The following is a 144,179-nucleotide window of genomic DNA, read 5'->3' as shown; positions in this document are numbered from 1 at the left end:
CATCTCCCATGGCGGGATTCGAAGCTAGGTCCCCAGAACATTAGCTGAGTTTCTGGATTAATTATCTAGAGATAATGGGTCATTGCCTCCCCCATTGCTGAGAGACCAACTGAAGACAGAGTTAGACAGAAGGGAGAAACTTCACATCATCGAGAAAATTGAAGAACCGACAAAATTGGTTAATCCGGTTGCAATTGTAGATAAAATCAGATGGGAATCTGCATGTCTGTCTGGATCCCAGCGACCTAAACCAGGCAACACAAAAAGAGCGTTATCAGTTGCCTCGAGTAAAAGAGGTCACACGTAAGCTCGCTGATGCTAAATACTATTCAGTCTTGGATGTGAGTTCAGGCTTCTGGGAGGTCAAGCTGGATGAATGCAGCTCCTACACCTTTATCTTCAACACACCATATGGGTGCTACAGGCTTTTTACATTTATTTTTTGGTGGGGCGGCACAGTGATTAGCACTGCTGCCTCACAGCACCAGGGACCCAGGTTCAGTTCCTGTCATTGTCTGAGTGGAGTTTGCACATTCTCCCCATGTCTGCATGGGTTTCCTCCAGGTGGTCCTGTTTCCTCCCACAGTCTTAAGATGTGCAGATTAGGTTGATTGGCCATGATAAATTGCCCCTTAGTGTCAAGGGGACTAACAGGGTAAATACGTGGGGTTACGGGGATAGGGCCTGGGTGGGTTTGTGGTCGGTGCAGACTCAATAGAACAAATGGCCTCCTTCTGCACTGTAGGGATTCTATGATTCGATGAAGAGTGAAGCAGCTGTTAAGGGTGAGAGGGTGGGGAAACCCATATTGTGCTGGTCTGGGGAGCCACACCAGAAAAACACAACCACAGAACAAGGCAGGCGCTGGCCAGGAGCTAGAGAAAGGAGCCTCAAGCTGAAGAAGGTAAAGTGCAAAATAGGTCTTCATGAAATCAAGTTTTTGGGACTTGTGCAAACAAATGAGGGATTGAGCTAGACCAGAGTAAAATTGAAGCTGTCGAGAATATGCCAGAAGGTAAAAAGACTTGGAGAGGCTTTTGGAGATTGTAACATTGGTAAATTCATTCCACACATATCAGTCCTGACAGCACCTCTCAGAGAACTACAAAACAATGTGGAACAGCACTGGGAACAAAGTCACCAAGAGACTTTGACCAGTCTAAAGAGAACACTGAAGATGCTCTTTCGTAGAGTCGGTGCACACCTGATGGGTCGAATGACTTGGAAGCTATACTAAATAAAGATGCTGAACAGGGCACCACAAGTATCTAAAGATTCCTAATACATCTACAGAAGTACCAGGTCAGAGTTAAATACAAACCAAGCAAAGAAATGTACATTGCAGACACTCTGTCGCATGCATACCTACCTATCACAGAAGAAGAGGACAAAGAAATCCATTTTTGTTCACCATGGTATACATGGAATGCTCATCTCAGGCAATAGTCCACAATTCTCAGCCATTGAGTTGCGCAAATTAACACAGAACTGGGAGTTTCGCCACATTAGGTCAAGTCCCAAATATCCAACGGAATGGTGGAATGTGCCGTGCAAACTTTAAAATACCTGTTGAAGAAGGCGAAAGCAGGGACCCTTACGAAGCTCTGCTAGATTTCAAGAATACTCCAATAGAAGGCATTGGATAAAGAAACAAAAGGAAGCATGTGGTCGGTTTAGAGCAATAAAAACAGGGGAGCACGTTTCAGGAGTACAGAGGGTGTAGGTGGGTGCTTACAAAAGAAATTAGGAGGGGCCACAAAATATCTTTGGCAGATAAGATTAAAGAAAACCCCAAGGCATTTTGTAAGTAAATTAAGAGGAAGATGATGACCAGAGAGTGGGACCCCATGAGAGACAAAAGGGGCGATCTGTGCATGGAACCAAAGGACATGGGCGAGGTCTTAAATTAATATTTTTCACCTGTATTCACAAAGGAGAAAAACATTGTATCTGGAGATTTCAGTTGGGGATGGTGAAGTTCGAGAGCATGTTAAGATTAATAAGGAGGAGGTATTCAGTGTTTTAGCGGGCAATGGACCTTGGTGTCCAAGTCCATATATTCCTGAAGGTGGCAGCACAGGTTGATAGTGTAGTGAGGGCAGATGGGATGCTTGTATACATCAGCCGGGACATAGAATGTGGGAGCAGGGAGGTCTTGGTACAAATTTTAAAAGACATTTGTTAGGCCACAGGTGGAACATTGTGTGCAGTTCTAGTCACAACACTATCAGAAGGACACAATTGCACTTGGAGAGGGTGCAGAGAAGATTCACCAGGATGTTGCCTGGGATGGAAAGTTTCAGCTATGAGGAGAGACTGGATAGGCTGGGTTTGTTTTCCTCAGAGCAGGGGAGGCTGAGGAGGGGATCTGATAGAAGTATACCAAATTATGAGAGGCATAAATAGGATGGATCATAAGAATCCCCATGGCAGAGGTGTCTAAGACCAAAGGAGATAGGTTTAAGGTGAGGAGTAAGTGGTTTAGAGGGGATCTGAGGAAAGTTTTTTTCACTCATGGGGTGGTGGAAATCTGGAACATGCTGCCTGAGAGGGTGTGGAGGCAGGTACTCTCACAGCATTTAAGAAACATCTGGACAAGCACTTACACTGCCAAGGCATAATCGGCTATGGACCAAGTGCTGGTAAATGGGATTAGTATAGATTGGTATTTGATGGTCAGCATAGACATGGTGGGCCGAAGGGCCTGTTTCTTTGCTGACACTATGACATTCCCAGCTCCTGATTGGGGAAAAAACTAAGAACAAAGCTTCCAACTGCGCCCCAACTGCTATTTCCTCAGTCAGTGAGTTACAACGTGCAGGACCTGATCAAATTGAGACAGCAGAAGCAGAAAGGCGACTGACCTCTGTCTGAACTGAACATGGGAGACACAGTGAGAATTCAGCAAGAAGAGATCTGAAATCATGCCGTTGTCACAGGGATCACAGGGGAACCAAGGTCTTACATAATGCAGACTCCAAACGGACAACAGTACAGGAGAAGCTGGAAATTCTTCCAGAAAACAAATGAAACACCGCCCTGCTCTGAACCAGATCGAGTAGCTGAAAATCAAGAAGCAAAATCCACTAGTGAACCAATAGATACCCACAGTAAAAAGTCTCACGACACTAGGTTAAAGTCCAACAGGTCTATTTGGAACCACGAACTTTCAGAGCGCTGCTCTTTCATCAGGTGAGTAAATCTCACCTCTGACACCGTTCAGAATATCCAGTGGAACAATTGTGAAAAACACCACAGAAGTAAGTGAAAAATAAAACAGACTGATCAAAACAGAGAGCGAAAGAATAATTTTCTTTGTTCTTTTGACAAATATATGAATAGGATGGGAATAGAGGGATATGGTCCCCGGAAGGGTAGGGGGTTTTAGTTAAGTCGGGCAGCATGGTCGGAGCAGGCTTGAAGGGCCTGTTCCTGCGCTGTAATTGTCTTTGTTCTTTGTAAGAGACTTTGTGTACTTGAGTAAGGTATGCTCACAACCTAGTTTGTTCTAACCGAAACCAGTCTGAAACGTTTTGCTTAAACGAAAGGGAAATGTCATGATAGTAATTGATTGTTGTTGTGGACTCCAGTACGGTACGCTCTGTACTATGTATGGGGTCACCTGACCTGGGGGTTGAAGGTCAGATAGTACACATTAGAGACGGTTGGAACACGGCTTCAGATGTCTTTCATTTGTGTGCTTATGTTACGTAAATGCATTATTAATTAAATTAGTTCAGCAGCAATGGTGTTGGCTGTTGCTCACTATAAAAACAAGGCAAGCATATCTATAAATATTCATGAAAATATACAGTGTTTTAGTCCCTCACAACAGAGGTGCAACTATCAAGAGCACGAGTGGCGAGTGCTCCCACAGGATTCTCTGTCCACTGAAATGAATGGTTTGAGGCATGGCTGAGGCTGGCTACCAATTTAATTTAAACTTGGAGTCAGAGAATGTGTTGCACTTGCATGTCACACTACCATAGACCTGTGGCTAGGTATATACTCCAAGGATTAATCATTGAGATGGTCGCTAAATCAGAACCTGGAGAAATACGCAAGTGAATGATATTTTTAAGTAACTCCATAAATAAGGGTCCCAAAACCAGGATATTACAGGCCGGTTAATCCAACATTCGCATTGGAAATGTGATAAAGAGTATTTGAATGCATGCCATCAATATTCAGCCAAAGAGTGCCATATGTAGTCACTGTGGTTTCAGTAGCTATCTAGTCCATTGATTTTTACATGACTAAACAAATATCAACTCCATTACCTGACCATTTCAGTAATTAAAACAGGGAACTAACAAAAATGGCAATTAATTGATCTTAAGGCAATGATTTTTGGTGCCCCAGGAGACTTGACTGTTACGTATTTTCCAGAATGCTGGGCAGGTCATTTGTGATGTTATATATTTTCATCCCCTCTACTCTACCTGAGTCCAACTTTATTTTTTTTCTTTTGCTGGCCTGTTTATTTTAAAACAAAGTCGGGCCTGGGTAAGCCAAGCCCACATTTGTGTTCCTTCCCCTATCTGCAGTTGACTGCAACGATATATGATGTCAGGTTGAAGCTAGCACAAGCTGTTTACGAACTGTTACCAACCAGTCTATTTCTCAGAAAACCAACACCTGCCCACACCAACCAAAACCTTTGAATCGTTCCAAAACTCTGACCTGTCTCACATTTTCCACTATACCCCAATTGCTAAATCAAAATGCAAAAGATTGGGGTTTTTTTATCACTGTAATTTACATAGAACTGGAGAACGACCCGTGGAATCTTTCAGTCAGAAAATTAACCAAACTTTACATGCTGACTGAGCAATCTCGTGGCTTTTCACTCAGCTGTTCTGCCACAATATAAAGATAAGGGGCGGAACCACCTCCTCCTGCAGCTGGGAGTGGGAAGAAGGGCGGGTGGGGGAACTTAATTGTACAGGAGGCCAAAAGTCAGAATCCTGATCGAAGAATCCCCACAGTGCAGAAGAGGCACAGTGGTTAGCACTGCTGCCTCACAGCGCCAGGGACCTGGGTTCGATTCTGGCCTCGGGTCACTGTCTGTGTTGAGTTTGCATGTTCTCCCTATGTCTGCGTGGGTTGCCTCCAGGGGCTCCGGTTTCCTCCCACAGGCTAAAGAGGTTAGGTGGATTGGCCACACTAAATTGCCCCTTCGTGTCAGGGGGATTAGCAGGGTAAATATGTGGTGTTATGAGGGTGGGGTCGGGGTGAATTTGTTGTTGGTGCAGGCTCGATGGGCTGAATGGCCTCCTTCTACACTGTAGGGATTCTATGATTCTAGGCCATTCAGCCCATTGAATTTGCACCAACTGTCTGACAGAGCTTCCCACCCAGGCCCCTCTCCAGCCCCATCCCTGCAACCCCACACATTCACCATGGCTAATCCATCTAACCTACACATCTTGGGACACTGAAGGGCAATTTAGCCTGGCCAATCCACCTGATGGTGGGATAAACTTTTGCCATTGAGTTCTTGGAACTTTAAAGCCAGGTCCAGCCCCCTGATGGCAAGTGTTAGGAAGTCCTTTAACATGCATTTGCACATTATGCATGCACATTAAAAGGCCAGTTCATTGGAATTAAGTTCCACCTCCCAATTAAGTTACGCGCGAGCGAGGAAAAAGTATCTTCAGATCCATGACTGCTCATAAATGGGATGCCCTCGGTAGTCACTTTCCTTGATTTTGCAGTGAGCAGCCTCTATCTTTCCCTCTTCAGGTGTATTCACTTATGGCAGGTAACGATTGAGTTTGGGTGTGGGCTGTCAAAAGGGCACGGAGGGTGACCAAGGAGGATGGAGTCTACTGGGCAAAGGTCAAGGAGACTTGATGAGGGTGGCAGGGTCAACAAGGAAGAGTGAAGCTGGGGCCAGGCAGAGGTGCACAGCTCAGCGGGGCAGAGTGGGAAGATGTCCAGAGAAGGAAGTCAGTCTCTCCAAGGCAGGCTGGGAAGGCGTCTGGAGACAGAAGCCAGTATGTACAGGGCCAGGGTGGGAGGGTGTCTGGAGATGATGACTGACTGTCTGGGGCTGGGTAGGATAGTGTCCAGGAATGGAAGACAGACTGGGGCAGGGTGGCTGAGTGTCTATAAGCAGAATCCTGTCTGTCCAGCACAGGATGAGAGGGTGTCCAGTAATGGAAGGCAGACTGTCCAGGCCAATGTGGGAGGGTGTCTGGGGATGGAAGCCTGTCTGTCCAGGGCAGTGCTGGAGATTGTCTGGAGATGAAGACAGACTGTCAGGGGCAGGGTGGGGGGTGTCTGGAAATGAAGACAGATTGTCTGGGGTAAGGTGTCCAGGAATGGAAGACAGACTGTCCGGGGCAGGGTGGGAGGGTAAGCATGCCATGAGTGCCTTTGCCCTGCTGTTGGGTAGAGAAGGGCCTTTCTGGGAAGTGACTGTGGGAGAGCGATGTGTTTAAAGGATCTGGTTGTGGATGTCCAGATTTAGATTTTGTACTCAATTCCTCTTGCAATAAAAGCCAACTTTCCAGATGCCTCCACAATTGCTGGCTGCACTTGCATGTTAGCTTGCAGTTATTCGTGAACAGGATCAACCGGGTCTGTTTGGCCATTGGCACTTACCATTATCCCAAGAGCTAGGAAAGACTGCCTTTCTGTTGTTGTGAGCACAGTGGAGACCCTCACACCTTAGACCTCATCTGCCACGTTCCTGTCTAACTCAGACTGTCTAACTCCCCTTGAGGTCTCTTGGTACCTTCCTCAAATCTCACAGCAGGTCATTAGCAGGATATGCAATGAGTTGGCTGCAAACGCTGCGCAGACAGTATTCTTGGAGGGCTAAAAGCAGGTGAGTAGATTAGTTGTCTAATGCTTGCCTGAGCCCCACATTGAAGAATGATCGCCAAGGCCTAAACATCATTATGTCGGGAGGTCAGTGATTATGCTGCTGATGATGTGGGACAATGTATGGTATCCCGATGGAACCTCATCAACGGAATCTGATGGGAAATGAAGGGCAACTCCCTTAACTCCCAGCGACTATTTCACTTACTAACGGCATGTTGAGAATACATCAAACTTAACAACCATGCATGTGGACATAGATTTAGAACTGTGACTCACATATACAGTGATTGTACATCCATGCCACCTATGTGTCTTCAATATTTCTTTACTTTTCTTTTCCTATCGCTATGCCTGGGAGCAGCCCCGACAGCCAAAGAGGCAGACTGCTGACTTGTTGACTGCAATGACAATGGCAGCCATGCTCTTGTAGCCTGGGGCCTAGAAGGCTTCAGCCTGCTGAGGGTCTCCTGCACAGATACAAGCTCTTGGGTCTAATCTGCTGGAAGCAATGTGGTCACTTGTGAAGAGTTGTGGAAAGACAGGGCACACTTGGAGTGTCCTGAGATGAAGGCTCCAGGGTGCTTTGCTGGTACTCCTCCTCCCTGTGGATGCTTGATGGCATCTCCCTAACTCCTTGAGGCTACTGGTAGGTTCCTCATCACTTTCTCACCTAGCCACTTCTACAGTGCACCTCTGTGTAGATCAGGGGTCTCCAAACTACGGCCCGCGGGCCACATCCGGCCCGCAGTGGGCCGCTTCGGATCGGAGTTTGGAGACCGCTGGTCTAGATTGATGGAGTGCAGGTCTGAGCACATACTCAGCAACCATTGTGTGTCCTGCTGAACCTGGTACCAAGGCACACACGACCCTTTCCATGGAGATAGCCAAGCACTCTTATGCTGAAGGAAATGGTTGGGTTCTCTCTTGTTGGAGATGCTTATTGTCTGGTATTTGTGCAGCATGGTTATTATTTGCCATTTATCAAGTCAAATCTGAATGTTGTTCATATCTTGCTGCATATGGACATGAACTGCTTCAGTATCTGAGGATTCGCAAATGGTATCAAACATTCTGCAGTCATCAGCAGATAGCCCACTTCTTGGAGGGAAAGTCATTGTTAAAACAACTGTAGATGGATTAGCTCCCAGTTCCCTAAATCTTTGCCCACTCACTTAACCGAAGTACATCCCATTTGTCGAGTCTTTAAGCTGGATTTTTATGGTGCAAATCTGGACCAAATGGAGGCAGGACTGGATAGAAAATGGCCACTGAGCAGGCAGGCCTGAATCCTGGCATCCTTTTCTGCCAGCGGCCATTTTCTGGAGCAGGCCCCAGAACCTGCCTGCTCCTCTGAAGGGAATAACTGTGATGCGCTATCAATAAGGCGAAAGACTACCTGTGTGCCAATACAAGTGTAGGCTTTTATTCACAACAGAATCAGGAGCAGATCCCAACAAATAACCGACCTGGACTGAACAAGGGGGAGGAGACAGCCACCTTTATACTTGGTGCCGAGGGGAGGAACCAAACTGGAAGGGGGTGTGTCCAGGTATGACAAACACACACAACGGTGGTCCATATAGGACAAAGGCACAACTGAGGTCCACCACAAACTGATAGTGTTGTTAGGCTGATTGAGAGCCAGGTAGGATATTTAATTTTCATGGAGGTGAGCAACTGTTGGATTTTACACCAGCTGCATGGATTGTGGAAAGGAAGTGTGAAGAGCTTAAAAGGAAATTAAAATGTGTTTGCACATTTACAGTTCATCATTAAATATCATAACATGCATTGCATCTGTGTTCAGTAAGGTGAGTTAGGACAGTGTTGTGAATGGAAGATGGAACTACCCCCTTCAAACAATGGGCCAGGTTATCCTCCTGGGCTCATGATACGCTTTCCAAAATGTGGACCCAACTCATAGATGACTGGGATTTTTGCTTTCCGAGCAAGCAGCGGTATCCTGTGCCATTTGCCAGTCATGAGTGGATCAGCCTCACATTTTTCCAGCATATTTCTCAACTTTTAAATGATAGAATCTGCTTGCAGGCTAAGTGATTCTCAGCCAGGGAAAGGAGGAGTCACTGCAGGCCACACACAGCACAGCTACAGACCTGCCAATGACTGACCTCTATGCAGTGTCAGGCTCTTCTGCTTTCAGGTTCTGCCTTTACCATTTTGTCATGGGGGCAGCACCAGACCACCTTCAGTACACAGAGGCACAGATGCAGCAGCCTGAAATGCTTCATTCTCCACGCACATGGGTCCAAGGGCAGGAGGAACCAAGGCACATAAAGCCTGCAAGAAGGAGTCAAAGAATGAAAGGGTATTCAGGAAGAGGGTAATTTAACCGAACATGACTCAGAGACAATATCGGGGAGGCTACATTTGTCCCAACATCCTTTTGCAGCCAAGGAGACACCAGAGTCAAACCCTTGACCTTGGAGGTAGCTCGGAGCCTCAGTTTTTTCACAGAAGAGGGTCCTTCCTGGGCTCCGCAGACAAACTCTGTGGAATTTCACAGTCAGCAGCACATAGATTCAATCATCAAGTCACCATTGCCCTTTATGCCAGGGTGGGGCAGTTTATCTCATTTCAGACACACAGTGCTTCTACAGACACAGAGGGAATCCTTTCTCCAGGCGCCGGGTATTCCTGATTGTATGCACATGGTTGTTAGTGCACCAATGCAAAAAATCAGAGAGCTATGTTAACTGAAAGGGGCACCACTCTTCAAATGTTCAACTCCTCCATGACCCACCACAAAGTTTTTGCATGTGTGTACTTACTGCCCTGGCAGTTGCCACAGTTCATTCATCCTAAGGGAATCTGGGCTGGGATGAATGCTACCCCCCCAAGTGCATGGATGGATACTCAGAGATAAAATGTGGTGCCTCACACTCCTCTGCGAACCATTGAATCTCTACAGTGCAAATATTTGGCCCATTGAGTCTGAACCAACTCTCCGAAAGAGCATCTACCAAGACCTTCCCCTCCACCTTATCCCGTCATCCCATGCATTTACCATAGCTAATCCATCTAACTTACCCTTCTTTGGACACCAGGGGGGAATTTAGCATGGTTAATTCACCTAACCTGCACATCTTTGGACTGTAGGAGTAAACTGGAGGAAACACACGCAGACACAGGGAGAACATGCAAACTCCACATGGACAGTCACCCAAGGCCAGACTCGGACCCAGGTCCTTGGTGCTATGAGGCAGCAGTGCTAACTACTGTGTCACTGTACCATCCCAACCATGAACCCAATTGCAAGAAACTGCAATAGGAGCCAACTTTGCACAAGGACACTAATTGAACAGACCATTAGCCTACTACAGATGTTCAAGCCTCGGTCACCCCCATCTCAGAGGATCCAGAGTCATTCTAGTCTACTGCATGCTCCATAACTTGATGCTGAGAAGGGATTTGGTACTGCACTCAAGAGGAGGCCTCGGAAGGAAACATCTCACCAGACCTGCAGGGGGTGGTGGTGGAAGAATTCCACGCAGAGGAAGAGAGTGAGGGTGAAAGCCCAGAAGAGGAGCCCTGAGACAATGTTACCGTCGAGGCAATAAGGAGCCCAGGCAGGATGCCACTGTGGCCAGAGACCTTCTCTTACAACAGCACATCACAGGACAGGAAGCTCGCATGAGTGCAAAGTCTGACCTGGAAGGCAGAGAGAGAGAGTACTTGAGGCACAATGAGAAGGATATTGGTAGCGATCTGTGAGAAAACACACATGAAGATTGGTGAAGGCCAACTGGATGCACAGCTCAAGTAGTGGGTGAGACATTAAAAGATTTTTGACTGCATTACAAGTCTAATATTCTGTAAATATATTATAAATGCTTAACATTTTGCACAGCTAATAGTTTTTGTCTAACTTTACACAAGTCTGGTATCATACTGTACATAACTTATCAAATCCACAGTGACCAAATTAGAGAACTAACCATCTTGGTGTCCTCCTCTCTCAGACCCTGTTCCCTTGTTGTCTCAGAGGAGGTGGAGGCTGGCTGCTCTATGGCTGTGAAGATCATGGTGGTTGACCTCATTGTGCAGGGACCCACCCGGACCACCCTCCCTGCGACTACACCACTGCAGGGTCAGCTACCCTCTCTTGGACCTAACTGGCAGATGGTGCATCTGGCTGAGGGGCGAAAGGAATGAGAGGATGGTGAGATTCCTTTAAAATGCATCAATACCTCAGCCTGCTGTTCCCATTGCTCAGCCCTTGGTGTGGTGTCCAACTGGCTAAACAAGGTGGTACTGGGGCACAGCTGACATCCCCTCTAGCCACCAATTTGCTATGCATGAAATAGACCTGTCCGTGACAGTAGTTCCTCTCCCTGTGTTGCTACAGAGCTGGTGCCACTGCATGGGACATCCCGCACCTCGTGCATGCACTGCACATCCTGCCACACGGAGCTTTACTCCATCCAGCCCTGCCTTTATACCTTTGCTATTGTCTTTACTTATATTTAAGACAGTAGTTTCAGACCCAATTTTCTCACCCTCAAACTGAATGTGAAATTCCATCATGTTGTGAGTAGTCTTCCCTAAAGGGTCTTTTGCTATGAGATCATTAATTAATTCTACCTCATTGCACATTACCAGGTGTAAAATAGCCTGTTCCCTGGTTGGTTCCACAATGTATCAATCTGAGAAACTGCCCTAATACACTCTATGAACTCCTTCATCCCCAAGGTAATCTTTGGCACTTGATTCATCCTATCCATGTGAAGATCAAGATCACCCACAATTATTGCAGTAACTTTTTTTCTAAGGCCACATCATTTCTTGATTTCTAATCTGTCCTACAGTGTGGCTACAGATAGAGGGGGTGGGGGGGGGCAATCACCTACTCCCACCAATCGCTTCTTTCCTTTGATATTTCTTATCTTCACAGAAGCTGATTCTACATCTTGATCACAGAAACTGATTCTACATCTTGAAGTGAAGATCATTTCTCACTACTATAATTATTTTATCCTTTATTAACAGAGCTACCCCACCTCGTTTTTGTTTCAAAATGTCAAATACTCTTGAATATTCAGTACCAAGTCTTCGTCACCTAATAACAATGTCTCTGTAATGGTTACCATGTCATACCCATTTAATACTATTTGTGCTCTCAATTTTCCCTACTCTCACCTTATTTGCTTGTGTACTCATCTGTTTTTGTGCTCTGCCCCTTCCTATTATATTCCAGTTATCATCATCGATAATGTTATTCTGCATGATTGCCATGTCCTTTCTGTTTAACTTTGTAAATTTCCCCTCACTCGAACCCTCCCTGACCATGCCTTAATTTATCATGAGTTCCATGCCTCTGCCTCCATTCTGGTGAGACATGGCTCAGTATTTGAAAACAATTCTTCCAAATGTTAGATAGTGGGACACTGAGCTACAGCTCTAAGAAAGTATCCGAATCATTTGTGTTTGCAGTGTTCTGCACAGCTTTGCTATTCATAGACTGAGACCCATGCAGCCAGAAGGGCTGGACCACTTGGCTGCCGAGTAAGAGGAAAGGGGGGTGCAGGGGAAGAGGAAGGAGAACTGGTCTAGGTTAATAAACAATCAGGCAAACTGGTGCATGATGGAGTGACTTTCCATTAAAGCTGCCTGAAGCCCCCTACATGACAGCCCTACAAATGTATGTACATGCGAACGCATGGATTAGGAGCAGGAGTAGGCCACTTGGCCCTTCAAGCCTGCTCCACCATTTAATAACATCATTGTTGATCTGATTGTAACTTCAACCCTATATTCCTGCCTACTGATGACCTTTGGCCCACCTCCCCGCTCCCCCCACCCCTTGTTAATCAAGCATCTATTTGACTCTGCCTTAAAAATATTCAAAGACCCTGCTTCCATCACCTTTTGAGGAAGAGAGTCCAGAGACTCACGACCCTCGGCCTTAAATGTGTGACTCTTATTTTTAAATAGTGACCCCCAGTTCTAGATTCTCCCACAAGAGGGAGAAACATCTTCTCCACATCCACCTTGTCAAGACCCTTCAGAGTCTTAGAGTTTCAAGTTGCCTCTTACTCTGATAAACTCTAGTGGATACAAACTTAACCTGTCCAACTGTTCCTCACAAGACAACCTGCCCATTCCTAGCCTTAGTCTGGTAAACCATCTCAAAGCTGCTTCGAATTCACTTACATCTTGCCTTAAATAAGGAGACTAATGCTGTGCATGATACTCTAGATGTGGTCTCGCCAATGCCCTGTAGAACTGAAGCATCACCTCCCTAATTTTTGTAATCAATTTCCCTCACACTAAATGATAATGTTCTATTAGCTTTCCTCATTAGTGGTTAGCACTGCTGCCTCACAGCGCCAGGGATCCGGGTTCGATTCTCGGCTTGGGTCACTGTCTGTGCGGAGTCTGTATGTTCTCCCTGTGTCTGTGTGGGTTTCCTCCGGGTGCTCTGGTTTCCTCCTACAGTCCTGAAGACATGCTGGTTAGGTGCATTGGCTAAATTCTCCCTCAGTGTACCCGAACAGGCGCCGGAGTGTGGTGACTAAGGGTTTCAGAGTAACTTAATTGCAGTGTTAATGTAAACCTACTTGTGACACTAATAAATAAACTTTGAACATTACATCCTGTATTAGTATACTCGCCTTTTCTAATTGATGTACTAGGGCACCCTTTGCATCTCCGAATTCTGCAATCTCTCACCATTTAGATAATAAGGTTTTTTGTTTTATTCTTCCTGCCAAAATGAACAATTTCACAGTTGGCCACATTATACTCCATTTGCCAGATTTTGTCTACTCACTTAATCTCTCAATGTCCCTTTGTGGCCTCCTTATGACTTCTTCACAATTAATTTCCCTTCCTATCTTTGTGTCATCAGTAAATTTAACATACATACCTTCAGTCCCTTCATCCAAGTGATTTATATAAATTGTAAAAAGTTGAGGTCCCAGCATTGATCCCTGTGGCACACCACTCATCACACCCTGCCAATCAAAAAAAGACCCATTTATGCCAACTCTCCTGTTTCCTGTTCACTAGTCAATCTTCAATCCATGCCATCTTTTTCCCCCCTACATCATGAGCTTTTACTTTATGCAGTAACCATTGATGTGGCACCTTATCAAGTGCCTTCTGGAAATCTAAATACAATACATCCGCCAGTTCCCCTTTATCTACAGGGCATATTTCTCCTTTCACCCAAAGAACTTCAATAAATTGGATAAACATTCTTTCCCTTTCACAAAACTATGTTGAATCTGCCGGATTGCCTTGAATTTTTCAAGTGCCCGACTATCACATCCTCAGCATTTTCTCTGCGATGGATGTTAAGCTCACTGCCGTGCAGTTTCCTGCTGTCTGTCACCCTCCCTTTTTAAGTAACATTTGCTATCTTCCAATCTAATGGAGCCTTTCCCAAATCCACGGAAGTTTGGAAAATGAAATCTAATGCATCAACTATTTCATTAGGCACTTCTTTCAACACCTTAGAGTGAAGCCCATGTGGACCAGAGGATTTGTCAGTCTGCAGATCCAACATTTCCTGGGTGATTGTAATTTTCCTGAGTTCATCCCTCCTATCCATTTCCTGATTTACAGCTATTCTGGGATGTTATTTGTGTCTACTATAGTGACAACAGATGCAAAATACCTGTATAATTCATCCACCGTAGCCTGACGATCTTCACTGTCATATGGCTCTGTATCAACATGATGGAAAATGCGTCTTACCTTTTCTACAATTCCCCATAATGTGCCTAATAGTAGAGTTATGTTCCTGCTGTCCAAAAAGATCATCCTTAATCGTTCCAAAGAAGGTACGTTCAAGTTTATTGCTCTATTGCATTCATCAGTGTTTACTACCTAAGTGCTTGTCAGGAATTCCTTGTTTCTTCTGCATCACGAAATAAATCTGATAAAACTATCACCATCTTTAGTTATTTTTTTCATGGAATACAGATGTCACTGGCAATACCATTATTTGTTACTCATCCCTAATTCCCTTGAACTGAATAGTTTACTAGGCCATTTCAGGGGGCAGCTAAAAGTCATCCACATTGCTGGAGTTACATGTCGGCCAGACCAGGTAAGAATGTCCATCTCTAAAGGACATTAGTGAACCAGATGGATTTTAATGATAACCACTGATAGTTTCATGGTCATCATTACTGAGACTAGCTTTCAATTCTAGAATTATTAGTTGAACTCAAATTCCACCAGTTGCCATTTGCACCCATGTCTCCAGAGCATTAGCTTGGGCCTCTGGGTTATTAGTCCAGTGACATTTGCCAATATCTTGCTGGCATTTACATCAGCAGAATCTTATGGTCCATGGGTTTCCCAGCAGCGAGGGATGTGTTCAAATGGAAACCCAAAGATGTGCAGGTTAGGTGGATTGGCCATGCTAAATTTCCCCTAGTGTGTAAGTTAAGTGGATTTGCCATGGTGGATGCGCTGGTTTCTGGGATTGGGGTAAGGGTTTGGACCTGGGTGGGATGCTCATCAGAAGGTCGGTGTAGACTCAATGGGCCGAATGGCCTCCTTCTGCACTGTAGGGATTTAATGAACCCTGTTGGCAACAGTGAGACCATAAGACCTTGCCACCAGTGAGCGGCAGACTGCCTCCCACTGCCATGAAACGCACCATGGAGGTGGAGGAAAATCCCACCCGTCATCTTTTTATGCAACAATCTCCCTCAGTACCCATGCCATCTTCTCTTGCCCCTAATTATTGTTCAGCCCTCCAAAAGAACCAGCTGGGAGGAATGGACATGTCATCACCATGAGTGACCTAGTCCTCATTTCTCTTCCTTCTTTCATACATCAACCACTGGCTGCTCTTTAACCTTTATCAGGGATCTTTACTGGGACTGATCCTTGGTCACAGCTAATAGAGCATGAAGCCCACAGTCAAGGGCATAAATCTGCTGGTCCCGCCCATCATGGGAATCGTTGCAGGTGGAATGGATAATTTGACGGACCAGCGAAAGGTCCATTAACCTTGGGCAGAAATTTCCACTCCCGGGGCAGATGGGGACCATTAATCCCAGCCAAGGTCTTCTCTGGAGACCTGAAATAAAAGCATCCTGTAAGCTGGAGCTCATAATCACAATGGTGCCAGACACAGAGTTTGCAAGCAAAGTTACATCAATACTTTGACCTTGTTCCTGGGAGGGCTGTCGCACAGGCCACTCTCTTGTCCCATGGTGTTCTGCTGATTCTTGTATGCCTGCACAGTTTTTGGAGCAAAGCTGCTGTATGTTCTCTGTAATTCCATGTGCAGAGCTCTGAAGAATGCCAAAGTGTTGCAGGAAGAAGTTTAGTGCAGGGAACAATACAGCCCTGTAATGAATGTGTGAATTTCTCCTGACACACCAATTGAAATTCCCCAAAGTAGGGCTTTGAATTTCCTCAGAAGCCTGAAGCAGAATCCAGGCATAAAAATACAGGAGAGAACCAGCCAGTGCAATGAAACGTCAGGCCTTTAATCCAAAGATCAATGCATGTGAATTCCCTGGGAGTTGAGGATGGACAGAACTTTCATTCACTTCATTGGTGGTCTAGCATTAGCAAGAAGGTGAACCTGGTGGAAATAGCACCACCTACTGCAATTCCCACTGCACCCACAACTTGTTGCCCTGAGCAACCTGGAGGAAGAATGAAGCCATAGACGTTTCCAAGCCTGGGCCTTATTCATTTTCTTCCTCCGCAGGCAAATTTTGGTTCAACTAACAGGCAGCGATCTTAATGAAGTGACTTGGACAAAATACTTTAAATGTCCCCAGAAATGATAAAAACCAGTGGCGATAAAGCGCTCACATTGACCCAGGGCACTGATGACATTATTGTGCACAACTGCTGCTTTGCTATATACTGCACATAAGTATATGTCCTTTATTTCTTGTTCCTTATGGCAATGTTTCTTATCTGTTAACCAGCATTTTTATACTGAAAAAACTCGGTGAAGGGGTAAGCCGTAGAGTAGCACCTTACCTTGTGACCACTTGGCTGGAGGGGGGGTGCGGGGGAGCACAGCTTCACTGTGGTTAGCACTGTTGCCTAACAGCGCCAGGGACCCGGGTTCGAATCTCGGCTTGGGTCACTGTCTGTGCGGAGTTGGCACGTTCTCCCCACATCTGCGTGGGTTTCATTCCACAGTCATAATGATATGCTGGTTAAGTGCAACAACCATGCTAAATTCTCCCTCAGTGTACCCAAACAGGGTGCCAGAGTTTCACAGTGACTTCATTGCAGTGCTAATGTAAACCTACTCATGACACTAATAAATAAACTTCTCCGAAGACTTCAGACAAAATGAAACAAATATTTATAGATGTTCAATTTAAGACTGAAATTTTTTGCATAGCATAGTGCGTGATAAGGAATTACTTCTTTTATGTGAAGCAGCCTGGTGTAAATAGAAAAAAAATTATGTTCAAAGGTAGGTTAATGAAAATAAGTCTAACCGGTGATTCCACAATTCCTTTACCTCTGCACTGGGAGTTCTGTAGCGAAAGATCAAGGGCCTTTTTTTCATTAACTCACACCTTTCTCACGATTGTTTGTTCTCTAAATTATAGAATCATAGACCCCTACAGTGCAGAAGGAGGCCATTCAGCTAATTGAGCCTGCACCGACAACAATCTCACCCAGGCTCTATCCCTGTAACCCCACATTTACCCTGATTATCCCCCTGACACTGTGGGGTAACTTAGCATGGTCAATCAACCTAACCCACACATCTTTGGAGTGTGGGAGGGAACCGGAGCATCCAGAGAAAACCCACCCAGACACGGGGAGCATGTACAAACTCCATACAGACAGTGACCTAACACAGAATCGAACCCAGACCCCGGCACTGTGAGGCAGCAGCGCTAACCACTGTGCCAAATTAGAAGATAATCTACACAGACAGTGGCCCGATGGCAGAATCGAACCTGGGTTCCTGGCACTGTGAGGCAGCAGTACTAACCACTGTGCCATTTTAGAAGGTAATCTGCCATTACCAAATCCATAATTAATTCCGGTTTTTAATTTGATTGTTTCGTGCAGGTTTACTTTTACATTCAAGTTTCTCTCTTCCTTCCTGTAGGTGGTGACTCATGGTGGGCGACTTTCCCATGCTACCAAGTTTGTTTATATTCTTCTGATATCAATTGAGAAAAATATGACCAAGGTTAAGGATCATCATGAAGTGCATTGGCCATGTTAAATTCTCCTTCAGTGTACCCAAACAGGCGACTAGGGGATAAAGAATAAAGAAAATTACAGCACAGAAACAGGCCCTTCGGCCTTCCAAGCCTGCACCGACAATGCTGCCCGACCTAACCAAAACCCCCTACCCTTCCGGGGACCATATCCCTCTATTCCCATCTCATTCATGTACTTGTCAAAACGCCCCTTAAAAGTCACTACCGTATCCGCTTCCACTGCCTCCCCCAGCAACGAGTTCTCTGTGTAAAACATCTGCCTCGTACATCTCTTTTAAACCTTGCCCCTCGCACCTTAAACCTATGCCCCTTAGTAATTGACTCTTCCACCCTGGGAAAAAGTTTCTGACTATCCACTCTGTCCATGCCTCTCATAATCTTGTAGACTTCTATCAGATCTCCCCTCAACCTCCGTCGCTCCAGTGAGAACAAACCAAGTTTCTCCAACCTCTCCTCATAACTAATGCTCTCCATACCAGGCAACATCCTGGTAAATCTTTTCTGTACCCTCTCCAAAGCCTCCACATCCTTCTGGTAGTGTGGCGACCAGAATTGAACACTATATTCCAAGTGCAGCCTAACTAAGGTTCTATAAAGCTGCAACATGACTTGCCAATTTTTAAACTCAATATCCCAGCCGATGAAGGCAAGCATGCCGTATGCCTTCTTGACTACCTTCTCCACCTGCATTGCCACTTTCAGTGACCTGTGTACCTGTACACCCAGATCCCTTTGCCTATCAATACTCTTAAGGGTTCTGCCATTTACTGTATATTTCCTATCTGTATTGGACCTTCCAAAATGCATTACCTCACATTTGTCCAGATTAAACTCCATCTGCCATCTCTCCGCCCAAGTCTCTAACTGATCTATATCCTGCTGTATCCTCTGATGGTCCTCATCGCTATCCGCAAATCCACCAACCTTTGTGTCGTCCGCAAACTTACTAATCAATCCAGTTACATTTTCCTCCAATATTTTCACAATAACTTCATTGCAGTGTTAATGCAAGCCTACTTGTGACACTAATAAAAAATACAACAAAAACGCAGAAGATAGAATAAATCACAAAATAGTGATAAGATTACACCAATGGAATTTTAAAATTTTAAACATTTAAGATTGCAAGAGTCAGGTAAGAGCCTGTAGATGGTGCATTTACAACATAGAAAAGATTAGGAATGTTTGAAGTGTTCAGGGTGGTGTGGGTAAAATACAAAGAGCCAATTAAAGATTTGTCATGCAAAGGTAGATTGTAGGCTCGAGTTGGGAGCAGTGGTAGTAAAAGGTTATCTTTGTGAACCATTACTGATCCACCTAGACTCAGACAAATAATTCAGCACTTACCTTTTTTGAGCTTCTTTGCTAGCTGTGGAAATGATCAGAGCCTGTGAAATGGAACTTCCAACCAGTTTCAACCTAAAATGGCAATCAGGGTTATGTTTACACGTAAGGTCATAGTATAGAAATTAAGGGAGGCCCAATACAGGTGGATGCAATAGACACCTTTTCAAAATGGCTGCATTGCTGGTGTAAAGAGGTTGAAGAATATGAACCAGATTTTTTTTATTGGTACCTTTCGGTACTTTATTTCTAATCAGCAAAGCCAATTCAAATTACGTCCAATCATGGTCCCCACTAGGGTCAAACAAGATCCACGCTAACAAGACAAGACTTTGCATCCCATCTTGGGCTCGATCAAACAAGATCCAAGCTGACAGGATGAGGCATTGCACCCGCTCCCAGGCTTGCTCTAACGCTTCATCTTAGCCAAAAGGCTGAGATGCTTTCAAGAATTGCATCAGGTAAAACCTCGGTTTAACCTCATTGCCTACCCCAATCTTTTACTCTACCCTGGCTAAGGCCAACCATAATCGCAGGTGTCAGCACACTCCTCGTACAATGGGCTAGCCTCTTTCCCTGCCTGATCATGGTTTCACCCCAGCCAGGTAAGGTTGGTAACATCAAACAAAGGCAACAAAATCAAATCCATGTACCAAACCCCAGGAACTGGAGTATACATCGGCAGCAGCTGCCCTCAGCTCACTAGTTTGAGAGAACTGGAGACTAACTGTCATGTCTTAGCCATTGTCTCCCTGTTCGTAACATGAGCACCAACAATGGCTTAGAACATCCTGATGCTTGTAGCTCAGTGTTGCATTGAACAGTGCTCTTAGTCACATGGTCACATGTATGCCTTTCTAACTAATAATTGACTAAAAGATCAAATTTGCTTAATGTAAAGTCGATTGGCTGGAAATTAGATAGCCCTATTTTCCTCCACTGCCATGGCAAATTGAGGTGAAGAGCATGTAAGTGTGTGACTCCCCCACCTCATCTCCACAATTGTACCATAGGGTCAGTGGATCCCACACTGCTGTCTGCACCTTCAGAGTAGAATCAGTTTCTCATGGTGATGGTTACAATGGCCAGTCATGTGCAATCACGTGACAGCCAGCCAATCGGATATGAGAGCCCCAGCCAATCATGCTGTGGGAATGGGCAGGAAGTCGCTGGCTGACTGTAACTCTCTACCACAGAGGACTGTGCAGGCCGAATCACGGGTAGATTTGTAGACTCTAAAGGTGTCAATGGGTATGGGGAGTGCGCTGGAGTACGGTGTTGAGATAGAGGGACAGCCAGGATCATGTTGAATGGCAGAGCGGGCTCGAAGGGCCGAATGGCCTACTCCTGCTTCTATTTTTATGTTTCTACCTGCCATCCAGCAGCATCAGTCTGGCTGTTTGTGATGAGTACAGAATCCCTGAATACAATAAGAAGTCTCACAACACCAGGTTCAAGTCTAACAGGTTTATTTGGCAGCACAAGCTTTCGGAGCGCTGCCCCTTCATCAGGTGATCAGTCCATCTCCTGATGAAGGAACAGCGTTCTGAAAACTTGTGCTACCAAATAAACCTGTTGGACTTTAACCTGGTGTTGTGAGACCTCTTGCTGTGCCCACCCCAGTCCAACGCCGGCATCTCCACATCATGACTAACTCAGAATCTCTGGATGTTCTGGCACTCACACAGTGATATTTCATATGGAAATCAAGAGATCTTGCCTCATTCTGACTGGAATTTGGATGTCAGGAGGATGTCACTGGTCTTTCTGGTGTGTTGCTTCATTGCCTTTGCCCTGCCTTTGATGAACCTCAACCCACCATGCTTGACCAACTGTCATTCACCCAAGAGCTCCCCCCAATCCCCCACACCTGGTCACCATCAGTCAGCCATCAGGCACATTGCATTGCCCCTCCCCCACCCACCCACCCCCACCACCTCAAAAACTCCATTGCCCTCAACCTGCCATCCATCATCTTCAATTCTTCCTCAGTTAACCTCAACTCTCAGGACCTCACCATTATACTTTGCGTAGCTCAGCTTACTCCCTCTATTCCACATAAGCCTTTGTCAGGCTGTCACCTCCCTTCCTCAGTCAGCCATGCTCCTTTCCCCTTTCACATCCACCAGCTGTCCTCAATAGAACCCCTACAGTACAGAAGGAGGTCATTCAGCCCATCGAGACTGCACTGAGCATAACCCCACCCAGGCCCCATTCCCGCAACCCCACACATTTAGCCTGCCAATCCCCCTGACACTAAGGGCCCTAATTTACCATTTTGATTCTAAGTGCTGTGTGGACTTTAAAATGGGAGTGTTTCAGATCTGACTTTTAGACCCATTCTCAGGTGCCCCCATACGCACTCTGCCTGAAAAAGTATCAGCGATTCCGAATTGCGCTGCACAAGCCTGTGAGCAAGGCTTAACACGCCCGAAATCCTGTAACTCCCTCTGCCACTGGATCCTGAACTTCCGAACTCACAGATCACAATCAGTAAGGATAGGCAACAACATCTCCTCCACGATCATCCTCAACACCGGTGCCCCACAAGGCTGCGAGCTCAGCCCCCTACTATACTCCTTATACACCTATGACTGTGTGGCCAAATTCCCGTCCAATTCGATTTTCAAGTTTGCTGATGACACCATCATAGTGGGTCGGATCTCAAACAATAACGAGACAGGGTATAGGAATGAGATAGAGAATCTGGTGAACTGGTGCGGCAACAATAATCTCTCCCTCAATGTCAACAAGACTAAGGAGTTTGTCATCGACTTCAGGAAGCTTAAAGGAGAACATTCCCCCATCTACATCAACGGGAACAAAGTAGAAAGGGTCAAGAACTTCAAGTTTTTAGGTGTGCAAATCACCAACAACCTGTCCTGGTCCCCCCATGCTGACACTATAATTAAGAAAGCCCACCAATGCCTCTACGTTCTCAGAAGACTAAGGAAATTTGGCATGTCAGCTACAACTCTCACCAACTTTTACAGATGCACCATAGAAAGCATTCTTTCTGGTTGTATCACAGCTTGGTATGGCTCCTGCTCTGCCCAAGACTGCAAGGAACTACAAAAGGTCGTGAATGTAGCAAAATCCATCACGCAAACCAGCCTCCCATCCATTGACTCTGTCTACACTTCCCGCTGCCTCGGCAAAGCAGCCAGCATAATTAAGGACCCCACACACCCCGGGCATTCTCTCTTCCACCTTCTTCTATAAGGAAAAAGATACAAAAGTGTGAGGTCACATACCAACCGACTCAAGAACAGCTTCTTCCCTGCTGCTGTCAGACTTTTGAATGGACCTACCTCGCACTAAGTTGATCTTTCTCTACACCCTAGCTATGACTAACACTACATTCTGCACTCTCTCGTTTCCTTCTCTATGAACGGTATGCTTTTTCTATATAGCACCCAAGAAATAATTATTTTCACTGTATGCTAATAGATGCCCCAATAATAAATCAAATCAAAATTAAAGCTCGATCGGCGCCTCCAATGCGCACGCGCAAAAAAAATAGAATAACGCTTCTCTGCCACATCCCTCCCGGGCTGGATAATGCCTTCCTCTGGCCCCTACAGACATTGCCCCACACCCAAAACATTAATGACCCCCTTATTCCCCCACCCCCCGCCACCCAGACTGATCACAGCCCCTGCCCCTTCCCCCCCCCGATCTCAAGCAGAGTGACAGCGGACACCCCCCCCTCCCTCCTCATTGATCTCAGGCAGAGAGACCCACCCTCCCCTCTCCACCCTAGGTATCAGACAGAGTGATCTCCTTCACCCCCACCCCGGACCCTCCTGCACAAGGCCCCCATCTTCTCCGGACTCTGATGGCTGTGTGACACCTCCCTCTCTCTCCCCTGTCCCCAATCATTGAGGCACTCATCCATCACCCCCCTTCCCATCAATGCTAACAAGCAAACTGCATGGAACTTGCTGGAATGCTCTGCCAAACTGCCTGCAGCTGATCTGCCCTAACAAGGGACAGTTCCATTAAAAACACAAGAATGGACAGGCAGGCAGGCATTCCTGCACAAAACGTGCGCACGGCCAGCCCCCCGATTCTCTGAAGGCAGCCTGGGGAGGCTACTAGATGAAGCAGAGGCGAAGTGCGACACCCTCTTCCCCCCAGGAGGACACAGACCAAGAGGGGCTGATGGAAATGTGGCCTGGGAGGAACTCGCCACCTCAGTCAGTGCCAGGGCAGGGCCCCTCCGAACCGGGAAGCAGTGCCGGAAAAAAGTCAATGACCTCATCCGTGCAACAAGCGTGAGTGCTGAGCCCCATTTTGCATCTTCCCCCAGATCCTCCCATCCCCAGCACCCTGCATGTTTCCAGCTCCTGACCTCCAAGCACCTGCTTCCTATCCCCCCAAGAACCCCACTGCGCTTGCCCTCCAGGAGTCACGCCATCATTTCTTTCATGGCCCCTTCTGTCTCCACAGAAGACCGACCATAACACCCGTGAGAGGGTGAAGACAGGGGGTGGTGAGCCAGACCTCTGGGTCCTCACCTCCTTTGAGGAGCGGGTGCTGGAGCTGTCAAGGGAAGGGGCGATGCGGGCTGTCAGCGACAGCATGTCGGGCTGCTGTCAACGTGCGAGCACCTGTCATTCCTTTAATCACTTTGAGGCAACTTCTTGGGGGCACGGGTTTCAGGTGTGAGGGGCAAGGTTTAAAGGAGATGTACGAGGCACGTTTATTTGCACAGAGAGAGTAGTGGGTGCCTGAAAATCGCTGCCGGGGAGGTCGCGGATGCAGATATGACAGTGACCTTTAAGGGCGTCATTACAGCTATGTGAATGGGATGGGAATAGAGGCATATGGTCCCCAGAAGAATAGGGGGTTACAAATCAGATGGGCAGCCTGGTCTCTACCAGCTTGTTCCTGTAATGTAATTTTCTTGATGCTTTGTTCTATATTCAATGGAGAAATGTGAACCATGTGTTTGGCATCCTGGATTCTTCTCCCTCCCTTGCACTTAACCTTGTGTCCTGTGTTCCAGGGACAGTTCCGGACACCCCGGGGCCTTCTGGACCACAGGCCCTGGCTTCAGCTCCCGTCCATTCTGATCACGACAGCTTGAATGAGTCCTCGGAGGATATGGGTGAAGGGAACGCCAAGGGTGGCACCGTTTTGGCTCCAGCTTCCACCTCACAACTCACCATCCCAAACACTGATGCATCGGTGGGTCCAGTTGGTGGTGAGGTTTCTGGGTCACTCTCTGGTGAGCACGACCCATCTGCTGATGTACATCGGGTGGAGGAGGGAACGTCCAAGGCCTCTGACATGCAGGAGCCTGCTGGAGGTGAGGACTCAGCTGGCCCCAGGCTACATGCTGGGCCTCTGAGATCACTTCTCCCTCAGCTGCTGGAGATGCAGCAACAGAGCCAGGGAATGCAGGAGGGGCTGATGGCCACACTGGACCGACTGCGAGGCTGCTGGGAGGAGTCCCAAAGCTTTCAGGCAGACCAGCTATTGCCTGTCTTGCATGCTTCCCAGGCCAACACTGCAACACTGGCGTCTGCCTGGGGCATGGAATCCTCACCATGAGTGGCAGGCTCCAAGTGATGGCCGAGTCACAGCCGGCCACAGCTGAGGGACTGAACAGGATTCTCGAGGTTCTGCGACCCATGGCTGAGAGGCTTGAGAGCTTGCAGGAGACCCAGCGGAATATTGCTGAGACACAGCGGGCTATGGCAGCAGCCCTCGAAAACGTGGTCCAGTCGCAGAGGGTCATGACTGAGGGGTTGCAGAGCAGGACCCAGTCTCAGAGGGCACTTGCTGCGGCCATTGAGAGGTGGCCCCCGCCTCAAGTGGCCATCATAAGAACATAAGAACATAAGAAATAGGAGCAGGAGTAGGCCATCTAGCCCCTCGAGCCTGCCCCGCCATTCAATAAGATCATGGCTGATCTGAAGTGGATCAGTTTCACTTACCCGCCTGATCCTCCTCCTCTTCCTTCTCCTCCTGCAAGTCATCTTCCCCAGTGACGCCCGGCTGGTCAGCCTCCACGTCGTCCTCCTCCTCCAATAGGAGGCTCTGTAGAACCAGATTGTGCAGGGCACAGCATTTGACCACTGTGCGGGATGAGATCACTGGGCTGTATTGGAGGGCCCCCCCAGATCGGTCCAGGCACCGGAATCGCACTTTGAGGAGCCCAATGCACCTCTCCACTATCGCGCGGGTGGCTACATGGGCCTCATTATAGCGGGTCTCCGTCTCAGACACAGGCCTCCGCACAGGCGTCATCAGCCATGTCCAAAGTGGGTAACCCATATCACCCACGAGCCACTTCCGCAGGCTGGGCTCCTCCTCAAATGCCTCAGAGATGTCCGAGGTCCTGACAATGAAGCTGTCATGCACGCTGCCTGGGTGTCTGTCGCAGATATGCATAATGTTCATGTTGTGGTCGCACACTAATTGAACATTCAAGGAGTGAAACCCCTTTCTGTTGATGAATCACTGTGGATTCTGTAGGGGGGCGTTGAGGGCGACGTGTGTGCAGTCGATGGCCGCCTGAACGTTGGGCATCCCCGCAATGGCTGCGAACCCTGATGGGCTTCCTGATGGCCTGGTCCAGGTTAAAGTTGATGTACTGCCCAGCCCGGGCATACAGGGCTTCTGTGACCTGCTTGACATAGGTGTGCACAACTGACTGGGAAATGCCACATACATCTCCGCTAAGGGTCTGAAAGGAGCCAGTCACATAAAGGTTCGGAGCGGCCTCAATTTGACAGCCACCGAGAGTGGGTGCCCCCACCTGCCTCTAGGTGTCAGGTCCTGTAATAGGTTGCACAGGTGTTGCACTGTCTCCTTTCAGAGTCAGAGACGTCGGCAGCACACGGTATCCGACATCTGTTCAAATGACACTCATGGACGGGACTGTTGGGGTCTCTGCTCCCTCCTTCTCCTGTGCCTCTGGGTGAATGGTGGCCACCTCCTGCCTCTGATGGTCGTCTCCCTCTACTCCTGCAAGTGGTAAGGCCTGGGCCTCCTGTGCTCGCATTTCTTCCTCCAGCTCCTCCTCCTCAGCTCCAGCAGCAGCCAAAAGAACAGCAAGAACTATTGGTTGCATTGCAAAAGCCATCTCATCACTCTGAAGGAGGTAGGGGGAGATGGAGAGGAACACATGTAGAGGTTAAGGAACGCTGCTTGCCCCTAGCACATCAACAATCACTGTCCATACCCCCCAATTCCCCCAGCCACATGCTCCCCACAATCACAGCTCCTTGCAAAGTTGAGAGGCTGCCGCAGTGCTATTTGCAAGGGCTTTGTGCACATCCTTCAGCTGGAATGAGCTGAGTGCACTAGGACCCAGCAGCACCGCAAGACCCGAGATCAGTGCTGAGACCCGGGCCCGTGTTGCAAATCGGACATCGGAGACCCTGCTGAGCAATACCCCCCTCCCCACACCCCCACAAACTCGCAGAGCCGCCACCCACCCGACACAGACAATGACCTCAATGTGAAGACAGCCGTGAGCAGCAGAGAGCTGTCGGATGCTACGCACTTACCTCCTCACTAACCCTCACTGATGGAGCGCCCAAATCAGACTTTTATGGAGCATGTCTGTTTCGCGCCGATTCAAGATTGACGAACGCGGTGGTAAAGGGGGAAATGCTGGTAAAGTGGGGTGTGCAGCCCATTAATTCAATTTAAATGCATGCAAATGCATTCAAATTGCCGTCACACCCGTCTTGGGCGCAATCCCAATCGCGTCCAGTTTTGAGCCTTGGTAAAGGGGTAACAGGCTCGGAGGTGGGCGCAGATCACGATTCTCGCCTCATGCCCGACTTTACCAAGTTTTCACGCCTGAAAATGGGCGCAACTTGATGGTAAAATCGGGCCCTAAGGGGCAATTTTAGCCTGGCCAATCAAACTATCTTGCACATCTTTCGGACTGTGGGAGGAAACCGGAGCTGCCGGAAGAAACCCATGCAGACACGGGTAGAATGTGCAAACTCCATACAGACAGTGACCTGAGGCTGGAATTGAACCCGGGTCCCTGGTGCTGTGAGGCAGCAGTGCTAACCGCTGTGCCTCCATACCACCCATGCCTCTATGCCTCCTCTCACCTGGTTCAACAGAACTCCCCACACAAGAAAAACAGCTCCACGCCAGTCTAAATCCAGCAGGAAAGACAACTCATCTGCTCATGCCACCTTTGATCAGATATGAATCTCAAGGCACATGTTTCTCATTTGCTGCATACCTAATTCCAAAGATACAATTCAATCTGGACCCCCTTCTGTGTTTTAATGAGCACACAGGACATGCTAACATAGTATTAAAAAGGTTTCTGCCACCTGCATGGAGGAGTCCAGCTCCAACCGTACAGAGGGGGTGACACTGACCTTCTCCTCTTTGCTCCACCATCCTGTCGTTCTGTAGATGCAGTGGCACTGCCACTATAGCCCTGCTAACTGTTGTAGCCTTTGTGCGGACAGGTCACTGACCCCTCTGCCTTCCCTGTGAGGATGGCAGCAGCACGCTCGAGCAGATACAGGGACTCACCAGAACATTTCAAAGAACATTTCAGACGTTACAAACAAGTGTGTTGTGAGATCATTTTTAGTCTGGAAATTATAATTTTTAAGTGCAGGATAATGAAAGAACACGTGGTTTGAGGGGTTGGCAGGTCTGGGGTAATTGCAGATAAAGGGAGGCCCATGTTACAGTAGTGAAGCCATGGTGTGAGATATTAAAATGTTGAACAATAGGAGCCTCGTTAACCACCTTTTAAGGAAATGATCTGTCCGTGAGGACTGAAGAGGCTGTTTAAATTGTTCATGCAATTTCCCCAGATCAGAGAAGTGTTTGAAACCACAGTTTCACTGTGTTAAAGGCAGTATAAGGGCAAGTTGTTGTGCTTCACATAAGCTTGACTAAGGCCAGTCGTGACTGGTAGATGATGTAAAGGTATAATGTCATTTGTAGGACATCATCATAAATATTTTTTGTTTTGATAAAACTACTGTGTTTTTTCAAAAAACAGCAAGGGAACCAATCGGTCACAGAGATTGTTGGTCTTAAAAAGATTATTTACAGATTACGAATGTTATTATTTTCATGAAGCATTCTGCACTGTTTGTTTTGATATGTTTATCAGTAAATCGATTACCTCACATTGTTTACAGTATCAATGCATTCTTGAAGATGTTTGTCTTTACATGTCATGAAAAAATGTTATGAATCACTCTAAGGGCAAAGGGCAGAGTAATGCGTGAAACAATTTTAGTAGGGTTTATAAATACAAAACTCACTTCTAATCTGTTAATCTGTCTCCGTGCTGTGCTTTATTACCTATAGCCACCTAATGGAACTTTGTATTGAAAGATAATTACTTGTAAGATGCTTTTACCCATTGCCATGCACTAATGTCGATGAATCTAAATAAGGAACCGATCAGAACTGATTATTAGTTGTCCCTTTTCTTCCCTTGCATAAAGTTTATTTATTAGTCACAAGTAAGGCTTACATTAACACTGCAATGAAGTTACTGTGAAAATCCCCTTGTCGCCACAGTCCAGCAGCTGTTCGGGTCAATACACCAAACCAGCACATCTTTTAGAATGTGGGAGGAAACCGGAGCTCCCGGAGGAAACCCATGCAGACACGGGGAGAATGTTCAAACACCACACAGACAGTGACCCAAGTCGGGAATCGAACCCAGGTCCCCAGCGCTGTGAAGCAGCAGTGCTAACCACTGTGCTACCATGCCACCATAATTGCATAATTGCCCAATTTGAATATTTGAGGGCGGGTGGGGGGGCGCGGTTGATGGTCAACTGGTATTATCGCTACACCATTAATCCAAAAACTCAGCTAATGTTCTGGGGTCTCAGGTTCGAATCCCACAACTGCACAAAGTCAATAAAAAATCTGGAATTAAGAATCTACTGATGACCATTAAACTATTGTCGAGTGTTGGAAAATCCCATCTGGTTCCTTTCGGGGAGGAAATCTGCCGTCCTTACCTGGTCTGGCCGACATGTGACTCCAGAGCCACAGCAATGTGGTTGACTCTTAACTGCCTACTGAACAAGGGCAACTTGGAATGGGCAATAAATGCTGGCCAACCAGCGATGCCCATGTCCCATAAATGAATTTTTAAAAAATTAAATATGGCCCCTTTTATGTTCCCTTCATCTGTAAGGGAATTATCCGTTATTTTTGCTAATATGGCCAAATGCTTGTGCCAGAAAAATTGTGCCTGTCTCATTCCAAGGTTCACTTTCAGGGGGAATCGGTGAAGCAGGTCCATTTTCACAACTAAATATGCAAGTCAATAAGAAATGATTATTGCAAATTTCTGCTGGGTTTAATCGATAACGTAGCAACTACTCAAGCAAACTAAATCTAAGAAGGGACACGGTATACCTAAGTTCAGCATTTGAAAGACAAATATTTCAATTCATGTAAAAGAATGGTTTGCTCCACATGAAACAAATATCCTTCTCTCTTACCGGTCGGTGGGTGCCCAATGCCAGCCTCAAGCTCCTTTAGTTACACATATATATATTTTTAAAATTTTACAATTTTTTTTAAAATCAGGTTCCTAAATGAATATTTCTCATCAGTATTCACTGTTGAGAAAAGCATGGATGTTAGGGAACTTGGAGAAATAAATAATGATGTCTTGAGGAGTGTACATATAACAGAAAAGGAGGTGCTGGAAGTCTTAAAGCGCATCAAGGTAGATAAATCCCGGGGACCTGATGAAGTGTATCCCAGGACATTGTGGGAAGCTAGGGAGGAAATTGCGGGTCCCCGAGCGGAGATATTTGAATCATCAATAGTCACAGGTGAGGTGCCTGAAGATTGAAGGGTGGTAAATGTTGTGCCTTTGTTTAAGAAGGGCTGCAAGGAAAAGCCTGGGAACTGCAGGCCAGTGAGCCTCACATCTGTCGTGGGTAAGTTGTGAGAAGGTATTTTGAGAGACAGGATCTACAGGCATTTAGAGGTGCAAGGACTGATTAGGGACAGTCAGCATGGCTTTGTGAGTGGAAAATCATGTCTCACAAATTTGATTGAGTTTTTTGAAGGGGTAACCAAGAAGGTAGATGAGGGCAATGCAGTTGATATTGTCTACATGGACTTTAGCAAGGCCTTTGACAAGGTACCACATTGTAGGTTGTTGCATAAGGTTAAATCTCACGGGATACAGGGTGAGATTGGTTTATTGGTCAGAACATTGAATACAGGAGTTGGGACGTCTTGTTGAAGTTGTACAATACATTGGTAAGGCCACATTTGGAATACTGTGTACAGTTCTGGTCACCCAATCATAGAAAGGATATTATTAAACTAGAAAGAGTGCAGAAAAGATTTACTAGGATGCTACCAGGACTTGATGGTTTGAGTTATAAGGAGAGGCTGGATAGACTGGGATTTTTTTCCCTGGCGTGTAAGAGGCTGAGGGGTGATCTTATAGAGGTCTATAAAATAATGAGGGGCATAGATCAGCTAGATGGACAATATCTTTACCCAAAGGTAGGGGAGTCTCAAACTAGAGGGCATAGGTTTAAGGTGAGAGGGAAGAGATACAAAAGGGTCCAGAAGGACAATTTTTTCACACAGAGGGTGGTGAGTGTCTGGAACAAGCTGCCAGCAGTAGTAAGTAGAGGCGGGTACAATTTTGTCTTTTAAAAACTGTTTAGTCAGTTACATGGGTAAGATGGGTATAGAGGGATATGGGCCAAACGCAGGCAATTGGGACTAGCTTAGGAGTTTAAAAAAAAGGGGTGACATGGACAAGTTGGGCCAAAGGGCCTGTTTCCTTGCTGTAAACCTCTATGACTCTTTGACTCTAAATATGTTTAAATTCAATTCAAGCACTGAATATAGTATGTTAGTTGGTTCGTTGGCCTTGATAGACTGGGGAGAGTTACTTAAAGGGATGACAGTGGATTGGCAATGGCAAACATTCAAAGAACGCATGGGAGAACTACAGCTGTTTATTCCTGTCTGGCACAAAAGCAAAATGGGTAAGAGGGCCAATCCATGGCTTACAAAGGAACTTAGCGATCTTATCCGATCCAAGGAAGAAACCTACAGATTGGCCATGAAAAATAACAGGTTTGAGGATTGGGAGCAGTTTAGAATTCAACAAAGAAGGACCAAAGGATTGATAATGATGGGGAAAATATAGTACGAAAGTAAGCTTGCAGGGTACATGAAGACTAGCACTAAGAGTTTCTATAGATACGTGAAGAGAAAGAGGTTGGTGAAGACAAATGTGGGTCCCCTACAGACAGAGATGGGGGAATGTATAATAGGGGTCAAAGAAATGGCTGAGCAACTAAATACGTACTTTGGTTCTGTCTTCACAAAAGAGGACACAAATCAGGTACCAGAAATGTTGGAGAATGCAAGATTTAGTGAGAGGGAAGAACTGAAGGAGATCAATATTAGTAGAGAAATGGTGCTGGGAAAATTGATGGGGTTGAAGGCGGATGATGGGATTTAAGGTAGATAAATCCTCAGGGCCTGATTATCTACATCCCAGAGTACTTAAAGAAGTGGCTCTAGAAATAGTGGATGCATTGGTGGTCATCTTCCAGATTCTATAGACTCTGGAACAGTCCCTTCAGATTGGAGGGTAGCTAATGTCACTCCAATATTCAAAAAGGGAGGTTGAGAGAAAACAGGGAATTTTAGACCAGTAAGCCTAACATCAGTAGTGGGGAAAATTCTCGAATCCATTATCAAGAACTTTATAGCAGAGCATTTAGAAAGTAGTGGCAGGATCAGACAGAGTCAGCATAGATTTATGAAGGGGAAATCATGCTTGACAAATCTGTTGGAATACTTTGATGATGTAACAAGGGGGAATCAGTAGATGTGGTACATTTGGATTTTCAGTAAGTGTTTGACAAAGTCCCACATAAGAGATTATCGTGCAATATTAAAGCGCATGGGATTGGGGGAACTGTATTGAAATAGATAGAAAACTGGTTGGCAGGAAGGAAACAAAGAGTAGGAATTAATGGGTGCTTTTCAAATTGGCAGGCAGTAACTAGTGGGGTGCCACAGGGGTCGGTGCTGGGACCCCAGCTAGTCACAATATACATTAATGATTTGGATGAGGGAATAAAATGTAACATCTCAAAGTTTGCAGATGATGCCAAGTTGGGTGGGAGGGTGAACTGTGATGAGGATGCAGAGATCCTTCAGCATGATCTGGACAGGTTGGGTGAGTGGGCAAATCAATGGCAGATGCAGTATAATTTGGATAAATGTGACGTTATTCACTTTGGGAGCAAAAACAAGAAGGCAGGTTACTACCTTAATGGCTGTAAATTGGGAGAGGAGTGTGTGCAGCAGGATCTGGGTGTCCTTGTGCATCAGTCATTGAAGGTAAGCATGCAGGTACAGCAGGCGGTAAAGAAGGCAAATGGTATGTTGGCTTTCATTGCGAGAGGATTTGAGTACAGGAGCAAGGACGTGTTGTTGCAATTACACAGGGCCTTGGTGAGGCCACATCTAGAATATTGCGTGCAGTTTTGGTCTCCTTTTCTGAGGAAGGATGTTCTTGCTCATGAGGGAGTGCAGCGAAGGTTGATTCCGGGGATGGCTGGACTGATGTATGAAAAGAGATTGACGAGATTAGGATTGTTTTCGCTGGAGTTCAGACGAATGAAGGGGATCTCCTAGAGACTTATAAAATTCTAACAGGACTAGACAGGGTAGGTGCAGGGAGGATGTTCCCGATGGTGGGTGTACCCAGAACCATGAGTCACAGTCTGAAGATTCAGAATAGGCTTTCAGGGAATGAAAGTGGGCGGCACGGTAGCACAGTGGTTAGCACTGCTGCTTCACAGCTCCAGGGACCTGGGTTCGATTCCCGGCTTGGGTCACTGTCTGTGTGGAGTTTGCACATTCTCCTCGTGTCTGCGTGGGTTTCCTCCGGGTGCTCTGGTTTCCTCCCACAGTCCAAAGATGTGCGGATTAGGTTGATTGGCCATGCTAAAATTGCCCCTTAGTGTCCTGGGATGTGTAGATTAGCGGGTAAAATATGTAGGGATATGGGGGTAGGGCCTGGGTGGGATTGTGGTCGGTGCAGACTCGATGGGCCGAATGGCCTCTTTCTGTACTGTAGGGTTTCTATGATTTCTATGAATAGACCATTTAGGACGGAGACGAGGAGACATTTCACCACCTAAAGAGTGGTGAGCCTGTGGAATTCATTCCCACAGGAAGTAGTTGAAAACATTGAATGTATTCAAGAGGTGGCTGGATATAGCACTTGGGGCGAATAGGATCAAAGGTTATGGGGAGAAACCAGGATTAGGCTATTAAGTTGGATGATCAGCCCTGATCGTGCTGAATGACGGCGCAGGCGCGAAGGGCCAAATGGCCTCCTCCTGCTTCAATCTTCTATGTTTCTATGTTTCCCTGAACTAAACAGTTCACCTTGTGCGAGATTAAATTCTGATTTTAGAAAAAGTGAACTTTCTTCCATTGTCTCTCTCCATTGAAACAGTTAACAGATGCTCTGAGCCTTCCAGGGTGGCTGTCTGTGCTTGCAAAGTTTCTGGTTTAATAGACTGGATCGTAAAAGCTGTCACACAAAAGCATGTCAGATGTTGATGCAGCATAGCACAAAGCCCTGAAACTCTCTAACTTCTCCATGCAGATTTTATTGTCCCAAATTGTAACCCTCGATTGAGGGTTACAAGTTAGCAAGGAATGAGCTGAAAAAGGGGCTGAGGAGAGCTAGGAGGGGACATGAGAAGTCCTTGGCGGGTCGGATCAAGGAAAACCCCAAGGCTTTTTAATCTTATGTGAGGAAAAGAAGAATGACCAGGGTGAGGTTAGGGCCGGTCAAGGACAGTGGTGGGAACTTGTGTATGGAATCAGTAGAGATAGGCGAGGTGATGAATGAATACTTTACTTCAGTGTTCACCAAGGAGAGGGGCCATGTTTTTCAGGAAGAGAAGGTGTTACAGGCTAATAGGCTGGAGGAAATAGATGTTCGGAGGGAGGATGTATTGGCAGTTTTGAATAAACTGAAGGTCGATAAGTCCCCTGGGCCTGATGAAATGTATCCTAGGATTCTTTGGGAGGCGAGGGATGAGATTGCAGAGCCTTTGGCTTTGATCTTTGGGTCCTCGCTGTCCACGGGGATGGTGCCGGAGGACTGGAGAGTGGCAAATGTTGTTCCTCTGTTTAAGAAAGGGAATAGAAATGACCCTGGTAATTATAGACCGGTTAGTCTGACTTCGGTGGTTGGTAAATTGATGGAAAAGGTCCTTAGAGATGGGATTTACGACCATTTAGAAAGATACGGATTAATCCGGGATAGTCAGCACGGATTTGTGAAGGGCAAATCGTGCCTCACAAATTTGATAGAATTTTTTGAGGAGGTAACTAGGTGTGTTGATGAAGGTAGGGCGGTTGATGTCATATACATGGATTTTAGTAAGGCGTTTGATAAGGTCCCCCATGGTCGGCTTATGATGAAAGTAAGGAGGTGTGGGATAGAGGGAAAGTTGGCCGATTGGATAGGTAACTGGCTATCTGATCGAAGACAGAGGGTGGTGGTGGATGGAAAATTTTCGGACTGGAGGCAGGTTGCTAGCGGAGTGCCGCAGGGATCGGTGCTTGGTCCTCTGCTCTTTGTGATTTTTATTAATGACTTAGAGGAGGGGGCTGAAGGGTGGATCAGTAAATTTGCTGATGACACCAAGATTGGTGGAGTAGTGGATGAGGTGGAGGGGTGTTGTAGGCTGCAAAGAGACATAGATAGGATGCAAAGCTGGGCTGAAAAATGGCAAATGGAGTTTAACCCTGATAAATGTGAGGTGATTCATTTTGGTAGGACAAATTTAAATGTGGATTACAGGGTCAAAGGTAGGGTTCTGAAGACTGTGGAGGAACAGAGAGATCTTGGGGTCCATATCCACAGATCTCTAAAGGTTGCCACTTAAGTGGATAGAGCTGTGAAGAAGGCATATAGTGTGTTAGCTTTTATTAACAGGGGGTTGGAGTTTAAGAGCCGTGGGGTTATGCTGCAACTGTACAGGACCTTGGTGAGACCGCATTTGGAATATTGCGTGCAGTTCTGGTCACCTCACTATAAGAAGGATGTGGAAGCGCTGGAGAGAGTGCAGAGGAGATTTACCAGGATGCTGCCTGGTTTGGAGTGTCGGTCTTATGAGGAAAGGTTGAGGGAGCTGGGGCTGTTCTCTCTGGAGCGGAGGAGATTGAGGGGAGACTTAATAGAGGTTTATAAAATGATGAAGGGGATAGATCGAGTGAACGTTCAAAGACTATTTCCTCGGGTGGATGGAGCTATTACAAGGGGGCATAACTATAGGGTTCATGGTGGGAGATATAGGGAGGATATCAGAGGTAGGTTCTTCACGCAGAGAGTGGTTGGGGTGTGGAATGGACTGCCTGCAGTGATAGTGGAGTCAGACACTTTAGGAACATTTAAGCGGTTATTGGATAGGCACATGGAGCATACCAAGATGGTAGGGAGTGGGATAGCTTGATCTTGGTTTCAGATGAAGGTCGGCACAACATCGTGGGCCGAAGGGCCTGTTCTGTGCTGTACTGTTCTATGTTCTATGTTCAAATAAGGGAAGGGAGCCGTGATTTCATACTGCTAGCATGAGGCTTGTGTCAGGCACAGCACACCTGAGGCACTTTCTTCTGTTTCCTACTGTCCTTCCAAACCTAACACGCAGGAAAGTAGTGAAAGTCTCACATGAAAATCCTTTGCTGTTTGAGGCATATCATAAAAATATGTACACGAACACTTGTTCTGAATTCCACATGATGACAAATAAAGGACCTTCATGCAGTGCACTTTCCTCTTGAAGGAAGATATGAGGAGTGTGCCCGTGGCCCTCAACATCTGAAAATGGGGAAGTCCTGGAACCTTTGCCCAGAGATGTCTTGCTGCATCTGTACAGGGCATTGGTGAGGCCGCAGCTGGAATACTGTGTGCAGTATTGGTCCCCTTATTTGCGGAAGGATATATTGGTCTTGGAGGGAGTGCAGAGAAGGTTCACCAGGTTGACACCAGAGATGAGGGGTGTTGATTATGAAGAGAGACTGAGCAGATTGGGTTTGTACTCGTTGGAATTTAGAAGGCTGAGGGGGGATCTTATAGAGACCTATAAGATAATGAAGGGGCTGGATAGGGTAGAGGTGGAGAGATTCTTTCCACTTAGAAAGGAAGCTAGAACTAGAGCCTCAAAATAAAGGGGGGTCAGTTTAGGACAGAGTTGAGGAGGAACTTCTTCTCTCAGAGGGTGGTGAATCTCTGGAATTCTCTGCCCACTGAAGTGGTGGAGGCTACCTCGTTGAATATGTTTAAATCACGATAGATGGATTCCTGATCGGTAAGGGAATTATGGGGTTATAGGGATCAGGCGGGTAAGTGGGACTGATCCACTTCAGATCAGCCATGATCTTATTGAATGGCGGGGCAGGCTCGAGGGGCTAGATGGCCTACTCCTGCTCCTATTTCTTATGTTCTTATGTTCTCTGGGAATGAGATGGGGAAGTAGGGGTCGAGTTGTTTGTTGCAGATTGTTAACACAAGTTGTCTTCCAATGTGTCTTCAGCAGATACATTGTGAAATCTTGCCAAAAAAATGGCAGAGTGCTGTTTCTCGCTACTGCCTGGCCACATCCCTCTTCCTTGGGGGCGATACTCACCTTTACACCCCCGGGGTGTCCCCGATGACAGATTCACGTCCAGATGAACCTGTTGTAAACCATGCAAGTGTGACATCCGGGAAGTCAATATCTGGCAAGGAGGGGTGGTTCATTATATTTAAATCCATGTAAATCAAGTTCACGCTCATTATGGGCGTGAACCTGATGATGTCGCCAGCGAGGGGTGTGGAGGATCCAAAATTGCAAACTCACCAGCGAGATCCCCGACTTCCGGATCTTGAGGCCCCGTCGGCATTCCCGCAGACAGCAGGAGTGGGCTGAAGATCACCCCCATTAAGGCTGAATTTTAACATGGAGGAGTGTGTGAGTTTAGTGCCAAGTGGGAGTTAACACCAGGGCAAATTGACAGCGTGTCAGGGAGCCCACTTTAAGTTTAAAGTTTATTTATTAGTGTCACAAGTCGACTTACATTAACACTACAATGAAGTTACTGTGAAAATCCCCTTTCCCCACACTCTGGCACTTGTTTGGGTACACTGAGGGAGAATTTAGCATGGCCAATGCACCTAACCAGCACATCTTTCAGACTGTGGGAGGAAACCAGAGCAGACACAGGGAGAACTTGCAGACTCCGCACAGACAGTGACCCGAGCCGGGAATTGAACTTGGGTCCCTGACGCTGTGAGGCAGCTGTGCTAACCAAGGTGCCACTTCAACATATCAACTTCAGCATTTGACTGGGCTGCATTTGGCTGCACATGCGTAAACCCCTCAGAAGAGGCAGGTTGTCAATATGTTGATCATTCAATTCGAGCAATACAGATACTTTAGTCTTTAACATCGGGGCGACAGGTTTCTTGGGCTTCATGAAGCTCACCATTAAAGTGAAGCAAGTACACAGCAGTAATGAAGAGGGCGAAAGCAATCTCAGGGAAAAATACCAAATATTCAGTACGCACAACTGCTTTCTTAACCACAAGTGGGAGAGGGTTTCACTTTAGCTTCTATAATGTGAGCTACTGGCTTAAGACAAGCTGAACATTGCATGACTGGTACTCTTGCTGAGATAGTTGATAGGATCGTGAAAGACATTGCATGGGTGAAATCAAGAGCACTTAGGATTGGAAGACCCCACGCTGTAGTAAATGAGCACTGCTCGATAACCTGGTGTCAATGCCCATGAGAGAGTAGATGCACTTGGCAGCTTTAGGAAACATTGCAGCTGTGACTTGCGAGGTGCTTCTGAGCACAACTGATTAGGAAAAGGAACACTGCAAATTTCCCCAGAAATAATCTGAAATGACCCAGCAATGCAGAAATTCAGAGGTGTAACTAACATCTAAAATGCTGTCAGTGTAGTGCCTGGAATGAAGGAGGTAGTTTCTAGACCGACGCCAGCAATGACTGCCATGGTTGGATTCCTGAACATCACTCAGCAATATTTTTAAGCTCATAGAATCCCTACAGTGCAAAGTCTGCACTGACAGAGTATTTTACCGAGGCCCATTCGCTGTCCTATTCCTGTAACCCCACTAATCACTCTAAACTACACATCTTGGAACACAAAGGGGCAATTTCGCATGACCAAGCCACCTAACCTACACATCTTTGGACTGTGGGAGAAAACCGGAGCACCTGGAGGAAATCCACGCAGACACGGGGAGAAGATGCAAATGCCAGGCAGTCACCCAAGGCCAGAATTGAACCTGGGTCCCTGGCAATGTGAGGCAGCAATTCTAACTACTGTGCCGCCACATGTGGATATGTAAACAAAGGCTGAAGAGGACAAGTGGATCGCGGACTGATTCCTCCAGTACAGTCTGGTAAGCTGGACTTCCTTGCATCCCTTAGCCTTAACTTACTCCTGGGAGGTCCAGAATATCAAGAGGAACTGTCTAGGGTAAATGGAAGCAGGAAGTTACAGATTGGCATCGACAGAATGCTTCATGGCAAGGAACATATAGAGCAGCAAAGGAATTTGGATGCTCGAGTGCACAAAATCACTAAAAGCTAATGCATAGGTACAAAAAGCAATCAAAAAGATTAATGGAATGTTGGCCTTTATCTCTAGGGGGCTGAAGTACAAAATGGGAGAAGTGATCCTTCAGACATACAGAGCCTTGGTCAGAGGCAATCTGAAGTATTGTGTTCCATTTGGAGCACTGCACTTGAGGAGGAATGTATTGATAGATTCAGCAGAATTGTAACAAGACCTAGCAGACTAATTATAAAGGCAGGTGCAGAAACATGGCTTCCCAAAAGATTATGGATGATGGGTCAATTCAAATTTTCAATCCTGAGATTGGCAGGTTTTTGTTAGTTAAGGGCATCCAGGGATATAGATTAAAGACGGGTACGGATCAACAATGGTCTAATGAAAGGTTGGGACAGGCTTAATGGTTTGAATAATTTGCTCCTATTCCTGTGTCTCACCTTGTATTATGTAAGGGTAAAAACTAGGAAATAAGAGCACTGGTCTGAACTGGTCTTGTGTACCTTAAAATGGATGGACAGTTTAGACCTGTACCCTTTTTTCCCAGTTTTTATTGTATATTTCCTTCTCCAGGCATTCCCTCAACTACTGCCTCAATTTTCCAACAGTGCCCAGCTAATAATTTTTCTAGCCATCGAGATTTTATAGCTGTATTATAACTTGCATTCACCTGATGAAGAAGCAGCGCTCTGAAAGCTCGTGATTCCAAATAAACCTGTCAGACTTTAACCTGGGGTTGTGGGACTTCTTACTGTGACCACCCCAGTCCAACGCCGGCATCTCCACCTCATAACTTTCCACGTTATTTACACAAAAGATGGTTAATTCATTTTTTTTCACTGTGCGGCTTATATTTTCTGAGTACACACCAACAGTGAGGAACCTGACCCTCAGCAGAGCACTAGACAGCTAAAGGCAATACATCTGCCTTTTTCCGATATGTAACTTTGATGGGCACATTTTCTCACTGTAATCAAAAGAATGTCATCATATGTTCTCTTAGTATATTTGATTGCAATTTTTATGTTGTATTCTTGACAGAGGCCATTTTTTAACATTACTGTTTTAACAATTTAGGACAGTGGCATAAATTTTCTAAACTCCCCAGTCAGCATTCCAGTGTTTCCCAGAGTCAAAGAGTCATAGAGATATACAGCACAGAAACAGGCCCTTTGGCCTGACTCATCCATGCTTACCAGGTTTCCTAAACAGAACTAATCCCATTTGCCTACGTTTGGCCCACATCCCTCCAAACCTTTCCTATCCATGAAACTGTCCAAATGTATTTTAAGTATTGTAATTGTACCTGACTCTACCACCTCCTCTGGCAGCTCATTCCATACACGCACCACCCTCCGAGTGAAAACGTTGCCCCTCGGGTCCCTTTTAAACCTTTCCCCTTTCACCTTAAACCTACGCAGTCTAGTTTTGGACTACCCGACCCTGGGGAAAAGACCTTGGCTATTCACCTTATCTCTGCCCCTCATGATTTTATAAAGCTTTATAAAGTCACCTCCCCATCCTCCTGTGCTGTGGATAATAGAATCATAGAATCCGTACAGTGCAGAAGGAGGCCATTCAGCCCATCGAGTCTGCACCAGCCACAACCCATCCAGGCCCTATTCCCATAACTCCATGTATTTACCCTAGCGAGTTCCCCTGACACTAAGGGGCAATTTTAGCATGGCCAATCCACCTAACACGCACATCTTTGGTCTGTGGGAGGAAACCGGAGCACCCGGAGTAAACCCACGCAGATACGGGGGGAATGTGCAAACCCCACACAGACAATGACCCAAGCTGAGAATCGAACCCGGGTCCCTGGCACTGTGAGGCAGCAGTGCTAACCACTGTGCCACCGTGCCGCCCCTAACCACTATGCCACTCTGCCCTGTGCCACACTTTATAGAGATTTATAAAATCATGAGGGCATAACTTTAACTGATTCTTCTACTCCTTTTTAACCTCCTGAATCTCACTTAAACAACAATTTAAAAATGCAAGACGTTTTTCCTTCTGAATTTAAAGCATTTGAATTGCATTTTGTTTATGATACAGAACGTTTCTGGGTTTCCTGGGGATTTTCAAGAAGCTGTTAGTCACTTTCTTAAAATGCACGCAAAGAAAATCTTAGAAAATACCAAGGCACACAGTGATGTCATTGCATGAACAGCTCCGGGTGTTTCGAATGTTTGAAATAATTCTTCAAATTTACATAAAGCACCAAATGTGATGGTGGCAGGTCAGATATGGGAGAATCGCTGTCAGGTGTCTTTCGGGGAGGTGATGGTCTTGTTGCTCCATTGAACATTCAATTGTCAACTTTGTTTCAAGACACATGACATCAGGTGGCACAGTGGTTAGCACTGCTGCCTCACAGTGCCAGGGACCCAGGTTCGATTCCCAGCTTGGGTCACTGTCTGTACAGAGTCTGCAAGTTCTCCCCGTGTCTGCGTGGGTTGACTCCAGGTGCTCCAGTTTCCTCCCACAGTCCAAAAGACTTGTTGGTTAGGTGCATTGGCCATGCTAAATTCGCCCTCAGCATACCCGAACAGGCACCCAAGTGTGGTGACTAAGCAATTTTCACAGTAACTTTATTGCAGTGTTAATGTAAGCCTACTTGTGACACTAATAAATAAATTTTAAACTTTATCTTTTGCCAGTATTCTTTATAAGCAATAAAAAACAGAAAATGCTGGAAAAATTCAGCAGACCTGGCAGCATCTGTGGAGAGAAACAGAGTTAACGGTTTGAGTCCATATGACCCTTCTACAGAATGTCTCTACTAGCATGTATGTTGTCATAATGTCAGTGACTCCAACCAGTTCCTGCTCAATGATGTCCTATGTTAGTTAATATTGCTGACAGTTCACTCTCCTCAGATACCATCGCTATCCACTTCCAGTACACCATCATTATCCCTTTCCTCAAAACATCCACCCTTGGCTCCTTGTCCTTTCCCTCTCCAAGGTCCTCGTGTGTGTTGTCATTTCCCAAAATCCTTGTCCATCTTTCTCGCAACTCCATGTTTAAACCCCTCCAAGCAGATTTCTGCCCCAACACTGAAACAGCCAATGCACTAAATTACATCCCATGTGACTTTGACCATGGCAAGTTAAGGATATTAGTTAAGAAATAGCACTGGAGAAATTAGTGGGATTGAAAGCCAATAAATCCCCTGGACCTGATTGCCTACACCTTGAGGTCTTAAAAGAGATGGCTGGAATGGGTACATTGGATTTGATCTTCCAGATTCTCGAGATTCTGGTCAGTTGCCATGAATTAGAAGGTAGTAAAATATAACCCCACTCTTCTAAAAAAGATGCAGCAAAAAACTATAGGTTATTTATCTTGATATCAATAGGGAAAATGGCAGAATCTATTTTTAGGGATATGTTAACAAGCCATGAAGAAAACCATAATATAATTGGGCAGAGTCAACAGGATACATGAAGGGAAATCGTGTTTGATTAATCTATTAAGAGTTTTTTGAGGATTTAACTTGTTTTTACTTGTTCATGAGATGTGGGGGTTAATAGTTGGACCAGCATTCATTGCTCATCTCTGATGAACAATAAAGAGGCAACCACATTGCTGTGAAATGGAGTCATGTGTATGCCAGGGTGACAGGTTTAAAGGCTATTAGTGAACCAGATGGGTTTTTACAACAATCAACAATGCTTTCATGGTCATCATTAGACTTTTAATTCCAGGGCCGGGATTCTCCCAAAAAAATTCTAAGTGCCGAATTTGCGTAAAAACTGGAGTAACTCCCGCTGGTTTTTTTTAGCAGGATTTCCAAAATGAATCTCCCACACTCTGAGCAACGCAGAGTGCCTCAGGGAGATTCATGTTGAAAATCTGTGGGCAGGGCTTATTCCCACTAGAGAGGCCGGCAACAGGCCACTGCGCATGGGCCGATCTGTCAGAGCCAAGATCAGCGCATGTGCAATGGCCCCGCACTGCTGGCCTTCAGGTTGCTTGCTTACTGACCCCCACCCACTCCCCAATTGCTGGCCTCCCAGACATCTCTGGGCCAGCCCAATGTCCCTCCCCCCCCCCCACTCCTCGGCAGTCCCAATCTCCCAATCCCGCACCCCCATTGGCAGCCTCGACCCTCCCCCACAGTACCGAAACCCCCCCTCTGCCAGGCTGGCAATGCCCAGGGGGCATCCCCCTTAGTCCTGACCTCCTTGGAGGCCTCCATGGCCTCTCTTCACTCCAGCGGGGTCAGGCCTCCAGCTCTCCATTAGTGGGGAGCTTTTGTGAACCTCACTGGAATGAACCAGTCCTGTGTGTGTGTGTGTGGGGGGGCAGGGGGTGGGGGGGCAGGGGGGGGGGGGGGGGGGGGGGGGAGGCGGTGGGGGAAGGGAGGAGAAGAGGCTAACAAGCCTCTTCAGTCCCAGAGACTTCAGTCCCATGCCCGCTAGTAAGATGTAAATCTGGAGCTGACGTTGCCGGAAATCTGGGGCCCCGAAACGCGGGGAGGCCATAATGCCCAGCTGGAAGCCCGTTAAACAGCCTCCGCTTATGCCTCCCAGCCTGCTCTGGGGGAGAATCACCCCCCGAAATTTTTATTTCGCCATCTGTCCTGGTGGAATTCACACCCAGGTCCTCAGTGCATTACCCTGGATCTCTGGATGACTAATCCAGTGTCAGTAACACTATGACACTGCCTCCCTTACTCGAATGATAAGGGAACCAGTTGATGTATATTTGGATTTTCAAAGATCATTTGATAAAGAGCTGCACTAAAGTTTATGGGATTTGGGGTAGTATATTAACATAGATTGCGGAACACAGGGAGTAACAGTACATGAGGCAGTATCAGGTTGGCTGGCTGTAACTAGTGGGTTGTTGCAATGAATGGTCTGTGGGCCTCAGCTTTTCCAACCTATGTCAATGGTTTCGATGTGGGAATCGAGTGTAATGCATCCAAGTTTGCTGGCAATGCAAATTTAGGTTGGAAAGTAAACTTGAAATGGACGCAAAAGCATTGCAAAGGGATTTAAACAGGATTAAGTGAGTGGGCAAGTCCATGGGACATATGAATTTAACATGGAAAAATGTGAGGTTATTCACTTTGGCAGGAAGAATAGGAAAGCAGAGTAAGCAAAGTTTTTTTTTAAATGGTGAGAGATTGGGAAATGTTGAGAAATTGGGAGGGATTTAGATGTTCTTGTGGATAAATTACAAAAAGTTAACATGCAGGTAAAGCAAGCAAAAAAGAAACCAAATGGGACGTTAACCTTTACTACAAAAGGATTTTTTCAACAAAGTGCCACACAACATGGCAGAAAAAGCCGCCATTGGCATCAGCGGGTTAAATGCCGCCATCCCGCCTGAAATCAGACTTTGCTTATTTCTAAGATGATACTAACCTGTCACAGTTCCTGTCACAAACTTCATTCCCTAGTCACAGACTTCATATCTGTCCCTGGCAACTGTCTGAGATTGGTGTCATATTTGACCCCGAGATGGCTATGACCACCTCTCTGTACTCTCGTGAAGTGTGCCTATTCCTACTCCCATAGCATCGCCTGATTCCACTCCTGTGTCAGCTTATCAGCTGCTGTAATCCTGATTACCCTTGTTACTTCTAGACATGATGACCAGGCTGTTCTCATATCTCCTAATTTGGTTTGATGTTAAATTTTGTTTGATAATGCCCGTATAAAACGCCTTGGAACGTTGTTGTCCAAATTCAATGTCGAGAAATTGGTTTGCGATTTGGTATCAGTAATACACAGTGTTGTAAGATCTGGTATTAGTAACATACAGTGTTAGGTTGTTGTTACAATAGTACAGCAGGAATGATGAGATCTTTTGACTTTGCCAAACTCAGTCAAAGGGAATTTTTAGTTTGTTGTTGGAGTAACACTGAAACTGAAAGAAAGCATATTACTGAGCATTGTGACAGGAACATGTTATTTAATGTATCCCTAATCTCTCCTGTATCATTTTGCAAATAGTTTAGTTCAGACCTGACAACCCTGGCGAACATAGTTTTAGTTTATTTATTAGTGTCACAAGTAGGCTTACATTCACACTGCAATGAAATTACAGTGAAAATCCCCCAGATGTGTTACTTTTAACTGATTAAAGTCTGTTTACATACCAATACCAAATATATTTATAACAAAAGAGGTGTTACTGAACTATAAAAAATCCCCAGGAAATGGATGAGTAATTTGGACAAGTTTGGTTCGGTTATTCCCTGTATGGAACATGCCAACTTTGGTCCACTATTGGTACATGAGTTGACGTTTTTTTTAAATTGAATTGCTTTATTACTGGGAGCGGCTTTTGTCACCACTTGGCTGCAGTTAATATGGATAAATATATTCAAGAAATAGAATGTGGCCCTGACATTGAGTAAGACTCATGGATTATGGTTGATCAGCCAGTAAGATGGAAGAAGTGGATAATGTTTGTACGTTGCCATGCTATCTGGTCTTTGCAGATTTGTGAAAAGGTACATTGGAAACAAAAGATAAGCTTGTGGTCATGTCCTTGATCTGCATTGCTGGAAGGAATCCCAGAGAGTTAAAGAGTGAGTAGGTAATGGAAGCTTTATTACTGGTACTTCAGGGCTGGAAGTCTGAAATTCATACGCTGCTGCATCAGGAAATATGACATTTGACATAAACAAACTAGAAGGGCTAGTTTTTGCACTATGACTGAAATCTAGTTTGACGAGCACAGAATCAGGTTCTCCAATCTAGAGAGAAAAACTATAAAAGAAGAACAAACCCCAAGGGTGAATTTTCCACTCCAGAGACAAAGTGTAGTGATGGGCAGGATAAGTGGCACTTTCCCATTGGGTGACAGGGTGGGTTTACATGCCCCATTGGACACTTGAAGCTTTATTAATTATGTATTGACAAGCCATTCTCTGAATCACTGGTGGAGCAGGCGTTGATTCATCCACCCTGCTGTCAAATGATGGGATTGAAGGTCCTGGGGCTATATTTAAACACTACCTGAACGCACATATTCATTCTCTGATGTATGATCTGCACACTCTGAGATGGGCCCCAGGAGAAAGAAGCCAAAGTTCAGCTATGACTCATGAGTGGTTCTCCTCAAAGCCATCCACAAACGCCGCTCTGCCCTCTTCCCGAGAGATGGAAGACAAGCTCTGCCAACCTCACCTCCCCGGTCTGGGACGGGGTCACAGCGGAGGTCTGTGTCATCGGGACCCAAATAGAAATGCCCTGCTGTGCAGGATAGAGGATGAATGACCTAACCCACTCTGCCAGGGTAAGTCTCCTCATTCCAAACTCACACTCTCACAATGGCACAGGTACACCAAGGGTTACACACCTCAGAGATTTCACACACTATTAGCGGATGAGATATCAGCACTGAATGTCTCACACACACTTTAGTGTCACCAACATCTCATCTATCATTCTGTACAAACAGCCTTCTCCACCCTTTCAGGGCTCAGTACACACAGCCAACATGCATGCTTCCCAACTCTCCTCCATCCCTTCACATCACATTCCATCCATTTGTCTTCATTTAGGCCAAACTTTCCCAAAAGAGGACGGAGAGATCCAGATGAGAGGAGGGACGGCGGACATCCTGGAGTTCATTCCACTTGAGGAAGAGGCAGCCAAGTTGAAAGGGGAGGCCAGGGATCATTCCTATGGTAAAGGTGAGATTGGGCACTCCCAGAAAATCAGTACTGAGAGTCCTCCCTGAGTTGGTCACATCACAATGAGTGAGTGATATGCAATGTTATATTCTGCCTGTTCATGAACTAAATCTGTCTTCTCTCTCTTACAGATACCAGCAGGTCAAGAAACATGTCCAGACAGCCCACCAGCCCCAGCCCCTGTCCACCTTGGATAAGAATCCTTTCACTGAAAACCCGTCTCTGCGTTCACTTGCACCCTCCGCTAGCGCAGAGACACACACAGTTCTATTGAAAATTGAAGAGGATATGCTTGGTAACTTTAAGACAGTTAGTCTAGTGTTAATTATAGGCAATCTCTTACAATCTGATGTACAGCTTTGCACATTTGGAGATAAATGGACAGCCAGGCTCAATAGGTTGATGGTGAGTTACATCTGGCACTTGGTAAAGTTGTTTGAAAAAGTGATTAATTAGATAGATAAAGAGAAGGTGGATGTATTGTACATGAGGGACAAACATAGGATTGTGGTTAATGGGCGTTAATGAGAGTTCAATCAAAAAAGTGTGAGGTTTTCCATTTTGCAAGGTAAAACAAGGGTGGAATTTTCCAGTCCGCCCTGTGGTGGGTGTAATGGCGGACAGAAGAGGGGAGGGTAAGGGAGGGTAGGGAGAGGAGGGAAGGGAGGGAGGGGAGGGGAGGAAAGGGAGAGGGGCAGGGGAGAGGAGGGGGAGGGGGAAGGAAGGGACAGGGGAAGGGAGGGGGCAGAGATGGGGACAGAGACAGAGGAGAGGAGGGGAGGATGCAGATGAAGGTCCAACTGGAATTTCTTCCTCCCCTCAGCCAATCATTCACACCTTTAGTGGGATATCACATCGGTCCTGAGCACATCCAGACCAATATGGTATGAGCCTGTCCAGTCTCCCTTGGAAGAGGGCCTGGGGCAGTTGCGGAGGTTGGAAGATGGTGGCCTCAAGCAACCGAGATCCTGGAACAACACATGCAGAAGTGGCATGTGGAAAATCAATTATGTAGATCCTCATTGCAACAGCTTCCAGGGGGGTGGAGTTTCTATCTACAGGAGGCGGAGTTTCTATCTACAGGAGGAGGAGTTTCTATCTACAGGAGGAGGAGTTTCTATCTACAGGAGGCGGAGTTTCTATCTACAGGAGGAGGAGTTTCTATCTACAGGAGGCGGAGTTTCTATCTCCAGGAGGAGGAGTTTCTATCTACAGGGGGTGGAGTTTCTATCTCCAGGAGGAGGAGTTTCTATCTACAGGGGGTGGAGTTTCTATCTACAGGAGGAGGAGCTTCTATCTACAGGGGGCAGAGTTTCTATCTACAGGGGGCGGAGTTTCTATCTACAGGGGGCGGAGTTTCTATCTACAGGAGGAGGAGTTTCTATCTACAGGGGGCGGAGTTTCTATCTACAGGGGGCGGAGTTTCTATCTACGGGGGGCGGAGTTTCTATCTACAGGGGGCGGAGTTTCTATCTACAGGAGGAGGAGTTTCTATCTACAGGAGATAGAGACTGCGATTCTCCCAAAAGTGCTGAATTGGCGGGAAAACTGTTCTCGATCCAGACTGTTTTGTCAGTTCAGCTTCTCACCCGAATCTCCGCAGTCTGTGTACTGCAGAGGTCCCAGTCGTGAATCTCATTAAAAACCCGGGGGGGGCAGGGCCTATTCGCACCAGAGTCTGACAGTTCTGGAACTCTGCGCATGCGCAGAGGCTCCGATCTGTCAGTCTCCCCGTTTGCTTGCCAGCTCAATTGCTGGCTAGCCCGGGACTCCCGCAGTGCTGCCCGTCAAGCCCCCCACCCCCCCACGGCCCAATCGTGGCCCCAACAACAATTCCCAGGCCAGCCCTGACAACCCCGTCCCAGAGCAGCCCGATGTACAGACCACCTCCCCTCCCTCCCAGCAGTGGTGATCCCCCCACCCCCATCACCCCGGCAGAACCGCCCTCTGCTGGTCACCCCGGGGTCAGAACCTCCCCGGAGGCAGCCCCCTCTGGCAGACCACAATCGCTGCCCTCCCTCCATCCCAGACCGATCCTGTCTGTAGAGTGGCAGTGGGACCCTCACCCCCACTGATCACCCCGAGGCCCTGCCCACAATAGGCCCCGCCCCCTTGGCACTGCCCGATGCCCGATGGGCAGTGCCAGGATGCCCCCTGCGCATGGGCACTTTGACCCTTGGGCAGTGACAGGTGGCACAGGCTGGCACTGCCAGGATGCCCGTGCCCAGGGGGCACCACGCACCCACTGCCCAACGCCCTGGGGGGCCCCGATTGCCCCACCTTCATTCTGGCGGGGTCTCTCGCTGGTTTCCCGAACGTGGTGAGCTTGTGTAAACCCCGCCGGGATGAAGCACTCCTGGCGGGGTGGGAGATTCAATCGGGACCTGAAAGTTCCCAATGATAAACTGCTAAACATGTTTAAAATACATTTTTTAAAAATTCAAATGACTTACCTGCCTTCCGGTTGGTTTCCAGCGTTGTCTGATCAGTGACTATTCACCAGCTCTGGGAGATGCACATGCGTTCCCAGCACATTCACAAATCCCAGTACAAGGCCGGCGATGCGCATCTCCCAGCCCGATCCGCCAGAAAGGTTACGGGTCGCAATGGTAAAATCGCGGCCAGAGTTTCTATCTGCAGGAAATGGAGTTTCTATCTACAGGAGGCGGAATTTCTATCTACGGGTGGTGGAGTTGCTATCTACGGGAGGCGGAGTTTCTATCTACATGAGGCGGAGTTTCTATCTACAGGAGGCGGAGTTTCTACCTACAGGAGGCAGAGTTTCTACCTACAGGAGGCGGAGTTTCTACCTACAGGAGGCGGAGTTTCTACCTACCGGAGGTGGAGTTTCTATCTACAGGAGGTGGAATTTCTATCTACAGGAGATGGAGTTTCTATCTCCAGGAGGCGGAGTTTCTATCTCCAGGAGGTGGAGTTTCTATCTACAGGAGGCGAAGTTTCTACCTACAGGAGGTGGAGTTTCTATCTACAGGAGATGGAGTTTCTATCTCCAGGAGGCGGAGTTTCTATCTCCAGGAGGCAGAGTTTCTACCTACAGGAGGCGGAGTTTCTACCTACAGGAGGCGGAGTTTCTATCTGCAGGAGGCAGAGTTTCTACCTACAGGAGGCAGAGTTTCTACCGACAGGAGGCGGAGTTTCTATCTACAGGAGGCGGAGTTTCTATCTACAGGAGGCAGAGTTTCTACCGACAGGAGGCGGAGTTTCTATCTACAGGAGGCGAAGTTTCTATCTCCAGGAGGCGGAATTTCTATCTCCAGGAGGCGGAATTTCTATCTGTAGGAAGTGAAGTTTCTATCTACAGGAGGTGGAGTTTCCAGTTGAACATGGATGGCTATATGAGGTATTATTGGACAGTGATGATCTCTGCTGCGAAGGGGATTAGGCAGGGGGAGATGAATGAAGAGGTTGGGTGTGTGTGGAGGCCTGGACAAGGGAGGGGGAGTTTAGTGTGTTAACTGAGACCCTTGCTCCAGTTAATTGATCATTTTTTCTTTAAATCAAATCACATCTTTATTAGTAAAAGATAAATAAACCTTAAATGCTTATGTTCGCTACAAGACTGCATCTGTAATACTGTATCACAAATAAATGCTTCTGTGCCCCTAGAAATCTACTCTGCTAAGTTTATAAGCATTGATGTTTACTCCTAATACTCATCTAATGGCTGTAGGGGTGTCTCTATCCATTCATGCTGGTGGGCATGGAGAGGGATCAGATTTCGTCAAGCTTAGAGGTTGAGGTTTGTGGTTCTTCTTCCAATCCTGCTTTCAAAACTTCAATCTTTATCCTCTGAGCCTGGCTGAGAAACATGCATTTCCACATGAAGGCCCTGACCATGGGTATATTGTTCAAATTAGTTTATTGCAGGCTGCCTGACCTTAGGGCCAGTTGTCCTCAGTCTTTCTGATTTTGTTTCGTATCTGGTTCTTTTCCATTTGATCAATTAGAATGAATTTATTTTCAGGGATATGTGGTGTTTTCCATCCTGTCCAGTGACCTGCTGACTTTATTGACCGTCATAAAATCAAAGGCATTTGTTGAGGTCACTTCTTGTAGTTTTAGGTCACACATTCACAGCCTGGCATTAAAACTTCAGTTCTGAAGTTAGCTATATTTCCCTTCAGGCTATATTCGTGTCCTTTCTTTGCTTCGTCATCATTTATCAAACTACAACTAGTTGGCTACAGGGATGATAGGGAAAAGAGAGAAACATGTGGGGGTGATGGAATGGTTGAGCTGGTATGGAGAGGGAGGGTGGGAAAAGGGCTGTGATGGAGTGTAGGCCTTGGGGAGGATGGGGGGTGGTGTCAATAGGCATGCAGGGCAAGAGGGGAAAGGGATTCTGAGGGAAAGGTCTGTAGTGTCAGCTGATGGTTCCTGGGGGGGCATTCTGAGGGAATTGTGATAGGAAGGGATGGTGAGCATTGAAGAAGTCAGTGGGAGCCAGTGGGGTCAGGGTGGGAGGGTGAGGATTCAGCAATGATTGGTGAAGGGGCGCTGAGGGTTGTTGCAAAAACCCATCTGGTTCACTACTTTAGGAAAGGAAATCTGCTGCCCTCACCTGGTCTGGCTGACATGCGGCTCCAACCCCACAGGCTCTTACCTGTCCTTTGAAATGCCTGAGCATTGGGAATGGACAACAAATGCTGAGCTCACAGCAATGCCTACATCCCATGAAAGAAGGCCTGAATGTCAGGACTCCTGAGTAAGGGTCATAGGCTCTCCCTGTCTGGCTGGATACGGGTTCAGCCAAAGGTTATCCTGTAGAGGAAATTCCCCCCAACCCATCACCACAATGTTGGCTTGACTGCTTCCTCTGTCTCTAATTGATTTTAGAAATGTTTCCGAGAGACCTGCTCTCCGTTATCTACCATTCATTGAACAATGTCATTGTCTCTGAATGCCACCACTCACCCCCCCCCCCCCCCCATCCCCCCAGCCCCCCAGCCCCACCACCCTCAGCTTTGAGAGTTCATCTGCTATCCTGATTTGAGAAGAGACCTGGCTGCATGACAATTAAGGGAATGCCCTGGTCAAAATCCCAAAGATTCACTGTGGGTGAATTTAGGACCTTAAAACAGTTCCAAGCCCTGTTTCCTGACGCCAAATGCACAATTCCACCCTTAAGTTGCTACTAGTGTTGAAACTAATTTAAGGTTGCTTGATTAAGGTGGAAAAAGATCCAGGCATGCAGCTTGGGAGATATCACCCGATAATCAGACTCTAACATTCCAGCAATATTACATGAAAAGTTCAGGTATGATTGCTCACGCAAAGTCCAACTCATCGGCCCTGGTATGTGCTAAATTGCCTAATTTCTGCAAGATGGGAGCGTAGACGTCAAAGTTGGCCTCAGCGTCCTAACACATGAGTGCGAAAAAGTCAGCACGGTTTTCCATTCTTAGGCTGGAATTATCCGGCTGTTTTCACCAATGGGATCTTCCAGTTCCACTGACAGCGAACCCCTGTCACAGGTTTCCCGGTGGTGGGGTGTGCAGGGAATGGGAAACCGTGTTGACGGCTGAGGGATTGGAAGATCCCACCGCCGGCCACCTCCGGAGAAAATAACTAGAGGACATGGGTTAAGGGTGAGGGGGGAAAAGTTTAAAGGGAATATTAGGGGGGGCTTCTTCGCACAGAGAGTGGTGGGAGTGTGGAATGAGCTGCCAGATGAGGTGGTGAATGCGGACTCACTTTTAACATTTAAGAAAAACTTGGACAGGTACATGGATGAGAGGGGTGTGGAGGGATATGGTCCAGGTGCAGGTCAGTGGGACTAGGCACAAAAATGGTTCGGCACAGCCAAGAAGGGCCAAAAGGCCTGTTTCTGTGTTGTAATGTTCTATGGTTCTATGGTTCTATGCTGTGTTGAGTATGGATTGGCCTCTCCTGCGGCTGTAGATTGGACGCACTTCTATGATGTGATGCAGAGTTTGCTCTCTTCCACAGGCACATAGAGAGCTGACACTAGTGCCCCATCTGTGGAGGTTGGCCAAGCAGGGGCCATGGCCAGTCCTGAACCTATTGAGGGTGGACCACTCTTTCCTTGGAAAGTTGAAACCAGGCAGCTTTTTTAAAATTCATTTGTGGGACATGGGCGTCGCTGGCTGGCCAGCATTTATTGCCCATCCCTAGTTACCTTGGAGGGCAGTTGAGAGTCAACTGCATTGCTGGATTCATATGTAAGCCAAGACCAGGTAAGGACGGCAGATTTCCTTCCCTAAAAACATTAGTGAACCAGTTGGGTTTTTCCGACAATGGACAATGGTTTCATGGTCATCAGTAGATTCTTAATTCCAGATATTTTCTTCAATTCAAATTCCACCATCTGCCGTGGCGGGATTCAAACCCGATCCCCAGAACATTTGCTGAGTTTCTGGAATAGTCTAGCGATAATACCATGAGGCCATTGCCTCCCTGTTGCTGTTGACGTTTGAGACCAGGTACTTGTTTATCATGTCCAATGATTCCCATTAATTTGTCCAGGTGGAATTTGTGTTGAAGTCCTGTGTGGGAGGGTTTTTCCAGATTGGCCTTCTTGATGGAAGCCGTGCTTCAGGTGGACTGAATAGGTCAGCACGAAGTGGCGGGTGGGAGGCATTGGGAATTTTGTCTATCATTTTGTGCGTTGTTGCAAGTTGACGGATATGGGGAGGAGTGATAATTACGAGGATAGGGCGCCAAGGACGTGGTTTTAAGCATAGTGTTCCAGTAATGATATGCGTGGTAGCATTCAGCTGGGTGTCAACTCTGTGTGTGTGTGATGACCTTCAAACAGGGGCACAGTATTCTGCTGGTATGAAAGTGCAAATGCTGAGATTCGGAGAGTAGTTTTTAGCAGCACCCCACATTGAGCCAACTAGTTTGGCAATCAAGTTGTTTCTGAACTTTACCCTGGTAGCAGTTGTTTTTAGGTCTTCCCAGAAGGTCGGTGTCTCTTAGGTAACTCCGACATATGTGGAAGTTGGATGGTGCTTTAACTTGTAGACATTCATTTGGATGTTGAGTTCTTTATTGCTGTTTGCATTGTGAAGATGGAATAAGTTGGATACTGATTTTACAGGGCTTGGCTTGCATCACCATGAGTTCATTATTGTTCAAGTTTTGACAAGTCCTCAATTAGGGTCCAGTCCAATCAGGGGCTTGAGTTGTGAAGCAGATGTCGTCAGCATATATGAATTTTCGGGAGGTAGTTTTTGGAAGATCATTTGTGCACAAGTTGAACAGAGTTGGAGTCAGTATGGAGCCTTGAGGGAACCCATCGGTTTGTCTTTTCCATGTATGTTTTGCCTGCACAAAGTTAACTCTGAACCTTTGATTGTTCCCCTGTGTTCCGATGCTTTTAGCCGCCCGGGGGGTGAAGGCACGTGGCAGCTTCAGGAGGAGACCAGTGCGCCAAGCGATGTCATAAGCGGTTGTGAGGTCGAGAAACACAGCAGCTGTCTTCAGGTTTTTCTAAAAGCTGTTTTCAGTGTGAGTGGTTAGGGCCAGTATCTGTTCCCCTGTCCTTGAGGAAACCAACTTGGTGGATGTTAAGGACTTCTTCTGCATTGAAGAATGAGGCATTCGAGGATTTTGTATGGGACAAATAGGAGAGAGATTGGGCAGTAGCTAGCTGCAAGTATGGGACCTTTTCCAGGTTTTGGCACGGCAATGACTTTTGCTGTCCACCATTTCTTTTGAATGGTGTTGGAACTTATGACCATCGTGTAAAACCAGGTCAGCCAGGCAAGAGCTCGGAGCCCCAGCTGTTTCCTAATGCCTTCCCACATTCAAGCCTTGTAGGGCCTTCTTTAGTTCTGCAATCTCAAAGGTGGCAGGGCTGATGTCTTCTCTGTGTTGCTGATGGTGTTGTCTTCGTTCATCCCACGTGTTTCTTTTGGCATTTTTGTCCAGGGGTGCCTTAGCTATGGCAACTGGGTGGTTGGAGACATGGTTGGGAGTAACTGAGGGGTAGTTTTGAGTGGCTGGGCTTTGGGCCATCGCACCTTCTTGGGGCTGTTGACTACTGCAACACGTAAGCCCATGTAAACAAGTCAAGGACAAAGGGTCATCCAGACTTGAAACATTGGCTCTATGTTCTCTCCACAGATACTGCCAGACCTGCTGAGATTTTCCAGCATTTTCTGTTTTTGTTTCAGATTCCAGCATCCACAGTATTTTGCCTTTATATTAGAGTAGGGGCCGGTGTTGGCTGTGTGGAAAGTCATCTAAGACAAGGCTCTGTGCAGGATGGGGAGTCCCATTGAGAGCACTGACCCCAGCAGAGGTCAGGGTAGTAATCCCTACACCATCCGGCTGAATGGAATGTTCCTCAATGTTTGTGGTTGTATCTATCTGGATGCCTACTGTGCAAGCGCTTCACCATCACTGCCCAGTACCGGGGGTATCCCCAGTCTGAATGGTGACTGTTGAAGCCCTCCATAAAGATGGCTGGGTGAGGGAGGGTGAGCAAGACTTGCTGCTTCCAACTGGTGCTTGGGGCTTGTAGGCATTGACTATGTGGAACCCACCAACTGCTAGAGTGTTAGAGAAAGTGGCAGATGATTTGCTTGAGCAATGTTGGTTCGGACATGCCTGGCGTGGCCATGTTTGGCATGAGGGTGGTAGCACAGGAGGTTACTGCCTTTTATGCTTCTTCTGTTCTGATGTTGGTTTCTTTCAGACAAATGATATCAATGGAGTGTTGAGTGGCACTTTAATGAGGCTTCATTTGGCTGCTGATAGGCCCTAAACTTTAAGTTAAAAGATTCAGAGACTACAATGTAATCTTGGGGCGGTTTTTCATTTGCATAGGAATTATAATAAGCCAGGAGGGAGTACTTCTGGCCTGCTGCCTAATTTCCTCTAGCATCACACATCGAGTGCCAAGTACCTGAAAATGCTTGGTAATGAGACTTGCACTGGTACTCTCTATAGACAAGCAGACTAACACGGGGCCCAAGTGGAAGCTCAAAGGTCTGAAAGTCACACAGCACTGATACTTGCTTTACTTGGCAGAATAACCTCTGGCAATTCACACCTTGGGATGTTCAGACCACTTCAACAGCAACCAGAAGCCTCTGATACCAGTAGCCAGGATCGCATCTGTTGGCCCTTTGGCCTGCAGTTAGGGTCCTGCTTCTGTCCCCCCTACCTCACACAATCCCAGCATCAGGGGCAGGCCTGCAGAAGATGTTCGGCCGGGCAATTTTCTTAGTCTTCTAAAATTGAGCATACTCCAGTTCTGACAGGTGCCTCTACTGTATCAAGGGCCCAGCAGTCACTCAGTGCAAAAAATTGACCTTCCAGATCTTAATCAACCGGTGGAACTGAATGAATATAAGGAGTGTTTGTGCAATTCACTGCTTCTCAGATAAGGTGGGATTACTCTATTTCTCGATATGCCTCTTGATTCACTATCAGACAATATCGATATTTACAACACGTTTGAACTGATGCAGCTTTAATTCAAATTCCAGGAGAGCAGCAGCTGTGAGTCAGCTTCCTTATCACAGCAGCAGAATTGAAACTACGTCTGAGGCAGAGGGAGAAGCAGGCAGCAGAACAAGTTGTAAACAGCCAGAGAGGGAGAGGTAGTTTGGGCTGAATCGACACAGGGCCAGGCCAAAAATGCAAAATTATTAATTTCAGCACTGGGTAAACCTCAAAATGGCAAGCGGAAGCTGAGCTAAACCACAGGGTGATTGTGTGACTGATCTGCCAAAGGCAATCATTTGTTTTCATTTTGGTTTGGACCGGAAGATCATGCTCAAAACTCAACTGATGTCTGTAAGATTCCTCAATTCTATTCTGTTGCCATGCAAAGTGGAGTGACACAAGGTTAGACTCCGAGATGCCACCCTAGGATTCACATTCTTATTAAAGTAGGGTGGCAAGGTGGCACAGTGGTTAGCACTGCTGCCTCACAGTTCCAGGGACCCGGGTTCAATTCCCGGCCTTGGGTCACTGTCTGTGCGGAGTCTGCACCTTCTCCCCGTGTCTGCGCGGGTTTCCTCCGGGTGCTCCGGTTTCCTCCCACAGTCCAAAAGACGTGCTGGTTAGGGTGCATTGGCCATGCTAAAATTCTCCCTCAGTGAACCCGAACAGGCACCGGAGTGTGGCGACTGGGGGATTTTCACAGTAATTTCATTGCAGTGTTAATGTAAGCTGACTTGTGACTAATAAATAAAGTCCCGGTTTTAATTCAGGCTGTGAATGTGATTTGGGAGTTGTTGGGCTAAGCAATGAGTTCACAGTAGCAAGAAGGGCACTGCAGGCATTTTAACCTCGCCCTTCATCACCATGTCACCATGTTCCAAGGTGGATAACACAGTCTGAGGAGGCAGGCAAATGGGAGGCGGATATCAGGCAGCAGGAGGCTACAGCCAGAGATCCAACAGCATGGTCCTCAGCACTACAGTGAGTCATTGTCACAACGTGGGGAGGGAGAGGAGACTTGGGACAGGGGAGCCCCAAGTTTCCCTTGTGGTGCCCTGCGTGAGGGAATACTTCTGCTTCTTCTGGCCCACAAGGAAACCATAGAAAGTTTAAAAACTCCTCCTTTTTTTTCTAAGCGCTGGATCCATTTGACGGCAGCTTTCCCCCAGCACAGTCATCACCTTTCTGTGGCCTGGGGTTTCAAACCGTTCTGGTTTCCGAATGAAGTCAATCTCAGCGTGATGGGGTGAACCCCAGGAAATTCCAGGCCGGTATTAACAGGGATTTTGGCAAAAATAACAACCAGTTCCGCCTGTCACACTGTCAACCATAAGACTGCAATGGTGGGAGTTATTTCAAATTGTTGTCCAACCCATGTCTCGCTTGCTAAACTGTGTGCCTGGAAATGGACCCCTGTCTGTTTCACATGGAAGACTATTCAAATGTAAATGTCAGAGTATAGGAGCCTCAGCGTCATTTTAAAGTACAAATGAGCACACTGTGTGTTGGATATTCTCTCATTTGTACAAGTCATTAATGCATCTCTATGCTCTCCAAAACTATTGCAAACCTTGTTTGACTCCACCATTGCCAACGGGGGGGAATCATGGGGTGGGATTTTCCGGCTGCGCTCGCCCCAAAACCGGAAAATCCCATCCGAGATCAATAGTCCTTTGCAAGGTCCGTGTCTCACCCGCTACGATTCCCGTGGTGGCAGGATGGGAAAATTCCACCCATAGAATCCATGCAGTGCAGAAGGAGGCCATTCGGCCCATCGGGCCTGCACTGACAACAACCCCACCTAGGCCCCATTCCCATATCTTCACATATCTACCCTGCCAGCCCCCCGATACCGAGGGGCAATTTCGCATCAACCTAACCTGCACATCTTTGGAGTGTGGGAGGAAACCGGAGCGACCGGAGGAAACCCACGCAGACACGGGAAGAACGTGCAAACTCCACACACACAGTCACTCGTGTCAGAATTGAACCCGGGTCCCTGGCGCTGTGAGGCAGCAGTGTTAACCACTGTGCCACCGTGCCGCCTCAGATAGATATTTGAAGAAATGGTCTTCTGTCACATAGTAGGTGAATAATAGTGTCATTTCATTTTCATTTTTAACCTACAGTTAATGCTGACTCCCCTGCCAGGCTGCTGACTAGAGATGACAGCAGATGACCTCACTGGGAAGATGACAATCAAAGTGGTTCTGCTGGTGATTCACTCTTTACGTTAGTACTTTGATACCAAAGTTCACTGAACGTCCAAATAAAAAAAATGAATAGAGGAGCTTTAGCTAATACAGTGGAGGCCATTTTCACTGTAATTATCTTGTCTGGCTGCTTATCCTTTCTCCTTATCTTATATCACAAGCCTATTGTCAGTCCTGCTGCATACAACTCATCATTCGACCAATGACATCATTCACAGAAACAATTCAATTCAGAACGGACACAGGAGAAAGGGAGATATTTCCAATAAACAATGATGCTGTATAATATACACTAGGCCCTTAATTCCCTTATAATTCAGCTTTAACACTGTAAAATAATTCTTTTATTTTACCTTTCTGACAATCATCATTCTGCAGTAATGACAGTGCAGTTATCTCTGATTGTCTTCAATCAATGGCGATGCTTTTCATTGTCCTCAGCACTGTGTCTATGATACTGAACCCATGATACTGTTACAATTAGTGGTAAAAACATCTCGGGATTTATACCCAGAAATGAACTGAGCTTTAGTGTTGTGAAAATTTAGCCGCAGCTGCATCTCTTTCAACATTGCCAAAAATCTGTGGTAATCGAACCCATCCGGGGAACGTGCTGAGCACTTAAAAAAAATGCTTTTTTAATTGTTTTGTGCGCTACTTTGAAGGGACCTGGGGTGGATTGGGTGGTACAACAGATACAGTTGAATCTATTGAAACAGGCGGCACGGTGGTTAGCACTGCTGCCTCACAGCGCCAGAGACCCAGGTTCAATTCCGGCTTCAGGTCACTGTCTGTATGGGGTTTGCACGCTCTCCCCGTGTCTGCATGGGTTTCCTCCGGGTGCTCCAGTTTCCTCCCACAGTCCAAAGACGTGTGGGTTAGGTTGATTGGCCATGCTAAATTGCCCCATAGTGTCAGGGCGGTTAGCAGGCTAAATGTGTTGGGTATGGGAATCGGACATGGGGGGGATTGTGGTCGGTACAGATGCAATGGGCCGAATGGCCGCCTTCTGTACTGTAGGGATTCTATGATTTCCACTATGCTTGTGGTCTGGGTATAAACCCACCTTTCCTTTGTTGGCTTTCTTGTGTTTGATCCTGAGATTAATAAAATTGTACTCGTAAGCAAAAACCTAACCTTAAAACAAAAGTAACCATATTACACGAATACTCACCCATTCCGAACATTGATATCCCCAGGCTTATACAAAACTGCCAGTCTATCCATCTGTCTGTCTGTCCACTAGCTGCACATGTAACGTTCCAACATCCTGGTGCACAATGGATTATAATGTACAGATCTGGTTTACATCAGGTATGCGTGGGTAAATCTACTAGTTGTTAATCAGCCAACCTTACAAAGTTATGGAATCATTATTTAGAATTGATGCTTAACAGTATGCTGGTATTGTGGAGAACGTTAAGTGGCCAGAGAACGTATCTTGTGTATAGTACATTACATTCATGACTGCATTGTATTAGCTGGGATGATGCAAATTCAGCAATAAGCTTAAGTTAAGTTTAAGTTTATTTATTAGTGTCACAAGTAGACTTACATTAACACTGCAATGAAGCTTGCTGTGGTTAGTACTGCTGCCTCACAGCACCACGGACCCAGATCCAATTCCTGCCTCAGGTGACTGTCCGTTCTCCCTGTGTCTGCATGGGTTTCCTCCGGGTCCTCCAGTTCCCTCCCACACTCCAAAGTATGTGCGGGTTAGGTTGATTGATCATGCTTAATTGCCCCTAAATGTTAGGGAGGTTAGTAGGGTAAATATGTGGAGTTATAGGGATAGTGCCTGGGTGGGATTGTGGTCGGTGCAGGCTTGATGGGCCGAATGGCTTCCTTCTGCACTGTAGGGATTCTAAAGGGAAGTGTATCCAAGGAAGGTGTGTTTCTTTTTTTCGCCATTAAGTAATATGATACAATACACGACTATCTATGGATCCTAATGAATGAAAAAGCTTTCACCCGATGACAGTCTGTTGTATGGTGACTTTATGTTCATTGCTAATTATTACATCATGGTGCCCTGTACACAGTGTGATGAAAATTCTTACGACGGACACGTCACTGTGAATTACAATTCCAAGTGCATGTCTAAACACAGTGTAATTTGAATGAAAAGTGTTCAGTTTTCTCTACTCGGGCCAGGAGATGAATTGAATCAGTGCCAGTTGAGTGAGCACGGCTTTATGTTTAAAACTAGACTGCCCTCTGATTGTCTGCTTTGTGCACAAGTGGAAGCAGTAAAACGTTATCTGTGAATCAATATTGTTCCATGCAAAAACCACTTTATAATTTTTTATTTCGTGATTAATATTTGGTAAGAGCACAGTTTTTCTGCTTACAGTTCTAGACTTTTTCTTTAATTACTGTGACTCAGTCAGGAAATTGAGAAACACAATTCACCAAAGATCCTTAGACAACATCTTCCAAACCCCACAGATGCTTCCATCTAAAAGGACAAGGGCAGCAGATACATGGGAACACCACCACCTGCAAGTCCTCCTCCAAGCCACTCAGCATCCTGACTTGGAAATATGTCACCGTTCCTTCGCAGTCGCTGGGTCAAAATCCTGGAATTCCCTCCCTAATGGCATTATGGGTCAACCCACAGCACATGGACTGCAGCGATTCAAGAAGGCAGCTCATCACCACCTTCACCTTTTGGTGATAGTGACCACAATTCGGTTACATTTACTTTAGCGATGGAAAGGGATAGGTATATACCGAAGGGCAAGAGTTATAGCTGGGGGAAAGGAAATTATGATGCGATTAGGTGAGATTTAGGATGCATAGGTTGGGGAAGGAAACTGCAGGGGATGGGCACAATTGAAATGTGGAGCTTGTTCAAGGAACAGCTACTGCGTGTCCTTGATAAGTATGTACCTGTCAGGCAGGGAGGAAGTGGTTGAGCGAGGGAACCATGGTTTACTAAAGAAGTTGAATCTCTTGTGAAGAGGAAGAAGGAGACTTATGTAAAGATGAGACGTGAAGGCTCAGTTAGGGCGCTTGAGAGTTACAAGTTAGCCAGGAAGGACCTAAAGAGAGAGTTAAGAAGAGCCAGGAGGGGCATGAGAAGTCTTTGGCAGGCAGGATCAAGGAAAACCCTAAAGCTTTCTATAGGTATGTCAGGAATAAAAGAATAACTCGGGTAAGATTAGGGCCAGTCAAGGACAGTAGTGGGAAGTTGTGCGTGGAGTCTGAAGGGATAGGAGAGACGCTAAATGAATATTTGTCATCAGGAAACACACAGGAAAAAGACAATGATGTCGAGGAGAATACTGAGATACAGGCTATTGGACTAGACGGGATTGAGGTTAATAAGGAGGAGGTGTTAGCAATTCTGGAAAGTGTGAAAATAGATAAGTCCCCTGAGCCGGATGGGATTTATCCTAGGATTCTCTGGGAGGCTAGGGAGGAGATTGCAGAGCCTTTGGCTTTGATCTTTATGTCATCATTGTCTACAGGAATAGTGCCAGAAGACTGGAGGATCGCAAATGTTGTCCCATTGTTCAAGAAGGGGAGTAGAGACAACTCTGGTAATTATAGACCAGTGAGCCTTACATCTGTTGTGGGCAAAGTTTTGGAAAGATTATAAGAGATAGGATTTATAATCATCTAGAAAGGAATAATTTGATTAGGGATAGTCAACACGGTTTTGTGAAGGGTAGGTCGTGCCTCACAAACCTTATTGAGTTCTTTGAGAAGGTGACCAAAGAGGTGGATGAGGGTAAAGCAGTTGATGTAGTTTATATGGATTTCAGTAAAGCGTTTGATAAGGTTCCCCACGGTAAGCTATTGCAGAAAATATGGACGCATGGGATTGAGGGTGATTTAGCAGTTTGGATCAGGAATTGGCTGGCTGTAACAAGACAGAGGGTGGTGGTTGATGGGAAATGTTCATCCTGGAGTTCAGTTACTAGTGGTATACCGCAAGGATCTGTTTTGGGGCCACTGCTGTTTGTCATTTTTATAAATGACCTGGATGAGGGCATAGAAGGATGGGTTAGTAAATTTGCAGATGACACTAAAGTCCGTGGAGTTGTGGAAGGTTGTTGCAGGTTACAGAGGGACATAGATAAGCTGCAGAGCTGGGCTGAGAGGTGGCAAATGGAGTTCAATGCGGTAAAGTGTGAGGTGATTCACTTTGGAAGGAGTAACAGGATTACAGAGTACTGGGCTAATGGTAAGATACTTGGTAGTGTGCATGAACGGAGAGATCTCGGTGTCCATGTGCATAGATCCCTGAAAGTTGGCACCCAGGTTGATAGGGTTGTTAAGAAGGCGTATGGAGTGTTAGCTTTTATTGGTAGAGGGATTGAGTTTCGGAGCCAGGAGGTCATGTTGCAGCTGTACAAAATTCTGGTGCGGCCGCACTTGGAGTATTGCGTACAGTTCTGGTCGCCACACTATAGGAAGGATGTGGAAGCATTGGAAAGGGTGCAGAGGAAATTTATTAGGATGTTGCCTGGTATGGTGGGAAGGTCTTATGAGGAAAGGCTGAGGGACTTGAGGTTGTTTTCGTTAGAGAGAAGAAGGTTAAGAGGTGACTTAATAGAGGCATACAAAATGATCAGAGGATTAGATAGGGTGGATAGTGAGAGCCTTTTTCCTCAGATGGTGATAGCTAGCACGAGGGGACATAGCTTTAAATTGAGGGGTGATAGATATAGGACAGATGTCAGAGGTAGGTTCTTCACTCAGAGACTAGTAAGGGTGTGAAATGCCCTGCCTGCAGCAGTAGTGGACTCGCCAACATTAAGGGCATTTAAATGGTCATTGGATAAACATATGGATGATATTGGAATAGTGTAGTTTAGATGGGCTTTAGATTGGTTTCACTGGTCAGCGCAACAGAGGGCCGAAGGGCCTGTACTGCGCTGTAATGTTCTATGTTCTCAAGGGCAACTAGGGATGGGCAATAAATGCTGGCCAGCCAGCGACGCCCATGTCCCACAAATGGATAAAAAACACCTACCATGTAGGCTTACTGTTGTATTCACAGTGACCGTGATAAAAGTAGTATAATGGCATTTGTTCTCGATATTTAATTAGGTTTTTTAAATTTTAATCACCTAACAGATAGCCCAATGGGCATGATGGATAACCAGATGGGGAGAAGAGAAAATTTGCTGAGCTCTCCGGCACTCTCAACAGTGTTGCTGGTTGAGGTTGGCACACAAATGGTTTCTGCAAGTTTACCATATTTCTTAATGCTTCAAGAAGGCTTAGATACTGAATTTTTGGGGAATCAGCTTTTGGTTTATGAGCACCTATATTCCTGAGTGTTAGGAAGATCCATGCTGGTCACCGATATAAAAACTGTGTGGCTGGCCAGTATGAGCTTGTGCTGGGTTTGATCTGAAACAACGAGCGTTTCATTCATGAAATTAAAGGTATCTGGGAGCTCCACCCTGCCCCATCCAGAACAAAATGGCAGTAAATAACATCAAGCATTGGTGGTGGCTTCTGTTTTTATACCATGTGCACACCAAATTCAGATACATCGTGCTGTTGGAGATGATGCTGGAGAAGCCAGAGGTCCTCCGGATGGAGGTCCTTCTGGTGCAGCCCCTGTGCCATTCCATGCTTGGAAGGGCACCTCTACACCCATTATCTGTGTGTAGCAGAACCATTTTAACTGATGCTACCATGACATCATTCAACCCGATCAGTAGATTTGATGTTGTAATCGGCGGCACGGTGCTACAGTGGTTAGCACTGCTGCCTCACAGTGCCAGGGAACCGGGTTCAATTCCGGCTTTGGGTTACTCTGTGTATGGAGTGTACACTTTCTCCTTGTGTCTGCATGGGTTTCCCCCAGGTGCTCTGGTTGCCTCCCACAATCCAAAGATGCGCAGTTTAGGTGGATTGGCCATACTAAATTGCCCCTTAATGTCCAAAGATGTGTAGGTTAGGTGGAGTAGCCATGGTAAATGTGTGGGGTTACAGGGATAGGGCAAGGGAAGAGGCCCTAGGTAAGGTACTCTGTCAGAGAGTCAGTGCAGATTCAATGGGCTGAATGGCCTCCTTCTACACTGTCGGGACTCTATAATCGTGGACTTGGACCTCACAGGCCTTTTCAACACATTTGCTTGCCATGACCAAAGAACAGTAACAGTGGTCCAGCATTAATATCATTTCAAAGGCCAGGCATCAACTTGCAGATAAAGTAATAGAGAATAATGTCTATTATTGACAAGTTTCTGGAAGTACTGAGGGATGTTTTCAGAGATATTGTTCTCCAGCCTCCCAGCCGCGTGATTCCCGCCAGCGGAATGTGGCGCGTTGTTTGCTAGCGGCGAGATTCTCTAGTCCCGCTGCTATCAATGGGAATTCCCATTGACATCACCCCACACCGGTGGAAAACCCACGGATAGGGGTGCGCTGCCGGTGGGACCGGATAGTCCCGCCAGAATGAATGGCCGAAGAATTCCAGCCATTGTTGTTTGAGATTGTGTAAATTACCTAAACATTTATTCAGGTTCTTGACAAGACAAAATGTTGGCAGATAGTAGCTTCAGTGTGATAAATTAAGAGGATTTATTAAGTAATAAAATAATACTTAATAACCAGGTGTGACGTTAGTGTACCTTTAAGAGATTCCTTTTTTTTTAAATCATGATTTCTGCTGCCCTCACAGCTTCAGTGAAGTCATTGTTGCCGGCTTGACTGTATATGTCCTTTAATTGCTACTTAAGTAACTTAAATGGGGTTGTTTGTGTTTACTCTGGGATTAGTTTTACGGTCCTGTATTATTAGGAGGATGGTCATGTGTTTCTGGACAGCTTTTTCTCAGTGAGTTTAAGATTTCATTTTGTGTTTGGCTGCAGTTAGAGTTGTGTTTTAGAAGGGACGGCAAGCTAAAAAGAAGTGTTTTCCCTCTCTCCCTGTTGATTTGGAAATTCTGGTGGTTATCTGAAAGAAAGGTCTTGCCTTCCTGCAGTAAAGATTCTGTGGTTGGTGGCTTGACCAGAGAGTCTCTCCCTGGGGTTTTGAGAAGCTGTTTTGACTTCCAACTGTTCGGAGTGAATCCAGAGAACTGCAGACTTCAACCAAGGACTCAATTTCCAGTATCAGGAGACTTTGCTGTATTGAATCTGGTTAAAGGGTTTTGTCTATGGCAAGTGTTTTGATTTGATTGGAACACATTAGATATCTTTGTCAAGGATTGTACATTATAGTGGTGGTTTTGTTTCTTGTTTATAATTGATTTTTTAAAATTTCTAATTTTCTTACTATACATGTTGACTATACTCTTAAATAAACTTTGATTGATAAAAGCTTCCTAGTGGGTCATTTGAATCATATCTGAAGTGAAACTTCTCATGCTTATCATAATCAAGTTCAAGATGCAAAACTTCTGATCCAGGCGGACTCCATTAAACACTTTGGTGTTTCCGACCTGAACCATAATACAAGCAATAGTTTATAAGTCACACATGACCTTTACTCTCGGAGTAGCCCCGACATAGGTTGCAAATAGTTCTGAGATGGTCTGACTTCTTTCTTCTGTTGCTTTGCTTCTCTCTTCTTTCTTCTGTGAATCTGTACAACTATGTACTGAACTCTTTCAGTGAGCCCTTTTTCTCTCTCCCTAGCTCTGGTACTCAGGATTTCTCCTGCTATATTTGGTAAAAGCAATTGACTTGCATCATTCATAACACGATTAATACACTGTTCACAGTTACATTAATGGACCATTAGTACTTAATCAATAATAACATCCTGAACTACAATTCACAAAGTTGAGGGTATGCTGACAATTTGGAGTCTAAATTGTTCTTTGACGATGCATTGACACACAGTTATAATCACTGTTACTATCCAGTCCTTGCTCTACCACATTATGTTCCTCAGGACTTTCATCATAAAACATGAACACTTGTGGGAAAAGGTGCCACATTTACTTCCATCAGAGTCTGAGATTTTTGTAATTAATTTTAATTAATCATGGTGAATGTTTGATTGCCTTGTTTGATAAATACTGGGCGGGATTTTCCCAGAAACCGGCAAAGGTCGATGGTGGGTGGGAAAAGCGGCGCTGAAGCCGCTGAAAGCAATGGCAGCTTTCGCCACCATATTGTGCAGCACTTTGATTTAAAAAAAGCTTCAAGAATCAAGTCCTATGGAGTATCCCTGGCAGAGCGGCCTCTGATTCACCGCCCCATCCAAAGTATTTATGAAAGTGGGCCTTTCACCAAACACATGGAAAACTCAGATCGTTGCCAACCAGCTCCTGCAGCAAAACGCCTCCCACCATCAACATGACTGAGGAGGTTCTTGGAAATGTGGACAATTTTCCATGCCTTGAGAGCTGCCTGACAAAGGCAGATATGGATAACAAAATTCATCCTCCTTTCACACGTGCCAGCTCAACCTTTGTCTGACTGAGGAAAGCAGTATTTGAGGACCTAAATTTCAAACCTGAGAGACTAAGGTCATAGTTTACCAGGCAGCTGTAATCCCCGCATTCCTATATCTTCTAGAGTTTTGGACAGCCTGCAGCAGACATCTCAAAGCACTAGACATTTACCAACAGCAGTGCCTTTGCAAAATCCTCCCAACACAGCAGCAAGAAAGGAAGTCCAGGAACTTCCTCTCCCAAGACATTCTAATCACTCATAAGCAGCTCCGCTAAGCGGGGCATATCATTTTATGTGTCTGACAACAAACCCCTGAAGCAACTACTCTACTCGGAACTTCGGCTGTGGTAGGAAACTCCCAGGAGGACAGTGGAAACATTTTAGGGATGTCCTCGAAGCGATCAACATCTCGGCCAACTCATGGGAGTTCTTGGCTTGTGATCGACCAAAATGAGAAGGCGTATTCAGGGTGGCACCAAACACACCGAGAGATTGCATGAGGAATGCGCAGAGGTGAAGTTGAGGTATCAGAGAGAGCGCACAAGCTTCCAAACACCTCATCAACTCAACCCATCAAGCACCACCTTCCCCTCATTTGACAGTCTACAGATCAAGTGTTGTACTTGCCAACCATCTCAGAAGCCATCAAACTGGAGTGGAAGCAAATCATCCTTGATTCCAATGGACTGCCAAAAGATATTGTGGTAATATAATCAAGGCCTAGTTTTAAGGCCTTGGATGTCCTAAATTAAAGAATTGGGCATATTAAAATCAAACACAGTCAAACCTCCGGCAGGTCAGATTTGGCTAAGGTCAAATATACAAAGACACAGAAACATATCTGGGGTAAGTTTTTCACTCAGAGGGTGGTGGGTGAGTGGAATCGGCTGACGTCGGTGGTGGTGGAGGCAAACTCGTTGGGGTCTTTTAAGAGACTTCTGGATGAGTACATGGGATTTAATGGGATTGAGGGCTATAGATAGGCCTAGAGGTGGGGATGTGATCGGCGCAACTTGTGGGCCGAAGGGCCTGTTTGTGCTGTGGCTTTCTATGTTCTATGTTCTATGTTCCATCGAACACCCATCAAAGATCTCGCACTCTACTGAGATCCAGCAGGAGATCACCACACCTCTTTGAAATGCACCAACCTATTGTTAGAAGCCCAGATCGGGCCAGGCTTTCTGTCACCTAGAGTTCCTGCAGTTACCTTATCTGGCAACAGGTTGCATGTAAGCAATAGCAATGGAGATGGACATCTGGGGGTGGGCCCCAGTGTCCTGTCAGGCAGACATCAAGAAACTCACTGGATAATGGGACCCCCTCCCAAGACTTCATTGGCCAGAAGCCAGAGAAGTTTCTGGAAAGACGGGGCAGGTGGGGAGTACGCCAGACACGCCAGCAATGAAGAAACGACGAGGGAGGCGACCTGGACCATCCGGAAGACTGACCAGAGAAGGAAGGAAGGAAGAAGCTGCCATCGAGACTCATCTTCGTGACGACGGACCAGAGGGACTCAGAGAATCGAGCCTGCAGTTCAAACAAACCATCTTTGTGGGTAGTATACTTGAATCTAGGGTATCCTCTTGTTTTATGGGGGTAATTTAAGGGTTAATGGTGTTATTATTAATAAACTTATTGAACCTATACTTGTGTTTACAGGGTTACAGTTGTATACAGGGCGGCACGGTAGCACAGTGGTTAGCACTGCTGCTTCAACAGCTCCAGGGTCCCGGGTTCGATTCCTGGCTCGGGTCACTGTCTGTGTGGAGTTTGCACATTCTCCTCGTGTCTGCGTGGGTTTCCTCCGGGTGCTCCGGTTTCCTCCCACAGTCCAAAGATGTGCGGGTTAGGTTGATTGGCCAGGTTAAAAATTGTCCCTTAGAGTCCTGGGATGCGTAGGTTAGAGGGATTAGCGGGTAAAATATGTGGGGGTAGGGCCTGGGTGGGATTGTGGTCGGTGCAGACTCGATGGGCCGAATGGCCTCCTTCTGCACTGTAGGGTTTCTATGTTTCTATGTTTGTCCTTTGTCCATCTTGCAAATAAGGGCACTGGGGTAAATCTTTTGAGTAAGTAAACTGGTCAAAAGTATCTGAGGTTTGACACGTACAATATCAGGAATTGTTTTTGCTCACATCGTTCGTAGCAGCAATCAGAGTAGATCAGAAAAATCAAGGAAAGATTTTGCATTTCCAGTATCCACAATATTTTGTTTTTGTGTGTAAAAATGGATGTTGGTGCTCAAGAAATCATGCTCTCTGGCTGCAAGTGGGTCAAAATCCCCTTCACACCTTGTGTTACTCCTATCTCATTATGTGGTAAAAATTAGATGTTTTTTTTACTGAAGAGAAACATGTTGAATTTTACTATTATACAGAGTGTAATAACAGTTTCCTCCACCTACTGACTCTACTTGTTAATCCATTAACTCTCTTACTTCTTTGGCAGTTCTGATGAAATGTCATTATGTGGAACATTAACTATGGGCTCGATTTTATCATCAATTTACGCCTGTATTCAGGCACGAAAACTTGGTAAAGTCTGGTGTGAGGCGAGTAGCGTGATCCGCGACCGCCTCCGTGCCGGTTCCCCCTTTACCAGTGGCTGAAAATGGCCATGATTGGGACCACAGCTGAAACATTTGAATGCATTTAAATTGAATTAATGGGCTGGATGCCCAACTTTACCACCACTTCCCCCTTTACCAGCACTTCCCCCTTTACCAGCACTTCCCCCTTTACCACCGCGTTCGTCAATTGGGAATCGGCACGAATCAGACATGCTCCATAAAAGTCCGTTTCGGGCGCTCCATCAGTGAGGGTTAGTGAGGAGGTGAGTGCATGGCATCCAACGGCTCTCTGCTACTCACTGGTGTCCTGTCATTGCGGCCATTTTCTGTCTCGGGTCAGTGGCGGCTCTGCAAGTCTGTGGGGGATGGGGGGATGTTGCTCAGCAGGGTCTCCGATGTCCGATTTGCAGCACAGACCTTGGGCTCAAAACTGACCTCGGGTCTTGCGGTGCTGCTGGGTCCTAGTGCACTCAGCTCACTTCCAGCTGAAGAATGTGCACAAAGACCTTGGAAATTCACTGCTGCAGCCTCTCAACTTTGCAAGGAGCTGTGATTGTGGGGAGCATGTGGCTGGGGGAATTGGGGGGTTGTGATTGTGGGGAGCATGTGGCTGGGGGAATTGGGGGGTTGTGATTGTAGGGAGCATGTGGCTGGGGGAATTGGGGGGCAAGGGGACTGTGATTGTGGGGAGCATGTGGCTGGGGGAATTGGGGGGCAAGGGGACTGTGATTGTGGGGAGCATGTGGCTGGGGGAATTGGGGGGCAAGGAGACTGTGATTATGGGGAGCATGTGGTTGGGGGAATTGGGGGGTATGGACAGTGACTGTGGATGTGCGAGGGGCAAGCAGCTTTCCTTAACCTCTATATGTGTTCCTCTCCATCTACCCCCCCCCCCCCCCCCCCCCCACCCCAGCCCTTTCAGAGTAACAACATGGCTTCTTCTATGCAACCAATGGATCTAGTTGTTCTCTTGGTTGCTGCTGGAGCTGAGGAGGAGGAGCAGGAGGAAGAATTGTGGGCACAGGAGGCCCGGGCCTTACCACTTGCAGGACCAGAGGGATACGACCACCAGAGGCAGGAGGTGGCTGCTATTCCCCCAGAGGGGGGCGGGTAGGAGAAGGAGGGAGCAGAGACCTCGGCAGTTCCGTGCATGAGTGTCAGTTGAACAGATGTCAGACATCGTGTGCCACCAACATCTCCAACTCCAAAGGGAAACCATGCGACATCTGTGAAAGCTTTTGCAGGACTTGGCACCTAGAGGCGAGGGTGGGGCACCCACTCTCGGTGGCTGTCAAATTGACGGCCACTGTAAACTTCTACATTACTGGCTCTTTCCAGACCCCGAGCGGAGATGTCTGTGGCATTTCCCAATATTCTATGCACACCTGTGTGAGGCAGGTCACTGAGGTCCTGTATGCCCGGGCTGGCCAGTTCATCAACTTCAACTGGACCAGGCCCATCAGGAAGCCCGGGCTGCATGGTTCGCAGCCATTGCGGGGATACCTAACATGCAGCGGGCCATCGACTGCACACACATCGCCCTCAAGCCCCCCTACAGAATCCGCAGAGATTTGTAAATAGGAAGGGGTTCCACTCCCTGAATGTTTAGCTAGTGTGCGACTATAAGATGACCATCAGGCACATCTGTGCCAGATGTCCAGGCAGCGTGTAAGACAGCTTCATCGTCAAGAACTCGGACATCCCGGAGGCATTCGAAGAGGAGCCCAGGTTGCAGGGGTGGCTTGTGGGTGATATGGGTTACCCGCTTCGAACATGGCTGATGACGCCTGTGCGGAGACCCGCTATAATGAGGCCCATGTAGCCACCCGCGCGATAGTGGAGAGGTGCATTGGGCTCCTCAAAATGCGATTCCGACGCCTGGACTGATTTATCTGGGGGGGCCCTCCAATACAACCCAGTGATCTCTTCCTGCATAGTGGTCATGTGCTGTGCCTTGCACAATCTGGCTCCATCGAGAGGTGACATATTGGAGGAGGAGGAGGACATGGAGGCTAACCAGTCGGGCGTCGCTGGGGAGAATGACCAGCAGGAGGAGGAGGAAGAGGAAGAGCATGCCGAGGAACACCAACCAAGCAGCCCAAATGAGGCATGCGAGGCCGGTAAGGGAAGCTCTGATCACCAGGCAGTTCACACGGGTTTGTGTCTGTGGGTTCCATCCCCCCACACCCTCCTCCTGCCAAAATTCCTTCTATCTTATGCAACATTGTCACACCAGAGTGGTGGGCCTAGGTACTCTGTGTTAGTGAGTTTTTTGGCAGGCAGGAGGGTGATGACACTAAGCACCATTATGATGATGCCCTGGTGCAAACTAGTCTGACTCCTACCTGAGCTCCGCATGCACACTGGCACCTGGGTCTACGTCTGTGTAGTGGGTAAGGGATCTGAAACCCCCATACAGGGCCTTGGGGCAGGTGGGGTGGGGGACGGGAAGGAATCGCTTGTGGGGTCTGGGGAACCCTTCCTTTCCTCAATGACACAGCATTGAGGGGCCTCCCCAACTGACATCAACATGAAGCATTGTTCTGGCGATCATCAATGGGAGAGGATTCCTATTCGAGACAAATCTGAGACAAATTAATCACGGGTGGTGAAAAAACATTTAATTGCAATAAAGGTGGTTAAGTCAGATGTTCTAACATAAAAACTTGTGAACAGAAAACTTTAAGGTGCTTAAATACCTTTCGAACTAGTGCAGCCCTTCACCCTGCCATCTCAGTGCAGCTACAACTTCCTAACCTTACATGGCCTGCCACTATGTCTCAGTGACTCCCCAGCCTGTACATCAGAGATGGAGGGGGCCAGCTGCCTTCCTCACCCCATGGCCTGTGATGCACGTGGCGGGCATCCTCTGGAGGCCCTGGACCTTGACAGCCCTGGCCTGCTTCCAGGGGTCTGAGATGTTTCCATGACAACCTCTTCATCCCGCTGCCATGAGATGCCCTGGTGTCAGGAAGGGGGGAGTCAGAATGTGTAGCCACAGCCACAGTCTTCTGGCTGGAAGGCTCCGGCGTGGGCTCCGGTGAGTTGTGAGGTGGGCCCTTCTCCTCCCTTGGGGTTCCTGTGGGCCCCTGGATCACTCCATGGGACGGTGGTGCTTCTGCAGTGAGCTCCAGAAGCTCCAGTTTCACCTGCCACTGCCAGTCCTGGAGGACCACCTGTGTCCTACCCATGGTGGTCGAGCCGTCTGCGATGGCCCTTTGAGTCATGGGCCACCTTAATCGCTGCAACAAGTGCCCTCTGAGACTGGGCCACGCTCTGCAAGCCCTCAGCCATGGCCCTGTGAGATTGGGCCACGTTCTCAAGGGCTGCTGCCATAGCCCTCTGTGTCTCAGCGCTGTCCCGCTGGGTCTCCTGCAAGCTCTCGAGCCTCTCAGCAATGGACCGCAGAACCTCGAGAAGCCTGTTCAGTCCCTCAGCTTTGGCCTGCTGTGACTCGGCCATTGCTTGGAGCCTGCCACTCATGGTGAGGATCCCCTGCCCCAGGCTTTCCACTGCAAATGCCACCCTTGCAGTGTTGGCCTGGGAAGCATGCAAGACAGGCAATAGTTGGTCTGCCTGAAAGCTTTGGGACTCCTCCCAGCAGCCTCGCAGTTGGTCCAGTGTGGCCGTCAGTCCCTCCTGCATTCCCTGGCTCTGTTGCTGCATCTCCAGCAGCTGAGGGAGAAGTGATCTCAGAGGCCCAGCATGTTGCCTGGGGCTAGCTGAGTCCTCACCTCCGGCAGGCCCCCGCATGCCAGAGGCCTCGGACAGACCCTCCTCCACCCGAAGTACATCAGCAGATGTGTCGTTCTCACCAGAGAGTGACCCAGAAGCCTCACCACTAACGTGACCCACCGACGTGTCAGTATCTGGGATGGTGAGTTGTGAGGTGGCAGCTGACGCCAAAACGGTTCCTTCCTCAGAGATCCCTTCACCCATATCCTCCAAGGACTCGTCCGAGCTGTCTGGACCAAGATGGGCGGGAGCTACAGTACGGGCCTGGAGTCCAGAAGGCCCCAGGGTTTCCAGATCTCTCCCTGCAACACAGGACACAATGTTAAGTGCAAGGGAGGGAGAGGAATCCGGGATGCAAAACACATAATTCACATTTTTCCATTGAACATAGAACAAAGCACCAAAAAATTATATCACGGGAACAGGCCCTCCAAGCCTGTAGCAACCAGGCTGCCCATCTGATTTGTTACCCCTTACCCTTCCGGGGATCATATGCCTCTATTACCATCCCATTCACATAGCTGTAGAGATGCCTCTTAAAGGTCACTATCATATCTGCATCAGCGAACTCCCCCTGGTAGCGAATTCCAGGCACCCGCTACCTTCTCTGTGCAAATAAACATGCCTCGTACATCTCCTTTAAACCTTGCACCCGAAACTCGTGCCCCCAAGAAGTTCCCTCAACGTGAGTGGAGTAATGACAGGTCCTCACGTTTTGATGGCAGACCGACCATGTTGTAGCTGACATCCCGCATCTCTCCTTCCCTTGCAAACTCCAGCGTCCGCTCCTCAAAGGGGGTGAGGACCTGGAGGTCTGGCTCACCACCCCCTGTCTTTGCCCACTCACGGGTGTTATGGTCGGTCTTCTCCTGTGGAGACAGAAGGAGCCATGAAAGAAATGATGGCATGACTCCTGCAGAGAATCAGGTGGTGGCCCTTAGAGGGCAAGCGCAGTGGGGCTCTTGGGGGGGATAGGAAGGAGGTGCTTGGAGGTCAGGAGCTGGAAGCATGCAGGGTGCTGGGGATGGGAGGATCTGGGGGAAGATGCAAGATGGGGTTCAGCACTCACCCTTGCTGCACGGTTGAGGTCATTGACTTTTTTCCGGCACTGCTTCCCGGTTCGGGGGGCCAGTGCCCTGGCACAGACTGAGGCGGCGAGTTCCTCCCAGGCCGCATTTCCATCAGCCCCCCGGGTTTGCGTCCTCCTGGGTGGAAGAGGGTGTCGCATTTCGCCTCTGCTTCATCCAGTAGCCTCCCAGGTTGCCCTCAGAGAATCGTGGGGCTGGCCGTGCGCACGTTTTGCGCAGGAATGCCTGCCTGCCTGTCCATTCTTGTGTTTTTAATGGAACTGCCCCTCGTTAGGGCAGATCAGCTGCAGGCAGTTTGGCAGAACATTCCAGCAAATTACATGCAGTTTGCTTGTTAGCATTGAGGGGAAGGCAAGTGAACACTTGCAGGTGTGCTGATGGGAAGGGGGGTGGTGGATGAGTGCCTCAATGATTGGGGACAGGGGAGAGAGAGGGAGGTGTCACACAGACATCGGAGTCCAGAGGAGATGGGGGCCTTGTGCAGGAGGTTCCGGGGTGGGGGTGAGGGGGATCACCCTGCCTGATATCTGTAGGGTGGAGATTGGATCTCTCTGCCTAAGATGAGTGAGGGGGAAGAGGGGGTCCACTACCACTGTGCCTGAGATCAGTGGCAGGGGAAGGGGGGGTCCGCTGCCACTCTGCCTGAGATCAGTGGCAGGGGAAGGGGGGGTCCGCTGCCACTCTACCTGAGATCTTTTGGGTAAGGGAGGGGAGGGAGCCGCGATTGGTCTGGGTGGCGGGCGGGTTAGGGATAAGTGCGTCAGTAATGTTGTTGGCGGGGCAATATCTGTGGGAGCCAGGGGGAGGCATTATCCGGCCCAGAAGGGGTGTGGTAGGGGAGCAGCATTCTATCATTTTTTTTGTGACCATGCGCAGTTGAAGGCTCCGATCGGAGCTGCAGTGTTTCGGGCTGATTGTTTTTCAGGCAAAGTGCGTACGGGGGCGCCGGAGAACAGGTTTACAAGTCAGATCTGAAACACTCCCAGATTCAAGTCCGCCCAGCACTTAGAATCAAAGTGGTAAAATCGGGCCCTATGTTTCTCCCTCCGCATTTGCAACTTTAGTGTTTCCTGCATTTTCTGTGGGGTTTTTTCTCAGATTTCCAACAATCACAGTATTTAGCTTCAATTCACAGTGGTGGTACGATGGCACAGTGGTTAGCACTGCTGCCTCACAGCGCCAGGGACCCGGGTTTGATTCCCGCCTTGTGTCACTGTCTGTGTGGAGTTTGCATGTTCTCCCCGTGTCTGTGTGCGTTTCGTCCGGTGCTCTGGTTTCCTCCCACAGTCCAAAGATGTGTGGGTTAGGTGGATTGGCCATGCTAAATTGCCCCTTAGTGTCAGTGTGACTAACTAGGGTAAATGCATGGGGTTATGGGGATAGGGCCTGTGTGGGATTGTGGTTGGTGCAGACTTATTGGGCCAAATGGCCTCCTTCTGCACTGTAGGATTCTATGATAATGTTTTTGCTGTTTAAGTATTGATTAAAATAACCATGGATGAATTAACAAGAACAAGAGGTACAATGGCTTCTGTCATTATTTCATTACCTTTACAGAAATGTCTTCAAATGCCTAATCATTAAAAGCCTGAAAGATTACATTGTTTTGTCCAACTACTAATGACTGCAGACAATTGTATAGTAAGATCCAGAAGAGCCGTTGTCACAGAGCACTGAAACCCTGCTATAAAGGTCAGCTTATGCTGGAGTCCACTGTTCAGTCACACAAACTGACTGCCACATAGGGATGGCATAGTGGCACAGCAGTTAGCACTGCTACCTCACAGCGCCAGAGACCTGGGTTCGATTCCTGGCTTGTCTGTGCAGAGTCTGCACGTTCTCCCGGTATCTGCGTGGGTTTCGTCCTGGCGTTCCAGTTTCCTCCCACAATCCAAAAGACGTGCTGGTTAGGTGCATTGGCCATGCTAAATTCTCCCTCAGTGTACCCGAACAGGCTTTGGAGTGTGGCTGTGTTCAATGCATAGGGGATTTTCACAGTAACTTCATTGCAGTGTTAATGTAAGCTTACTTGTGACACTAAACTTAAACTTTATAAATATACAGACAGCAACAAAATCAAAAAGATGAACTTTTCCAATGACCTTAGAAAATTTTACTTTTAATTCAAACCCTTAATTATACACTCATTTTATTCCCTAAAGAAATTTATAAAACATTTGATGTTGGTTTACTATTCATGCTTGGATCAGGCAAATTCCTGTAATGGTTACAGGTGTGAGATAGTCAAGACTCCACAATAATGAGATTTCCGAAATCAGGTGTGGGTGAGTTACAATACTGTCGTCTAATCTTCCGATAATAGCTTTATGACATCACCCAAACTCCTTTGTTAAACTGCATATGTACACTGCCATGTATACATTGTACTGTGTACATAGTTATCTGGAATTATTTTCAACACCACTGTTTTCAGTAAACAGTGACAGAAATAGCACAATACTGTGGACAGGCTTTGAGTATTTGATGCTGTTTATTCCTTTGTGATCTCTGTAGAGACATCTTTTTATGTACAACTTTTTATGTTCCTGTGTGACCATGTGATGTACAAACTAAAGTGTTAGAAAAGAAAAGAAATATGAGAAGCAGCTATAAACGGTAATATTTACCAATTCAACAAACCTCAAGGTTTTCAGTAAGCATAATTTCTCTCACACAACGCAAAATTCATTTCATTTCTTATAGGTCCACCTACAAAAGGCATGTATTCTAGCCAGGAAGACTCTAAAATAACTGCTCAAGGGCCTTTGACCTTGCTATTGGCAACCATTGAAAGGTGCACAGAAATGACACAGACTGCTTTAACCTCTGCCATTTTTCCTTTCCCCCGGGAGATATCTGGTCTCCATTCAAACCCCTAACCATCAAAACACACCCGGCGCATTTTCAGCAATATCCCCCAAACTCTTGGATCCAGAGATCTCCAAGCATCTGTCCTTGGTCTCTTCCTTTTCCTTATCTACATTCTACTTCCTGACAACATTACCTCAGGCGTGGAATGAGCTTTCTCATGTACACTGATGAAATCTGTCCATCATTTCTCTCAAAGGTTTGCCTGACCTTGAAAAAGAAACCTGTGTTCGGCCTGTAAAATGATTGTTTGACATCAGAGAGCTATCTTTTCTGAGTGGACCTGACACGATATTGTGGCTGTCTCAATTTAACCGTCAGCCTGGAATTAGATGGTAGAGCCCAGTCGAAGCGGCTGAGGGACTTCACTGGTGCATTCTGGGAGAAGTCCGACCAACAACGTCTACTAAGAAGTGGGAAGCGGAAGATCTGATGTCAAGAAGTAGAACATTACATTCGTGTTTCCCTCCCTCTCTCCTCCTCTAACCAAAAGAAAGGCCACTCTGAGAAGGTAAAAGTGATGGGACGAGTTTTATAAATTTTCTTAAATCATTTTAATTGGTGCTAGAAATGTCGGTCAGTGGGGTTAAGTGCTGCACTTGTGAGAATTGTGAGATCCGTGACGCTTCCAGCGTCTCAGACGACTACATCTGCAGGAAGTGCACCCAATTGCAGCTCCTTACAGACCACATGGATAGGTTGGAACAGCAGTTGAATGCACTTAGGAGCATGAAGGTGGCGGAAAGCATCATAGATAGGAGCTTTAGAGACGTGGTCACACCCAAGGTGCAGCCAGATAGATGGGTGACCGCTAAAAGGGGCAGGCCGTCAGTGCAGGAATCCCCTGTGGTCGTCCCCCTCTCTAACAAGTATACTGTTTTGGATACTGTTCGGGGGGATGGCTTATCAGGGGATAACAGCAGCAGCAGCCAGGGCTGTGGCACCACAGCTGGCTCTGTTGTTAAGCAGGGAGGGACAAAGAGGACTAGACCAATAGTTACAGGGGACTCTATAGTTAGGGGTGCAGATAGGTGCTTCTGTGGACGTGAAAGAGACTCCAGGATGGTATGTTGCCTCCCTGGCGCCAGGGTCCAGGATGTCTCTGAACGGGCAGAAAGCATTCTGAAGGGAGAAGGTGAGCAGCCAGAGGTCGTGGTACATATTGGTACTAACGACATAGGCAGGAAGAGGACCTGCAGCAGCAGTTTAGGGAGTTAGGTAGAAAGTTAAAAAGCAAGACCTCCAGGGTTGTAATCTCAGGATTACTCCCTGTGCCACGTACCAGTGAGGCTAGAAATAGGAAGATAGTACAGCTCAACAGGTGGCTAAACAGCTGGTGTAGAAGGGAGGGTTTCAAATATCTGGACCATTGGGATCTCTTCCAAGGCAGATGGGACCTGTACAAGAAGGGTTGCATCTAACTGGAAGGGCATAAATATTCTGGTTGGGAGGTTTGCTTGTGTCACACGGGAGGATAAAAGCTAGCTTGGCAGGGGGGTGGGGACCGAAGCAAAAGTGATTTAATAGAAGGGGAATCAGGGAGTAGGGCCAGTAAGACTCAGAGCAGGCAGGGTGTGGTTGCTAATCAAAGAGGGTCTGGGAGACTGACGTGCATTTATTTCAATGCGAGAAGTGTAACAGGTAAGGCAGCTGAACTCAGAGCTTGGATTAGTATTTGGAACTATGATGTTGTTGCTATTACAGAGACTTGGTTAAGGGAGGGACAGGAATGGCAGCTTAACGTTCCAGGATACAGATGTGTCAGGTGGGATAGAGGGAGATGTAAAAGGGGTGGGGGAGTTGCACTACTAGTTAAGGAGAATATCGTAGCTGTACTGCGGGAGGACACCTCAGAGGGCTCATACAGCGAGGCAATATGGGTAGAGCTCAGGAATAGGGAGGATGTAGTCACAATGTTGGGGTTTACTATAGACCAACCAACAGCCAGTGGGAAATAGAGGTACACAGATTTTGGCAAGGTGTAAAAGTAACAGAGTTGTTGTAGTGGGAAATTTTAACTTCCCCTACATTGACTGGGACTCACTTTGTGCTAGGGGCATGGATGGGGCAGAGTTAGTAAGGAGCATCCAGGAGGGCTTGGTTTCATCGGTCAGAACATTGAATACAGGAGTTGGGACGTCTTGTTGAAGTTGTACAAGACATTGGTAAGGCCACACTTGGAATACTGTGTGAAATTCTGGTCACCCTATTATAGAAAAGATACTATTAAACTAGAAAGAGTGCAGAAAAGATTTACTAGGATGCTACCGGGACTTGATGGATTGAGTTATAAAGAGAGGCTGAATAGACTGGGACTTTTTTCTCTGGAGCGTAGGAGGCTGAGGAGTGACCTTATAGAGGTCTATAAAGTAATGAGGGGCATAGACAAGGTAGATAGTCAATATCTTTTTCCAAAGGTAGGGGAATCTAAAACTAGAGGGTATAGGTTTAAGGTGAGAGGGGAGAGAAACAAAAGTGTCCAGAGGGGCAATTTTTTCACACAGAGGGTGGTGAGTGTCTGGAACAAGCTGCCAGAGGTAGTAGTAGAGGCGGGTACAATTTTATCTTTTAAAAAACATTTCGATAGTTACATGGGTACGATGGGTATAGAGGGATATGAGCCAAATGCGGGCAATTGGGATTAGCTTAGGAGTTTTTTAAAAAAAATAAGGGTGGCATGGACAAGTTGGGCCTAAGGGCCTGTTTCCATGCTGTAAACGTCTGTGACTCTGTGACTCTATGGCTTCTTGAAGCAGTATGTAGACAGTCCAACTAGGGAAGGGGCCATACTGAACCTGGTATTGGGGAATGAGCCCGGCCAGGTGGTCGACGTTTCAGTAGGGGAGCAGTTCGGGAACAATGACCACAACTCAGTAAGCTTTCAGGTATTGATGGATAAAGATAAGTGTAGTCCTCAAGTTAAGGTGCTAAATTGGGGGAAGGCTAATTACAACACTATTAGGCAGGAACTGAAGAATGTAATTGGGAGCAGATGTTTGAGGGCAAATCAACATCTGGCATGTGGGAGGCTTTCAAGTGTAAGTTGATCGGGATTCAGGACCGGCACATTCCTGTAAGGACGAAGGATAAGTATGGCAAGTTTTGGGAACCTTGGATAATGAGATATTGTGAGCCTAGTCAAAGAGAAAAAGGAAGCATTTGTCAAAGCTAGGAGCTGGGAACACACAAAGCAAGTGTGGAGTACAAGGAAAGTAGAAAGAAACTTAAGGAGTAAGGAGGGCTAAAAGTGGTCATGAAAAGTCATTGGCCAGCAGGATTAAGGAAAATCACAAGGCATATCTATGTCATTTTGTGGCCTCTTTGGGTCGCCTCACTGCTTAATGTCACTCCTAGCTTTGTATCATCAGCAAGCTTGGATATGTTACTCTAGGTATCTTTTAAGTCATTAATGTAAGTTGTAAACAGCTGAGACCCCAGCACTGACCTTTGTGGCACCTCATTAGTTATAGCCTGCAACTTGAAAATACCCCATTTATCCCTACCCTTTGCTTTCTGTTCAATAACCAATCCTCTATCTGTGCTAATATATTAGCCACAAATCAATGAAAAGTTACATTGTGTAATAACCTTTCACATTACAGCTGTCTATTAGAAATTCAGGCATGCACCCACTTGTTCCCCTTTACCTATCCCATTAATGACATCCTCAACAAACTCTTAATAACTTCGTCAGATGACAGGTTAAAACCAATTTAACCCTATCTAATCATATTGTGATTTTCTAAGTTGCCTCCAATGACTGAGTAACTGGCTGTAGTTCCCTGTTTTCTCTATCTCTCTTGAATAGTGGGGTTTACATTTGCCCTCAGTTGAAGAGTGTGCAAGTAGCAGCAGGACATTCAGTGCATTGGGCTCTAGTGAGTAAAGGATGGTATTGGGAAGGCCTGTATGTACTAGGGCTTCAGGTGCTGCAGGGCAAAATAGACAGTAAGAGTTGTCATTATGAGCCTTGACTGAACATTTTCTTACATCACAGCCAGGTTGTAGGTTGAATGCTCCTTGTATTCACCCACTCTGCCAACTTTTGCTGTGTTATTTGCCTTGGCACCCTTTTCCCATCAACTGTTAACAGGACCACATTCCTCCTGCTGACCGTCATGGCTCTGTTTGAAAGGTTTGGAGTACTTGCAGTCATTATTCCGATGTATTCTCCACGCTCAAGCACAGGAAATTGTGTATGCAATACTCGCAAAGTCTACCTTCCCTTTAAAGGGATCAGGTTAACTGTAAATTATATCCTTGCTGCCCGATTTCACACCATCCCCACTGGGATAACTTTCAAGAACTAGCATGAGTAACACTGACAGCTTTTATATCACAATCGAATGAAGAATGAGCCAAAACCTGAAATCGTTTTGTGCATCTCACCCACATCATCAACTAGAGTCAGCAATCATGTGAGAATGGCCTCTTTCTGCACTATAGGGATTCTATGATTCTATAATCACCCTGCCCATTTAATGCATGCAGGAATAAAAGTTGAATTTCTGCCCCATCAAGTCCCAACGAAGTAATGATTTCTGCAGGTAAGTTCTTTTAGTTGTACCTTTTCTTGAATCTTACACAAAAGCCTTGTGAAAACCCACACACACGATATCTACTGCATTCCTAAATCAATCCCACTGGTCACTTCTTTGAAAAAACTCTGTTTATGTGGTCACGAACAGCATGGACAGCACGATGGCACGATAGTTAACACTGCTGCCTCACAGCACCAGGGATCCAGGTTCAATTCTGACTTCGGGTGACTGTCTGTGTGGAGTTTGCACATTCTCACCGTGCCTGCGTGGGTTTCCTCTGGGTGCTCTGGTTTCCTCCCACAGTCCAAAGATGTATAGATTAGGGGGATTAGTAGGTTAAATATTGGGGGTCACGGGTATAGGGCAGGGCCTGAACCATGGCCAATCCACCTAACCTGAACATTTTGGGACATTAAGGTTTTAAGTTTATTTATTAGTGTCACAAGTAGACTTACATTAACACTGCAATGAAGTTACTGTGAAAGTCTCCTAGTCGCCACACTCCGGCACCTGTTCGGATACACTGAGAAAGAATTTAGCATGGCCAAGCCATATGACCAGCACGTTTTTGGAGTGTGGGAGGAAAACTGAGCACATGGAGCAAACCCATGGCAGACACACAGAGGATGTGCAAACTCCATACAGTCATCGAAAGCCAGAATTGAACCCAGGTCCTTGGTGCTGTGAGGCAACAGTGTTAACCACTGTGCCATCATGCTGCTCCTTTTAAGTACTTATCTTACCCTTTCATTTACAGTTCAATCATTTGATTCTGATTTGATTTGATTTATTATTGTCACATGTATTAACATACAGTGAAAGGCATTGTTTCTTGCACGCTATACAGACAAAGCATACCGTTCATAGAGAAGTGGAGAATGTAGTGTTACAGTCATAGGTAGGGTGGAGAGAAAAATCAACTTTATGCAAGATAGGTCCATTCAAAAGTCTGACAGCAGCAGGGAAGAAGCCGCTCTTGAGTCGGTTGGTACGTGACCTCAGACTTTTGTATCTTTTTCCCGACGGAAGAAGGTGGAAGAGAGAATGTCGGGGGTGTGTGAGGTCCTTAATTATGCTGGCTGCTTTGCTGAGGCAGCATGAAGTGTAGACAGAGTCAATGGGTGAGAGGCTGGTTTGCGTGATGGATTGGGCGATATTCACGACCTTTTGTAGTTCCTTGTGGTCTTGGGCAGAGCAGGAGCCATACCAAGCTGTGATACAACCAGGAAGAATGCTTTCTATGGTGCATCTGTAAAAGTTGGTGAGAGTCACAGCTGACATGCTAAATTTCCTTAGTCTTCTGAGAAAGTCAAGGCGTTGGTGGGCTTTCTTAACTATAGTGTCGACATGGGGGGACCAGGACAGGTTGTTGGTGACCTGGACACCTAAAAACTTGACGCTCTCGACCCTTTCTACTTTGTCACCATTGATGTAGACAGGGACATGTTCTTCTTTACGCTTCATGATGACTATCTCCTTCGTTTTGTTGACATTGAGGGAGAGATTATTGTTGCCGCACCAGTTCACCAGATTCTCTATCTCATTCCTGTACTCTGTCTCATCGTTGTCAATCATAAAATTGCTTTCAATTGTAGACTGTGTTTAAGAACATCTCTAAATTTACTTACTGTACTATGTGTGCTCCCGTAGCAACAGAGCTGGGAACAGAGGAATGTCTGACTAGGAGGTAGATATTTCCTTGGTCTTGGGTTGCTAACTTCTCCACCACAGCAAAAATGAATTTTAAATGTATCAGTGAAACCCTAATAGAATCAAATACAACACAATTAAACTGTGGTCTAAGGAACATACTATCTCAACAAGTTTTCTCCCATTGGTCAAAGGTGGGCGGGTAGGGATACAATAGAGCATTTAAGTTTGAGTGATGTCATCTACTTTAATGAGTCAATGGGGAAATTCATCGCCTCATGTGGTGTTGAACCTTTGAGACCAGAAAGGTCCCAGGTTTAATTGACTGGCTGCGGGGAGGTAGCTGATCTCATCAACAGTCACAGAATGAGTGGTCTCAGTGTCCTTGAGTTGTGAAGGGAGAGAAAAAAAATCAACCCGGATTCTTACTCTTGAGTGCGATTCAATCCTTGCCAGAAAGCACATAGATGTCATGTGAGGACAAGATAGGGCCTGAGACATCTTGGACAAAAACCTTGTCAAAACCCACATATCTTCTGCATTCCATTTAACTATCCAATTAATTTCTTCTTTGAAAAAACTCTGTTTAACTTATCAAGCACAACTAATATTTAATGAATCCATGCTGGCTGTCCTTGATTGAACCATGTATTTCTAACTACCCATTTTTTTTCTCAATTTATGGATTCTGAAGGTTTGCCCACTACCAATTTTAGATTAATTGTTCTGCATTTTCTTTCTCTTATTTTTCAATAAGGGTACATCCTGGACTGCTCATCTTCACCTTATTCTCCAGTTTACTAGACAATATACCTAGGATTGAAAAATTGTGGCCTGAACATTTCCTCTCTTACTTATTTCAACAGCCTAATGTGTTTGCCATTAGGGCCCAAAAACAGAACCAACATGTGTTCCTGTATTTTGAACTAATCTTTTTCGACAGTCATTTCTATATTCCTACTATCACCTTCAGAAGGTCTTGTGGCACAGTGGGTATCATCCCTGCCTCTGAGCAAAAGACCTGGGTTCGATTCACACCCCAGGACTTGATGGCTAAGGAAGGTGTGTTCATAACGTGGTCAAACATAGAAACATAGAATCCCTACAGTGCAGAAGGAGGCCATTCGGCCCATCGAGTCTGCGCCGACCATAATCCCACCAAGGCCCTATCCCCATAACCCCATGCATTTACCCTAGCTAGTCCCCCTGATACTAAGGGGTAATTTAGCATGGCCAATCCACCTAACCTGCATATCTTTGGACTCTGGGAGGAAACCAGAGCACCCGGAGGAAATACACACAGACACGGGGAGAATGTGAAAACTCTACACAGACAGTGACCCAAGCCGGGAATCAAACCCAGGTCCCTGGCGCTGTGAGGCAACAGTGCTAACCACTGCAATAAGCCTCTGGTGACACACTAGCGATGTGTTTCTTGCTATGGGAACAGATGAATGTCTACCACTAAGTGTGAAAAGCAATACAGTAACAACTGTCACCATAATTTGTAAAACAATGGGTGGAATTTTCACAAAACATTACCAAGATCTTATGAAAAAAATTCCAAGTGTTGAACGAGTGAGTAAACGGGAATCGCGGTGGTTTTTTTTGGCGAGCTGCAAGTCTCAATCTTATGACACTTAGTGCAATAAAAGTCCCAGGATGCAATTCTCGCCAGCAAGAGGGGTGGGGGTAGGGAGGGGTCAGCCTGAGCTTGCCGGGGAAGCCTTCAACATCACTGGGGTCTGGTCAGACTGGTTTACTTAAAAACCTAGAATTGTTGAACAGCTCAAAACTTCAAGGCTTTCTTCAAACCGGAGGAAAGCAGAGACAGCAGGACCATGTTGTCCCATGAATGTCAGAGTCAGACTGTTAGCGTTGCCTACTTGGATATACATTCACAACAAACTGCTGCTCCGAGATTCCCCTGCCTTGGATATCATTGAGAAAGAAGCTTCCAATCCTACAGAGACAGTCTATGGATTACTTTCAGGCAAACTGAAAGTCATGCAGCCGAGTACCTTGCCCTGGGCTATGTCAAGAGAATGTTTTAATGAGACATGCTATTCGCCCATCCTTTCACGCAAGGATTTGAAATTTAACATGCCAGTCAACATGCCACCATTAGACATTATTCCAATTGTTGAATGGATACTGCAAAGCTCTGGATTTTAGGTCATGACAATCCCTATATGGCTGCATCAAACAAGAAGTTTTCATGTGCTGCCTTCTCATTCTGAAAAGATGTCAATATAATCTTAGATTCAGGACTACAACGAGCACACTGTAAAGAGCAGCAAAAGAAAGCACTGGTACAAGGCCAAGAGCAAATGTGCACTGTAAGTGATACTCAATGAATAGTTTTTTTTTAAACTTCTCTTTTGTGTGAACACAGTAAGAAGTCTCACAACGCCAGGGTCAAATCCAACAGGTTTATTTGGTATCATGAGCTTTCGGAGTGCTGCTCCTTCATCAGGTGAGTCATCTGATGAAGGAGCAGTGCTCCGAAAGCTCGTGATACCAAATAAACCTGTTGGACTTTAATCTGGTGTTGTGAGACTTCTTACTGTGCCCACCCCAGTCCAACGCCGGCATCTCCACGTTTTGGTGAACAGGTTTCTTTGGGTCAAGCTGTGCAATTGGAATTGGTGGAGGAAGCTAATGATAGAGATTAGTTTGAATGCAGGAAATGGACACCATGTCCTTGGGGTTAGAATGTGTTGGTGTTCAAGGGGAAAGCCACAGTTGGTCAGTGACAGGAAGTGTCCACTTCTGGAAATAATTGTCTACATTCTCCTTCCTGACCACCTAGTCCTCTCTCTAATCCACTTCTGATAGTGTAGCAAAGCCAGAGGCTTTATCCTCATCCTGCTGCTTAATTTTGCATCTCCAGGTAAATTATTGAGCACAATGGGGACTTAAGTTACACAATGGAATGTTCCAAAGAATGGAAAAATGGTTTAAACATCCTTGTCTGTTCCAGGGTTTCATGGTGTCTACGCCCCACTGCTGTGTGGCCATTTCTGATTCTGGTTATTAGCCATAGCTGCAAAAGTAAACCTGAGTTCTCAAGCATCACCAATTCACTCTCGGAGCCTCATCAAATAATTAAGGTTTGGTGGACACTGCAGAATGACATAGCATGGTTGTAATCTAGATAATGGTCAGGATTATACTCCTCAGGAGTGAAATTACCTGGGCATTTTCTGTTATATACAGCCTTAACAATCCTCCCCATAACACCCCAGATGCTTGAGAAGCATGGTAAAGAGTAAAAAGCTACTACCCTGACTAATTACTTTCCAATAGGAAACTATAAAGAACTTTTACCTGGCAAATGTGGTGTCAGTTATTTGCTTTTTACCAAGAATTAACTTTGCACTGGCTTAACTGGCAGGTGTCTTGTCCTATGATAAATTGAAGGATCATTTGTTGGAGGAGCAGTAATAACCTCCACAGCAGTGTCAGTTCTTGATATTGTCCGCAGATTATCCTTCAATAGTTGGCATAATTCAGTCACTGCCTTATATGTGAAGGGAAGATATCAAAAACGAGTCTCCACTTTAACATCAATGTAGAAGTGAGCATGTTCGAAAAGCATAGCCTTTTGTTCTTGGCTGTATTTGAATCTGAAAAAGTTGTGTCATCAAAAGATGGTTGATGCATTCATATAATACCATTGGAATAGCCAATGGAATTCCCACCATCCAATTTTGTTAACTAAAACATGTCTGTAATTGGTGCAACTCCAGCTTTGCATGTTCCCCACATGTCTGCGTGACTTTCCTCCATGTGCTCCAGTTTCCTCCCACAGTCTGAAAGACGTGCTGGTTAGGTCCATTGACCATGCTAAATTCTCCCTCAGTGTACCCGAACAGGCGCCACAGTGTGGCGACTAGGGGATTTTCACAGTAAATTCATTGCACTGTTAATGTAAGCCTACTTGTGACACCAAAAAAATAAACTTTAAACTCTTAACAAAACGAAAACTTGCACTAAAAAGGTTAAGTTGTGGTGGGCAAACCAAATATACTCACAATGTTCACTGCTGAAGCAGAGAAGTGCTCGCAATCAGGAAAACAAACTTCAATGTCGACCAAATAACAAAGCAGGTTGGTTTGAAACAAAAAGGAAAAGACTCCAAATCGGTCCTGGTCCACTTTCCTGTCAGGTACCTCCATGAAAGTCACAGCCTCTCTGAACTCATCAATTTCTATTTGCATAACTAACACAGAAAGGCCAATTTTATTTTCACTAGAGTAGTGATGAATTAGGCTGCACAAGGTCAGAGCATGATTTTAAAACTAGCACAAACAACCCATGAAGTGTGACACCACAGGTGGAACATTGGGGAATGAAGAATCTAGCATGTATAGGTGTGTTTGGCAGTTTTATGTCAGTATCTGAGAACCGCTGTTGAGAGGCGCACATAATTATTCATTAAAGCCCTTTGGTATGACATTTCCAATGGCAAGTGGCTGAAATTACTTCCATAGAATCTATAGAATCCCTACAGTGCAGAAGGAAGCCATTTGGCCCATCAAGTCTGCCCCGACTCTCCGAAAGAGGATCTTAACCTGGTAGAATTTAAATTCTAATAATAAATCTGGAATAGTAACAAAAAACTACTCTCAGTAATGACTATGAAACTATCATCAATTGTCCTAATGGTCCACCTGGTTCACTAATCTCCTTTAGGGGGAGGAAATCTGGTTGACTCTTAACTGTCCCCAATTTGAGATGGCAACAAGTGCTGGCCTTGCCAGTGACACCCACACCCAATGAAAGCAAGGTTCCCTCTGTTGGAACAGATTATGGCAATGAATTTAAGTGAGTTCTTTCCCTCCGGCACCACAGACAATTAAAGTTTATGGGTTTGTCCAAATTTAACTTTCGAGACGAACAAAAATAGCATAAATTAATATTTTCAAAGCCAGACATGACTAGGGCAATTATCCAGTGCTGGCCTCTCTGAACTATTTTTCCTCCTTCTCCACTATTATTCAGGCAGCATAACAAAGGAAAATTGAAGCTTCAATGTACTTTGGGAATAAGCTTTGAAGTGCTGATGGCCTTTTCTCATGCATCACTCTATTTATGCTCCTTTGCATGAGCAAGCTGCCCGGTTAATTGTACAGAGGGAACGACTGTCCAGGATTCAAACAAACTGAAACCCCAACATAATTCATGAATCTTATCAATGTGAATTCTGAATCTTAACTGAACTTCATGAATCACATAACCAAATCCCACTGGATTCAAAATTTCATTTCTCTGTTTTCTGACTCCCAACTGGGAATTCAAAAGTTTGCTGAACTATTTGCCAAATTCTACCTTATGAACTTATTCCTTAATTTCCTAACTACCTTCAGATCTAAATTGCTTTTCCAATATTTAGTGGTACACATTCAGGTTTAATCAACTATACGCCTGCACTCAAGTACCCCCTGGAGCTATATCTGTCATGCACACATTCTGTAAAACCCAACAGAGATTGCAATGAGTAAATTTCAAACGAAAAATTAGATTGAATTATTTTGCAGTAAAATACTTACTGAAGTTGAAGAGGTCCAGAGGCTTCAAACCACCACAATATTTTATTCCTAAAATATAATAAAAAATGAAAATAATGTAGGCTTTTGAATTTTCCCACCAAACAGATCAATGGTTTCTACTGTAGAAGTTTCCACATAACAGAAAATGTATATCATTGAAAAGTTAAAGAAATGCCTCGTTCTCAAGTACATTGAACAGGAATACGGGCAGATGAGCTTCTGTGCTGCCTAAAACCCGAGATAAGGGAAAATAGAGACTGCAATTATATAGTGCCTTTCATGATCTTAGCACTTTTTTTATAATCATTCGTGGGACATGGGCGTCACTGGCTGGGCCAGCATTTATTGCCCATCCCTAGTTGCCCTTGGAGGACAGTTGAGAATTAACTACATTGTTGTGGCTCTGGAGTCACTTGTAGGCCAGACCAGGTAAGGATGGCAGATTTCCTTCCCTAAAGGACATTAGTGAACCAGATGGGTTTTTCCGACAATTGACAGTGGTTTAATGAGCATCAGTAGATTCTTATATTTTTAATCAAATTCAAATTCCACCATCTGCTGTGGCGGGACTTAAACCCGGGTCTCCAGAACATCAACTCAGTTTCGGGATTAATAGTCCAATGATAATAACATCTCCTTACTTCACAGCAAATGAAGTACTTTTGGAAGTGTATCAAAAACATCAGGGAGAGGGCGTTCCCAATTTTTCATTTTGTTCTACTCTTTTGTTAGATTGTGCAGTAACAGGAAGATACCTGTAGAAGCTTATCAATAGTGATTGTGCCAAGACCTCTGTGGAATGGTGAGTCTGCAGGAGTCCTGGAGGCTGCTAAAAATTAGGGAAGAGTCCAGGAATATATTTAATAAAAGCAAAATACTGCTGGAGATCTGAAATAAAGGCAAAAAATGCTGCAGGTCCTGCAGCATCTGTGGAAAAAGAAACAGAGTTAACAATTCAAGTCCAATATAATTCTTCACCATAACCTCAGAAGAAGTTCTTCAGAATCAAAGCGTCATATTGGACTCAGAACGTTAACTATGTTTCTCTCGCCACAGATGCTGCCTGACCTGCTGAGATTTTCCAGCACGTTTTGTTTTTATTCCAAGAATACCTTTCCTAGGTGCTTTCCTCTCTCCTCAAGGTGTGGGGGCCTGAGGAAGAAACAGTTTGAACCAGGATTCTTATTTCCCTGTTTAGCTGTTTTTTTCCCTCTCTGGCTGCTGCTCTTCTTTGGATTGTCTTGTGCTTGAAGGAATGCTCAAGGCACCATGCAAATGGCCTAGGGCAGAATTCTCTGACTCCTCCCTTCCTCAAGTCCAATGCGCCTGAGGCAATCTGTGTCCCCTGGACACCCAGTGGGGACAATCTACACCCTTGGCTCTTGCAAATATAGTGCTGTGTGCTGTTGAATCCTTTCTTGTCCAACAATCAGATTGCAGAACAAGGGGCCAGTGTCCCATCAATCAGACCAATCGATAGTAGCATACTTAAATGTTTAGTCGAACAAACCATCAACCACGTTGTACCAAAAATAATTCTGTGCATACCAGCAGCCACAGCAGTTTCCCCACACATTTTATTATATAACACTAAAGATAAGTTTTATAGTAATACATTAAAAACCAATAATTCATTGAAAACAAAATTACAAACATCCCCACAAACTTCCCATCCATTATCTCTTCATTCCATTATCTTCCTCCAACATACAAGACACGTACCTCTTTTTGGAACTTTTACTTTACCTCTATTTCACCTCTACCTCTATTTTTATTTCCCGCTTTATTTCACTGCTTTAATCGCCCTCCGGACCCCCTTTCATGCTAACCAAAAGCACATGACATATCCACAGCCCTGAAATCCAGATCCCAGTACAGTATCTTAAGATACCAAAGCTGAATGTACATGCTGATAATTCCGACCTTGCTTCCCATTTGCGACCAACCCCATTCTGTTCTCATTTCCTTTCAAAACATTCCTCAGTGCTGCGGCTCTACTCCTGCCTCCTACAATTCCGGAAAGCTGCTGTGACTCTTGTTCACCACTGAGGCTCTGTCAGCTCTCCCTAGAGCTGAGCCCAGACCTGCCTCTAACCTTCCAAAAGGAAACACGGACTGGCCACTCATAGAATCATACAGTACAGAACCCTACAGTACAGAAAGAGGCCATTCGGCCCATCGAGTCTGCACCGACCACAATCCCACCCAGGCCCTACCCCCATATCCATACATATTGTACCCACTAATCCCTCTAACCTACGCATCTCAGGACACTAGGGGCAATTTTATTAGCATGGCCAATCAACCTAACCCGCACATCTTTGGACTGTGGGAGGAAACCAGAGCACCCGGAGGAAACCCACGCAGACACGAGGAGAATGTGCAAACTCCACACAGTACTCCACACTCCACACTCTACGCAACCATGTTCAAAAAGCTAGTGCTATTTGAATTCATGGAGTTGCCAGCTATTTTTACTCACCATCAGACAATCAACACAGAGTGACACAGTGGCACAGTGGTTAGCACTGCTGCCTCTCAGCACTAGGGACACAGGCTCGATTTCCGGCTTGGGTCACTGTGCGGAATCTGCATGTTCTCCCCGTGTCTGTATGGGTTTACTCCAGGTTTCCACCCACAGCCCGAAAGATGTGGCCATGCTAAATTCTCCCTCAGTGTACCCAAACAGGCGCTGGAGTGTGGCGACTAGTGGATTTTCACAGTAACTTCATTGCAGCGTTAATGTAAGTCTACTTGTGACTAATAAATAAACTTTAAAACTGAAAAACTCGTGTGATAGAATGAAGAAAAGGTAACAGCTTCATTCACATTGGTACAGCTGGCTGATGTCAAGATTTTAGGTTTTTCTATAATTTTTGCATTTATTTTATTCAGGAATAGGCTTATGAATGGGACAAATTAATCAGAATTTGCATTCTTCCAATGCAACAAGTAATAAAGCAAATTAGTGCAACAAAGATAGAGATTTTACAGAAAAAAAGTGGAACAGAAAAACACAGACGGGAGAACAAGGAGACACTTATAGGAAGAGAGATTTTTAAAATATGTCTGGAAGCAATGCAAGGGGAGCTCAATGAGTCTGGAATTAATTTTGGACTTGAAATAGAAAAGCTCTTGCTTTCTATAAGAATTAAATACCACTTCGTATCCCACCAGGCACCTGGCAATGAATGCACAATATTTGGAACAGGCCAAAATCGACCAAAGTAAGTACAAGATGGCTGCAGAGGATGTCATGGTGTTTATATCTAATTTCATATTGACAAAAAAATAATTACATGATATAGATTTTTCAAATTGTATTAAATGCAAGTAAGAGATCCCTTTTTAAAAAAAAGGATAATTGCAGGTATGAATTACTTATAATGGTTGCATATATTGATTAAATTTTGAAGGTAACACTTTCTTTAAATGGCTACATTTGTCATCTGAATCTTAATGAGCACAATGGAAGCCTCCACAAATTGGTGGGCATGTTTGTAGAAGTAAACCTGAGAGTCTTATTTGAGGCTGGACCTGCGATAGACAAAGTATAAATTTTGCCCCACAGTTTAACTGTTGTGTAATATTACAAACACATGCAATGATATTTTTCTGTTCACCAAGGCGAATTGGGCTTCTATCATGTGCCTAAAAACAGCAGTCTAAAACGTAGCCTATCAACTATAACAATAACGTTATTCCTCTATCACTGCATAGAAAAAATTCACAAACTACAGAACAAAGAAAGGTAATACCTGGACCTGTTGGGCCAAATGACCTTCCCATGCGGTAAATTCTATGTAATTCTATGCAACTGTAAAATTGGTCAGTAAAATATGAAAAAACACCACTACTATAACATGCTATATTACACAAGGTTCAAGTGGCATAAAAATATTTTAAGGAGTATGTAATTTGAACACATAGGCCGGATATTTTCTCTAAGCTACTCCCATTCCATTGGCATAACTTTGCCAGATGTGCAGCATAAATAGGATGTCAGATTTCTTGCACAATTACAGCAGTTATGGAGGGGGGGAATCAGCTCTGAGGGAATTATCGGCCATAACTTTCTCATACTTTTATGTTTGTCATTTTTCCTATAAAGGATTTACAGAGAATGATGCTTCAAACTAAAATCATTCACATTTTAAACAAACAAAGACTTGCAATTATATAGAAATTTTGCAAATATATTTATGGAGAAGAAAATACTTTTGAAGTCTAGTCACTTCTGCAATGAAGGAAACAATGCAGCCAACTGGCCAACAGCAATTTCTGCAAACAGAAATAGTGAGATAATCTGTTTTAAAAACTCGCTTGAAAGATAAATATTGGTCAGGTAACCAGGGAAAATTCCCTTGCTCTTCAAATAGTGCCATGGATTGTTTTTTTAGGGACCTTGGTTTGAAATTTTATCTGAAATATGACAACTCTGACAGTGCAGCATTCCTTCAGTACTGCATTTAAAGTGCAATCCATATTATCAGCTCAAGTCAGAGGCAAGAGTACATTAAGGCTGACACCTTGTTTTAAACTGTATTTTTTAAATAAGGTACAGAAGAATGGCTGTGTAGGAAATCCTAACAATACTTGTCATATGTGATCTGTGGGCCATCAGCAACCATCAGAGGGTGTTTTCCTGCTATTATACCTGGCTGTCCCCCAGAGGAAAATGAGAAGGGGTGAATCACTATCATTTACCGAAGAGAATTCCAAACTTCTTTTTAAGTTTTAAGTTTATTTATTAGTGTCACAAGTAGGCATTAACACTGCAATGAAGTTACTGTGAAGATCTCCTAGGCGCCACACTCCGGCACCTGTTTGAATACACTGAGGGAGAATTTAGCATGGCCAATCCACCTAACCAGCACATCTTTCAGATTGTGGGAGGAAACCGGAGTGCCCGGAGGAAACCCACACAGACACGGGGAGAACGTGCAGACTCCGCATAGACAGTGACCAAAGCCGGGAATTGAACCCAGGTCCCTGGCGCTGTAAGGGAGCGCTGTGCCACCGTTCTGACCACTTCTACCATAATTTCTAACATTCTACCAACTTCTACCATCATTTGTGTGTAAAAGTTTTCTCTAATTTGGCTCTAATGTTTAGACTGTGAACCCCAGTTCAAGACTCTCCAACCAGCAGAAATAGTTTATCGACCCCATTTATTTCTCTGGATATCTTGAAAACACCTCTCAAATCACCCCTTAACCTTTTAAATTCCAGAGAATACAACCCCAGTTTCTGTAATATCTCCTCTTAATTTAACCTTTAGAGTCGAGGAATCTGGTAAAATCTATGCTGTGCCTTGGTGCCCACAACTGTTCACAACCAATTATCTTACACGCACCGCATCTAACTGATCCAATATGCAGTAACAAGAAACGCTGCCTCCTAGTGAACCCATAGTTGATGCAGTTTAGATAAATGTTTTCATAAGAGGGAGAATACTGAACCATGTCGAAACAATTTTGTGGTAAAAGGTAAATGATCCCAGATATTATGATTAACCTTGCTTTACATAATGATATCACCTCCATGTGTTGGATTCTGTCTTGAGATCCTGTTTGTTATTTACCCAACCAACCACTTAGAGAATGATTCTTTTAACAGCTGGCTCACCCTTCCCAATTTTCTTTTGCCACCACGTTCGACAAAATTATTATTTTTTAAAAGTCACTTCCTCCTCACCAGAAACTCAACCTCAGTGTACCCGAACAGGTGCCAGAGTGTGATGACCAGGGCATTTTCAAAGTAACTTCATTGCAGTGTTAATGTAAGCCTACTTATAACAAATAAATAAACTTTAAAACTTTAAGCTCCAACTCAGGACAGGAACCGGTGCTGCAATGGTGACAGCAATGAATGATTTGATCGAGAAATGCATGGAAAATGTGGTTTGAGAAGGAGAAGGGTATAAGGTGAAGGGGAGCTCGCCCTGCTGCGGTTCTCTGTCCCTTTAACAGCCCCGCTGCTGCTGAGTCCACAGCAAAGCACCGGCTTCATTCCGGGAGGCCGCCCATTGGCTGCCAATGATGTCATGCGGGGCGGACAATGGGGTCCCGCGCCCCCTCTCTCTCGTCCAATGAGGGAGCGGGGCCCGACTCTCGCGGCCGCTGATTGGTTGGTGCAGGGTAAGGGGCGGGGCTACGTTTTGGAAGGCGTGTCTGAGCTTGAGAGCCCATTGGTCGGTCCCCCTGTCAATCACCCCGGCGGCCCCGCCTGCCCCGTCAGGTGAAGGGAATGCGCTGTGGGGAAAGTTTGGCTGAATTAAAGTGGCAGCGGCGGGCGCTGCTCTTAGTGAGTGAGAGAGGGGGAGAAATCAGTGAGTGAGGAGGCAGTGAGTGAGGGGAGGAGGCAGTGAGGGAAAGAGGCAGTGAGTGAGGGGAGGAGGCAGTGAGGGAAAGAGGCAGTGAGTGAAGGAGGCAGTGAGTGAAGGAGGCAGTGAGTGGAGGAGGGAGTGAGTGAAGGAGGGAGGCAGAGTGAAGGAGGGAGGCAGTGAGTGAAGGAGGGAGGCAGAGAGAGAAGGAGGGAGGCAGTGAGTGAAGGAGGGAGGCAGAGAGTGAGTGAGGCGGGGAGAGAGGGGGATAAAAGTCTTTAAACCCATAATAAATAGAGTAAATAGGAGGAGTTAGCGCTGTGAGTAGATGCAGTGAAGTTGCTGCTTCCTCCTTCCGCACTCTGCTGCTGTGGAGAAGTTTGAGTGAGCCCGCCTCTCTGTGTTTAAATTGAACACACTTCCCCGGGACAGCCAGTGTGTTGCAGCCTGCCGCTTGCCCAAATGCAGGCGCCCGTGGCCGCCGTGTATTTTTAGCCGGCGATTGCCCCCTTTTTTTGCAGCCGGCAGGACCAATGCGTGCCTGTGCACCCAGTGCGCTCCCCTCCCCTCCCTCTGCTCTGATGCTGACAGCACACTCGATCCGCTCTCAGTCCACCTCCTGCACGGCTGGCCAACGGGGCTCCTGCACATCATCCTGATGCCTCCATCCCCTCTGGACGAACGGATTGTCGGGGTGGTGGCATTGCCGAGGCCGGTCAGACCGCAGCAACTCCGTCTCCGCCTGGACAGCGGCGGCTACGTGGCTTCTTCTTCTTCCCCCGGAGCGAGTGAGAGGAGGGCGGCAGGCGGCGGTGAGCCCACAGCCCGGAGCCCGACCCCCAGCAGCCCGGCGGCGGCGGCGGCTGAGCTCCCGTTCCGAGGCGGTAACTTCACGTATATGCCATCATCTAGCGGCTCGGTGCGCTCCCTGTCCTGCGGATGCAGCGGCGCTAGTTGCTGCACGGTGACCAGCTACCAGAGCCAGGGAGGAGGCAGCAGCACCGGCACCAACCTGCTCCCAGCCCCGGCTGCCAAGCTCGGCACTCCGGTCAACTGCCCCAGCTGTGCGGCCAGCCCCATGGTCAGCGGCGGCGGCAGCAATGAGAACGGCGGCACCACCCTGAGCCCCCCGGCTGGGGCTGCTGCTGCTGCAGCTGGGACCGGGGGAGCCCCCCTCTCCCCCCCGCTGCCCGGAGTCCGCACCATCCACCCCGCCGAGCTGGCCAAGAAGCTGAGCCGCTGCAGCAAGGGCCCCCCGTCCTCCCAGAGCCAGGCTCCGGTCATCATCGACTGCCGCCCCTTCATGGAATACAACAAGAGCCACATCCAGGGAGCCGTCCACATCAACTGCTCGGACAAGATTAGCAGGAGGAGGCTGCAGCAGGGCAAGATCACCGTGCTGGATCTCATCTCCTGCCGGGAGGGCAAGGACTCCTACAAAAGGATTTTCTCCAAGGAGATCATAGTTTACGATGAGAACACTAACGAGCCCAACCGAGTGATGCCCTCTCAGCCTCTCCATATAGTGCTGGAGTCCTTGAGACGAGAAGGCAAGGATCCACTGGTTTTAAAAGGTAGACTTTTGGAAATGTTCTTATTTAAACCAGAGAAAGTTTTTGGATGAGGGTTGGGGGGGGGGGGTAATAATGCATGCTATCAAAAGCACAGCCTTTTATTTCTCAATATTCAATTGCCTCCTGATAAAGCCACACTTTAGAGTTGACAAGTCATTTGTAAACACTCCACCCTGCGGAACTAAATCAGCCCTTTTCAAGTCTCCACTACACTATGCATTTTAGGCACCCGCCTGAACTTCTCATGGGTAAAAGCAATCGGATTGGAAGTAAATAAGGTGACCTGTGTTTATTTCTGATTCGTGAATGAAAAATCCCGTTTTGCAATGTCACATTGGGGCAACGCAGGAACAACATCCTGCAAACGAATCCAGTATGTGTAGCACGTCACCCTGGCTGCTTGTGCATTACTGCTTTCCTAGGACAGAAATCGAGGGGAATAGGTCCATTAATGATGATTCATGATCTGCAGGTATTAACAAGTTCTGAAAGGTCCCGATTGCATGGCGAGCCTAATCTCCGATACGGCATCATTAGCGATATCGGAATGAATGATATTGACCTTGTTTGGTTCTGAATGCAATGCAGTAAATGCATTTTTTTTTCAATTCCATTGCAGTAAATGTATCATGTTAAGGAGTGAGCAGCAGCAGTATTTATTGATGGCCTTTACAATACCGAATGCAAAACGGCTTAGCAGCTGCAGCACTGACCTTCTTGACCAGATTGATGTGGCTCTGAATCCTAAAGCGGCTTGTCACTCAAATCTGTCCGCAACAGTTGGGATTGAATTCTGCCAGTCTGAGCCAGGCTGCTAGGTGGAGCACTTTTTCTAGCAGTGGGTTTTGTTTCAAGGACAATGAAAAATAAGTGATATTGCCCACCTAGTTTCACCACAGCATGCCTTCTCCTGTGGGTTAGCTGTAGAGCATGGTTGGGGAAATCTGACCTTCACTGTCGTGAAGGCATGCCTGAAAAATAGAGGCCCCATGGTGAAAAAAGTGCAAAGGTGGTAGGTAGAACAGGAGAGATTAAATTAGAAACTATATGATGGAAGTGTGATACAATATTAGTAATACCATGAGCAACAGAGACTACTTTGTAAATGATGAACAGAATACTCAGAAGCAGAGATGATGGCCAGTCTTTATAAGTGATTGGTTTGGCCATGGGTTATTTAAGTGTGTCCGGTTTTGGAAAGATATCAAGACCATGCAGATGTTGCAGACAAGATTTACTAAGATGATTCCAGGAACTAGAGGCTTAGTGATGAGGAGAGACCCGAGGAAATGGGCTCCACTTGTGTAGTTAAGCAACCTTCTTAACAAGTGATATAAGAAGCAGTATCATGCCTAAAGACAAGGCTTACGCAAATGCGAGAAAAGTGGAAATTAAGCAGACTGTTAAATTATCAAATGCAAAGAGATACTAAATGCTCATGGGGAACAAAACAAGGGATACCAAGGCAAACAATGTGTTTATAAATCTATTAAGATAGAGAGTGGTAAAGGGGAATGTGGTTTCATTAAAGAGTGAAGGTAAAACAATAATGAAGCTATTACATTAGTATTTTGCATCCCTTTCCGCTGTGCAGGGAGGGAACAAAATATGAGCGATACAAGGGAGCTTAACAATAAGACAAGGGCAAGAACTTGGTATCTTTAATCCAAGTTTGAAAAATGGTAATGGAAAAAATAATAGAACGAAAGATGGACACAACGGGTGGCACAGTGGTTAGCACTGCTGCTTCACAGCTCCAGGGACCTGGGTTCGATTCCCGGCTTGGGTCACTGTCTGTGTGGAGTTTGCACATTCTCCTCGTGTCTGCGCGGGTTTCCTCTGGGTGCTCTGGTTTCCTCCCTCAGTGCAAAGATGTGCGGGTTAGGTTGATTGGTCATGCTAAAAATTGCCCTTAGTGTCCTGAGATGTGTAGGTTAGAGGGATTAGTCGGTAAATATACAGGGATATGGGGGTAGGGCCTGGGTGGGATTGTGGTCGGTGCAGCTTCGATGGGCCGAATGGCTTCTTTCTGTACTGTAGGGTTTCTATGATTCTCTGAGACCTGATGGCTTTCAACTCATGATGTTCAAAGAAATGGGTGAGAAAATTATAAATGCATTAGTCATTTTCCAAGGCTTTCCAGATTTGGTTGGAAAATGGCAAATGTCACTCATTATTTAAGAAGGGAAGATGGGAGAAAATGGGCAGCTACAAACCCTACAGTTTAACATCAGTTGCGTGCAAGTTACTGGAATTTGTCCTGAGAGGCAGAGTGACTGAGTGTTTGAACAAGAATAAACAGATCAAAGAGAGCTAAGTTAGACGTGTGATGGGTAGACCATGTCTGATTAATCTAATTCCTTTTTTGAAGAGGCCACTAGCATGGTGGACAGGAGACCGTCTATATATGGTGTCAAAATGAGCATTCAGGATGCTTTTAACAAAATTCTGCACAAGATGTCATGAACAAAAAAAGAGAATTGGGGATAAAAATGTGACATACTTCAATAATCAGTTGGCAGGTCGATGACAGAAATAGGGATAAACTAATTAGAGGGATGTGACGGGTGATGATCCCCAGTTACCCGAAGCCTCAACTTTTCATCATATATCTTAATGACTTGAAGATTAGAGCATTGTATTATAATAATAATAAAGCAGACGGCACTAAAGGCAGAATAAATTGTGTGGATTGGAGCAGGAAGTTACAAAGGGACATAGACAAGTGAATGGACAAAATTATTCACTATGTACCTAAAAAAAAATCAACGGAGTTATTTTTTTAGAAGGTTGGAAACATAGAGGAGCAAAGAAAATTTGGAGTCCAAATACTTGATCATTAAAAGCGCGTAGAGAGGTACAAAGAACAATGAAATGTTGGCCTCAATCTTGAAGGCTGAAGTACAAAGGGAGGGGAAGTTGTGCTTCAATTGTACAGAGCCTTGATCAGATCACATCTGTATACTGCATTCAGTTTAGGGTATCACACCTCAGGAAGGATATACTCACCAAGGTGAAGATGCAGTGGAGGTTCCTCAGGATAACTAAGGGTTAGGGGATTAAATTCGAGGGAGAAATTACAAAAACCTGGCTTGTTACTCCTTGAGTATGGAAGATTGTGTGAACAGATCCAATGTGTTTAAAATGTTCAGATTCAATACAGAGAAGATGCAGAGAAACTCTTTCATCTCGTGGAAGAATCAAAAATAATGTATTTTTATTAGTTTCATTATTATCTTGTAATTAGAGCTACACCATGAAATAAACCTTTTCATGCAATAGGTAATAGAAATCTAGTGTTCTCTCCACTTAAAAAAAAGTTTGTGGATGAAGGAATTGTTAGAGCTTTCAAGACAGATGAATATACCTTTTGCTAGGCGACATTATCAAAGCTAAATAGGTTTGAGGTATGGATCACTTATGATTCGATTGAATGGCTTACTCCTAAGAGTTCACTAACATAGCATGTACTAAAATCATCCTCCTTTCTGGCTGGGGTCATTACCATCTTAGCTGAGGATGAGTTACATAAAACACAAACAGGACACTCAGCACAACTATTCAGTCCTGATGTTCATACTCCCCACAATCTTCCCGTGATACTTGCCTCATTTCGCACATCTTTCTATTCCCTTTCCTCTGCTTTTCTATGTTTATCTTAAGATTGCCTGAATCACTTTCTATGGTGGTGCATTACACATTCTAACCACTGAGTGAAGACATTTCTCCTTATTTCCCCATTAGATTTATTTGTATTTTTATTATTACTTTCCTCTGAATTCTTTATTGGATTTGAGTGACTATCTTATATTTATTGTCCTAATTATGGACTTGCTCATGCGTGGAAATGCTCTGTGCATTTCATAATTTTAAAGACCTTTTATTATGTCACTCCTCAGTCTTCACTTTCCTGTGGAAGAGAATCCCCAATTATTCAATCTTTTCTGATAGTTCCACCCCCTCAGTTCTAGTGTCATCCTTAAAGATCTTTTGGCTCCTTTTTGAGTGTGTCTATTTTTTTGCAATATGGAGACCAGAGCTGTACTCAGATCTCTCTGGATACGTAATGGGAGATCAATGAAGTGCAGCTTCTGAAATCTTAAAAAGGATAATTAACTGAGCCCTATATCAGTGGTCCTTCTTCTTTGGTCATCTATTCAGAATAAGTAGTGGGTCTTGTGTTGAGTAGAGTTTAGATAGAAATGTTTGAAATATTGCATTTCACAATGCTTGGTTTGATTTTTAATGCACTTGCATTTGTATCCAAAATCCAATTGTAGGGGAATGTACATTTAACATAGTTTCGATCCATTTCAAATCCTAGGTGACTAACCTTGGCAAATGCAGGAATAGCTGTGAAACTGGAAGGAATCTTTCCATCAGTAGAAAACAGGTGTAGAATTGCCATTATTGGCTTACTATCTGCCAAACAGTTTTTCACTCTAAGTGCCAAAAAACAAATCTGCATGTACAGATAATGACCTAAAAGAGAGGGCACTGACTTATCCCTCCATTAGGTTCCTCCCTTCCTCAACATTAACGGAAATACAGCTGTGTTTTGAATTTCACAGCTAGTTCAGAAGACATGGGACAATCTTTGGTCTTTACCACATGGGTGTTAAAGAACAAAAGCACAGAAAGGTACAGGTGATGGGGAGGATCCTGCCTCGCCTAACTTTCCTTTCATTCCAATGAATAGGAACAAATGAGTTCTGTAAGGGTCATGCAGTGTTCTCTCCCAGATTCTCCTTTTTATAATCCACTGACTCAAGAACAGCTTCTCTGCTGCCATCATCCCTTCAAATGGACCTAATTTATATTAAGCTGATTTTTCTCTATACCTTAGCTATGACTGTAACACTATATTCTGCACCTTCTCCTCTCCCTCCTTTATGTACTCTATGAATGGTATGCTCTGTCAGTGTCGCTCACAAGAAACAATACTTTTCACTGTATCCCAGTACCTGTCATAGTAATAAATCAAATCATCACCCTGGTAATACCAGTGGCAAAAGACCTAACAGGTACCCATGGACCTATTGGCACACTCATCCTCTCTTTGTTTGATGCCCAAGGAGTTAAAAGTCAGCATGACCTCCAAATTGATGTGTTATAGTTACAAACGAAAGTGCAAGACAACAAGCGACTTGGCCAAATTTTGAAGAAAACAACTTGCAAGCATAATGGGGAATATATTAAGGCTTGAGCTACATCAGATTTAAAATGTGGGGAAAGGGCAAGGAAACAGCATTATGTAAAAAGCATTTTATAGTTCACCAGCACTGAATTTTTAAAAGTTCAACCACTTTAATGTAAAGATGATTTTTTAAAATTTATGCGCCACATCTATGGAAGAATGTGAGATTCAGCATGGCATTTTTTTTCAGCTTTGCTCTTCAAAGGATCAGTGTATATTTATAATCGAAATGACTGCGCCTGTATCCAATCCCCGTTTATGTTTGTAAACACTGTTGCTTAGAGATGACCTGTCTAAGTCTAGAGCCCAGGACTGGACGTTGTCCACTCCAAGTTTGGTATTGCCTAGTGGGGCTATTACTGTTTCAGTGGTGCAGAGGCATCTGGATATAAATTGATCAGGAGGCCACAGTTGTTTGTGGGATTGAATTACTTTAAGTTTGAATTGATAATTGTTCAGGAGGGGAGGGTGTTGATAACAGTTCCGATTGCACAAAGCTCTCATGAACTGGAAATAAACAGTTTAAATTTGCAAACAGGAACCAGGCTAATTTTCACCAAATTTGCATATAACCTATTGAGTCAGAAGGGACTTCTGATAATTTGCTTGTATCAGGACGTCATGAAGGATTTGCTTATAACTGATTTGTGTATGCATTTTACTTTTTGTAGGTCAGTCCTGATGATCTCAAGCTATTAAAGTTGTAGAATTAAACAAAGTTTTAACAATGTCCAGTACACTTTGATTTTTTTGCAAATACATTAAGTATTTGGAGTAATTGAACTTCGTTCTTCAACTCCATTCTCCCCTTTGCTCTTCAGATCAGGTATAATTACATTTGAAATACAGTTGCACCAAGTAACATGAAGAAAAAACAATTGCTTTAGGCTGAATGTTAATTATGTCGCACTTTGCAGGAATTGAGGGATCTTTAAATGTCGTAAAGGCATGGTTAAATGTCTTCTGCTAAAACTTTGCGCAATCAATTGCTGGTTTTAATGCTAAAATGACCTGAATGTTAAAGAACAATCGGAGATCACAGGAAATTAAACTGGGTGCCTTTGGGACTATTTGTACTCGAAAGTAATTGTCGCGTTACATTTTGTCATGACATTCTAGTTTCTGACACCTGTAGAGCAGACTGTGAAATGACAATTAGTCAGCTGTATCAGCTAATGACTCCTTTGATCTATTAAAATTCCAATTTAGTACTCATTACCTAAAATAAGAGTTCTTATTTCTCCGAAATAAAGTGAGCACCAGATAATTGTCCAAGCTAAATTCTCCATTATGGATACTATAATATTGATTTTCTGCAGATATTTCTGATTTTATAAAAATAACATCAACATGCATTAAAAGTTTAATTCCAAATTCATTTGCATCCATGTACAGTATCTGAAAACAATAAGTGGACATTTTGTCTGTCATACCTCCTGCTTGGGTGCTACAGTTCTATAGACTCGTTTTATGTCTCACTTTAAGCTGTTTGTTTCAGGTTTTTACCTTCAAAAGCCAGCAAGAAATCACAACAGGCAGGAAACATATCAATTTCAGGCAACAACAAGGATGAGAAATATCCATCAAAAATGGTTACCGAACAACAGCAGCCAATAAAAAAGTGGCTAAAGCAACAAATTACTTCTATAAAATATATAGATTTTGTTTTTTCTTCACTGCCACCTTGCGTTTTGTATGAGGCTGAGTCCTTTCTGTTGGAAATAGGTTTAGATGTAACAGACATAAAAGACACAACATTATTGAACTTGCCTGTATAGCAGAAAATGCCTAAAGTACATTTTTCTTGGAGGCCTATACCTATTTGAGAAGCCAGGGCTTTGACTTGTAGCAATTTCTCAGACATATCACTCTTCATTCAGGAAACTTAATTCAATCGGCTATAAATCTAAATAGGCACTGTGTAGAAATTCCTATTTTTAAAATAACGGTGAGACTTGCTTTTAACATGCAAGGGTTTTATTTGAGAAAGCCTCCACTGTCTTAAGTGGGAAATTATTGAGAATAAAATCCATAAACTTAAATAGACATATTTACTTCCACTAAGTAACAAAAGTGCAATCTCATTTTTCAGGAAATAATCATACTTGCGTCAGGAGGAAGATCTTGACCACTCATACTTTCACGCACTTAACAACGCCCTTCTAGCATAGGATCTGATATTCTGGTATCATTGGAGATCTGCTAGTGTGCATCTATATATTGGAAGACCAGATTTCGATGATGATACTGTTTGTCCTCAGATTCTGATATATTTTTCAACGTGCAAAAGGTTAGCAACTTGTAGTGAGGAAGAGATAATTGGTGAATTGAAAATCACCACAAACTGCTGGCTGATTTGTATCACTGTGGTATTAGCTATGTGGAATTGGCATCTTGAGATGAACCTTCCTGTGAATTTCATGACGATGCTGCATTTGCACATTAATTATTCGTTCACTCCCTCGCAATGAAATCGTTGTTCCCTGATTTTATTTCTCTTTCTATACCCGATTTGACATTTGATTTCTCTTTCTATACCCGATTTGACATTTGATTTATCCATTCTCATGCAACCACCTCCTCGATGTTTTTCTGTTTATAACTCAATCCTTAATCTTTTTGGAGAGACCCTGTTTGTTCTGTTGTTTTCAAGGGTCTCTGATACCTTGTTGCCCCCACCGTGATGTTATCTACTCACATTAACAACACATTTGTGGGCAGATTTTAAAAAAACAAAATGTAGGCAAACCAGCCTAACTAACGGGGCATGGCGTGAGATGCCCCACTCCAGCAAATTCTAGATTACAGTGTGTAACACTCATTTTGGGCATCCTATGAGTGTCGCGCTTTTTTAATTTGCTGATTTTTGTGCCGCACCTTGCATTGAAACATATGTCAGAATCTGAGGACAAACGACATTATTGATCTGAAAAAGGACTAGCAACTTGTAGTGAGGAAGAGATGACTTTGTGAATTGCAAATCACCTCAAACTGCTGGCTGATTTGTACTACCAGGGCATTAGCTATGTGGCATCTTGTGCTTTCCTTCCTGTCCCTTGACAAAAATAATCTGATCTCAAATTGGTCCAGGTATAGCATTCAAATATGTCAACCAATTACCTCTTGCCACTTTAATGGGACTGACTCTCTTCCATATTGGTAACAGAACACACATTGTTAATGGCATGGTATAGTTCCTTGTCTTTACAAGGGGAGAGTCAATGATCAGGCAGGTTGACCTCCCGGGCTAGGGTAGAGTCAATGATCAAGTTAGCCGATGAGATTTAACCGAGGCGTCGCCTGATGCAATTTTTCAAAAGCCATCTCGGCCTTTTGGCTAAGACAAAGTGTCAGATCAAGCCCAGCATGGGATGCAATGCCTCATCTTGTCAATTTGGATCTTTTGGATCTCTTGTGGGGGCCATGAATTGGATTCAATTTGAATTTTTTTTGGATGGAATTAAAATTTACAAAATAATTTAACTGTACAACCCAAACTTAACAATGTGCAGTGCACATGATGTTGTTAGTATGTTTAGTAAGGGATATCAATAATTTTATTTACTACCGATGCCATTAAGTTTATCAAAAAGCTGCAACATTGTACCTTGTAAGTAAAGATTTGCCACTTTATTTTAAATATAAAATCACACCCCTTTAAAATGAGAATATTCTGTAATTTACTGTTTATTCATCATAACCATCTGCCTGGCTTCTAAAGGCCATAAAATCTTATTATATGCAAAGCTCAAATGGAAGAAAAATCCTCAAAGTGCACTGAAACGATTCAGTGCCTGCAGGACTGAAGCATTTCTGTAATTAATTTGTAAAGCCATCCTGCAGAACACACTCACTACTTGTGTGAAGTCCTTGGCACCTTTTGTTGCCATGTTCCATCTGAACTTCTAGTAACTGGACTGTAAAGGTAAAGTGCCCTGAAAATTATTTTTCCGTCTGCATTAAAAGAGGCTGGCATCTTTGACCTTGTAGCTTTCTTCTGTGGAAGGCCACCCCCTACTCACTGCTTCTATGAAACTACTTTGTATTTTTTTTAAAAGGCACCTTTGCTGAAGTAAAAATGTACCAGTGGCTATTTCGGAGTGTGATGGTTTCTTCCATGCAGTTTGTTCCAGTACTTTAGCCTCTTGTGAAAATTTCCTAAGGAGCTGAAAGCTTTTTCTTAATCTGGGCTCGGGGACTTTCAATTATCGGAAGGTTTGATATTTCTTTCTTAACAGGCCCAAATTTTTTTAACCATGTAGAACTGTGCATTTTCACAACAGAGGATATTTAGCATACCTTGTTCCCTTGCTCAAAATCCACAATTAATTCCCCATTGCTGTGTGGTTTTTTTTTCCATGGATCAAATATGTATTCACTATTCTCTTAAAACATGCCATAATCACACTTTCTCGTAAAGAGCTCCATGCTTTAATAATGTTTTTGCATTAGAAATTTCCTCTAACCTGCTCATCATTCTCTTGGTTACGATTTTAAAATGATGGCCCTTGCCGTTTACTCCCTAACCAGTAGAGGTGGTTTATCCCTATCAAAAGTCAATGTTGTTGGGTTGTTTGTAACTTTGCCTACCCACACTCGCCTTTTAATCCAATATATATTTGAACCTCTAGGTTTGTCTCCTTCAATTGAGCATACAGTCCTTTGTTCAAAATGTGTTTGTCCACTTTCGATTACATCTGGGGAATTCAGACTTTACAGTTTGAGCACAGAGAGCGAGGGAAGTCTATAGAACAATTGTTATTGTCCTGTCAATCATCCAACTTTCTGTGGCTACTACCTTTCCCTCTATACCATCCAGTAACTGCTCCGCTAAATGAAAACTGGAATATTGACTAACCTGCTACCAAAATGTTTGGAGTGAGGATAAATTCAATGGTTAAAAATAAATATTAAACCTCAAAGTTGCTCTTCTGGGGCCACTTTGCACTTTGACGTTTAATAAAGTGGGTAGCTGAAAATTTGCACTGACCATTATAATTGGGCAATTTGCGGAGTCTGGTTTATAGGTGACAACAAAGGAAGCGATGGTACAACTTCCTGTCCTTTTTTGGATTATTAGGAATCTTTTATGGAGGGCAGGTTGGTTCATTGAACAGATGGGCTTGGTCTTTCTCAGTAATTTCCTCCTCCCTTTGCGTCTCGCACTGACTTGAAGCCCTCCACCTGCCTTGTCACTATGGTAATGCAGTGGAGCTGGATAATAACAATGACATCAGTTGGCATGACATCAGCCTCTTGAATGTTAACAATACAAAGGATAGTACTTTGTTTAGGCAAGTGGTGGTCGATGATGTAATCCTAACAGGTGGTGCAAGACATATGTCTAACTGAGAGGGGAGAAAACATAATTGAGCATCATTATCCTATGCAAATTATGTGTATGTTCTGGAAAAGGCCATATGCTTTGTCTGACAATAACTGACAGCTTATGATCCCCTTTGTGTACAAAAGTTTGAGAATTTGTAATCCTTACTTGACGGAATATTTCTCTGGTTTCTAAATGAATTGATTGAAATCTATACTGCACAAGTACAAGCTTACAAATTTTGACAAGACGGAAGTTATCTGTAACATGAGTTTTAAAGAGTGCTCCAGGGAGCTATCATTGTGATTCTGATGATGTTCAGTGATAGTGAGTTTATCTATTAATCAATTCATTGTTGCTTTACAGATTTAAATTAATGATTGCTTGCAGCTAAGCAGGATCAGTTAATTCATCTACAAGTCATTTTGTTTAAAAACTGTGTACTATGTAAACTAGATTGGATTTATTTTAAGTCTCCTGGCAGGCTGAGGCAGTAGCAGGAGACTGTGTCTACTGTGAGGTCTCGATGCAGACACTGCCATAAGTTGCCAGCTCAACCACTTTAAATATGTTTAAATACAGCTTGCATTGCCCCAGGTATGTTAGATGTCTGGGGGTTGGGGAGGGTAGGGGGGAGAAAACCTACACCGAAGCAGGAATTATACCCAAAATGGGCCTTTAATGGCTGTTGGGTTGGGGACAAAGAACACCTTACTCGAGACCTGTTGGTTATCAACCCTGATGTTACTTTAAAGGGGTAATGATAGTACTGGAAGAAAGAGACTGGATGAAAAGGGTAATTGTGAGAAATGGTTGAGGAAATTTATTGCAAACATCATTGAGCAGAAGTGGGACCTGGACCTGTGTATTTGGCTAAGATCGAGTGTAGTATCGACATGCTGTGCTTGGTTGAAGTCATTAGGTTACATTTTAGCTTCATTTGAAGCAATTTTTAAAAGCAGCATCTCGGCCTTTTGGCTAAGATGCAAATGAGATCAAGCCTTGGAGGAGGAGCTATGCCTACTCCAATCGGCTTGGATCATGTAGATCAAGCCCAAGACAGGAGGTGAGAGCCCTGTCTTGTCAGCTTGTCGCATTCTAATCAGTATTCTGTAACTTGATTTTGTGTCTCTGTGCCCTGTTTGAGAGCACATTTCCACTGCATCTGACGAAGGAGCAGCGCTCTGAAAGCTAATGGTATTTGCTACCAAATAAACCTGTTGGACTTTAACCTGGTGTTGTTAAAACCCTTACTGTTGTCAGCTTGGATCAGGAATGTCTCAACTTGTTGAGATTCTGAATTGGACTTGATTGAATTTGGGGGAAAAAAACAAAAAAAAACTACTTAGAGGTACAAAGCAGGAGGCGAGGGGTTGTTTGGTTCACAGTCAATGACCTGCCAAAATTATGGTTCTCCACAGAGGTAGGTGGCTGTGGCTACCTCAAGTCACACGGTTCTTTTTATAATGCAAAAATAAATGTAATCATTTAAATTTGGGGAGTAGAGGCTAAGGAGAATTCAGCTGCAGGCTCCTAAGCCTGCACTAAAAAGAATGTTAGATGAGCATGCACTTAAGCGGAGGTACTGAGGAACATCATGTGGACCATAGATGGATAGCAAATGTATATCAGGAAAAGATTCAGTACAAGTCAGCAGTACCTGACACAAGTGTGGCAGTACTAAAGTCGCCATCCAGCCCCATTAACCTCACCCAAAACAGTCAATGCAACCAAAGTGGATTCTTTGATAAATGTTGCATTGAGACCTCATAAATTCCCCCCCCCCCAAAAAAAACCAAAGTATCTATTTGAAGAGGTTTCTAGCAGTCTCCTCTGAGGACTGAGTGCCCAGAGCAAGTAGGATAGCATGTGTTATTCATACTTCACCCAGTTCTCATTAAAAGTTGCAACTGGGCTCTTGCAACAGGTGTGGATTCACATTTTGTATATTTAAGCAGCTTCCTGCATATTTTGCACAGGAGTAATTGGCACCAGTTGCCCTCTTTGTCAGGCAATTGAAGGATGGTTGGCAATGGAAAATCACCCCTTGTATCTCCGGCAAAACCTATAGACCAGCAAAGCCTGGGAGCGCCACCACTTCCTGGTTTGACGAGTCACAGTGGAATAGGTGGAAGACTTTTCTGGGACAACAGATTTTTTGTCTTACCCTCTCATATAGGGGTGGATGGATCTTCTCCCATGGACTGGGTGTTTAGCAACCATTTTAGAATGAGGAAATCTAACATTTATTTCCCAAAATCCTGCCCTCACAGCTGCAACTGATGGTGGTAGTTAGTTGGTGGTGGCCAAATACCCTAACTCTTTTTAAAAAGTACTTGATCCGCACTTTCAGTGCTGTAAGCTACAGGGCCATGGGCCGGGTACAGGAAGGTGGGATTTGGGTGTCCTCCATCTGGCATGGACAAGATGGGCTGAATGGCCTCCTTCTGTTCTGTAAATTTTCTCTGGTTCTCACTGCACCATTATTTTTTCCCTCAATGGAGAATATGAAGCATAGCTTGTTTTCTGCCCACTGAAGTAGAGTCTGCTTACAAATTGAGGAAAAAACTAGCCACGTGTTAACGATTTATAAGAACAACAGCGAGATTCAGAGGAGCTATTTTGATTCAGAAGGTGTTCTGCTATCTTTCTGAATAAATTGTGCCATTTAATAAACTCCTATGAAAGAGAACATTTGGTCTTGGGTTACTACATGTCTTTCACTATTATAAGGTCTGTCATCAGGAGTTTTTAATATCCTGTTTAAACGTTATTCGGGTGTTACAATATCAGTGAAGCCATCCTGCTGCCGCATGAGACTTAATGATAGAAAATATGAGTCCAGATTGTGATGAAGGTTTAAAAAGAGTGGTCCGTGATGTGGAGTTGTCAAATTGGTATAGCTCAACAAGAAGTTGCCCCTAATGTGAGTTTTGCAACATAATTCTGTGGTGTTTTGTGAAGCACAAGTAATATTTTTAAAGTGAAAGTCAATGAACTCCCATTGGGAGGCATCTCAGTAGTCACAGAATGAGTCGGACATAATATGTGAGTGGACTGAACAAAAAGTGGTTGTCAAATTAGGCTACATGACAGCTGGCTTTTCCGAGCCGAGTGTGGTTTTTGCCTCCAAAATTGCATCAAGGCGCGTACACACATCTCTGGTGCTAGTTGGCATTTTGGTGTGTGTTCATGGGGCATCTTCCAGAGGTATGCAGAGTCAGCAGACTGTGATGGTGATCAGTGTCACTCCAGATGATCACCCCCCCACCCCCCCCCCTCAACCTTGCACAGCTAAACATGTGCTGAGCAGCAAGGAGGAACACCACTCCCCTTAATGTGGATTGTCAAATACTTTCCGGTTCATAATGACTGATTTCTACTGGCTCTCGCTGCAATAGTAGAAGAGTTTGCTAGTTGCCAAAGTTAATTAATGTGGTGTGACATTTGCTGCAGAACTTTGTCCCGACTTAGAGCATTCTACACAAACCATTTGGTCTCCAAAATGGGTGCAGTAGTTCACATCCCGATAGGCTGCAACATGACAGGGAAAATGAGCCGAGATGACACAGAGCAGGACAAGATGTGGAAGACTGAAGAGGATGGTGTTTGTGGGGAGGGGCAGTAGAGAGGGAGAAAGGTTCACAGGAGGAGGCCGTATCACTTGGCGTGCTCGGGGAGCAATTCTCCTACTTCAACCGCAGTGAGATGCTTCCTATGTGCAATTTCCTTCCAGACTAGAAGCGATATCTGCAACATCTCCCAGTTTGTCATCCACCATTGCAAAAGTGAGCTCACTGATCTGCAGATTACAGGAGGCCTGAATACATTTCATTTCCTCTTGTCAAGGTGAAACAAGTAGTTTTGTAAAGATTGCAGGCTTGCCCAATTTGTAGGGTGCCATTGACTGCAGGTATGCCACCTTGCAAGTACTGTCTGCTCGACTAGAATCAAAACTGGCAGCTCTTGAGGGTGGGCATCCTGTCCCTGAGGGGCAGAGGTTTCACTCACAGCCCATTACGGCTGCCCCCAGAACCCCCATTAGCACTGCAAGACAGCATTTTTTTAATGTTGGTCGACTCAAGGCAATGGCTGCTCCAATTATGGTGATCTTCTCTATCGGAGTTTGGTCAAACAACACTACCCATTCTCTTTCTCCCCCCCCCCCCCCGCCCCCCCCCTGCCCCAGGTTAGTTGCTGCTGTCTCCTGATATACACCACCTTGTCCTGTAAGAGCGGGCCATGTGTCACTGAGCGTGGTGCAAAGCATCTTGGGTGATGTGGCTTTCATGGTTGAATAGCTGGCAGTGTGTGCCGACTTTGAGACGGGGAAGTGTGGCTTGCAGCACAAATAAGTGTGAGAGAGTGCGGTGGAGCGACGAATGTGCCATAGGAGTCATGTTGGTAGGTGAGTCATGGAGGTGTGGTGCATTCAGAGCAAGGCTTGAGGTTAATGCAGCAGTTGGTGTGAATTAGCATTTGAATTCACTAATTTTGACCGCTTCTAAGGCATGGACTTCCTGGCGGAATTGCTTCCAGATCCTGGAAGCTAGTCATCTGGTATTGACAGCTGCATCAATCTATTCTCGTTGCTTTTCAGTTTGTCCACAAAGATTCATGGTCTATGAATAAGAGGATTGTTGCCGCCTTGTTGACCTCCAGCAAGGCATCCCGTATAAGTGAAGCTTGTAGCACATTCTCTCCTCCGTTCCACCTTCTTTCTGTGTTCTTGCACTGGAGTATGGGACTAGAGACCACAAGTAGTCCATTTGGCCCTTGGATCCTGTTCCACGATCCAATAAGATCAAGGCTGATCTGGTTGTGGTCTCAGCTCCACGTTCCTGACTGCAACCACACCCCGCCCCCCCCCCCCCCCCAATAACTCTTGACTTCCCTAACAAAAATCAATCTAACTCAACCTTGAATAAATTAAAAAACCCAGCCTCCACTACCATCTGGGGAAGAGAATTCCACACTCTATTGACATCGAGAGAAAAAGATTCTCTTCACCTTTGTCTTAAAAGGGAGACGTCTTAGTTTTGTCTCCAAGTTCTAGTTTCCCCGCAAGAGAAAACATCCCCCCAGTATCCATCATATCTAGCCCCCTCAGGATCTTATATTTTTCAATAAGATTAACTCTTGTTCTTGTAACTCCAATGTGTTTAGGTCAAAATTATTCCACCTTTCTTCATAAGATCAGTCCTTCATCCCAGGGGTGATTAACATGAACCTTCTCTGAACTGCCCCTAAAGCAACTATATCTTTTTTCAAATAAGGAAACCAAAACTGTACACGGTATTCCAGATGTCTCACCGAGAACCTGTACAGCTGCAGTAAAATGTTCGGACTTTTGTACTCTATTCCTCTTGCGATAAACACCAACATTCTATTTACCTCCCTAATCACTTGCTGCACCTGCATGCTAACTTTGTGACTCGTGTCTCAAGATACTCAGATCCCTCTGTACCACCGAATTTGCAATTAGGCTCCATTTAAATAGTATACTGCTTTTCTATACTTCCTGCCAAAATTGACAATTTCACATTTATCCACATTATACTCCAAATCTTGGCCCATTCATTTAATCTGTCTGCATCCCTTTGCAGACTCTCTACCTCCTCCTGACAACGTATTTTCCTACCTATCTTTGTCATTGGCAAATTTACCTACCATACATTTGGTCCCTTCAACCAAGTCATTGATACAGAATGTAAATACTTGAGGGCCCAGCACTGATTCCTGTGGCACTTCACTAGACACAGCATGCCGATCTTAAAAAGACCCTTCCTTGCTAATATGTTACCCCTCATATTATGTCCTCATAATCTTTGATTTTATCAAATGTTATTTGGAAATCCAAGTACACCACATCTACCTGTTCCCCTTTAGCCACCTTGAATTACTTCAATAGATTAGTTGAACACAATTCCCCCTTCACTAAGCCATGCTGGCTCTGCCTGTTCACATCATGATTATCTAAGTATCCTGCTATAACCCCCTTGATAATGGATTCTAGCAATTTCCCTGTGACGTATCTTAGGCTAACTGGCCTTGTCTCTTGCTTTCTGCCTCCCTCCTTTCTTGAATAAAGGTGTTACATTAGATATTATCCAATCAATTGGCACCCTTCCAGAATTTAAGGAATAACCAATGCATCTATTATCCGTGCTGCCACTTCTTAAAAGACCCTTGGATGAAGTCCATCCAAACCTGGGAACTTGTTGGCCTTTAGTTCCAATCAATTTCCTCACATCTTTTCCCTGGTGATGGTGATTGTTTACGTTTATCACTCCCTATCACCTTCTGATTTTTAATTATCTTTGGGAAATTTTCTAAGTCTTCTAAGGCACAAAATACCGTTCAACGCCTCTGCCATTTCCTTGTTTTCCATTGTCAATTCCCGACATTCACTCTCTGGAGAACCAACACTATAGTTATTTTCCTATTCAAGTACTAGTACGAACTGTTTTCGATTAGTAATTAGTTTTCTCTCATACTCTACTTTCTGCCTCTTCAAATTTTTCGTCATTCTTTGCTGCTACTTAGTTTATCCAATCCTCTGACCTGCCACTAATCTTTGCAGATTTGTTTCTTTCAATTTAATATCATCCTTGATTTGCTTATTTAGCCATGGATGATACGTACTTCTCAAAGAGCCTTTCTTTTTCACTGGGATAAATCATTGCTAAGAGTTATTAAATATCTCCTCGTACTGCATCCCTACTGTGCTACCTTTTAATTTAGTTTCCCAGTTCACCTTGGCCAGCTCTGCCTTCGTAGTTACCTTTATTTAGTGAACCCACATGTCTCGCTTTCAGACTGAATATAGAGTTCTATCATGTTGTGATTACTGTCACTTAGATGCTCCTTTACCGTGAGTTTATTATTTTAATCCTATCTCATTGCGAGGTCTAGGAAGGCCTGCTCCCTGATTTGGCTGTGGTATGTACTACTTTAAGAAATTGTCCTGAAAACACTCAACTCATTTTCCAGGCTACCTTTGCCAATCTAATTCTCCCTATCTGTATGTAGATTAAAGTCCTCCATGGTTATTGTGGTATCTTACATGCCTCCATTTATTACTTCCTGTATGCTTTACCCTCCAATGTAACTACTGTTAGGGGACTTATAAACTACTCCCATTAGTGACCTCTTGCCTTTAATATTTCTTATCTCTACCCTTGGTCACCTTTCAACCATGTCTTTGTAATACCTATCAGGTCATATATACTTATCTCTATCTGTGCTAACAATTCATTCCTTGTGTTACAAATGCTGCATGCACTCAGATAGAGGGCCTTGAACTTTCTTTTACCATTTTTGCAAACTCTGGCCTTATCTACTGATGCACTCTTATGTTCTCGCCCTTCCTGTCCTTCTCTGGTAATCATTATGCAAATTGCTGCCCTGCTCTATGACTTTTTTTGCTATATTTCTTACTATTTAATTTAACGCCCTCGCTACTGCTCTAGTTATATGATTCATCAGAGCACTGGCCCCAGTACAGTTCAGGTGTAGACCATCCCAATGGTACAGGTCCCACTTTGCCCAGTACTGATGCCGGTGCCCCATGAATCAAAACCCATTTCTCCCACATCAATCTTTAAGCCATGTATTCATTTCTCTAATCTTATTTACCCTACGTCAATTTGTTTGTGGTTGAGACAGTAATCCAGAGATAATGATTCCTGAGACTCTGCTCTATAATTTAGCCCCGAGTTGCTCATAATCCCTCAGCAGAATTTCTTTCCTAGTCCTACCAATGTTGTTGGTGCCTATGTGGACCATGACAGCTGGATCCTCCCACTTCCACTGCAAGTTCTTCTGCTGCCCAGAGCAGATGTCCTGAAATTTAGTAGTGGGCAGGCCACACAGCCATCTGGTCTCTGCTCTTGGCTATAGAGAACTGTCACTATCGCCCTGACTATACTATCCTCTACTACCACTACATTCCTATTGACTTGCCCCAATTGAATGACTTCTTCTACCATGGTGCCCTGATTGATTTGATGCCTATTAATTGATTTGATTTATTATTGATTAATTTATTATTTTCACATGTATTAGTATACAGTGAAAAGCATTGTTTCTTGCACACTATGCAGACAAAGCATATTGGGAAGAAAAGGGGAGCGTGCAGAATGTAGTGTTACAGTCATAGCTAGGGTGTAGAGAAAGATCAACTTAATGCGAGGTAGGTTCATTCAAAAGTCTGATGGCAACTGAAAAGAAGCTGTTCTTGAGTCGGTTGGTACCTGACCTCAGACTTTTATATCTTTTTCCCAATGGAAGAAGGTGGAAGAGAGAATGTCCGGGGTGCGTGTGGTCGTTGATTATGCTGGCTGCTTTTCAGAGGCAGTGGGAAGTGTAGACAGAGTCAATGAATGGGAGGCTGGTTTGAGTGATGGACTGGTCTTCATTCATGATCCTCAGTTGGCTCATCCATCATGCAGTCCACACACTCATCCAAGCAAGCTGAAAGAACCTCCAACCTGTTGGGCAATTGCAAGGACTGAGTCTCCTGCACTGCTGCCCTCTGGGTCCCATTAGCTACCTCACTTGCAGTCACACCCTCCTGTCCCTGACCACTGACCAAATCAGAAGACTCTATCCTCAGGGGTATGACCACCTCCTGGTACAAAGTACCTCAGAAAGCTTCCACATCCCTGATGTATTGCAATGTCTGAAATTGCGCCTCCAGTTCAATGACTCTGAGCTGAAGGTCCTCAAACTATAGACACTTACTGCAAGTGTGTTTGTCCTGGATCACACTGGCATCCATGTACACCCACATTCTGCAGTCACAACACATTGCCTGCCCTGTCAGCCTTGATGCCTATTAATTAATTAATTATTTAATTGTTTACTTTCCCCCTTTATTTCACTTAGTGTCTCCCCTTGCCATCACTTACTGCATTCATTTAAGCCTCAGTAATAAGATAGACCTTTACCACTAAAAGAAATTCCAAAATTTCCATATTTGTAATTGTTTACAAGCCATTTACACACCTCTCCGAGACCAGTTACTCACGAACCAATCAACTTCTGGCATTCCTGTGTTGCCTCTGTTCTCTCTCCCTGAAGTTTGTATTTGAATATCTCTGTCCCGAAGTCTTGCTGTGGTCTTCTTTAAACAGTTATAGCACCTACTCCACCCAGAATGCACTCCCTCTTTACAGGGTTCAGGGTGTCTTTAAGTAGTGCAGCTAGCTTTAAGCAGTAATAGTTTTGCACAAACGTGGGCTCCCTGCTGAGACATGCAACCATTTGACAGCATATTAAGTGCTGGCTGCAGTTAAGAAGGCAGTGTTAAGCTTGCATGTTACCTGTATGGGAAGCAATGGATGTAGTTTAATTACACGTTGTGATACCTGTTTTCGAGTGCTGTCCAGACTATTACCAATATATGGAAACCAGATTATTACCAATATACAGCACAATGCTTTGGGCTCGGATTCAACATCATACCTGGAGGCTCATTAATAGTTAACACAAGATTATAAAATGATGAAGGATACCTTTATTCTTCTAGAAAGATCATTTCGCAGCAGCATTCCATTGCATTTTCCCTAATTCCAGGGGTTCACAGCTCCATCTAAATGCTTATTACAAACATTAATCACTCACCAGAGGGTGGAATTTTGTATTGGTATAGGTCAGGTAATATAATTGCCTCCAGTGCCCAAATTACTACCTTGTGATCACATCAGGAGGCAATACTCATCCAAAGTTTGATTACAATTTAACTCTGACTTAGAATCTACTGTTTCAACATCCCAATTGCATTTTGAATGGAGGCAGATGGAGTTCACTTCCATAGATGCTGCCAAAAGATACAACTATATCTAGGGTAGAATTTTACTGCCCCATCATGGGGGAGACGGGGCTGGAAAATGCAGCTAGTCATTCCATTGGCTTTGGTGGGTCTGGAAAATCCCACCGGCGAGAGGGACTGTAAAATTCCGCCCCTAGAACCATAGAACCATAGAAAACTACAGCTCAGAAACAGGCTTTTTGGCCCTTCTTGTCTGTGCCGAACCATTTTATGCCTAGTCCCACTGACCTGCACTTGGACCATATCCCTCCACACCCCTCTCATCCATGAACCCGTCCAAGTTTTTCTTAAATGTTAAAAGTGACCCCGCATTTACCACTTTATCCGGCAGCTCATTCCACACTCCCACCACTCTCTGCGTGAAGAAGCCCCCCCTAATATTCCCTTTAAACTTTTCTCCTTTCACCCTTAACCCATGCCCTCTGGTTTTTTTCTCCCCTAGCCTCAGCGGAAAAAGCCTGCTTACATTCACGAAGCCTGCTAGTGTTCGACCCACAGCAATTAATTTCTTCCAACGTACAACTTTACAGACCGATAGAAGATGGCAAACTCCCTTTAAAGTGGAATAAAAATATTTGGTTTTTAACTTGTTTAAATTTGTTGTTTGCTTATTGATGCATCCTATCATATACTGTGTTTGTGCTGTCACCTGCTGCGCATCACACATAGTTATTTCCTTTTTTAAAGCAAAAGTATCACGAGTCTATTTGGGTGTTGGAGCAAGGAACAGGTTATCATGCAGGAGGTTCATCCAGTAAGCGGAATGTATGTTAGGTTAGGAGTCTATTTTCAACCATGTCCAAACTGGTACTCAGTGAGTCTTTTCAGAAACAAAAAAAATGTTTTTATTCTGAAAGAGGAAGGTCAGTTCTGGTCTCCAGTCCAATTTCTCAATGCTTGTGTGAATAAGGTACCAATTTCTGGTTCTGAGCCTGAACGAACAATCTTTGTCCCAAAGATTAAAGCAGGTTTTAAATCGACAGCCGTTGGCTCAGAGGACTTCATTAAAATTTTCAAGATCAAAGCAAGCTAATCCATTTTGTTTATTGCTCTCGAGGTATTTGAGATATAGCTGTCAAGAGAAAAGCTGTCAAATGGTTACTTTGACAGGGTCAAATTTGATGACATTAGTTCATTGTAATTACGTTGTTACCCAATAAATGTACCTTGTATATGTTTGTGTTTGGTCACTGCAAGAGACTTTCCAATAATGCTCCTCATTTGCTTTAAGTAATATACTCTTCATTTGCCTACAAGCTTAGGAAAATGTGTTTATATTGAATTTTTAGATAAACCACCAGGATTGGTGGGTTATAGCGGAAATAGTTTGTCTTTTAAATGCTGAGTGGTTAGGAAAGCAGATCAAGCAAAGTTAATGTCCTTTTCAATATCAAACTTACTGAACTGTATGACGATGATGAGTATTAATGGATTGTGGAGCTGTGCTCCCCACTTGAATCACATTTTTAAAAAAAGAGGGGATTTCATTTCCACCTGGGGAGTCGGGAGAAAAGGTGAATTACATTAAGCAACTCCTGGTACCTTCTTGACTAGCTGCGTGAAACATGAAAAGGGTTGGGGTGCATTCATGAAGATCTTTTCAATCACAAGCTAGCAAAGGAAAAGGGACAAAAGGAACCCTTCCCAAATGCCCCCATTCAAATTAATGTGAAAGGAGAATCAGTTTGAATACTGTAGCAAACACTCTATCAACAACCCTCCCAATCTAAATCAGCTGTGACCGTAACCTGAAACCAGGCACAAAGTTTATCATAACTGTATTTTTTTTAATTGTCTTTGAAACAGAAGAATGTGATCTTTAGTTTTACTGTAATCTGGGTGTATTTCAAGGGCTTTTTCTATGCATGTTGTGTCATTGGTTTTATAAGCTCATTATTAGATTAGTTTTTGCGCTTTGTTCCTTGTTTTTCATTCATCTATTAATAAGGTAACATATCATCTGGATTTTACTCCTAACTGTGTTTTTGTTACTGTTTTGTGTACCCTCAAAAAAAGCTTGTGCAATGGTCTCTGGACATCCACAGTGAAGTTCCGGGGGAGATTCAGACCAACTTCACTGATTTGTTTTATAAGATGTGTGAAGAATATGTGGATGCAACTTTTCACATTTGGACCAATTCTGGACAGTACGCTCAAATTAAACTTTAAGTCAGATATCTAGGGTTAGAAAACTGGTCTGCATTGAGCCCATTCTTCAGGAGTAAAATGGGCATAAATACTACCAATTTAGCAGTGGTATGGGTTACACCCAATCTGAGCGGACATTGGCCCCACTGCCAAACTCCTGGGGCTCATTCTTTCAGAAATTGAGGGAACAAGGCTTCGAATGTGTTTGGTCTTTTGAATATGGAAATTAGGGGTCTGAAACCTGTGAAAGAACTTCGACAAATTCTGCCCCATCTTCAGATCACCTATGACCGGTATTAAATGTTCTTTTTTTTCAAGAAGCCACAGGAGTCGTGATCAGTTATCCACCCTCCCCCTCCAACCACACCTTCCCTCGTTGCCGTGGCACTTGCATGAGGAAGGCTGCCAGCCAGGCATGCCACCCGAGATTGATGGCTCCCATTGGGTGAGTGCTTGTCAGGGCACAACCCAGTTATTCAGGAGAAATCAGGTTACTAATTTCCCTCACAAAAACCGAAAAATGCTGGAAAATCTCAGCAGGCCTGACAGCATCTGTGGCGAGAGAGTAGAGCCAATGTTTCGAGTCTAGATGACCCATCATCAGAGCTCGGACAAAGGGTCACCGAGACTCAACATTGGCTTTACTCTCTCTCCACAGATGCTGTCAGACCTGAGATTTTTCAGCATATTCTGTTTTGTTTGAATCCAGCATCCGCAATATTTTGCTTTTATCTTTAATTTCCCCGGCCTCTTGCTTCAAGTACATGGAGTCTGGACTCAAAAATGGGAAACTTGACTCATTTCTACTACCCCTTTTGATACTTTGCTATAAAAATATATTGTATTAGGATTGTAATTGCCATAGTAATGATTTTTCTGTGGACAGTTAATTTTACTTTACCAGAACAGAGGGAAGTGTAAAGGAGGTAATGACAGTAAAGATTAGTATCTGAAACTGGAGATGGAACTCGCTGTCCTAGATGCAAACTCAATTAAAGTTTTTTTTTAAAAGGGTGGTAGATAATTAATGATAAGGGAACTAGAGAATTGGGATTTTTTTATTCATTCGTGGGACATGGACATCACTGGCTAGCCAGCATTTATTGCCCATCCCTAATTACCCAAATTTCTGTGGCTCTGGAGTCACATGTAGGCCAGACCAGGTAAGGACAGCAGATTTCCTTACCTAAAGGACATTATTTGATTTGATTTATTATTGTCACGTGTATTAACATACAGTGAAAAGCATTGTTTCTTGCGTGCTATGCAGACAAAACATACCGTTTATAAAGAAGGAAACAAGAGAGTGCAGAATGTAGTGTTACAGTCATAGCTAGGGTGTAGAGAAAGATCAACTTAATGCAAGGTAAGTCCATTCAAAAGTCTGACAGCAGCAGGGAAGAAGTTGTTCTTGAGTCGGTTGGTACGTGACCTCAGACTTTTGTATCCTTTTCCCGATGGAAGAGGGAATGTCCAGAGTGTGTGGGGTCGATAATTATGCTGGCTGCTTTGCCAAGGCAGCGGGAAGTGTAGACAGAGTCAATGGATGGGAGGCTGGTTTGCGTGATGGATTGGGCTACATTCACGACCTTTTGTAGTTCCTTGCGGTCTTGGGCAGAGCAGGAGCCATACCAAGCTGTGATACAAACAGAAAGAATGCTTTCTACGGTGCATCTGTAAATGTTGGTGAGAGCCGTAGCTGACATGCCAAATTTCCTCAGTCTTCTGAGAAAGTAGAGGCATTGGTGGGCTTTTTTAACTATAGTTACCCATTAGCAAACCAGATGGATTTTTCTGCCAATCGACAATGGTTTCATGATCATCAGTAGATTCCTAATTCCAGATATGTATTTTTATTGAATTCAAATTGCACCATCTGCTGTGGCGGGATTCGAACCCAGGTCCCCAGAACATTAGCTGAGTTTCTGGTTTAATAGTCTAGTGATAATACCGCTCGGCCATCGCCTCCCCATTTAAGTGGGAGACAATGGGATGAATAGTTTTCTCCTGTTGCTATGGTGTTGTATAATACTAACTACCCACATGTGTGCCTGTGGCAATTCCATTTTGGCCACCACAGTAATTTTAGTACAAAACACCTTGTGCACAACTTGGGATAAACCACGTTAAAAACAGATTAATGTCTTGAAGCTAGTTTACTGATTAGTTGTTAAACATGCTCATGAAAGTCAGTTGGTTGTAAAAATTGGTATCCATCACAAAAAATGGTATTGTAAATTGACCTTTCACTTCAGTAATTGCACCATATTACAAGAGATAATGTTGTGGCTATGTAAGTACTTTTGATGCATCTCAACAGACTGCTGGTTTCACACTTGAGAGACTGAGTATCCTGACATTCTGCAGAACCTTTCCACTCAAGTTCTACTTGAATGGAGGGACATGGCAAGTGTTGTCCACAGGGGCATGTGCTGGGGCCTCAACTGTTCATCATATGTATTAATGGCTCGGATAACACAATATTATATCCAAGTTTGCCAATGACACAATGTATACTGTAAGTAGTGTAGATGGGAACATAAAATTACAAAGAGACATTGGTTTAATTTAGCAAGTTGGCAAAATGTGGCAGATTTAAATGCGTTTTTTAAAAATTTCATTCTTGGGACATGGGCGTCGCTGGCTGGCCAGCATTGATTGTCCATCCCTAGTTGTCCTTGAGAAGATGGTGGTGAGCTGCCGCCTTGAATCGCTGTAGTCCATGTGCCGTGGGTCAACCCACAATGCTGTTGTGGGAGGGAATTCCAGGATTTTGACCCAGTGACTGGAATGGAATGGCGATATATTTCCAAGTCAGGAAGGTGAGTGGCTTGGAGGGGAACTTGCAGATGATGGTGTTCCCATGCATCTGCTGCCCTTGGAACTCAAAGAATAGAGCCAAGTACTTTTAAATGGTGAAAAGCAGGAAATAGTGAAGGTCCGATGAGATTTAGGTACATGCTTCAGGGGCTTAATGACCTACTCCTCCTCCTATGATTAATTTAGGGTAATTCCTTAATATTCCTATTTTAATTGTTTGGCGAGCTGTCATTTCCTCTTAGTTTTCTATCTTTTTACATTTTGGTTTCATTGTGATTTAATATTTTATTAATTTAAAAATGAAGGTGAATAGCTTGGAACACCCTTTGCAAGCCTTTGTGTTAAAGACCGAGAGGTGAATGTATTGAGCTAGTATGTGGTTGGGTGTTAACTGGACTCCAATCTCCTTTAATCATTTTGTAAACAGGATTGCTTGGAATAATTTTCGGATCGCTTCTCGGCCTTTTGGCTAAGATCAAGTGTAGTATGGATAGGATGCTGCACTTGGTTGAAGTCATTAGGTTACATTTAAACTTCATTTGAACCAATTTTTAAAAGCAGCATCTCAGCCTTTTGGCCAAGATGCAAGTGAGATCAAGCCTTGGAGGAGGACCTGCACCTACTCCAATCAGCTTGGCTCATGTAGATCAGGCCCAAGACAGGGTAGAGGATTGCATGCCCTGTCTTGTCAGCTTGGATCGGAAATGTCTCAACTTGTTGAGACTCTGAATTGGACTTGATTTGATTGAATTGGAATTTTAAAAAAATTTACCCAGTGAATACTTCCACAATTAATTAGTTAAATTATTAACTCGTTCTTAAATGCATACCTGATTGTGTTTTAACCGTCTGAGAACTATAGCTGCAAAAAGAAAAAAATATGTGTATAGGTTTTTGAATATATTTTCCTGAAAGTGCAAATGGATAAAGTCAATAAAAAGATTAACAACATTTGGGTTTTCTAAATCCAAATAAAGAAGTGATGATACATTTGCGCATACCATTGTTTAGGGCACAGATGTGTACCCTATTACAAGGAATAAATTTGCCAGGATGGTTGATGCTAACAATGGAAAACTGTAGTTACAAAATGAAGCATAAGATGCTGGGACTACTTCCATCAAAGCGGAGAAGGCTAAGAGGAGATTTAATTGAGATTTTTTGAAGGGCTTCACAAGAGTGAATAGGAAAAGACTATTTTCTCAGATGGGGAATATGTATTATGGGCCTCCATTTTCAAATTGAATTAAGAGGTGAGGAGAGAGGTTAACAACACTTGCACTCGTATATTAAATTTAGTTTAGAAAAACATGCTAAGGCACTTCACCCAACAAAAGTGGATGCTGAAACAAAGGAAGAGAAATTTGGAATGCTGACCAAAAACTTGGTCAAAAAGGTGTAATGCAGATTTACTAGGATTCTGGCTCTTATGGAAAAAATACAAATGTGGAGAAAGGTGAGGAGTTACTTTCCTCACAATAGGATTATAGGCTATTTAGATAGTGGTGTGTAAAAATATAATGGGATTAAGGCAGGATAAAAACAGACTGGAGTACACAAGAAGCCAAAGTTAGGCGTTGGAGAATTTGAGAGGGTTGTGGCACTGGAGAGGTTACATGGGTAAAAAGAGATGAACCTTAGAGTGACTTAAACAAAAGGACAAACATTTTAACTTGAGGCATTGGAGATCCTGCAGCAGCCATTGCAGATCAGTGAGATGGGCAATCAGGACTCGATCTGGAATAGGATGTGGGCAGCAGAGTTTTGAATGACCTGAATTTGTGGGAAGGATATGGAGTTTGTGGTGGAACATTTAGCAGGCTGGAATTGCTGTGTATCTAGGACTGCATGTCAAGCATGCAGCCTAATAGTACAAACAGTGGAGAAGTCAATACAGGTAATGATGTGGTAGAGTTGGATGTTCTTTGTATACATGTTAAAGCAGAGCCCATGGAATCGGATGACATTCCAAGGGACAGCACGCAGGTGAGGAAGAATGAAATGTTGCAGGGATGTGGTGAGAAGTATTGACAGAGACCCTCGATGAATAGATAAGTAACTGTGGGCCAAGCAAGGTCAGCCACACAAAGCTGGATAACACAAGAGGTGTTGGAGAATTGTGTGATTGACTGATAGGGTTGAAGGCTGCAAAGAAGATGAGGAACAGGGTACCATTGCTATGACAAGAAATAATGTAATTCTCAACTTTGGTTAGGGCTGTTTTGATGTGGGAAGGGTGGAAGCTTGTTTGAGGGATTGAAACTTGGAATTGTGAGAGAGGTGGTCATGGGTCTGGAAGGTGACGTGGTCAGAAACTTTGCTGTGAACTGGGAGGCTAGAGATGAGACTGTTAAAAGAAATTTCTTTCTACAGAGGATTATTGGAGCATATGGAATGTTTTTCCACGGGAGTATGGAAGGCTGAGACCAGCTTTTCATGGCAAACTGGATAAATATTTGAAGCAAAGAAAGGTACAGGAACAGTACAGGACAGTGGAGTTAGTTTTGGGTTACTCCAGCAAAGAACATTTTGGATGTTTGAGTTTAACCGTGCACTCTGCCTCCCCCCTGAATTTGCTGCACCGTTTGTACATGAATGACAATGAGAGCGACTGTTAATTTCACAGCCAAGTACAATCCATTATTTGAAGTGGTTAAGTATCATAATTCCTTGTCACCTGGCTGTCTACTCAGCAAATATTGTGTCCTTTGCTCGAGTACTTCACTCTGTGTCTTCGTGTACACGTTGATAGTTTATGGCATGTTCAGCAAACTGTGCTAGGAACCAGTCAGAAAAACACATGGCAACTTGCCTGAACTTAAGTTTAAATTGACAACCACAGGAATGGTCTTCACTTCGCAAAAAACATACCAGCGAAAAGTCACATGTTCGCCATGTAGCCTGCAGATTGCTAAACGCTTTCATTGAAAGTATCAGAGAAACTTAAAACTGCAGAAGCAACTGCCTTTCAGTGTTCTGAAAGCAACCCTGTGTTACGAGCACTGCACATGTTGTACAACACACTTGGGAGCGGTATTATGACGCTGTCTTTCTAACCTGGTGGATCCTTCCAAATTTGGCCATTTCCAATGGGCAATTGAGGACCAATACAAGAATTTGGCAACAGCAGCGTAACTTAGACGTTAGGTTTGGTATGAGTTATAGTGCACTCCCCTGGGTGGCTTTTATTCAATTTAGAAGTAATGAGTTGGTGGCGACTCTCAACGGTTACATCATAGTGTAGCGTTTCATGTTGTCTATCATGGTGCTCAGATGCTGAAATCTGTCGCTGCCCACCCCTCCCAGCTAGATTAACTGGTTTAACCTTTGAGGATCTTGGGTAGAATTGAAGCTCAGAAAGTCAACTTTGAAGTATAATGGCACGATAAGGCTTTATACTTTGATTAATAGTCAAGAGCTATTCTAAGTTCTGAGAATGAGTCCTATTAGCAGAAAGTTCAACAGTTCTTATTTATCCCCTGTCTGAGCTGGGTGTACGAGAGTGTTGCTGCACTATAAAAGGCAAGTAATAAATTATTTTTTTGGAGCGTATTCCAGCAGGGACGTTGCCCCATTAGTGTATGCAATAATATGTGAACCACCATGAGTTGTTTTTATGGTTGCTATAATGACCACAATAATGCAGCAGGGAAATGAACTGGCCAACCCTCCCAAAGACACAGAAGGCCAATTTTAACAGGTTCTGCAAAAGGAGGGGATGAAATCAGCCGGCTTCTAAACAAAGCTGGCTGATGTACTAGATCTGGCAGAAAGGCTGGAAGTAAACACTTGGTTTTTTTGCGGGGGGAGAGGGGGACATCATGCTATTGAGTCTGCAGCATGCCAGTGTTTTATTGGGGACCAGATGAAGTGTTCCTACAAAAATAATAAATTGAAATGGTTTGCGGTGTTTTTTGAAAGGGCCATTGTTGCAGTCACTTCATACAAGCACAAATGGATGAAACTATCTCTGTGCCTGGCTGTACCTCACAATTGGAAAAGGGATGTAAAATGTGTCAAAGGACCCAGTCTGCATCTTAAAAGTGGCCAGCCACCTGAAACGGAAAGGTACTCTAGCCATCAATCTAAAGAATCTTACCAACATGGCGGTGACCAGAGCACCAATGTAAACAGGGTGATAATTGATTCGATGCCACAACTCCAAGCAGTGCACCTGATAACATCAGCTGGCCAATGTTAAGATCCACCAGTGCTTGCTTTGTCCAGTTGAAGAACCACAGGTTACTGGGGAGTAATTGTGAACCACAAGGTGAAGACCAATTATTAGCAGATGGTTATTTTTGATTTTAAAAGAAGTGCACAGAAGTTCATTAATGAATTTGGTGAAATACTCAAGTAATAGAATCATAGAATCCCTACAGTGCAGAAGGAGGTCATTCAGCCCATCGAGTCTGCACTGACAACAATCCCACCCAGGCCCTTTCCCTGTAACCCCACATATTTTCCCTGTTAATCTCCCTTACACTAAGGGGCAATTTATCGTGGCCAATCAACCTAACCTGCACATCTTTGAACTGTGGGAGGAAACCGGAGCACCCGGAGGAAACACACGCAGGCTGAGAGAGTGTACAAAGTCCACACACAGTCACCCGAGGCCGGAATTGAACCTGGTGCTGTGAGGCGGCAGTGCTAACCACTGTGCCACCCTGTCGCCCCATGTAGATATGTTACAGGGGCTGAAGAGTACAAGTGGGTCAGGGACTGATTCCTCTGGAAACATAAGTAGTTGGATAAATATCTGAAATGAAGGTTGATTTAAAAATTGTGGAGAGAAAGCAGGGCAATGGGATTAGTTCTGGATTGCTCTAGCAAAGCACAGGTAGAAGAAACACAGTGCACTGATCAGTCTCCTTCTGTGCTACATGCTTTTATAGCTAGTGCATCATGCCCCAGTTGAAGAACTATTAGGTTTGTTTGACATTTGATTGTTTTTTAAAATATTCAATTCCTGACTACCCTACTCTGAAGTAATGTGAATTATTTAGTTTAGCACAGTGCAGTTGAATCACTGTAGCAACGTTCTGGAACTGTGCAAGTGGCTAACTGTGTTCTAATTTTTTTTCTCTTGAAAGGAGGCCACAGCAGTTTCAAGCAACACCACGAGAATCTCTGTGATCACTCGCTACAGCTTCAGGAGTGCCCAGATGCCGGGGCAGCCTCAGCAATTCCAACACAGCTACCTCAGTCCATCCCCACTACCCCTGACATTGAAAATGCCGAGCTGACCCCCATCCTACCCTTCCTGTTTCTAGGGAATGAGCAGGATGCTCAGGATATAGAAAAAATGCAGCGGATGAATGTTGGCTATATCATCAACGTAACTACCCACCTGCCTCTTTATCATTACGAGCAAGGTATCTTCCGTTATAAACGGCTACCCGCCACCGATAGCAACAAGCAGAATCTCAGGCAATACTTCGAAGAGGCCTTTGAATTCATTGGTAATATTCTTTTCAGTATATTCTCTTTCTCACCCTCTTTAAAAACTGAAGCATGTTCTGCATTTCTGTTGACAAAGACCTTTTTTATTACAATGTGCAGTTCAGTGGGTGGTTTGGAAAGTTTGCAGCTCTTTAAAAAAAAAACTATGCGTTAGTGTAATGTAATTTGCTGCCAAAGTAAGTTACAAGCTGTCAATATTCTGGGAACGTAGACTCTCAGCCTGTAAATCTGGAGAATAAATGAACCAAAACATAGTGTAAATGTGATTCTCGGCCAAAACCCCAATCGCAGTAAATCTGGAATTCCATCCCTCCAACCTTTTTCCACCTATATTCCGTTTCCTACTGAATACAGATTCTCAAATCAAATCTTTGGTTCTACTTTATTTCCAATCTGTGAAACGGAAGGGAGCAATTTCCCTTTCGTAACCTAAACAAGTGGTAGATATCAAGAGCTTTGACAAAAGGGTAATCTGGACTTGAAACGTCAGCTCTTTTCTTCCTTACAGGTGCTGCCAGACCTGCTGAGATTTTCCAGTATTTTCTCCTTTTGGTTTCAGATTCCAGCATCCGCAGTAATTTGCTTTTATCAAGTGGTAGATATGTTCTCTGGGCCAGGGTCACTATTGCTCCTGTAAGCAGTTTGCGTGTCCTACTCTATAGAGCTTGACTAACACTGACCTATATCCATTTTTGTGGTTGCACGTTCTGGAGACGTAGCAGTGGTACCCTGCTGTGATCTGGATTGAATGCAAACCTGCTTCTTGACTTGCTCTGGAGAGCAGATTAACCCAAACACTTGGTGAAATGAGGCCTGGTCCAAATCAACAAGCTGCTATGTTTCCCAAGTAAGTTATGAATGGGCTTGCTGGGAAGAATTTTCAAACAATAGTCCCAGCTGAAACAGCAGGATCTGTAGCTGACCGGAAACCCTTTGGAAACTCTAATGGGCTTGGCCATGACTCTCTAACTGACAGCACCCAAGAGCAAAAGGAACAATGCCAGCAGCAGCAGTATCGGCTGCCTTCCCCTCTGCCACAAGCCGCTCCACGGTGCAGAGATCCAACTCCAAGGAGGCGAGGTCCCCAAACATAGGGTCTGTAAGTAGGGGATTAGACCTCTCGACATATGTAAGCACCAGTGCCTGGGGAGGCTTTCACAACAGATTGTTGCAGAGTTCTTCCCAGAGAGTTCACAACCAATCCAAGGGTGGGTGAGTATGATGACCATGACCCAGCAAATATGTCAAAGGAAGGATTTCCATTAAAAGGGATCCCGACAGGGGTCAGAGTGACTGTACATTACAATGATCTCTGCAGCTTCAGCAACCACAGGAGTGGAAAGGAGACACTGTAAAGTGTCCTCACACCTCCCCACCAAAACAAATCTCTCATATATGGAGATTTTCTGAGGGTCTGAAGTGAGGCGGAAGAGGCAAGTCTTTCCAACCAAGCAGGCTTGCATAAGAGAGTCACTTGTATGTTTTCTCCAGCCCAGAGACGATGCACCAGAAGGACCCAAGACCTCAGGAGGGCTAAATGGGTGAGTGGCAAAACACTTCCAGGTGTCGAGCCACACACTAACTTTCCGAGCTTTCTCCTGCACAGCATACCTCAGGGTAACATACAGTCATTCCCCTCCCTGCAGTCACCTCCGCATCCCCACCCGGATAGCAAACCTCACACTTACTGGATGTAAGCCATCCAGTGATAGGCACCTTTAACAGTTACAAGCAAGGCGTGCCCACCTAGTGCACTGGAAAGGATGCCTTGTTCCTGAAGACTGCCGATGTCAGCAATGAGCTGCCATGGACATCTGAGGCACCAGTACTTGTGTCTAGACACTGTTGGGTGTCTCACTTCCTTGGAGATGGATCTCGTTGTCCATCCCCTCTGCCCTGTGGAGCAGCACGTGGCTGAGGAGTAGGCGCCATTGCTCTTCCTGTTGCTTGTCTTGCTTGTCCTGTCCCTCAACAAAGGTCCAGGCAATTGCTGCATACATTACTACCATGCTGCAATGAAGGTTGACAGCAGGGATATTGGGATGAAAACTAAGTATATTCCTGAGTAATAACTCTCAAATGTTAGAATTTACACTCGGGCGCAGGTTTTCATTTTTGAGGCTGGAAGTGGAAGTTGATCCCACCACCTTGCTTTTTGGTGTTTTTTGATTTAGCAGAGGCACAAATGGCCTGGAGTCTGGCCTGGAAGCAGGCCATGCAGAGATGGTCTGGTTAAAAGGCCCATCTATGTTCACTGAGAGATCTGTCCGGTTTTGGAGATGAGTCGGAGACTTATTTTACAGCACAGCAAAAGATTTTTCAGCTGATTGTCATTGTTGACCCGGAGCCCCCTTCCCACTCCATAGCCACCAACACACTAAGTAGAACTTATGGCCAGTAGTATCATTGGAAGTCTTTGAGAAGATCATAAATCTGTCAAAGTAAACATTATTTGAAAATTCTTACACATTCAATATCTCTCAACAGCTCATTAATCTATTAATATGAACAAGCTTGCATTTTCCTCAACAGCTGTGCCAACACACCCTGCTGAGCCAAATCCATTATAGCTCTTGCTTACAATCAGAAGTTCAGCTATTTGTCATGCTTTGAAACAGCCAAGCAGATCACTGAGTTGAACTTCAAGGAAAAGTATGTGACTTGTCCTCTACCAAAATCGGCCTGATACCATCACAATTGTATAAGGTTTAAAATACCCACATCTGCAATAATACAGCAGTGTCAGTACAGCAGCAGATGAGCACCTGACCCACACTCTTATGCCAGTGAAAATTGTAGGCCAAAGCCCACCGATGCATAAACCATACTTCTCCATATAAGCATGTAATTTTACTTAAACAAGATGTCATTGAACCCTCACCTTTTGGAGCATGTGTAAAGCTCTGTTCGTCTCTTTTCACATGCTCACAGCAAATTGGAGTTCAATTCTGGACCTCACACCAGCTACTGTCTGGGGCCAGACAAGTTGGCAATCAAAGCTGCTACTGCCCTTCCTATTGAACCAGCTTCATTTTAAAGCTAAACAGGAAAGGACATTATCACCCTGGTATGAGCGTTTGCTTGAAGCTCTTGGTATGAACTCCCCCTCTTCACGTTGATCCATCAGCTAACTTATCCATTACCAGAACATTTTACTTTATCGTGTGTGTAAAATGGGTTGCAACTGTTTAGTCCTTGGAGAAGGTGAAGAGCTTTCTTAAAGCCAAGAGGAACAGATGTACTCCTCCAGGCCCTACATGGCAAGTCTGGGTCCATACTAGCCTGGCCTCCTCCAGCATCTCAAGCTCCCTGAATTGGCTTACCTTGGTGTTATTGGGCTGTCTGTACAGTTTTGCTATGCAGAAGCCAGCCAAATGGCTCTCGGTTTCCATTTTTGATGGGCAACTGGCTGGCATGATGTAAATGAGGCCCAGGAATTTCAAAGTGCCCAGACCGAAAACTGATATGTGGCCTAGTTTAATGCCCTCCTCCACCCGCCCAAAACCTACTCCAGTTAAAATAGATTTTATCTTAAAAGTAAAGACAAAATAGACAAAAAATCAGTTCATTTTTGTGGCCTGCACAGATCTATCCTCTTAGATAGAACTTCCAAGTTCTGGTCACTACTGATAGTATGTGAGACCTCCTTTCACAGGTGAGAATTGGGGCATTGTACCCAGTTGCATAGTATACAATATATTTGAAATTATTTTGAACTTGCTCTACAGTATACTCTTAATTTTGCTCTTTGTTGAAAGATTGTGTTGGATACTAAAATGTATTTTTATAATCTTTCATTACCATCTTCCTACGAAGTTCGGATATGCTTAGAACTGAAAATTGTAAAAGAAAAGCAATGTTTACTACAGGAATGATTAGTTTTGCAGTTAGCCTGTAGCTTTCATGCTTTCCGTAGTGTTGCAAATTATGGAGAAGATTCTCCGGCCTCCCAGCCATGTTTCCCATCGGTGGGAGGTGGCGCATTGTTTGTTAGTGGCGGGATTCTCTGGTCAATGGGAATTCCCTATATTTTTTAACTCCAGATGGCTCAGAATTGACATCGCCCTGGCCTTTCCTACAAAGGATTTCAGCATTTACCATTTTTGAATTTTAAAAATTTTGATGTATCCGCAGTTACAATGTCTTATGGCTCTTAAGTGCGGCTCAATTATAGTTAATTGAAAATAGTCTTTTATGAGTTGAATGATTGGCAAGTCCAAATCCCTGGGCAAACCCAGTTGTAAAATTACTGTAGCCAGAGTTGAGGAACTATTAATATTAATAGTATTCAGTCACATTTTTGAAAGATGGCTTGTAGTTTGGCATAGCTTCACATTAAATACAGAGTAAGCAGTCTCATAACGCCAGGTTAAAGTCCAGCAGGTTTATTTGGAATCGCGAGCTTTCGGAGCGCTGCTCCTTCATGCAGAGTTCCACCTCACGGATGGGAGAGTGTGTGTCATCTATCGGTGCAAAATGACTGAAATTAAATAATGCCTTAACAGACTTGGTCCCTCAAGAATAATAATTAAATTCTTCAGTCTGTCTTTTATCCTGCAGTACTCAGATATTTACTGTCTAAGAGATTGTAGTTTGGGTTGATTTGCAGGGCTTGCTTCAATCTTGCTGTGCATTTATATATATTTATTAGTTTCTTCAACATTTAACCAAAGCTTGCCATTCGAATGATGTTTTGAAAAATCAATCTTTATAAGTCATCTACCATGGAAAAAATCCTGAATGTCTAACTATTTCACTTGTATCAATGGGAAGCAATATGGAATAAAGCCTGCATCTGCTGTACACCACCTATATAATGTTGCTGCAGAAACTTGCAATCAATGCAGCAGCAAGTGTACAAAATAATTGCAAGCTCAATAGAAATTTCTGGAAGGCCATATATAAAGCTGGTTCAGGCATCCTGAAGCAACGATCCAGAAGATTGCTTCTTTATAGTGTTTGTTGTATTTCCTCTGCTTTTACCAGCTAGCACCTGTGATCATTGCTGTTAGCAACTGGGCATACAAAACCAGATTGATTACATTTATTGTGCTGAGGTGGACTGTTCGATTTGTCATTTGTTCAGTCATGCATTATCCAGCACTATTTATGAAGCTTTTTTTGATTATTAAAAATAGCAAGATTTTACATAACATGGGTGACCAGAAATCCTAGGATGATGTTAAGCTTTAGATTTGAGTTCATTTGTCATTTTGATATGTGCTTAAGGTATTTCTTTAACTGTAAAACAAATGCATCCTAATTGGTTCAGTGCGCGCACGTACACAAGTTCTTTGTTCAGGCCTTTTAGAAATTTCTTCGCACACCTATCGAGCCATACTTAAAATTTGGGATGTTTACTTGTTTTGAGTTGAGGAATAAATGATTTGGAGCCATATTTTGAATTCTGAGAATTTAGTGAAGAGGATTAAAAACACATCAGTTGATATTTTACGATCTCGCTCGGGTGAGGCTCGTAAAATCCCGCCCAAGGCCAACGGAGAATTCCGTTCTGCGAGCCGCGCCTGCCCCGATTCCGGGGTGAGCGTGGCGGTAAAATTCCAGCCATCATCATGCTTGTTAAAGACCTTATTGAAGGCCAACCAGGCTATTTGTAGTGAATATGTTGCAAAATCTCAATGGGATTCCAATTTTTTGAACTGGTGAGTTTTATATGAGCATGGTAATGTTTGTTACAATACTGTTGATATTTTACCCGTTTATTTTTTTTGTTGCCTGTTCAAAAATCGCTTTCATCCATATTTCTTCTCTGGGTACTTTCAGTTTCTGGAATGTTGAATCAAAGTTCCACATGATAAACTTCTATTAAACCAAAAGCTACATGAATTCAAAGTTGAATAGTAATAGGAGCCAGTTAAGAATAGGAAACTGACAGTTCTTATCAGATGAGTAAGTCAGTGTGGGAAGTTCTATTTGGAGTCCCACAAGGGCTCGTGTTCAAATTGCTGTTGTTTCCGATTTGGAAAAATGGTTCAAAGAGCATGTCCAATTGCACATATGCTGATGAAATAAGAATGGGACGGCCAGTAAAGACAACCATTTGCAAAATAATGCAAATCATTAAATAAATGGAAATTGAAATTTAAGACTAAAATTTAGAATATTGTATAAGTATATAATTTGGAGGCAACAGTAGCAGAGTTGGTATATGCACTGAGGACCCTCTCTGCACTGCTGCCTCGCAGCGCCAGGAACCCAGGTTTGATTCCCAGCTTGGGTCACTGCCCATGTGTCACGTTCTCCCGTATCTGCATGGGTTTCCTTCCACAGTCTGAAAGAAGTGCTGGCTAGGTGCATTGGCCATGCTAAATTCTCCCTCTGTGTCCGAATAGGCAGTAAGAAGTTTAACAACACCAGGTTAAAGTCCAACAGGTTTATTTGGTAGCAAAAGCCACAAGCTTTCGGAGCCTTAAGCCCCGTGGCTTTTGCTACCAAATAAACCTGTTGGACTTTAACCTGGTGTTGTTAAACTTCTTACTGTGTTTACCCCAGTCCAACGCCAGCATCTCCACATCATGTCCGAATAGGCGCCAAAGTGTGGCAACTAGTGGATTTTCACAGTAACTTCATTGCAGTGTTAATGTAAGCCGACTTATGACATTAATAAGCATTTTGACATTAATAAACATTTTTATAATTTCTCTTCAGATGTTCATTGAATTTTAATTATTTTCAGTCTCATTAAAAGAAATATTGCAAGGGTGATTGTATTCACTGACAGACTGGCCAACAAAGCTTAACATATGTTTTGTTCCCTGTGTTTTCAGAGGAAGCACACCAGTGCGGCAAGGGACTGCTCATTCACTGTCAAGCTGGTGTTTCACGTTCTGCTACCATTGTTATTGCCTATCTGATGAAGCACACACGGATGACCATGACTGATGCCTACAAATTTGTTAAAGGAAAGAGACCAATTATTTCTCCAAACCTCAATTTTATGGGACAGTTGCTGGAGTTTGAAGAAGACCTAAACAATGGCGTCACTCCTCGAATTCTCACACCAAAGCTGGTCGGGGTGGAAACGGTTGTCTAACCTGACCTGGCTGACTTTTTGTAGGTTGTTTTTAAAAGTGACATTTTTCTCTCCCCTCGACGCTTTTGAAGCGTCTTTACAGTATGCTGGAACTGAGAACCTAAGAAAGACTTGCGTTATCATTGATTGTGGAATGCTACAGTTGGTGGTCTGTGCAGGTTCATAGACAGCAACAAACAACTGGAAATGAAGGGAAGAACACGATAGTGGGGATGTGGCCTGGAAATCTACCAAGGAATGTCCTTTCAACTATCCAAAGGTTGCCAAAGCAGATTGGTCGCAGTGAGGGAACCCGACACGCACGTAGCTGCAACTAATCTCCACTAAGCTAATAAAGAAAGAATTGTAAAGAGAAGCCCGATTATTTTGTGTGTTCAGGTTCGGTTAATGCTGGTTATATTTTTTTATGCGGGTTAGATAGAATTGAGGGAGTTAAATTTAAAATGGCCTCATCCATTACGTGCCGGTTGAGGCTCATCGTGCAATAATTGATTTGCGTGTGGAGTACCGAATGGATGGAGCTGGGTGCATTTTCCTAATGTAAATAGACAGTAACATGCACCTACTCATAAACTGGGGGCGGGTGGGATGGGGGAAGAAATCAGTGAAAAGCATTTTTTTTAGTTTAAATTCTGGCCTCAGTACCACACGTACTGCTGCAATTTCTTTGGAAATATGTTGGAGCAGAATGTTAAAGAAAAATGTTATTTAATATTTTTCACACGATCTGTGTGTTACTGTTGTCTGTGTATAATTTTGTTTATAAAAAAAATTATGTATAACCATCTGGAGTATATTTCTGTTTTGTGTGTTGTCAGGTTTAGCAATTGCGCAAAGCACATTCCGTACAGTGACAGGCACCTCTGAACTGGACCTTTCTTGATCTGCTTCCTGTAAAATATAAAATCCAATGAAGCTAGTATCTAACATAACTGTACACTATGCAGCCTATTATAGGGCAAAGTTATGTGTTGCATAATCCCGTTGAGATGAACCCACCCCACTGCCTGAAAAACCCATTTGTTCTATTTAAATCTTGTATTGTATGGATTTATTTCTTTATGGGATTTATGGGCATGTAATATTTGCCAGTGAGGAATCCTGAGTAAAATCATTATGTTGGACAGTAACATAAGCATTTAGAGTTCCAAATATACTTTTTGAAGGTTGGTTGAAAACTATGGGGGGCGGGAATTGGAAAGTGTCCAGAGGAGGTTCACAAGAATGATCCCTGGAATGAAGAGCTTGTCATATGAGGAACGGTTGAGGACCCTGGGTCTGTACTCGTTGGAGTTTAGAAGGATGAGGGGGGATCTTATTGAAACTTTCAGGATACTGTGAGGCCTGGATAGAGTGGGTGTGGAGAGGATGTTTCCACTAGCAGGAAAAACTAGAACCAGAGGGAACAACCTCCGACTAAAGGGACAATCCTTTAAAACAGAGATGAGGAGGAATTTCTTCAGCCAGAGAGTGGTGAATCTGTGGAACTCTTGGCCACAGAAGGCTGTGGAGGGCAGGTCATTGAGTGTCTTTAAGACAGAGATAGGTTCTTGATTAATAAGGGGATCAGGGGTTATGGGGAAAAGGCAGGAGAATGGGGATGAGAAAAATATCAGCCATGATTGAATGGCACAAGAGGCTAAATGGGCCGAGTGACCTAATTCTGCTCCGATGTCTTCTGGTTTTTCGGTAGAGTGGTGCAGTGGGTGTGAAAATTGGCCTTGGCTTTCTCTGCTGTATCATGAAGGGGCAGGTCCCACAACATATCACTGGCTCGGTTATGTCTGCTCCACCAGCAACATAGTCTTTTAACGAGGATGCCTGAAAAAAAACCACGGGGGGGGGGGGGCGGTGGTCTAGATTATCAAGTGAAGAAATCTGATAATTAGACGTAAATTTATCATGATGGGATTGAACATGAGGATTCTTGTTACATCACCAGCAGGGGTAGGGAAAATCACATGTCTTCAGTGCAGGAGGAGGCCATTCGGCCTATCAAGTCTGCACTGACAACAAATGCAATTTGGGCCTTGGAATTTTCTGCTCACGTTACTGATCCCTGAATGTAAGTGGGAAATCCCCCCCCCCCATATTACTGTCCTAGAATCTTCCACCCGCACCAAGTAGAGGGATTTTGGGGTGGGGGGGTGGAATGTGAGGGGTGACTATGATCTCGGAAACTGTTTTTAAATTGGTCTATTTTGACCAGTACTTAGAAACTGGAAGTAGGAGTAGACCATTCAGCCCTTCTAGCTTGCTCCACCATTCGTTTTGATCATGGTTGATCATCGAATTCAGTATCCTGATTCCTCCCTTCACCCCCCCCCCCCCCCCCCCCCATATCCCTTGATTCCCTTTAGCCCCAAGAGCTGTGGTAGTGAATTCCACACATTCGCCACCCTCTGGGTGAAGACATTTCTCCTCCACTCAGTTCTAAACGTTTTGCCCTTTATTCTCAAGCCATGACCCTTAATTCTCCTACTTGGATTTATTGGGCAAAACTTGCAGTTGCTCGAGTTCATTTTACAACCAAGTTCAAGTGTTAGCTTGAAGTGAAGCTGTCCTGTAGAAACAGAAGATAATTAGGAAAAGAGTTTTGAATGGGGAGGAAGCACTGAATTTAAAATCTGAAGTTTGAATTCAGAATACACTGAAGCAAAATAATGCTAAAAAGAAAAGTAATTTTAATAAGAATAGAGATAGGAATTTAAGCTAAAATATAGAAAATCAGGGAGTGATTCTGAACCCGATGTTCCACTGTGATTATAAGTAGATCTAGATGAGCTTGGCGAGTTGACCCATAAAGGCACAAGATTTGGGTTGCAACATTAGAAAAATTCGTCTTCGGCACTCATACAAAATGGGGCCATTTCCACATTCCATCCAATTTTCTTTTCCCCCTTTCATGTCAATAGTTGGTTTGTAACCAATTCACTGTCACCCACTTTGCCATACTGCCTCAGATTGTTTTCACTTCCTGGGATTCCTGATTGCACCTATTGTAGAGTATGATCTCCCTCCTCTTCCGGAGAGCAGAATTTCCACCGTCACATTGCTGAGGGAGTAGTGGAGATTTCAGTGGAACAGCAACAACTTACTAACTTCATGTTATAAAGGAAAAATGTCCCCAAATTTCTTTCGGGAGTCAAAATCAGAGAATAACTGGACACTCCGTCAAAGAAGGAGATGTTAAGAAGATGAGTGAAAGCTTGGTGAGGGAGGTGCGTTTGAAGGATCCTCTTGAAAGGTCAGGAGAAAGAATTCCAGATCATTGCCCTTTCATCCTCACCTCCCAGCCCACCATTCAGCAGTGATGGCCCATCATTGGCGAGCAATGGGATCTTCCGGTGCTGCCAATGTCTATGGGCCATTGTGTGCCCACAACATCAGCCACCAGGGAATGTGCTGCGGGTGGTCGCTATCGGCAGGACTGGAAGATCCCACCCGCCTGAATGGCCAGAAAACTTAGGGCCATGTGTGTAGATGACTGAAGACGTGGTGACTAATGGACAACTAATAAAGAAAGGGTGGCATAAGAGGCCAGAGAAAAAGAGAGGACTAGGGGTCATAGCGTTGAAGAAGCTTACAACCATAGAAAAGGGCGAGACCATGAAGCAATTGAAAGATGCCAATGAAAATTTAAAAGTCAAGGGACTGGATTTTTGTTTTGCGGTAGGAACCTTGACATTCTTACCAAGCATGTTGGACGCCGATTGTGCATGCTGTTGGCATGACACATTCAACATGATTTTTGTCGGATTGCCCAATTAATGGCCAGAGAGTGTGCTTGCTATCCAGCTAAGGATGGTGGGCTAGATTCCAACATCAGTGATGAAGGGTGCCTACTGGGAACTTTGAAAATAACAATGGCCACAGTTGCCAGACCGAACTTAGTGGAGGGAAGCCCTTTCACAGGGTAGCCTGTAGTCTCAGCTGTAGCCATCCTCCTTCATTGGCAATGGGGGGAGGGCGGGGAGTTTTAAAGAGCTTCAGTGGGGTTGATCCCTGGCTTCCTGCCAGGCTGCTTTCTCATGAGGTAGTTTAGGTGACATTTTTGGAGCAAGGGGCTCTTCAGAGTTCTGCCCCATGAGTCACTGGGTGGAACTTTCCCAAAAGATGACAGGGCAAGAAAACTAGTCATGCCGGCCATCGCGATCTTCCAGTACTTAGTCATTCTTTGGGAGAAGGGTGTGTTTTGCACCGGTTCTGAGAGGGGTGAGCCTAGTAACCCCAACTTCACAGGGATTGATGGCTTTTTTAAAGACACCCCAATCTTAAAGTGAAATTGAAGACCCCCACTCCCATTGACATCAGGACCACCCCCTCCCTCATTTAAGGCATGTTTCCCCAGCCCCATCCCCAGCATAGATTGCCAGCATTGGGGCCCTCCCAGTGGGTCCCCCTTCATGCCCCCCCATGAGCCCCTTCATGCTCCACCCCATTCATGGCCCCACCCCCTTGACATTGCCCTGGCACCCTGCCAGTACCAGGGTAATACTGTCAGGTTGGCACTGCCAGATGGACACTGCCCAGCCATGGCCTCCGAGTCCCCCAGTGTGGCCATCATACCGGGTCTCTGTTTCTTGAGATTCTTACCTGGTTCCCACCGCGCCCGAGTGTCGCAGAATCCCGGGAGCAGGGAGATTCCAGCTTTAAATCGATTAAGCATATTTTAAGTTATTTAAATGTGCTAATCTGGTTGCCTGTCTTCCTGGCCCATACTCCGTGAATCTTCCACCTTGCGCTGCCCCAGTGTGATCTGCACTGGGCGCAACGAGGCTGGAAAATTGCCCACATTGTAATTGGTGAACAGGACTTGGAGCAGGATTAAATAGAGGCAGAGAAAGCTTGGATGAGCCGAAGTTGGCAAAGCATAGCCACCAGAGCAGCTGAATATGGAGGTGACAAACATTGAGGTTCCACTGGCTCTTCTGCCAGATTTACAGAGAACCCATGCAGAAATTCCCATGTTTCCACATGCAGTTTAAATCCCGACACAATTGCAGTGAAACCACCCCATCAACTACAATCGGTAGTGGCTCTGACTTTAGGCTGGCCCATTATCCTCGGCAGGCCTCCCATTTCATCCTTGTTCTGAACTACATTTTTCTTTCCAACCACCTCAGTAAGGAAAGGCACTGATCACCCATTCTTCACTTTATCCAAAGTCATTTCCTTTTGCTGTTCATAAGTTCACAAGATATAGGAGCAGAATTAGGCGATTTGGCCCATCAGGTCCGCCCTGCCATTCGATCATGGCTGATATGCTCCTCATCCCCATTTTCCTGCCTTCTTCCCATAACCATTCAATCCATTGCCAATTAAAAATCTGTATAACTCCTCCTTAAATTTACTCACTGTCCCAGCATCCACTGCACTTTAGGGTAGCGAATTCCACAGATTCAAAACCCTTTGGGAGAAGTAGTTTCTCCTCAACTCTTAAATTTGCTACCCCTCACCCTAAGACTATGACCTCTCGTCCTAGAATGCCCCACAAGAGGAAGCATCCGCTCCACGTTTCTCCATCACTGATCCTACGATTGGTCAGGAGAAGGGTGGCAGACTTACTGAGGTACTAGCAGAAGGCTTTCTAATGTCCCTCTTCACAATGAAAGCTCATTAGCAGACACCTCTTGCTCTACTAAGACCCAAACTCTTACCATTGTTAGATCTCAGCATTGGCCTCCACTTCTTGCAGTGCTACATAGTAGGCCTGCTGCCTAACGGTTTGCATTTTCCTTTGCTGACAGCAGCAGGCTCCCTCCAGTTGGCAAGGATCCAGCCAGCAACCTGCCTGCAAACATAAATAGCTGCATCCCAGAAGGATGGCAAGGTCAAGGCAGCTGGTGGAAGTCCTACCTAGCTCTGCTCTGGCAAGAAGAAGAAGAATAGCCAGCCTAGCTGATCGAACACTGGTTGAAATCTGTGAATGAACTGGAAGTGAGATAATGGCTGATTTCTTTATTGGCCAATACCAGTACTCCAGTTATTTAAAAGATTTGATTTGATTTACTATTGTCACATGTATTGGTATCCAGTGAAAAGTATCATCTCTTGTGTGCCATACAGACAAAACATACCATTCATAGAGTACATAAGGGAGAAGGGGAGGGTGCAGAATGTAGTGTTACAGTCACAGCTAGGATGTCTATAAGAGATTGAAATCGAGCATTGTTAGAGAGTTTATAAGAATTAGAGTACAGTTTTAAAAGCATCGAACGAGTGTAAAAGGTAGAATTGGAAGGTATGCTGGGGACAGCTCACAAGAAGTCGTCACCCTCCAGCGCCATCTTGAATGGAGCTGCTTTTGGCTGTTTTGCTTTCAGAAACAACAGTTGATGCACAGAGTAACAGAAGTAATCAAATCTCACCTTGTGTTTACTAACTACAAAATCTTTCTGAAGAACTAGAAAAGGAATAGATACATCCCATATACTGTTAGTGGACTCACTTTCTCCTGGTCATCACTGGCTCTGGGCTTGAGGTGGTTCGGTATCTGCTGTCCGCGCCAAGCATCCTTGTCAGACCGAGTTAACTACACTTGTATTCTTTTTTTAAAATCCTTTTTCTTGTCTTCCAAGCTGGGAATTCACTTTATTTCAAAACACACTTAAACATAACCATTCCCAAATTGTTTCTGTGAAGGAGAAATTATCTTAATATTTAATATGCTTTTCAAATAACTAATCCATTTTTAAAATTTTTATGAATTCTTCTTCAACATTTTGAGACAAGAACTTCACACTATAATTGCAACCTTTTTACATTTTTTTCTTACCATCCATTTAATTACTTTTGTAATCCTAAACATACGGCCTCTGAGAATCACAGAATTAAACACTACAATGTCATTTGGTTGATTATTTGCTGTGCCAGCCTTTTATTAAAGCAATTCAAAATTAATCCCACTGCCCTGTTCTCTCTTTATAGCCCCTTTATTGGCATATTGCCAACCAAGGGAAGTAATCTCAGTATTTATTCAAACCATTTGGAATCATAGAATCCTAAAGTGCAGGAGGAGGCCATTTGGCCCATCGAGTCTGTGCCAACTACAGTCCCACCCAGGCCCTATCCCCATAACCCCATGCATTTACCCTAGCGAGTCCCGCTGATGCTAAGGGGCAATTTAGCTTGGCCAATCCACCTAACCCGCCCATTTTTGGACTGTAGGAGGAAATTGGAGCATCCGGAGGAAACCCAACGCAGACACAGGGAGAACGTGCAAACTCCACATAGACCCAAGCTGGAAATCAAACCCGGGTCCCTGGTGCTGTGAAGCAGCAGTGCTAACCACTGTGCCACTGTGCTGCCCTTGAAGGCCTCAATCAGTTCACCAATAAAGCTTTTCACCTCTCTTCAGGAAAGTCCTATCTAATCCTAATTCAAGCCATTCATCCTTGATAACATCCTTGCGAATCTTAAAGTGCGACCTTTATATGGTCTTTATATGTGTTTCATTCTGTGTGCACAATGGGGTTGTAAGCTATCTACCTCACTGTAAAATGGGTCTGTGGACTTTCTACTGAATTGGTGATCCGCCGAATGGGATTGTATTCTGATTCTGTTCACTGGGTTTGTGATCATATTTCATGGAGTGGTGATTTATCTTCCTCTGTAGAAGCAGCCTGTGATATGCCTTAATGGGAACATGATCAGCGTCACCAGGGGGTGAAATTCATTTGGGTGGTGGTGCAAATTGGTGATCTGTTTTACAACCCATCTGGTTTTTATTTCCATGGTCAAAAGACTTTGCGGAATCAGAGCTACTTGCTGCAGAATACCCAGTTTCTGACCGACAGTAGTAGCCACGGCATTTATTTGGCTCGTGCAGTTCAGTTTTTGCACAATGGTGACCTCCAGGATGATGACACTGGAGGTCTCAGCGAAAGGAATCCTATTGAATGTCAGGTGGAAATGATTGAACTCACTTGTTAGAGATGGTCATTGCCTGACCCTTGTGTGGCTTGACTGTTATTTACCACTGACCAGCCCAAGTCCTAATGTTGTTTATCCTACTGCATGCAGCTTGGACTGTTTCATTTTCTGAGGGATTATGAATGCAGCTGAACACTCAATCATCAGCAACCGGCCCCATTTCTGACTCTATGACAGAGGGAAAGTCATTAGCGAAGAAACTGGATATGATCGCATCGAGGATGCTGCTCTGAGGAACTCCTGCAACGATATCCTGAGGCTGAAATCATTAGCCTCCTACAGCCACAATCATTATCCTTTGTGTCAGGTATGACTCAAGGTGGTATTATAATGTTATGAGGTTGACCCAGTTTGATGCTATACACTGGTTTCTTCCCCCTACTTTACAGCAGTGAATGGATCATTAATTGTGTGTCAATTGATATCAGATGTCTTAAGAGGTGTGATAAATGGAAGGCATATATTCTTGCTTTATGAATGATCAAATCAAAACCCTTTCCTGCCTTCTATGCTTAACTCAGTTCTTTACCACAACCTGAAAACGGTGTTGTAAGTACAGCACAATTATAAACCCTGCTACAGGAATCATCCCATTTCCGCTGCATTCTACAGCTGTGCTTTGGTCACTTTATATCATTTAATAGTCAGCTGTTCAACATTGCTTCACATTTGTTTTCACCAACTGAATTAACTGTCAAGTTAAGCCTGATCTGAAGATAGAAATCATAGAATCTTTGAATCCCTACAGTGCAGAAGGAGGCCATACAGTCCATTGAGTCTACACCGACAACAATCCTACCTAGACCCTATCCCCTTAACCCCACAAATTTACCCCACTAATCCCTCTAACCTATGCATCCCGGGACACTTAGGGGCAATTGAGTGTGGCCAATGCATCTAACCCGCACATGTTTGGACTGTGGGAGGAAACCGGAGCACCTGGAGGAAACCCACGCAGACATGGGGAGAACACGCAAACTCCACAACAGACAGTGACCCAAGCTGGGAATCAAACCCAGGTCCCTGGAGCTATGAGGCAGCAGTGCTAATCATTGTGCCACCGTGCCACCCAGATGTCGAGGTTGAAGGAGTAACTATGAGAGTAGCAGGAGAGTTCACAATGAGGGAGACATTTAGGATTAAGGACAGGATTGTGGTAAATTCAGACAAAAAGAGGTCAAGGGAAGCTGAGATGAGGACTGACATCACAGAGGATAAAGAATCATGCAGAGCAGAGGGTGAAGGAGGGTATGAGGGGGGGATACCTCGGTGATAAAATCAGAGTGGACTTAACAAGGATTTTAAAGGACAGGTGAGGGTGCGAAACATAATCAGGTGCTTGAAGGAGGAAAAAGTGACAGATGAGTCGGGGGAGTGACCAAGATGAGATTTGATAATAAGAAGCACACTGCCAGCACTCAATGGGCAGTTGGTGCAAAGTATAACCGTATGAAGAGACTCAAAGAAGGGGCAAGGGACTGCCACCAGTAAATCATGCTTCAGTTAAACAACATACAGATTTCTACTATAGCCTGTCTCATGCTGACTGTTAAAGATATACTTGGGAGCTGCAAGTAAATATCAGTCTCATGGACTTATTATAACATGTTATATAAGTTAATTCTTTCATGGGATGTGCGCATCGCTGGCAAGGCCAGCATTTGTTACCCATCCCTAATTGCCCTTGAACTGTATAGCTTTGTGAAGCCATTTCAGAGAGTAAATAAGAGCCAAACTCATTGCTAACGGTCTGGAATCACATGTAAACCAGACCAGGTGAGCATGGAATTCCTACAAT

General features: G+C 44.8%; 1 protein-coding gene and 1 pseudogene across 1 annotated transcript; both read left to right on the top strand.

The window, feature by feature from the left end:
- Window positions 1-95,089: 95,089 nt before the first annotated feature.
- dusp10 (dual specificity phosphatase 10) lies at window positions 95,090-135,231 on the top strand. Its single transcript, XM_078229838.1, has 3 exons — window positions 95,090-96,603; window positions 127,023-127,391; window positions 134,181-135,231. The coding sequence occupies exons 1-3, from the start codon at window positions 95,688-95,690 to the stop codon at window positions 134,444-134,446; spliced, it is 1,551 nt and encodes a 516-aa protein (XP_078085964.1). The 5' UTR covers window positions 95,090-95,687; the 3' UTR covers window positions 134,447-135,231.
- Window positions 122,379-122,559, top strand: LOC144504972 (U2 spliceosomal RNA; annotated as a pseudogene).
- Window positions 135,232-144,179: the final 8,948 nt, after the last annotated feature.

This window comes from Mustelus asterias, chromosome 15, assembly GCF_964213995.1.
Source record: "Mustelus asterias chromosome 15, sMusAst1.hap1.1, whole genome shotgun sequence".
In the NCBI taxonomy this organism is placed as follows: domain Eukaryota; kingdom Metazoa; phylum Chordata; class Chondrichthyes; order Carcharhiniformes; family Triakidae; genus Mustelus; species Mustelus asterias.
Note: the sequence above shows the minus strand (reverse complement) of the source record. Positions and strands in the feature narration are given on the sequence as shown.

Excerpts from the sequence above, each read along its gene's own strand:
- dusp10 (XM_078229838.1), top strand. The coding sequence starts at position 95,688 with ATGCCTCCATCCCCTCTGGACGAACGGATTGTCGGGGTGGTGGCATTG. Across the intron at positions 96,604-127,022 it reads GGATCCACTGGTTTTAAAAG|GAGGCCACAGCAGTTTCAAG; the intron begins GTAGACTTTTGG and ends TTCTCTTGAAAG. Across the intron at positions 127,392-134,180 it reads AGAGGCCTTTGAATTCATTG|AGGAAGCACACCAGTGCGGC; the intron begins GTAATATTCTTT and ends CTGTGTTTTCAG.